The sequence below is a fragment of the Peromyscus eremicus genome, chromosome 8a, assembly GCF_949786415.1.
Source record: "Peromyscus eremicus chromosome 8a, PerEre_H2_v1, whole genome shotgun sequence".
Taxonomy (NCBI): domain Eukaryota; kingdom Metazoa; phylum Chordata; class Mammalia; order Rodentia; family Cricetidae; genus Peromyscus; species Peromyscus eremicus.
In genome coordinates, this window is record NC_081423.1 from 65,563,851 (window position 1) to 65,707,297 (window position 143,447).

The 143,447-nt window shown below is 51.0% G+C and overlaps 1 protein-coding gene across 1 annotated transcript; it reads left to right on the forward strand.

Annotated features, from left to right (window-relative positions):
- Positions 1 to 52,654: 52,654 nt before the first annotated feature.
- On the forward strand, positions 52,655 to 107,885 carry Tmem132e (transmembrane protein 132E). Its single transcript, XM_059269576.1, has 9 exons — positions 52,655 to 52,721; positions 95,510 to 96,440; positions 98,068 to 98,214; positions 98,457 to 98,649; positions 99,364 to 99,507; positions 101,948 to 102,153; positions 104,000 to 104,288; positions 104,954 to 105,145; positions 105,825 to 107,885. Exons 1-9 carry the CDS (start codon positions 52,655 to 52,657, stop codon positions 106,875 to 106,877), a joined length of 3,222 nt encoding a protein of 1,073 aa, XP_059125559.1. The 3' UTR covers positions 106,878 to 107,885.
- The last annotated feature ends 35,562 nt before the right edge of the window (positions 107,886 to 143,447 follow it).

The window sequence follows — 143,447 nt, forward strand, 5'->3', positions numbered from 1 at the left end:
TGTCTTGGAGCTTATGAACCCTGCTCCTTGCTCAGTCTCAGGCTTCTCCCACTGTCTCTGTGTGTCTTTGTGTGCTCCAAGTCCTGCCTCTTGGGCCTGTCCATCTGCCTCTCACCCAAGCGCCTTGCACTAGACAACATTGATTTGACACCAGAAGTAGAGAAGGCTTCAGAGCCATCAGGAGGATACATCAAGGGCACACCTAACACTCAAGGACAAATGTCGTTAGCTGGTCAGGGGGCTTCTTTTGCAGTGTAGATCTACGGGGGGGGGGGGGGGGGGGGGGTCATGAGCCCCTACTAGCCAACTTCAGAGCACACTCTACTGCTGGCCAGACAAGAGCCAAGATGGCTTTCCAAAGCTCTACCCTGCTTCTGGAGTCCCCACTGCCACGTCCCCTCCTTCCACTACCTCCACACTCAAGCAGACTCTTCCACCCAATGGCCTTTGTTCCCTGGTGCCCCATGTTGTCCCAGTGGAACACCCCCTGCTTCCATCCTCACAGTCCTGGGCCTCAGGAAGAATGGAATCTACACTTCATCGTGTGGCTACCAGCAGCTCTCCCCAGGCACAGCCATTTCTGAATCTGTTTCCTGACCACCCCTGGGAAGGATCACACTGTTTAGCAGAGCTGGGTGTGCCCAGGCTCTGCGTCTCTGACAGGCTCCCAGGGATGAAGGAGCTTCTATGCACTTACAAGGCCAAGTTTTCAAGTCCTTGCTTGTCATTTAGCAAACTGCCTTAGCTCCAGGTGAGGCTTGGGATGCAGCCACAGGGGCCCAGGAGACTCCCGCTGCTTGATGCTTCTCTTTCCCAGCATGTTTTCCCAAGGTATTCACCTATCTTCTTAGGAGAGACATCCCGCAACCCCCGCCTTCCTATGAAGATCTGCTCACAAAGAACCCCAATGAAGATCTCACAGGTTCCTCTTCCCAGTAAGTGTCAGCTTTAAGAATAAAAGACAGTGCATCCAAAAGGATGATCCCTGGGGGTAGGGAGTGTGGAAAGACTGGCCTCCCACCTTTCACTCTAGCAAATGCAAGTTGGGGGCAAAGCCAGCCACTAGGGTCTGCACTGGGTCCCTGCTCACTCTGAGCTCTAGTGTCCCTATTCTTAGGTCCAAATTGTTGCCAGCCTTTGGGAAACCCATGAGAAAGGTCCTTAATGGAGTCCTGCCTCTGGGTGCCAGCCACCACTGTGACCCCTCTGGGAGTCCAGGACATTCCCAGGGACCTGATGGTGCCTGGGAATCTTCTCTGAGGTATAGCAAGCAGTTAGAGAGAGACAGGACCAGAGGAGGGCCTGAGGGCATGAAGAGAGGAGGGCCTGGGGTTGAAGAGCTAAAGTGGCCACAGAGAAGCACTCCACTTGCAAGCTAAATAGAGTCACTTTATCAGGGAACAAGGTGCAGAGCACCATAAAAATTAAAGTAATTTACTATAGCTGCCATTCTGCTCTGTTTGGGTTATGCTCAAGCCACAGCCTGGAGGGAGTGAAGTCAAGAGCATTCGTGAGGCAAACAGAGGCAGAGGCAGGATATGGTTGGCGTGTGTCCACCCCAGAACAACCATCCTGCCTCCAAGAAAATGAAACAGGCCTTGGTGGGCCATCTCAATGACCAGAGAGCCAGGGCAGTGGCTCCCTCTGTTGGGTGAAGCTGGACAAAGCTTAGCCTGAGAAGGGGGACCTACCCAGGCCAGGGCATGAGGCTCTGCCTCAGCTCATCCCCTACCCTTCCCATACAGACAGCACTGGAAGTCAAGGCTGGACTCAGAAACCACAGCAGAGTAAGAACATCCAAAGAGATGAGGGTTCAAATTCTTCCTAGTCTCACCAGAGAACCAGGACAAGTTACACTAACTTTCTAAAGCTTGTTCTTTTGGTTTTATCTGTTAAAATGGGGATAATTCTTCTCCATCAATGGTATTGTTTGCACTACAGGAGATTATGTCTGGTATCTGCCCTCCTGGAAGCTCAGCAGTAGTAGAAAGTCCAGGTCTACGGCACTAAGCTTTGATTGCCAACTTGCTATAACCTAGAATCACCTGTGAAGAGACTCAATGAGGGAACTGTCTACCTTGGGTCGGTCATGTGGGCATGGCTATGGAAGACTTAATTGAGTTAATTGATATGGAAGATACAGTCCACTGCAGACGACACCATTCCCCAGGCAAGGAGTCCTGAGCTGTGTAGGAGTGGAGAAACAGAGCTGAGCAGCGGTGGGCGCGTGTACATTCATCTCCCTCTGCTCTTGACTGTGGATATTCTGTGACTATCTCTTCTAAGCTTCTGCCTTGACTTCCCCCACAATGATGGAATATAACCCGGAATCATAAGTTGAAACAAGCACCTTTCTCTCCTAAGTCGCTCTTTGTTGGGTCTGTTTAATCACAGAACTAGAAATAAGACCAGGACAAGGCCCCTAAGACAGTCAGGTGCCCTATTAACAGCAGTGACAGTAACAGCAGCAGTGGGCATTCCCAACTGTCCAGAGGTGCCCAACTGTCTCATACAGGAGGCTTTAGAACGGTACCAAACCATGTGCAGCCAAAGAGGAAACACAGAGGCTGAGCCGCCAGCCTCAGGTCGCACAACAGGGGGCCAGGGTTTGCCTAGATCCACAGTCTATATTCTTAGCTGTTTCCCCATGAAATAAACCCTCCCTGAGAGTGTCCCCCCATGGGCTCGTGCATGTGAACTCTTGTCCCCAGCTGGTGGCAGCAGTTGGGGGAGAAGCTTTAGGACACAGGCTTTGTGGGAGGAAGCATATCACTAGAGGAGCTTGGGGAATAAAGCCTCTCTCTCCACATCTGCTTCTCTGCCGGCTTCCTATGTGTGGTTGAGACTTGATCACTCAGCATCTGCTCCTGTTGTTTTCGGCCATGCTTCCCTGCCATGATGGGTTCCTATCCCTCTGGAACCATAAGCAAAACAAAAACAAACAAACAAACAAAAAAAAAAAACCAAAACCTCTTTCTTATGTAAGTTGTTTTGTGTTATGGTGTTGTATCACAGTGGTGGAAAAGAAACTGATATAGCCTAGAAAACAGCATTCAAAACCCTAGTCTCATCTCTGTCGCTGGTAAGCCATGGGACAAAAACAACTAATGCTCTACCTAGGTCTCAGTTTCCCCACTCTCAACAAAGGGGGGAGGGGAGTGGACAAGTATCTCTAAAGGACAAATCTCTGATGTTGACTCGTGTCTTGATGGGGAGAAGCAAAGTCAAGGTGACCAGGAGGAAGAGGAGATTCGGCTCTCTCCAGACACATGCTCTTGCACCTGGACCCTTGCAGTCCAGATGCCCACCCCCAACTCTCCCAAGACTGCTTCAGCCTAAGGAAAGGAGAACAGCTTGAGAGGCAGCATCCGGGGTGGGGGGGGACCCACAAGGAGACTGGTTCCTGTTACATTTCCACTGCCCTGAGAAGGACAGAGGAACTGTCTCAGAAGGGCAAAGATGGCCCTGAACTTGAAAAAGAAGGAACACCGCTCAGCCCTGCCCCTGCAACTGATATGATCTAAAAAGCGGATGGAGCAAGGTTCTGAGGAAACCATAGTGTACAGCAAGAGGAAGGTCCTTGGCTCCCCCTCCACCCTCAAACCCTACCTCAGTACTTGCCAACTTCTTAGGGCCTTGGGGATGGTGGCTTCTAAGTCACACAAAATAGAGAAGGGAGCAGTGTCTAGCCTGTGGTGGGGGAGGGGAGGGGACTCTGCAGTCATCCCCAGTCTCTGTCCCCATAAACTCCTAGTCTCCATGTGGCAGTGACCAGGCCCACTTCTCAGGCTCAACATAAAACTTGCATGGAGGTTATCACACACAGCGTTCAGTCAGCTGTGCTCCAAGTCTCCCCTCCCTCCGGGCTCTCAGTCTTGCGTCTGTAAAAGGGAGAGTTAATAGCTTTCACTTCTCACAGGTGCTGAGGGGACTGAGGGAGGCGATTAAGGCAATGGCAGGCAGGCAGCTCAGTGCGGCCAACACCTGTGCTCCCTGCCTGCCTGCTCAGCCTAGAGTCCGGTGAGTTTCTTGTAAGATAGAGCATCCATGCATTTGTGGAATGAATGCAGGCATGTTCCCATTGCACAGATGGTGACAGCGAGTCCTAAACTCCAGGATTCCATGTCTAGTCCACTTCAGAACTTGCAGGGCTGAGAACACTGCAAAGTCAGCAGACGGGGTTGATAACATCCAACCCTCAGGGTCACCTTGACAGGCAGCCAGACATCTTCCCAGGAGCCAAGTAGGAGCAAGGTCCCTCTTAGCAACCAAATGTTATCACTGCACCGGGACAGGGGCCTTCCTTCCTCTCCCAGCTAAGTGGTTATGACCAGCTCAGCAGGAGAGTGGAGGGAGGAGTTCCGGCCAGGGAGGAGGCTGTAGATCTCTGCCTCCCATGTGGCATTGCTACAGTGGCTGCTGAGAGTCATTGGAGGCCCGACTCCCTGCAGATCAGCAAGCCCATAGATCTCTGTCAGAGACTCTGGCTCAAGGGCAGCACAATAAATCCAGCGTGGGAGAAAGCGACTGAGCCAGTACGCCAGGCACTCCCCCAGCAAGCAGCTTTCCTGGAGCTGGCCACTCTGTACAGGGTGGCCCTGGAGTGTGGTTCACAGAGCATGTTGTTCTGAGATCTGCTTCCTATCCATCAACAACCCCAAAGGACTGCGTCCTCCCGCTCTGCCCGGGCCGAGACAATCGCTTGCTTCTCACCTGCCACTGAAGCCACGCGTGTAATTCTCCCTCTGAACCGAGAGTGCTCTTTCTTCTTGGACTGCTTCTGTGGCTGCCCAGCTGAATGTATCAGCTCAGCCAGCTTTTCTGGACCCTGCCGCGGAAGCGAGAAAGCAGTGCCCAGCTGGTTGTAGGGCAGGAGGGGAGCCCCAGCCGGGAAAGGGTGGAGGCTGGGCCATAGACTCCTCATCCAGCAGGCTGCCTGAGCTGGAACATCCTGGCTAGGCCACGCTCTCCATATAAACATTTAGCCAGGCAGCAAATACGCCAGAGTCAGCTCTCAATCTGCTTCGTATGCCTAATGAACAGACCAGATCCGACCCTGAGCACTCGTGCATTCCTGTGAAGGAGATCAGCCCCGTCAAGGTCAACACGGAGAGAAGCTAGAGTATCGCAGACAAGTATGGCTGTGGGGAGCCTTAGAAGCATGCTGGAGGAGAGAGTAGCCAGTGGCAGGGCACTGCGTATTCGGAGGGGTCAGGGAGGTGGCACTGGAGATGAGCTCTCAGCGCTACAGGGGAGCAGCCACCCAAGGGGATGAAGGAACAGAGCTGGACGTGCAAAGCGCTAAGGAGGAAGGAGCTTATCATGGAGGACACAAAGGAGGCAGAGGTTGCTGGAGTCAGGAGTTTGGTGGTTAGGACAAGAGGCTGAAAAAGGAGACAGGGTAGTGCATATAGAGCGTCATAGACTATAGACTGTGGTAAGTCATATGGATGCAATTGGAATGGGAAACCCCTGGAAGTTCTGGGTTGGGAACACCATCTATTTTAAACCAGATGCAGGTTCCTCTGGTATTTAAAAAAAAAAATTTTAATTTTTAAAATTTCTGTGTATGTATGTGATGCTTGTATGTGCACACATGGAGGCCAGAAGTGGGTATCAGATCCCCTGGAACTGGAGTTACATACAAAACTGCATTGTAGATCACATCTGTAACCCCAGGTAATGAAAACAGGAGAATCCTAGGGTCTCACTGGTTAGCCAGTCTAGCCAAATTAGTGAGCTCCAGGTTCAGCAAGATACTCTGTCTCAAAAAACTAAGGTAGGCTGATTGAGGAAGACACCAGAGTCAACCTTTGGCCCCCCATAAGCACACAGACATGAACACACACTCATATATCACATATGCACAACACAACACAATTTTCTTTGAAAGATAAGACATGCAGGGCAGTGGTGGTATATGCCTTTAATTCCTGCACATAGGAGGCAGAGGCAGGCAGATCCCTGTGAGTTCAAGGCCAGCCAGGTCTATAAAGCGAATTCCAGGACAGCCAGGGCTCTATTACCCAGAGAAACCCTGTCTTAAGACAGAAAACCATTAAACATGGTGGTATATACCTGTAATCCTAGCACACGGGAGGCTGAGGCAAGAAGATCATGTTATCAATGGGATCTAGAACCAAGAGAAAAGTCTCTGAGCACGTGTATGAGGAATTTTCTAGATTGGATTCATTGAGATGGGAAGACCAACCCTAAATATGGTGGCACTGTTCCAGAGGCTGAGATCCCAGACAATAAAAAGGTGTCATGGAGCTGAGCATGAGCCAGCATTCATTTATTGCTCTCTACTTCCTGACTGCAGATGTGAATGCAGACAAGATGTGACTCTTGACCTCATGCCCTACCCCCACCATGATGGACTGTATCTCCTTAACCTGTGAGCCAATATATCCTTCCTTAAGCTGTCTTTGTCAGGTACTTTACACAACAATGAGAAGAGTAATGAATAATAGGCAAACCAGCACAGACCCAGGCTACCATGGGTTTCCCAGGCCACAGCACCGGACTTCCAGAGAACAGAAGGCGCATGACATGGGCTCTGCACATGTGGCTTACAAGTCACGTGTCTATCACTGCTCCACACCCGCCCTCCATTCCCACAGTTCTGGGTGTGGATAACGTGAGCTCATCTATCCCTGGCAATCCTGAGGCCACGGCTGAGTTCTGTAAGATCTCCCTACACTAACATGATTCCTTGATGGGTTCCCAGCAGCCTGGGAGACCTGGAGCTGCTGACCGTTTAACAAAACTGTTAAATACAGCGGGAGTCTGTAAGGTTGTACTGAGTGCGTTAGCTGCAAAAATTTCCCTTTAAAGTTTGCTTCCACCAGGAGCAGGAGAGATGGCTGGGCTGTTAAAGTGCATACTGATAACGTTCTTGGTGGTGGAGCAGAGTTTGAGTCCCAGCATCCATATCTGGGGGCTCACAATTGCCTATAACCCCAGCCCCAGGTGACTTAGCATCTCTGACCTCTTTGGACACCTACTTACACATATGCACATACAATATACCTACACACACACAAGCACACAATAATTAAATAATTATTTTATTATTAATACAAAATAATAAAAGTAAATTTTTTTTTAAAAACCCACACATTTAAAAATCACCACAGCAGTCTGAACATGCTGCCCCCATAACGGCCCAGCTTATGATGTGAGATTCAGAAGATCCTCCCATGGCCTTCGCAGGCTCTATGCTGGCCCACCCCATTCCTGCCTAAATCCTCAAGAGATGTGGCAAATCCTACTCCAGGGCCACAACGTTCTAAAGCAAACAGGCAGATCGTTTTTTTCCCATGTGCGTTGATAATTCAGGCTTCACACTAAGTTTTCAAAACTGGATTGAAACTGGATTGGCTTGCTGGGCCAAAGTGGAAACGTCTCCGTCCAATATACTTTAAAGAGAGCTTCTTTTAATTAGTTTCCTATGAACACAACACAAAGGTCTCACTTGACAGCAAGGCCGCTTCTTACCGTCTTGAAACCGCTTCCCATTTTGTCACTTTGGAAATAAGATCTCGACTACACAGACCTGCAGGGTCACCAGCTTGGCTGTTTCTCCCCTCCAGGCCTTGTGTCGTCTCCTCTCTGGTCTGAAGAATGGCACAGCCTGACCTGGCAATCAAGGTCACAGAACAAAGGGAAACCAGAGTCACTGTCAGAACTAGCGTCTTCTAGTGTGGTCCTGGCAAGGTGCCGGCCTCAGTTTTCTGGTCTCTGAGGTGGGAATGATGATGGCAGCAACTCCCTGAATGAAGCCGCTCTGAGAATTCGGTGAGATGGCAGATGTCACCTGGCCACCACCTGGTCACCACAGCACACGTTCCTAACTCTAACGAAGGTGGTGATAAGAACTACACCAGGTCCTGTTTGGGTTGGAATGCAAAATGTTACCCACAGGCTTTGGTCCCCAACTGGTAGCATTGGTTTGGGAGAGTGCGACCCTTAGGACATGGGGGTCCAGCTGTACATAAAGGTCCAAAGGGCAAAACTCCCTCCAAAGTAACTGAAGATCACAGAGGTTGGCTACAGAACCCTGGATCAAATATTTCCACTTTCTCTTTAACAAAAGGACCAGTAAGGGGACCGGAGCCACAGCAGCAGCAAAGAAATATTGTTTCCTCAGTCATTGTTTTAATCTCATCAGGAAGTCAGGGGTTGCAGTCTGTTTCTGGGAGGCACGAGGGGTGTCTCAGCAACACCAGCTCAGTGCTGCCTGGGAGGGAAGGGGACACTCAGGACAAGCCCTCAGGAGCCATCTCCACTCTCCACATCACCTCCCTGTGGGACAGTTGAAGGGCTGAGTGTGACCCCCCAGCACACCGGAAGTGAGAACAGACTGTGAGCTCCTGCCTCATCCATCTGAGGAGCCTGCGATTTAATCTGCGAGTGACAGGTTGCTGCAGCTTTGAGTCACAGGGGGCCATTCTTTTGTTTGTTTATTTCCCTTTGGAAGCCTGTCTGCTCAATAATTCAATTCAACAAGCCCTGCTTAAGCCCGACCTCATTCTATGGGTTGTACAGGGCACTGGAGGGGATGGGAAAATAAACAGAAATAAGATCTTGTTCTTGCTCTCAGGGAACTTCCTGTCTTGCCCAGGAGGAGGTTAGAAAACCATCCAGAGCCCTACTCCCCGGGGAAGAGGATGGTCAGGATCAGAAAAGCAAAACAGACTGTCCCAAGGGCCTGGGTTTGCTCATGGGATCCTGACGTCTGAAACTCAAGTCTGTCTGCTCTAGGACAGAGTTAAAAATCCCCCCCCCCTTTTCTGTTAACAAAGAAAATAAAAACAAAGATTCTGCACGGTGTATGATTGGCACAGAGAGGCATGAGAGATACTCATGCGGGCCCCTGAGAGGTACCCGCTTCCTCTCTTTCTCCATCTCTGTACATTCAGAAGCCTGGTGCCAAGCAAGTCCAGGTCAGTGCTGTAATTGAGGCACCCAGGCCAGGAGAAAGTCTGCAACCTCCAGGGCAGGAGCCTGGAGGCAGGCTTGGAACTCATTCTCTACAACTTGAAGAGAATACACCCCATCCTCCTTCCGAAGACTTGGTTTCCCCACCTGTGCAATGAGCTGCTAAGATGTCAGGGATGAGCTCCCAGTTCTGTTCCAGGTTGTCTTGAGGGTTCCCCCAAGGCCTCAGCATGGTGAGGCCCACTCCACCCCCACCACAGTCAGCATGGCTCAGCTCTTATCTATATACGCCTGGTCTCTGCTTAATGTTTCTCTTTGAAGTCAGGGTTTTGAGGTTAAAAATAAATGGAGAATTACTATATTGGCTGTCCTCTGGGGCCTGCTTTTGGCTCTGACATTCTATTTCCCGTCCTTGAATCTATTTCTTGAGTGCATACTGGAAGGCAGACCTGATGCTGGCCAGTGAGGTTAGACTGATGACCACGCTCCAGGACTACCTCTCTAGCCCTCCTCACAACACCAATGTGAGAAAGATGGCTCCCTTCAGAGAAGCTACTGGGAAGTATACCAAGGTAAGAGAGCTTCTGAGAGCCTTCACTTAGCTCCAGGCAGCATAGCATCTAAACCATTTCTGAGAAATGGCCCATTAAGACAACTCCTTCAAAACTGAGAGACCACCATTATCCCCCCTACCCCAATCCAGCAGCATGGTCATAAGGACACAAAGACACTGTGAGTTGTTATGGTTTAAATATAAAATGACTTCATAGGCTTGCATTTTGAATATTTGGTCCCCAGCTGGTGGCTCCATTTGAAAAGACTATGGAAACTTGGGGAGGTAGAGTCACTGGTCCTGGGGGATATGTTATCCGTAGCCACTCCTGGCCTCACTCTGTGCCTTCTGGTCTAGAATGTTGTGAACAGCCTCTGCTATGTGCCCCCTCGGCCATGATTTGAGCAGCTCCCCTATGACCTCCCCACCCTCCAAAACCATGAGCCAGAACCAACCTCTCCTGCTGTGAGATCATCCTCCTGGGTATCTCTGTAAAGATTTGTCACTTGAATCAGTTTAATAAAATGCTGATTGGCCAGTAGCCAGGCAGGAAGTATAGGCGGGGCAACCAAACTAAGGATGATGGGAAGGAGAAGGGCAGAGTCAGAAGTCACTAGCCAGACACAGAGGGAGCAGGAGATGAATGTGCCATGCTAATAAAGGTACCACCATGTAGCAGAGCATAAATAGGGAATATGGGTTAACTTAAGATTTAAGAGCTAGTTAGTAATAAGCCTGAGCTATTGGCCGATCATTTATAATTCATATAATGCTGTGGATATTGCTCTGTATAAATAAAATGCTGATTGGCCAGTAGCCAGGCAGGAAGTATAGGCGGGACATTCAGAGAAGAGAATTCTGGGAACAGAAAGGCTGAGTCAGGAGACGCTGCCTGCCGCCATGAGTACCAACACGTAAGATACTGGTAAGCTATGAGCCATGTGGCAAGGTATAGATTTACAGAAATGGGTTAATTTAAGATGTAAGAACTAGATAGCTAGAAGCCTGAGCCATTAGGCCAAACAGTTTAAATAATATAAGAGTCTGTGTGTTTATTTTATAAGTGGAGTGAGAGACTGCCGGGGCTTGGCAGGACCCAGAGAGAAACTCTCCAGCTACAATATAAGCCTCTGTGTGTTAATTTGGGAAGCAGTTGCTAGGTATTTAGGAGTTGCTGTCAGGACAGAAACTTCCCCCTACACTCTTCCTTTGAGTTGTTCCCACCAAGAATTGTCTCACAACTACACAGGGATAACTAATGTAGGCTCCCACTCCCATGTGTGGTACCATTGTAACCTTGGCCTTCTCATTCCCATTGCATAGTTCAGAAACAGAGACTTGGAACTACATTGTGACCTGCTTGAGTTCAAGCAGTTGAGCCTTCTTCCTCCTTTCCTCGAGCTGGAGAGCCTCTACAACAGTGGTTCTCAACCTTCCTAACACTATGACCCTTTAATACAGTTCCTCATGTTGTGGTAACCCCCAACCATAAAATTATTTTCATCACCAATTCATAATTGCAATTTTGCTACTGTTATGAATCAAATATAAGCATCTGATAGAAGGCTATCTGATATGTCACTTAACCCCCCAAAGGGGCCATGACCCACATGTTGAGAACCACCGCTCTATAATCTTTACTAAATATCATTGTGTCTCTTCTGCACTCTGCCATGGTCTAAGGAATGGGTTATTGGTCCAAAGTGGGGCCAGAATGTCACCAAAGAGTCAGCATCCTTTCGAAGCCAGCAAGGTTGCAGCAGCAGAAATCCAAAGGGATTGAACATTTTATCTCCCTTTAGAATTCCCTGAGTCTTGAGGAGCTTTGGGTGAACTTGCTTCTCTACCTGAGCTGTCTGTAAGAGGCTCAGGTGAGCTGAACAGCCAGGAAGAGACATTCTCTGACCTTTCCAGGTGTCTGTAAACAGTGTGGTAATTGAGCTTCAGGGTTCCAGATTCCATTATCTGAAGTGGGATTATGGTTACACATCTGTCTTTGAGTCATTCCTGCTCCTACAAATAACCCCAATAAAGACTCACTGGTTTGCAAAAAAAAAGAAAGGAAGGAAGGAAGAAAAAGAAATCCAAAGGGGAACCTTTGAGAAGCGAGACTGAGGTCTCCATCAGCCATGCTTTCCTGTTACCTCTGCAACTTATAACAGCCTGGGCAGTATAGGATGTGGAACATCCCTACAGTCAGCAGATCAAGATGACTCTCTACGGCTTTGTAAATCACTAGAGCTAAGAGGGAGGGGTGTGTTGGCTGGAGAAGATCCACGTTGCTTGCCCACTGCCCTTTTATAGTACCCCACAGATGTAAGGAGCCTGCAGACCCTCCTTACAGAGGCCCCTAAAAATGTCTAACGATTAGCAATCAAACTGGCAGGAGTGTTGATTCTGGGTCCTCCATTTGTTAGCAACTTGGCCTGTAGTAAACTGCCATGCCTCAATCTCAGCCTCTTCCACTGAGTAATGGATAATAGTACATGACAAGACTGCTCCCTCCTTTTAAAGATTGCTGTGTGGTTTTAATTCTAGTTTCTGGTTTCTGCTGTGTCACATATGCTCACAGCTGGAGTCACAGGGCGGTAAGAGACATCCCATCTTTTCTCTAAGATGAACACTTTGAACAGCTTCGTTAGGACATAGCCCACATATCACACAAATCTCCCACTTACAATGCACAGTTCAGTGGCTTTTAGTGTATCCTCAGATTTCCCATTCATCACTGCCATCAGTTCCAGATCACTGTCATGACTCCCATAGAAATCCTCACATCCTTTGCTATCGATTCCCAGCTCCTCATCCCCTTACTCCCAGGCCAGCCCTGACCTGTTGGCTCCCACAGAGCAACCTGCTTTTGTCTCTACAGACATGCTTATTCTGGACCATCATATCGTGTGTGGGGGTGGGTGGGCAAAACAGCTTGACCACACAGCTGCCATGACAGGCTTAGAGGCCCAGACACAGCTTCTGGCAGGCAGCACCAGGACCCAGGAAAAGCCATAAGCTGACCCCACACAGTGGGGCCTACCTGGCCCCAGGGGGAAATACCTGACATTCCAAACATTCTCTATACCCCTAGACAAATGTCAGCCAATCAGGGTCCTGAACCTTGAAAATTCCCTGGGCTCTGGACTCTCTGCTCTCAATGCTGCATTGGACAGAGTCCAAGCTCTGAGCTTGAAAATAGGCTCTTTATTTTTACATACAGGATTTGGTCTCTGTAGTGGTCTTTTGGGGGTCCCATGATCTGGGCATAACAATATAAATGGTACCATATAGTATATGAGCCTTTATGACTGGCTTCTCTCTTTTAGAATAACGTTTTCGCCAGGCGGTGGTGGCACATGCCGTTAATCCCAGCACTCGGGAGGCAGAACCAGGCGGATCTCTGTGAGTTTGAGGCCAGCCTGGTCTACAGAGAGAGAGATCCAGAACAGGCACCTAAACTACACAGAGAAACCCTGTCTCGACAGCTATGCAGTATTTTACTTATCCTCCTTCAGTTGGTAGATATTTGGGTTATTTTCATTTTCTATCTTTCTGTGTATACATCTTCATGGGGGCTCTGTGTGTGTGTGTGTGTGTGTGTGTGTGTGTGTGTGTGTGTGTGTGTGCCTGTGGAGGCCCCAAGTCAATGTTCAGTGCCTTCCTCTGTTGTTTATTGTTGTAAGGCAGGGTCTCTCACTGAACCCAGAGCTTGTCAATTTGGCTAGACTGGCTGACCAGTGAGCCTCAAGGATCTTCCTTTCTCTGCCTCCTCAGCTCTGGGGATATAAACATGTGACATCAAATCAACTTATCTTGGGATCAAAGCAAGTCTTTATGTGTGTGTGTGTGGCAAGCACTCCACCGAACGAGCCATCTTCCCAGCCCTTATTCCTGCTTTTGACTATCATGAATAATGAAATGTAAATATACATGCACAAGTCTTTGTGGAGACCTGTGCCATCATTTCTCTTAAGGACGCACCTAGGCATAGAATTGTAGGTGAACCATGTGAGGTTCGCCTGTGTTTTCTAAAGCATCTGTGCTATCCCACAGCCTCACCCACACTAAAAAAGCTAGTAAAGTCTCTAGCTTTACTCAGAAGGCGTCTCACATGTGGTCAAAAGTAATACCACTTCCTCTTTCCTTGTTCGCAAATCTGTGTCCTTAACCCCAAGCTTTTGTTACTGCTTCATGAAGTTCCTCTTGCTGCTCTTGCTCTGGATCCAGGGCAGAGCTCCTTTCCCCGGTTCATGTCACATGGTGTACAGAAGGTTCTCCCATCAAAACACTCCTTGGCACTGAGGGGTCATCCTAAGGTCCACAGGACACCTCACTGGCTTGCCCTTTAAAGAGATCGGGGGCCTTCTCTTGTGTTAGACACACTTCACACCCCCTTGCAAACTGCTGACATCCTGCTCAGCAGTATAGTCCAGGAGCTCTTGGAAGCTCACATCCAATCAAGGAGATGTTGATGGCTTGGCACTGGGGTTACACCTTCGGTCCTGGGCATCTCGACCAGTATCCAGAATCTGTCAATAAGGCCCACCAAGCAGAGTTAGAGCCCCCTTCTTGATATGGAATCCAAGCTGTGGATGTCTAAGGCTCCTCAGAACACAACAGCAGGCTGTAGAATACTCTACAATGAAAGGCAGGGAAGATGTGAGCGATGGTTGCCAATGAGAACACTGGGAATGGACTGGGAGACTCGCTCGAGGCTAGCCTTTCCCTGGCTTTGGACCCTCTTGTCTTTGGATCCTCTTGTTTTTGGCTGAATGCTCTCTGTAGCTTGCCCAAATCTCTCAGAAGACCTCCTATGTCAGAGTCAGTTTTCTTAGGGATAACTGTGGTTAAAGAAGAAGCAAAGTGCTAGAGAGGCCCACAGAAATCCACAAAGATACCCCCACAATAGACTGCTGGCAATGGTCGAGAGACAGCCCGAACTGACCTACTCTGGTGATGGGATGGCCAAACACCCTAATTGTCGTGCTAGAAACCCCATCCAATGACTGAGGGAACTGGATGCAGAGATCCACAGCCAGGCCCCGGGGGGGGGGGGGGGGGGGAGGGGGGGGAGCTCCGGGAGTCCAATTGGCGAGAAAGAGGAGGGTTTATATGAGTGAGAATTGTTGAGACCAAGGTTGGATAAAGCACAGGGACAAATAGCCAAAGGAATGGAAACACATGAACTATGAACCAATGGCTGAGGGGTCCCCAAGTGGATCAGGCCCTCTGAATAGGTGAGACAGTTGATTGGCTTGATCTGTTTGGAAGGCATCCAGGCAGTGGGACCGGGTCCTGTGCTCAGTGCATGAGTTGGCTGTTTGGAACCTGGGCCTTATGCAGGGACACTTGGCTCAGCCTGGGAGAAAGGGACTGGACCTGCCTGGACTGAGTCTACCAGGTTGATCTCAACCCTCGGGGGAGTCTTTGCCCTGGAGGAGATGGGAATGGGGGGTTGGCTAGGGGGAAGGGAAGGGGGGCCGGAGGGGGAGAACAAGGGAATCCATGGCTGATACGTAGAATTAAATTATATTGTAAAATAAAATTAAAAAAAAAAACAAAACAACAACTCAAGAGAGTGGAAGCTGAAGGAGGCTTTAGTGATTCATTTGATAGAGAAGTTGGGGTGGGAGCAGGGGAAACCAGTTAAGTCCTTTTCATATGAATGTGTGGCTCTGTCTGTGTCTCCTTCCTGCTGAGACGGGCTCTCTGTGGAGCCAGGTAGGTGTGACAAAAGAATAAGGAGAGTTCTAGATTTAAATGCATCAAATTCAGTCATCTCAAAGAATAGGGACAGTTTTCTGCCTGACTGTCTGGAGACAGACTCTCAGGCTTGGATGCTGACAGTTTGATCCCACCCTGAGCTTAAAATGAGTCCATAATCCTGGGCTTAACATTCCTTCCAATCCTCATGGAATAGAAGAGGGTCACTTCCACAGAGGTGGGGAGCTGTGTCCCCCAAGCAGGAGAGCCTACTGAGTGGATAGACTCAACAAGACTCCAAGATGTAGCTTGCCAACTTTCCCAAGAAGCATCCCAGGGCTCCCAGGGCCTGCCTCAGGGTGGCTTTTTACAGCATCTACCTTTTCTGTTTGCTGAATGCCCAGGACCTACCAGGCACCCCCACGGGTCTCCCCCTCACACCAACGCTCCAAGACAGGTCTTAGCACCACATTCTATAGAAAATGAACCGGAACGCAGAGAGGCCAAGTAGGTTACCCAAATCCACCAAGCTAGAAAGTAGCTGAGTGGAGGTTCAAATTATAAATCCAAGTGGTACACCATCTCTCCTCCTCCTCCACAGTCTTGCTGGAGACCGCCAGCCAGCTGGCATTGCGCTTTATCTGTCTGTACAAGTGCGTTCCCTGGGCTTGCTGACAGAGACTGGAAGTTTCTGAAGGAGGCTCTTCTGCCTCTGTTCCCTACCATCCTTTGGCGGGCAGGCTCTCCCTGGAAAGAGGCTGAAGCATTCGTTAGGAGGCTAATGAGCTCATACACCTGCCATTCAGTCTCCACACCTGAGAAGGCTCTGAAGGCTTGTGCAGAGGAACTGTCTCCTACCTCACAGGCTGGCAGGTGTCCCCACCAGTTTGAATGGCTTATGGGCAACAGTCCACTCCTGCAGAATAGACTCATTCAGGGTGTCTCTGGCCACTAATGGCCGTGTCCTTGGACTCCGTGCTAACAAAATGACAGCACAGGAGGAGGCTTTATTTCCAAGCCTCATCAGGCAACATTATGTGCCAAGCTGACTTGGTTGGAATCCCCACTGCCCTACTTAGCAACTCTAGAAGCCTCTGTGCCTCAGTTTCTTTGTGCCTCATATTCCATCATGACGTAGCAGGAATGGTAGATCAATTCATGTAAAGTACTTCAAACAACAGTCCATATATGCCAGCTGTTGTCATCCCAGGGGCATACTTGATAGAAATGTAAACACCAAATGATGACTCAAATGTCTACAGAAGACCCCCCAAAGGATTTCTAGGGGTAGATGCTGGACAAAGGCCACCCAAAAGTTCATGGAATTGGCCATGAAATCCCCACATCCATATATCCATTGTTTTAGGAGGCAGGACCTTTGGGGGAGTAACAGAATTCAAAGATGTCATGAGGATGGTGGGGTTCAAACCGTGGCCTTTGGTGGCTTTAGTCCAAGGAGCTGGAATACTTTCTCTCTCTCCCTGTTCAAGGTCCTTTACTGTGTTGTGTTGCAAGAAGTTCCTTTCCAGAAGCCATCAGATGCCAGGGCCATGGTCTTGAACTTCGCAGATTCCAGAGCTATTAGCTAAATAAACTTCTGTTCTTAATTACCTATCCCCTGATATTTTATGATAGCAACAGAAAATGAGCGGGAGCACACAGTAAGCTGAACCTTTGGGGGGTCCTTAAGGAAGTGGGACTATTAAAACCAAGCTCAGGAAATAGAGCTCAGCCTAAGATTCCCTCGTTAACACCATGGCCAGCACTGCATCATCATCATCATCATCACCACCACCACCATCATCATCAACACCTTGGAATTTAATGTTTGATTGCATATGGCAACTGACAAGACTTCAGTCATGTGTCACTTAGCAATGTGGATCTGGGAAATGCATCATCAGGTAATTTTGCTGTGGGAATACTGGAGTGTACTTGCACCAGGGAAGGAGGCCTCAACATCCCCAAGAGATACAAAATTTTATGCAATAAAATCTTTAGTCTGTTTCATGTGAGGTCTGCATGTGAAGTTCATCACTGACCAAAACTTCGTTATGTGATACTTGACTGTGCCTGCAAATAAATTCTGTGGTTCCTGTGCTTGCCTGGGGACAGATTATTCTCTATGATTTTTTTGCTCTCAACTCAGGCTGATTCCATTTTCCACCTAGTGATGTCTACAGACAATGTAGTCCCAGCTAGAAGGATGTCACCAGCAGTAAATAGAGGCTAGGGGTGCTGCTGAATGCCTTACAATGCACAGGACAGACAGCCCATGACAAAGAATGATCTGGTTTAAAATGTCCCCAGTTATGCAGCAAGAAACCCTGCCCCACACCTCTGCTATTTAAAGCATGACTTGGGTTCGGCCTGACCCAGGCACTTCCTTCTCAGGTTTATCAAGTAAAACTCTGTATTGGAGAAATATGGTTTAAAATGATTCAGGCACGGTGAATGATACACAGAGGCTAAACTGAACTATGAGCCACATAAACCAAATGAAAGGCATGGCGCTTTTGAAAGGGAAGGATAGAGGGCTCCATGGAATTAAGACTTACGGATACCTCTTAAGGTCCACATATACCATGTGGGGCACTTTATAAGATGATCTCCCATTTAATGTTAATCTTGATGGACAACCTGACAGGATCTAGAATTGCCTAGGAGACAAGCCTCTTAGCATCCCTGTGAAGAATTATCTAGATCAGGTTAGCCCTTGGGCATTGCATACCTGTGAAGCAATTTCTAGAGTAAGTTGGGAAGACCCACCTAAACTACAGACGATACCATTCCATGGGTCAAGGTCGCAGACGTAATAAAAAGGAGAAAGCAAGCTGAGCATGGGCTTTCATGCTTCTCCACTTCCTGACTATGAATACAATGTGAGCGGCTACCTCATTTTCCCACCGTGACCTCCCCATCATGATGGACTGTACTCCCAAACTGTGGACCCAAGTAAACTGTCCCTTCCTTAGGTAGTATGGTCAGGTATTTTTGGAACAACAACAAGAGAAGTAGCTAATGTGTTTATCTCCAAAACCACTCTAGCTTTTGATTCTTAGACAGATAAAGTATGGACCAGGCATGTAAGCATCAGTGACACTGGCAGGTAATGGACACACATGGTGCTTCCAGAATCTACCTAATGCCACAGGAACTGAACCACATCAAGAGCAGCAACATAACGGGCCTTCTGGTAAACTTTGCTAGTGGCTGGCACCTGACCTGAGCATCTAGTTTTTTGCCCAACTAGAGGCAGATCGTTTTCAGATGTGCAAAGAGTGCACTTTCCTTCTTTGCTTTCTCTTAGGAGATCAATAAACACCTTGTTTCGCCTTTCACCGAAGTCGTGTGAATTCTCTGCTATCAGCATTTGTCTCCTTTTATTAAGAGGAGCTTTCTGAGGTTAACAATAAAGTTTAGAAACATTGGCTCTTTACGATCCAAAATCTCAATGATGATATCACAGGGGTATAGTAATATAATACATATCATTTATTAAGCACCTATGGTTGGCGACACCCTCTGTGTCAGCACCTTCAATCCCCCCCACAAGGACTCTGGGTTTTTTTTGTTGTTGTTTTGTTTTGAGAACCAAGGCACAGGTGTTACCAGGCTTGAGTACAAGCCTACCAGGCTCTATCCTGCATCTTAGTCACAGAAGTTCTCGATACCCCCTGGAATGCCAGCATGCTCCATCATAAGCCCTCAAACATCCCATCCCGCCCTACTACTCTCTGTGTGTCAATCTGTTCCCCAGCTCTCCTCTCTCCTATCAGTAGGGCCTGCTTTCTTCCACTCCCATCTTCCCAAGCTTAGAAGCATGGCATAAGGAGCTCATGCTAGAGGTGGTTGCCTATTGACCTGACTCTAGGGTCAGCAGACCCCTTCTCTAAAGGGAGAAGTCTTCACTACACTCTGCTATTATTGTCCCCAAAGCTGCCATAGATAATATGTGGATAGACGCACATGGTTTTGTTCCAATAAAACTTTATTGACATATATATGGGCAGCTTAGGCTCCCAAGTAGAAGTTGGCCAAACCCTGACCTACATGATCTCCGGGGTCTCTCACATCCTTGATGCTCTGAAACTTCTGTATGGCTAGAAGTAGAAAAATGGTGGTTTGAGGAAGGATCCCAATAGTTGGCAAGATTTCACTCAGCCCAAACAGGGCCCTGATTCTTTATTGAAATTTGTAAACACATCCTAGAGAAGATACGGGAGTGATGAGCCTGTGTGCACCCACCAGCCAGCTCCAATAACCATCACCATTCTTGTCAGCCCATGTCATCTGTCCCCTGACACACATCTCTTTGTCTCTGAAATACTTTAAAGCACATCTAGACATCCTATTATTCCACCCATAAATACTTCAGTATATCTCTCTAACAGAGAAGGATTTTTTTTTTTACAAAACAGCCTCAAAACCATTATCACCCTAACAAAACGAGGCATCACTCCTTATTAGTGTCTACTACCTTGCATGAGTTTAAATTCCCCTAATTGTCTCTACAATCTCTCTTTTTTTTTAAGCTGGTGGTTTAAATCAGGATCCAAATAAAATCTACATGTTGTATTCACACAGCTTCTAAATTTTTGAATTAGTTGTCAACATGTGCAAATCTAGTTTTCACATAAACACGGAGAGTTTCAAGCCTCTCTTGAGAAATAAAATCCTGGAAGAGCTGGCGTCTTTGCAGCCTGGGTCTCCAGGGCAGCCAGCGCCCATTGCAGTCTAAGCTGTAGACCCTGTGAGGCCTGGGAAAGCTATGAACGCCGCCTACAACAGAATAGTAAATGGATCTAGCATCAGGAGGTAATTTGGGGAGTATTTTTTGTAACGCAGTTGAGCACTTGTCTAGCATGAACTCTGTAAATGACAACATTGTAATACAAGGTTAAAAGGTTAGGTGCCCCTAAAGATGTCCTCATCTTGAGACACAGTCTCTGAAGACATTAGGTGTGTGGTTCCTGCTCTGGACATTCTGGGCTCCTCTATCTTGCAACAGAATTCCCCGGGCCAGTTTGCAGTTCATTTCCTCTCACCCATCCCCAGCCTCCCTCCCTATTCTTTTCTTCCATCAAAGCAAACTCTCTCTACCTGTTTTCAGGAGGGCAGGGGCAGAGAGCAGGGGAATTACCTAGAGATGCAGAATGGCCTCCAGCTGGACACTGGGAGAGTTTCCCCTTCCCCTCCCCCTCCCCAAGCAGATGCTTTACTGCCTGATTCTCTCAGAGCCCAGAAGTGCTGGCAGAGGGAGAAGGGGCGTGCTTCACATCACCTATGTGGCCTTGCCTTTTGATTTGGTTGGTTGGTTGGTTGGGTTTGTTTGCTTGCTTTCTGGGGGGGTGGGTGATTGGGGATTTTATTTGTGTGTTTGTTTGTTTTGTGGTGCTGTGGATTTTACCCAGGGCCCTACACATACTAGGCAAGCACTCTACCACTGAGTTATAACTCCAGCCCATTAAAAAATAAACAAACAAACAAAAAAAAGATTGGAGCGGGAAGCAAGATAGTTCTATGAATAAAGGTGCTTGTAGCCAAACCAGCCAACTTGAGTTTGATTTTCAGGACCCATATGGTAGGAGAATAAACTCCTGCAAGTTGTCCTCTGACCTCCACATGTGCACCATGGCACACATGAGTTCGAGGCCAGCCTGGTCTACAAAGTGAGTTTCAGGACAGGCTCCACAAGCTACACAGAGAAATCCCATCTTGAAAAAACAACAAAACAAAACAAGAGTTGCCTTGGTCATGGTGTTTCTCCCCAGAAATAAAAACCCTAACTAAGACAGGGAGCTTGGAAGGGACCAAGAGCAAAGCCAGTAGAAATCACTGAGACTGGACAGCGCGTGCTGGCATTCCCTCTCCAGTTCTAGGGCCTTCCTCTTCCAAATGTGGGTACACTCTAGCTCCTGGTGTTCTTGACTGGCCCTGTCCACCTATGCCCCAATGTGGTCTATGGACAACATCTCCCAGGGCAGGCGAAGTCCTGGGAAATGCTACAGCTGGCTCTGAGCTCATGCACTGTGCCAGAATGTAGGACAGGTGTAGGCTGCTGGTGGTGCAGCAGCCCACCCTGGGGTGTTCAGTCACGCAGAGGAGCCCAGCTGCGTGGAAACCAGGTGGCCCAGTGGAGGAGTCAAATGTGTAAACAAGCAATTACAATAACTGTGACAAATGCTAAAATAGAAGCGGGCACCTTGGGGACACAGGAAGTATCTATTTGCTTACCCAGTTATAGGCGCCCCCATCTTGTTCCAAAAATGATTTGAAAAGGCCAGTAGAGCTCAAAGTGAGAATGACGTAGATAAGGACAGGGAAATGATGGAGGAGGGACATGACAAGAGCGTGCCCAAGTTAGCACTCAAAATATTTGCCAAGAGTTCTGAGTCTTTTGCTAGAAGTCAGCCACATATTTTCATGGGAGCTTCCTAGTAGTAGTCAATGCAAAGGAAGAAATCATTGGAGTTGTAAAATGTACAGATTTCCTGAAGAGAAAGCACAGGGGTAACTCAAGATACACAAGCCATCCTGAACTGGGACCCCAGAGAATTTCCGCTTCACCCACATCCGCATAAAATCCTCTAGGGCTAGAGAAATGGAGGAAGACTTCCTGTGGGGTTTTCTGTACATTTGTAAACTTCAAATTTTTCAAAAATTTAATGTTTAAGTCTCCATTTGGAAGTCAACCATGGTTCCAGGTAATCCTAGAACTACTTGCCTCAAACAAGACAGTACTATTTCAAATTGTGCCTTCAGGAGCACCATATGCACAGCACAGAGGTTCTCTACAAATGTCAGCTGATGGACATTTAACCTTGGGCGGTCAAAATGGACATATGAGCAACAACTAGAAAGAAAGAGAGATGCTGGCTCAGAGCTAAGGATGCATCCAACAGACAACCATGGCCACTTAGGGGCATCTTAAACCTGTGTCAACTGGCAAAAGTTATTTGACAATTTCGTCTATGCCTGTTGGCTTCTGTCCGTGTCTTGTCCCTGGGCAGAGACAAAGTCATAGGAGAGAATTCAGAGAAACTTTGGTGGCAAGGTATGGGAAGGCCATTTTGAAGAAGCCATTGAATTTTAACTGACTTTTTCTTTTTCCAAAACTATTAACTTAAAAGTGACACACTTTTTCCAGTAAAAGCATAATGCACCATTGTGAACATTATTCAGGACTCCCGACTTTAAGTCCCAAAGGAACGCTGGGCAGCAGAAGACAGAGAAGAGGTGTCTCACTTCATCCTGAACCCTTCCACATGGCCACAGCCTTACTTCAGTTGCTGATCCCCACACCAACCCAACAAACACAACCTTACTCAGAGCTGGACCACACAGGATATCACAGAGTTCTTAAACTTAAAGTTCTTAAATCTTAAAGATTCTTAGGGTAAAAATATGGTTTTGAGAAGACACTGTAGAGTGTCATTTAGCTCTACTTTTGTAACATGAACAAATCAATTGACCTGAGATTTCAGCCACTTCCCACCTCTCAAAAAAAAAAAAAAAATCATCCATGAGCAATGGGATGAGTGAGTGATGATCTTCACCCCAAACACCATAGGATCTACAGCATGCCTTGGGGTCAGGAGCATCTGCTTTGACTGACAGGATGAAGAAGGCCTCTCCGAGGGGCTGACTATGCAGGCACCCTCAGGCAGACAGACTTTGGTTGTAAGGCCAAGGCAGCTTCCAAGTACCCCACGGTTGAGGATATTCTTGGAAGTGAAATGAGCTAGTCACCAAAGAACCATCAACTCCCCTTTGCATTTGTCCAAAGAGAAGCTGGAAGTGCTTCATGTTCACTGTATCCCCACTACTGACTTTCATCTGAACTCCCAGTGTCAGGAATAGGGTAGAACACCTAAGCAGAGCAAAGCTAGACTTTGGTAGGGAAGGGTAAAGAGGGCTCTGGGTCAGGTACTCTGCCTGCTCCCTATGGAAAAGGGTGCTGGGAACCCTTCCAGATGAATGATAAGCCAAGAACCCCACCCAACCAGCTCACCGAGACCACTTACAACACCATCCTTGAGCCAAAACACCCAGCCCAAGACACTCATTTCTAACTGAGGGTCAGATCTGAAGAGATAGTTCTAATACCTGGCATTTCCGTAGGAAGCACCAAGAACTTGTCCAACACGGAAGTGCTCAGTGGGCCAGTGGCAAAGCCAGAGGCTGCAGTCCTGTAGCAGCTGCATGGGAACAGCTGGCTTCCATCCCTGCATCCTGCTGACTTTGGTCTCATTGCATCTTTCCAGATGCCTAAGGACAGCTGGTCAGCAAAAGGTGAAAGATCATAAGAATGACACTAATGCTCTCCTCAGCACAACTCAGGAAGCTAGAGGCACTATGAGCACTGAGATGATGGAGAGATGCTGGGAATAAACCAAGTGTGATCTCCAGGGTGAGGGAGAGCTGGAGAGGGAATCAAAAGAAAGGCTCCTCTATTTACCATTCCGTCAATCTCAATGTTGTTGTTATTCACACTATTGAAGAACTGGATTTTGTAGCAGATGTTTCTAAGAGTCAGACAACTGAGTAAGTTAAGTGACAATATAATATGAAAGGAAACTCCTGGGTACCAGATCCATCACAGGCAGTAACATACATCTTCACCGAAACACACTGTGGTACGTCCATACACAGAACAGTATTCAGCCTTTAAAAATTCAAGAAACTCTGACCCGGGTTTCAACTTTGAGGATATTCTAGGAAGTGAAATGAGCTAGTCACCAAAGGACCAAGCCTAGATGAGGTCCTTAGCACAGTCATCATAGAGGAAGTGGAATAGTATTTGTCAGGCTTGGAGGGACGGTGATGAGGAGTCCTTGTTAAATGGGGTGGCTTTCATTTGGGGAATATGAGAAAGTTCTGGAGGTGGATGGTAGTGATGGTTGTACTTTGCACGCTTAGAAGTGATTCGTGTCTGGGAATGTGGCAAAAATAAAAGTAATAAAAATTTGGGCTTCCAGGATGATTCAGAGGGTAAAGGTGCTTGCTGCCAAGCTTGAAGACCTGCCTGAACCACACGGCAGAAGGAGAGAACTGACTGCCTTCTGATCTCTACACTCTTGTTGCGGCCGATGTGCACAAACACACGCCCATGTACACACACAAACACAAACTGTTTAAAAGAAAGGAATTATTTGAAAGTCAAATTCTGTGTTATGTGTCTCTTACCACAATGAATATCTATCTGAATATATATGTATACATATATGGCGAATCCATTTACAGTCAAGTAAGGCTAGGAAGTGAACCGTGAACTTCAGAGTTAGCCAGATGTAGGTATGGATCTCAGCTGCTGGAACATTCTTTGGCAACTATAACTTCTCTTCTGTGACTGGAAGAGACAAGGAGGAACGTTTCAGAGTATAGATTACTGTGATCATTCTACAGACATATCAGCTCTTTGAGGTGGATAGAAAGGTACCAGGAAATCATGCCTTGGAGAGGCTGTGTGATGTGTCTAAGCGGTATAGACACACCGGTAAGTGGTATGCCAGGGCTCAAAATGTCAGTGTACATCCGCGCATACAGCAGGGCTCTGAGTCTGCATGCTATAACCCGCCAGGCACCCCATGAAGCACATCAGACTCTTACCTTAGATCTGAAGATTGGGAGGACACAAGCCCAGATGCCTGCTTTAGGGACTCCCCTTCAGGTGCTGATATAAAACGCGTTGTTTTTGAGACTGTTACCCAGCCTCTCCCAGTTTACTGCCTCTTTTATGTTTACAAGTCCTATGAATGTGCGATTGAAATAGACCAAAAAATGTGTCTCAAGAATCTTACGTGCTTGGAAACCAAAGCAAGACGCCCTGGTGAAGGGAGAAACCATTCCAGAAGCTGAAGTCTGAATTATGGGGACCGAGTTAAAAGCTCCGTTCTATCGAGATGTCCGGAGTCACAGCAAGCAGATGAGGTAAGGTATCACTATGAAGAGAAAGGCAGCGAGGTTCAGCCCAAGACAGCCACCCTACAGCTCCCAGATACCAGGGATCCTACCAGGGCAGCACACAGAGCCCCCACCCTAGGGCTCCACTCACTCACAGCACTGTGGGTTGGCACCAAGTCATGCAGTATGCCAGGCTCCCTCCCTCCTCTGCATTCTGTGGATTTCTAAAGAGATGAAAAATGGTGGGGCACTGAAGAGGATGGTGACAGAGAATGTGGGAAACAGCCGAACTTTCCTGAAACCTGGAGCCCAGGCTGTAGAAGGAAGATGGAGGAGAACCACTTTGCTAGGTCCTCACCCCGTTGGCTTCCTTAATCCTCAGCATCTCCTGTGTAAATGACAAGGAGAGAAGCTAGAAGAGAGTTAACTCATCCATGGTCACATAGCTAGTTGGGGTAGGGCAAGAGCAGTGATGAACGCCAGCCCCTCCCCTCTGCAGTGAGCAGCTGGGAGGACCCTGAACAGATTTGGACATGAGTTTATCCAGGACAAACTGTCTGAAAGAGCCATTTAAGGCACACGGGAAAAGTTAATTCAGCCACGGAAACCTTAGGAATGGAAGCGGGTAAGGGGGTGACTGCTGAGCCTCCACAGTGAAAACCGGAAGCGTGAGCTGACCCACCTCCTCATCCTATGTCCTGGGTCTCTGTCCTTCCAGGTCTTGGAGATCCGTGAACAGGCTGTACCCTAGGTCATAGACATCCTGCAGATGACATCACTGGGGCCTTTGGGGACGGGGAGGGGAGAATTAGCTTGACTGAGAGCCAGAGGGAATGAATTCTAGTCTTCTCTTGGCCATATTGAACCCGACAGTGGGCACATGACCTCCTCCATCCAGTACGTAACGTCCCTCAGCACAAAGAGGCTGGCTCAGGTGCTGTTTCAAGTCTTTTCTTTCTCTAATGCGCTTGGGTTTGCTGCTGGAGTCTGCTCACTTGTGTCATTGAAGCTGGACTCAGCCCACTTTACAGGACAAATTCCTTAGCCTGGGGCTTCTGGTGGGTTCTGCCTACCTCTGCTAGCCATGCACGAGGGCTCTGACCTTGTCAACAGATGGAAGAAGAAGAAGGAATGGGGGCAGAATCATCTCACCTTCTCCCTTCCCCGTGTCTCCCCACCTTCCTGAATTTTTTTTAAGTGCCTTTACTCAGAATTCATCAAAGATTCATCAGGCTTAGGATTGGCACAAACATCTGTGGGAGGGGCATTGCCCGGGAGGGAGGTAGAAGAACAGAAGGCTGCAGGGCTGGAGGGGCACCAGGAGAGGCACTGGGGCTCTGCCAAGGTCTCATCATCAACCTCTGAAGCCCACTAGGTGAGAAGGCCTGAAGACAGGGACGAGGCCTGCCTCCCCAGAGGGAGTCCCAGCCACCAGCCCTCCCTCCTTGGAAGCAGGAAGATCAGTGAGGTAATGGGTGGCCCATACTCTACAATGTAGTGATTAAAACTAATGGAAGGGGGTGTTGAGGGTGTACTCAGTGGTAGAGAGCTTGGCTAACAGATACAAAGTTCCGGGGTTCATCCCCAGCATCTATCTCATAAACCAGACCTGGTGTCTACACACTTGTGATCCCAGCACTCTGGAGGTGGAGGAAAGAGGGTCAGAACTTCAAGGTCATTCTTGGTTACATAGGGATTGGGGATATGTAAGACTGCCTGGGCTATGTAAGACTGTCTCAGAAGAAAAGGGTTCTACAAGAAGGGGACTAAGTCCCTGGCAATGGCCTCTAAGAGCCATGAGAGGGTCCATCAGGGCTCCCTCTCCTGGGTTCCAACAGCTCTCATTACCGGCTGTCTCTTGGCTGCTGCTAAAAATGGTGTTTAAAACAAAGAGAGTGGTTCATTCTTAAAGCTCACAAGTCACCGGAGAGTCCACCCCTTTAGTTAACAAAAGAGGAAACTGAGGCCTGGAGGAGAGCATGATCACAGCTGCTCAGGGCCAAAGCAGGATTGGAACCCAGGGCTCTAGCTCTCAGGTGGGGACCGGTCTTCCTCTCCATGGCTGCACCTTTGTCCCAGGGATTGTCTGGGACCAAGAGCTGCTTGTCCCTACCACAGGAGGGTTTTACATCAGCACAGCCAGATTGGGGGTGTAAAGGGCATTTTATTTGCCCTCCAGGTCAGAATGTTCTGGCTCAGATATTTCTATGGAACAGAGTGGTGTCCCCCAGCCTCCAGGGGCAGCTCTCAGAGCATTGGTCCAAACTGGGCGAACTCTGATTTTTAGATGAGAGACCTGAAGCCCAGGCAAGTCTTGAGTGACATCGGCACCGGGTGCCGGGTTGGATTTTCTTCTGTCTCGTCACTGCACCTGGCCATATCCTGCCTCAGAAATGTCACTGCCACTGCCACCTCCTGGGGGTGTGATGGGTAGGAAGGAGAGGACCCTCTGTTTCACAGAGAATTTGCTACCTTTCAACAGCATGACACCCACAGAGGACCACAGCAAGGCAGTAGACCTTGATCATCACATTTCAATAATCACTCAGAGTTTGTTTAACAAACAATCATGGCCAGCAATAAAACCAAATTAAAAGTCCAACCCAGAAGATTGAGTTAAGCTCCCTGGATAGAAATAGAAGAGCTGAGGGAGGGGAGAAGAGAGGAAGGGGAGGACCAGGAGATGGTCAAGGATGACCTTAGGGGCAGGCTGGGGCCATGGCATACTGTACCTTCACACTATGAGCCAGCAGGTCCTCACCCAGCTCTACTCCCAGCCCTAGAGGCACAAGTCTTATTTTCCTATCTCAGGAGGATTTCTCAATGATTCTGATGGAAGAAACAACTAAGACTTCAAAACTCTCACCCTACGGGCAGGGCCTTCCTGCCACCATCAGTCTGTGTCTTCTGCTTCTGACTTCTGGCAGATAATTGATGAATGAATGAATGATTGTAAATGAGTGAATGAATGAGTGAAATAAAAGAATAAATAAATGGATGTAAACAAATCAGTAAATGAGTGAGTGAATATAAATGAGTGGATGAATAAGTGATCGAGCATAAACAAATGCTACCCCATCCATTTATTCATTGTTTAAGGATTTTTCCCCCTACTTTAAATGTGTATCAAGTACCTACAGTGCCTGGGGTGAATCAGAGGCAAAATCCTTGCTGTCTAGGAGGTGAGTGCCAAGGGGACAAATGACACATGGTTCTGGTTCCTGTGATATCTGCTCAGGGTTCCCACAGGGGCCCGGGTAGATGAAGGGTAGGATTCACAGAAGCCTTCAGGAGGAAGTGTCTTGAAGTTGAAGTGAGGTCCTGAGGGATGATGGAGCCTGACAGGAGCCTGGCCCTGGGCACTGGTGAGTGACAGTAACAGGTGGGCAGTATGTCCAACTAAAGGAACAGCACGTGTAAAACGAAGCAATGAGGGGGCTGATGTGTTGAAAGACTGAGGAGAGTTGGTGGAAGTGGAGACCAGAACTGGGCTGGAGGAATAAGGGGGTAAGAGGGAAAGGGGGGGTCCCTGACTGTTGCAGGGCTGTTTGAACCATGCTGAAGACTTTGGACTTCATTCTGAGGTAGAGACTCCATGATGAAGGTTTGGGTAGAGGGTGACGTGGTTGCAATGTAGCTGTGATGGTTAAGTTTGATTGCCAACTTGACCAGCTTCAGAAATGCCTAAGAGACATGCCTCTGGACATGTCAGCAAAGGGGTTTCTGCAGAGGTTCAATGGAGAAGGGAAGACTCACCCTGAAAATGGGCAGAACCGTCCTATTGGCTGGTGTTCTGGACTGAAAAGAGCAAAGGAAAAAAGAAGCTGAATACCAGCATCCATCCCTGTTTCCAAATATGAATATGATGTGACCCATTGCTTCTCGCTGACCTCTGCCACAGTGTACTGTACCTTCACACTACAGGCTGTTTTTGTCAGAAATTTGGTCACAGTGATAAGAAAAATAACATAAGCAGAAATACACAGGAGTGGATCCTTGCAGTGATGAGCCTGACCATGTGGCTAGTAGTCCCTTGGAATTGGTTTGTGGAAGGAATGTTGAAGAGTTTGGAGCTGCATGCTAGAGCAGCCCTAGAATGCAGGAAGCAGAGCTGATTTTACCATACTGGTGGAGTCTTCAGTGTTGGGGTCAGCAAGCATCATATCTACAGCTGTGCTGAGGTGCAGAGCTCAGAGGCCCTAATAGCCTTTGGTTCCAACTGTGGGCAGGAGAGATAGGAAAGGATGAGGTGTTGGTAGATCAGACCACTAACTCTGCCTCTTCTAGCATGAGCTATGCAACACCCTGGCCCTCTCTGAGCATCAGGAAAGAAATGGGCTGAAATGATTGATTAAATAAGAATACGTGCATGAAAGGATGGAATGACAGCTTCTTATTTGCACTGTTACAGCTTTCTGGTCTGCACCTGCTCCATTGCAGAAGTATGTCTGGTCAGTGTTTGCTGATCCTATACCATGGGATTGTGTAGATGATGCTGGCCTGAGGGAAGACGGACAGAACCAGGGCCCGACACTCTCCAGTAGATCTTCCTTCCTGCCAATGTTCCCATCTCTCTCACCTCCTCCACTCTGAGACCCACCCAGACACTGCCTCTTCACTGCCCAGCAAACTCAGCAGCCACTTTGAGATGACGCTGATACCACGTCTTCTGAAAGGTTCTGCTCAGCCTCTGTATGCAATACTACTCCCTGCTCTGCACACTCAATTCTCCCTTCCCTCTAAAGCAGATCCTGGGCCCAGCATCACACCCTGGCACACAGTAGGACCACATGATACATCAGTTAAAGTGTTGACAAATAGTGGTGGAGTAACCCACAAAAAGATACTGTTCCTTGGGAGGCAGAGTCAAAAGGGAAGACACAGGGTTGGAACCAGCCCGGGGAGGCCAGCCTCATCCTCACGTTCTGAGTGCCGGAGCCAGGAGAAAGGGGCTGGGTTTCCTCCAACCAGAGAGGAAGGATGATGAGGCTCCCACTGAGGAAGTAGCCGGGAGAAACCATTTGTAGTAGGGCACAAAGAAATTGCTGAGGGGGTGAGGCTAGCCAGACCAGCGAGGCTAGGCAGCAGCCATTCTTCTAAAGTAAGGGTGTGGGTCTTTAACAAATGGAGCTAGCATCCAACAGCTCTTCGCTGAGCTCCAGAACAGAAGTAATCTCTGCGTTTGCAGTTAATTTGTTCTTTTAATGGGCCCATCTTGTTATCAGCTACTAAAATGGGCTCGCCCATTAGCTGCTGGCACCCAGAGAGGTTGCCGATTTCCAAGGCCCTCAGCTTTAACAAGGTTGCACACATATGTGTGCAGGCACCGGAGGAAACAGGGCTATTCACTCACAAGTACTAGCTACACACACACACACACACACACACACACACACACACACACACACACACACACACAGAAAGAGATAGAGAGAGACAGAGAGAGACACAGAGAGAGACAGAGACAGAGAGAAAGAAAGACAGAGAGACAGAGACAGAGAGAGACAGAGAGATCAGAAATATGGGAGCAGAGACTCAAGCTCAAGACATTTGAATACAAACCCCATTAAAGTCCACACAGATGAGCAGAAGGGAACCAGTGGCTCCTGTATTCAGAGACATGAGGAGCCGAAAACAGCCCTTGAGAACAATGAATCCAATCCTCTTTTCCCTTAATTTTTTAAACTGGTGTGTAGGTGTGTGTGCATATGTATGTATGACATATGCAAATACACATGGTGGTGCACATATCTGTGCACGCCTGCCCATGGAAGTCAGAGATGAATATCAGATGTCATCTTTGGTTACGCTCCACTTTACTTTTTGTGTGTGCGCATTAGTCATTTATTTTTATGTTATAAGCAGCTAGTAGCAAGTTTGGCCAGATATAGAGGTATGAAGAGATTATAGCAAGGCTTTCCTCTTTTCCCCAAAGAGAAGTTTTAATTCATTGGGAGAAGAAAAGGCTGGGGATAATGGAGAAGGAGAAAATACTGTGCAGATTTGCTGGAGGCAGTGTGCCCTCACACATGTGCACACACACTGGATATAGTGGTTTCTTTTTTTTTTAACTTTCTTTTTATTTATTCTGTGTGTCTTTCACATCATGCATCTTGATCCCATTCATTTCCCCAATCCCTTTGCATCCATCCTCCACCCCTGCAATGCTCCCCCCGACACACCAATAAAACAAAATTTAAGAGAAAAAAAGAAAAAATAAATAAATATCTCACACGGAGGCTGCAGTATGACACAGTGAGTCACACAGTTAACCCCTTTGTCCATATATCTTTATTTGCAGGTGTTTCCCATGGCAAAGGATTCGAGGTCTCTGGTTTCTACTACACTATCGATGCTGGGCTCTCACTGGGACTCTGCTTGGATATCCTGTTGTTGCCCCGTGCTGTGATCTTTTGCTGACCTGGAGCTCACTAACTGGCTAGCTTAGCTGGTCAGTGAGGCCCTGGAGGAATCCTCCTGTTGCTGCCTCCCAGCACTGCATGACAGGCACATACTGCCATGCCTGGCTTTTTACATGAGTGCTGAAGATCAAAACTCAGGTCCTCATGCTGTATGGCAAGCATTTCCCCACTGAGCCATTTCCCCAGTCCCATCCCAAGTCTATCTTGTGACAAATAGAGGGAAACCCCAGAGAAGGAAGGTGACGATCCTGAAGCTACACAGCACTTTAATGCACAATTAGACCCAGAACCCGAGTCTCCTGAGCCCAGTCCCAGGAGTCCCCAAAATGTGAGCAGTAAAGACAGGTTCCAGAACCCCAGAGATGGGGCATTCACACTCCCCTGGGGCCTCACGCTGGCTGGCTCACTCGTTTTCTGTTTCTCCACTGGCCTCCTCACACAAACCTGTCTGCAGCATCACAGCTCAGCTCACGGCAGTTACACTCCTGACAGGTGTGCAGTGCTTTACAGTTTAGAAACTACTGTGCTTCGTTAATATTTGCTCTCAAAGGTAGACAGAGACAGTATTATTTTAATCTCCATTTTCCAGGTACGGAATCCAAGGTTCAGACTGGCTCGAGTTGAGGATTTGCCCGAGCTCATAGCAAGGAAAGCTAAAGCCAACATCCAAAGCCAGACAGTCCCAATCCAAGTCCCAGCTCTCCCCAGTACTGCCTTGTGGTGGCGTGCTGACCCCCAAAATTCTTTCTCCCAAGGTGGCAATCAAAAACACAAAGCACTAAGAAGCACACACATATACTTCCCCCTATACACACATGCATGTTGAACAAATGAGCCGGGTTGAAAAGTGTCCGCAAGCAGATGCCTCCCCGCCTCATACTCCCTCCGCCACCCAGCCAAGGCTGGCTCAAATCTGCCTACACTCTGGGCACTTAATAAGCAAAAACATCAACTCACTCAATCAATAAGCTCAGCTGTCGACAGCAAGCGAGAGCTGAGCACTCCTAAGAGCTAATAATGCTTTGAGATATAAACATGGCCATTAGCCTGGCTCCCACCCTGCCAGGCAGCCTAGCCACTCTGGCCAGAGGCATTTGCAGCCAGAGGCTGTGGCATTTTATGGTTGGCTGAACCCACTCAGCCTGCCCAGGCCAAAATGTTACTCCCACCTCCCTTTCCTGAAATCCTCAGATTCCTTGCCCGTGACCCAAGGAGGAACCCAGCTGAATCTTTCCAAAACATACAGAAACCCCAATGGTCACATCTCTGGGATTCCACACTGAGAGACCACACTGGCTTTACAACCACATAGTGCCACCCTCACGGGGCTGCCAATGGCATGGGGCACACACAGTCCTTGGGGAAACTGTCTCCAGAGAGGTCAGGCCATCTATCCATATTTGAACCTAGCTATTTACTAGCTGTGGGGCTTTAGGTAAGTGACTTAATTGCTCTGTGCTTTAGCTGAATTATCTGTAATTGTAATTTCTGTGCCAGGCAGATTTCCTCTCCTTCTTGAGGCAGGAGAGTGATCCCCAGGGCCATGTGCACAGGTGAGAGGAACCAGCAGAGTTGAAAGAGGAATGAGGGTGGTGTCTTCACCCTTGCCTCCCATGCTCCCTTGAGGGCATACCTGCTTCTAGCTCTCTCCTCCAATGACATCAAGCCTCAGAGATCTGTTTAGCTGGGCCAAATGAGGATGTGAGGGATCAGCAAGCCTGCATGGCACAGGATGACAGTGACCCACCAAGACTCCAGCCCTTGCTGAGGGCAGACACCAGATCCCATTCTGGATCCCGAATCTGAGATCTGTCAGCTCCTGCTTTTGAAAGTGTCTCAGGCTCCCACGGGGAGTTGCAACATCGGAGGGTTGCTGCTACATCATGGAGAATCAGCACCCCCCCCCGGGGGGAGGGGTGGTGGCACATACTCCCCTAGCTTCCCAGGGCGGGGGAATTGTCTTTTTAGCAAGTAGAATTATTTGAATGTGATGTCAAAACAAAAGTCTTTTTCCCTGAAAATCTCATAGAGTTTTTGTCATCCCAGTGATGTCTCCTACCTGCCCACTGTCTGTGTGTCTGCCTGTCTCTCTGTCACTGTCTCTGTGTCTCTTCTCAATGTCTCTCTACACCTCTGTGGCTTGGGGTTCTTTGTCACTACTCACCTTTGTCTCTTTGTAACTTTATCTCTCCTTCATCTCTCATTCCGCATGCATGTGTCCATGCGTTCTGGGGAGGGGGAACAGACAGATGACAGACAGACAAAGACAGGGAGAGATTCCATCATATTCCCCAGGCTTTGGGCCTGTCAGGAGCAGGGTTCAGTCAGGACCATGGACAGAGTCTCGGGGACTGGCGGGACCTCCTACTCTGAGCCAAGGAGGGCTCCCGGGATCAATACAAGTGGAAGAGGGCCCTTGGTGGATGTGACTGGGGGAAACTGAGGACAAAATGAAGGTGAGAGGATTGTGAAGGTGCCAGGCCAGGCGTGTGCCTCTGGTACATCGTGTATCCTGGGTGAGATAGTGAGTTGAAGTAATTTTGAATATGCTTATGAGGTGAGTGAGCTGCGAGTGCCCAGGAGTGATGAGACAGGCATGAGGGCAGGCAAGTGGACACGGGCTAGAAGATCACAAGGCTAGCTTCAGGCATCCTGGCATTCTGCTCCCTGCTAACTTCTGGGAGGCCAGAAGAAGCCCTGGGGCTACCAAGCCCAAGGAACAGTAAGAAAGCCATGTATGAGACTCTATACATGGATCAGAGACGGGGAGAGAAGCAGACTGCTCCACCAGGTTTGTGAGTAAATATCCAGAGGACTAGCTCTATGTCAGTAAAACTCAGAGCATCTGCTAGGCATGGTCTGCAGGGAAAGGTGCAGTTGAACTAGGCCAGCAGAGAAGGCTGGTGAGTCTTCCCACTCATGCTCTCCCAGCCCACGGAGCACCAGCATCCTGATGCTTTGAGTCAGTTCCAGGGTGCACAGCCCACTGGCACACATGCTCGCAGATCAGCATATGGAGACTTAACTAGACACATACACACAGCTCATTGGTTCCTAAACATATAAAGCCACACACACAGTACCTGGACACATACCGCAGGCACACAACCAGCACTAGCAGATAGTTGGGGGTTGGGAGATGGCTAAGTGGGTAAATTGCCGGCTGCACAACATGAGGACTTGAGTTCAGATCTCTAGAACCATACAAAAGCCAGGAACAACAGTGTGCATATATAATCCTGGCTTGGAAGACAAGGGTATGTGGAGATAGTCAGAACCCTGGAGCTCACTGGCCATGCTAATCTAATCTATGTGCTTCAAGCTCAGTGAGAGCCTGTCTCAAAAAAAACAAGGTGAGGAGGAACCAACATCAACCTCCGTCCTCCGTGCATGTATGCATGGGTGAGCATATCCACTCACACATATACACACACCCACATGAGCGCATACATATGCCACACATACACAAAAAAGCAAGTGACAGGCTGCATGCCTACACACACACACACACACACACACACACACACACACACACACACACACCAGCCACACTGCCACCATACCCATATCAATAGAAACACACCCATATCAATAGAAACATTCACAGTGGCCTCCACAACGCACATGATAACAACTGGCTCACATAGCACCACCAACAAGTGTATGCAGGAATTGTGTGGAAGCCCTCAGAGACCAGTCACTGTAGATGAAACAGTATCACACACAGGGAGAGTGTGCAAGATCTCATACAAGGACCAAATATGCACTGCAAATAGCACATCACCTAAGCACTGAAACTGGGGTATGAAAATGTTAGCTTGCTTGCCTGGGGTTGCCCAGCAGGTAAGAAGAAAACAGGAGTTAGTTCCAGAGTTCTTAAGTTACAATGTTATACTCAGATACCCAGGTACCCTGCCACCAACAACTTCCATCTAGACTCCAGGAGTCATATTAGGGTTTGTCTTTAGGACTCCTACTCTCTCCATCCACAGAAGCCTTTTTTCTGATGGTAGCAGGAACTCTTCTCAGGCATGCATTTTTCTTAGAAATCCAGGCCACCTGTGAAGTGGGAATGACTGTGTGACCCTCACAGGAGCTGGCGCAAGCACAGACACATGCAAGAGCAGTGGCTGGCTTTTGAAAAACTAAGGCAGCTCTCCACAGATGCTGATAGCAGCATCAGGGGCCTGGGTCACTCACCGAACGAAGCTTTGGCTGTCAGGTTCCCTGCTCAGAACACCACCTGGGCCTCTGCTTTGCCTTGCTGGGAATGTTTGAAGACCCAGAGTCCTAAATAAAATGCTCATGGATGGGGCAGCCTGGGAGCCATCAAGACAGAATCTCAGAAGCAAACTAGCCTGTAACTTTTCTGGCAATGAGAACAAGTTACATCTTGGTCAGGATCGGCTGTGTTACACTGCAGTAACAAATAAACACCCCAAATCTCTGTGCCTGAAGTCTACGCTGTCTTGTTCACCTCACACTTCCATCCCTTGGCAGCAAGGTACACCCCCCAAGATCATCTGTAGGCCCCAGAAAGATGGAGCAATGAGGAGCAGTGATCCTGCTTGTTGCCAGGCCTCTGTGTGTGTGTGTGTGTGTGTGTGTGTGTGTGTGTGTGAGAGAGAGAGAGAGAGAGAGAGAGAGAGAGAGAGAGAGAGAGAGAGAGAGAGCTAGCCAGCCCAAGCCTAACTCATCTTCTCTCTCACCTCTTCCCATATTCACAATGTCTACATATGAGCATTTGAAGCTGTGCATACATTCAACACAACTTCAATGCCCCCGTCTGGAGCAGGCACTGTTCCAGGAGCTGGGGATACTGAGATGAAAGGCCTGGTCTCTGCCTTTGGCAAGTTCTCAGTGTCAGGTGGAAGGCAGAGGAGGATCAGGCTCTGTGGGCAATTGCAGGGGTGTGTGGGAACAGAGCAATGATGAGCCCTGCAAGTTAGGCAGAGGTGATTACGAAAACTCTCTGGGGAGGCAATCTAATGGAGGACAGGTCTTAGAATAGGTGGGAGGGGTACACCACATGAGGAACAGCAACTAACAGCTTCCTGCAATAGTCAGAAAGAGCTCTTTTTCCAAGGAGCCAAGGACTCTACAGAGGTCCCTAGCAAAGACCAGTGAGAAACCCTTTACCAGGCAGGCTGCTTCTGCTTCCTCTCAGCTGCAGCTTAGTCCCAACATTGACCCCCAAAACCCACCCTCTCTTCATCCTTCCAGTCTCTTCTATAAACTCTCCTCCTCCTGCAGCCAAGAGTCACCAGCCTTGAGTCAAGTCCACCCCAGGGCCAGCAGCTAGACCCCAAGGAGGCTCATGGCTGCCTGTTACAGTGGGGTTAGCAGAGTTGCAGGGGGAGTTTGATAAACTGTATACCTTGCAATGTGTGCTGTATCAGGTGGCTAAGATACCAGAGGAAGCCCTTGGACTTCCTTCTGAGAAGAGTGAAAGCCACTGTTCTTAAACAGGGGAAGGAACAGCTAGAAGGAACAGACAACAGGAAGATGTAATAAGTGCTTGGCAGTGTGGGCTCTGCCTGGGAGTACGGAAGCAATCCTGGAAACCAAGGACTCTGGAGCAAGAAAGAACGGGGCTCATCCTACCTCCTAGCTTCACAGAAGGTAGTGCTCATCCATCCTCCACCTCCTCCTGTGGACAGGGGCAGGAGCCTTACTCGAGGTCACTATTGGAGGACCCTAGGTGCACTTGGGCCCAATCTCTAATCTACTGTGGCTGAGTCTCTGTCACTGGAGGTGAACAAAGAGCCATGACAGAAGGAGAGGGTCAATTTCCAAGAATGCTCCCATCATGGTGGCCTGATGGATGCAGCTGAAACCTGGAGCCCCACTTCCCTTCACCCCACATTTTCCCAAACATCCTGCATGGAACTGGCAAGCTCACTGCTAGGAGGACCAGGCAACAGGGAAGCCTGGGAAGTCATGAGGTAGGGGAGAGAGGAGTTCTAAAACAGGGAGACAAGGATTCTGAAAGAAGCCCTGACATCCTCCCCAGCATCTTAACAAAAGTACTCTGAAGCCCACAGCTCAAACATGGAAATCCACATACACCCACAAAACACAGGCACTGCCATCTCAGTCCAAGCCCTTCATAAACACCGTGAGGCCACAAGGCTGTTTTAGTTTTAGTCTGTTTGTTTCTAGATTTCCTTTCCTTCCTTCCTTCCTTCCTTCCTTCCTTCCTTCCTTCCTTCCTTCCTTCCTTTCTTCTTCAAACAAGGCCTAATGTAGCCTGGACTGGCTTTCAAATCACACACTGTGGCTGAGGATGATCCTGAACTTCTGACCATCTTGCCTCCATCTCCTAAGTGCTGGGATTATAGGAGTAAATCATCATACCTGGTTTATGGAACGCTGGGATTCACCCGGGGCTTTGTTTATGGTAGGTGCACTCTACTGACTGAACTGCAGCTCTATCCCCACAGCTGACTATTTCTAGCTAGCTCTCCCTCGATCAAGCAAGGCAGGGTTCTGAGTCAAGGCCATCATCCAGAACACAGAACAGTAGCCCCTAGTCCCGTTTGCACACTCCTGTCCCTCTCTGGACCTCTGCCTCTTCCATCTTCTCACTGGCAGGTGGGAGTTCTCTTGCTGCTCTCCATCCTGATCTCTGTCTATTCCACTCTGTATCTGCCTGGATCTTAATGAGCCTTCTGTCTGGGTCTTCCCAGTTCTCTCTAGGTTCCTGCCTTGGTCTCCAAGTGTCCACATCTATGCCTCTTTTTCTATCTTGTTCCCTGCTTCTATGACTCTTTCTGTGGCTCTGTCATAGACTAGACAATGAGAAAAGGCACAGCTTTATGGGCCCAGACTTGCACCATGAGGATGAGGAACTGGGGCCAAACAATGAAAAAGACGTCTCTTTTTTGCGAGCACACATATCGCTTCATTTAGCTATGGTTGAAAGTATTCTTATTTTCCCCAAACTAGAATTTTCTCATTAGTTTGGGCTGCTTCCTGGGAGAAGGAAGAGAAGCAGGGTGAGAAGGAAAATGGTGAGCCCACAGCAGTGAGGCCCAGGAGGTCGAGCTCCAGACCAGCAGGGAAGGAGGCAGCTCTAGAGTTAGCTTGTCCACCGACATGCTGTTTAGCCTTGAACATACCGCCTACCACCTCTGAACTTGTTTTCTCTTCTGTGAAATGAAGATGACATGATGGGAGCACCCCTGCCTGCTTTACAAACCTCTGAGTGATTTCTTATTTGAGGATGAATATGGAGATGCTTTCAGATAAAAAAAAAATAAGCCATCATGCAGGAATAGAGAACAGAGAAAGGACAGTGACAGATGCCAGTGAGGGTGAACGAGGATGGTGGTGGTGATGGTGGTGATGGTAGTGGTGGTGGTGGTGATGGTGGTGATGGTGGTGGTGGTAGTGGTGGTGGTGGTGGTGGTGGTGGTGGTGGTGGTGGTGGTGGGACTGGTGATAATGGCAGTGTACTAATAATGGTCATGATGGTGGTGATGATGACAGAGTAGTGGTAACAGTGACCGTGGTAGCAATGATAATGATGGTGATAATGAGAGTTGTGATGATTCATCTTCGTCGTCGTCACCTTGACTGATTTAGAATCACCTAGGAGACTGGTGCAGCACATCTCTAACATCTCTAAGTGCCCCCATAAAGCGTTCCCAGAGAAGATTCACTGAGGGTGGGAGACACATCTACAATGTAGATTACACTATCCTATAGGCTGGGAGTCTAGATGGCATGAAGAGAAGAAAAGGGAAAGAGTAAAGTAAAAGCCATCCCGACCTTTTTTTCCTTTCTGGTTTGTCTGGATACGTGTTGTGTTTCTCTGCTCTACCATAACCTCCTCACCATGATGGACTGAACCCTTCAAAATCATGACACAAGACAAATAATTTCTCCCCTCTAAGTCAGAATACTGCAAAAGCAGATAATACGGTGGTGGTGGTGGTGGTGGTGGTGGTGATGGTGAATATAATGATGCTAACAATGGTGGCTATGGCGATGATGGTGGTAGTGGTGTGATGATGGTGGTGATGATGATGGGGGTTATGGTGATAAAGGTAACCATGGTGATTATGATGGTAGTGTTAATGATGGTGATGGTATGGTGATAATGACAATCATGGTAGTGGTGGCATGATGATAGTGATGGTGGTGGTGATGTGATGATAATGGTGGTGGCTGTGGTGATGAAGGCAATGATGGTGATGGTGATGGTGATGATGGTGTGTTGGTGATAATGATGATGCGGTAATGGTGATGGAATGGTGGTGGTGGTGATGTGATGTGATAATGGTGGTAGTTATGGTGATGAGGACAGTGACAGTAATGATGGTGAGGCAGTCATCATGGTGACAGTGGTAATATTGGTGGTGGTGAGGGTAACACTGATGGTGGTAGCAACGGGGATGCTGTCAGTGTTGGTATTCATGTTTACAATAACACAGTGAATCCCTAAACAAAGAGTCAGTACTAAGCCAAGAAATAGTGGGTATGCTTAGGGAACAGCAATTCCTCCACCACACGTTGGGAACGTTCCATCTGTCTCGACCAACCCAGGCCTCCCATCCCCCTCACAGCACCCCAGAGCTCAGAGCATGGTTCTAGCCCCCAGATCCATCTCCTTCAAGCTCTTCCCTGAAGGGGCCACCCTGTATCAAGCTTGTATGTGTTCCTGCCTCTGCATCCTTAGCCCCCTGCCCTGACTAACCCTGCCCCCAACATACACTTATACACCCTTGTTCTTCCCCTTAACTCACTCTTACCCAGGCAAGAAACACGAGCACTCTTACTACAGCTCTTGGTCCCTAGGAGCGCCCCACAGTCCCTGCCTAGGCTTCAATATACTCAGCTCCACCTACAGCCAGCTTGTCAAGAGGCAGCAGGACATAGCCCTGCTACTGCCATAGCAACTCTTTCTCCGTCCTTGGGACAGGGTGATACCAAGCCAAACCCTCTGCCTCAGTTTCCCCCCAAGGGAGTTACTTCTGAGTCTCTGGGACCTATGAGAAAAGTTTTCTGCGAAGCATAGATGGGGCAACATCAGCTTCTTAAACCTTGCTGCTACCCAGGCAATCCTGATTGGGCTGCAGCTAGAGCAGAGAGGTTGTAGACAGAGAGTGAGCCTTCTATGACAAGAAACAGCCAGTTCCTCTTCTATTCACTCAACACAGAACCAACCAGGGGACCCAGGAGGATAAGAGGGAGGAAGAAAACAGAACAGCTAGACAACCAAAGGTCAAGTGCAGAGCCTCTCCTCTGTGCCTCCGGTCAGCCAATGGCCATGGCAGAAGTCTATTGGATAGCCTTTCTGCAGAAGCAAGCAGAGTCTGGTAGCCTCTTTCTACCCTGGCCTCCCCCAGGTCCTCCCCAGCTTCCCCCTAACTCCTCCCCTGCAGTGACCCTGTGGTTGACAGGACCTCTGGGGAATCAATCACACCAGCAGAGCAATCCCCAGCCTCTGACATTCCAATTAAACACTTCCCTCTGACCTTGGTTGCACCATCCTGTCTTACAATAACATCATCTATCTTTGCTGGATGGATGGACAGATAGACGGGCAGACAGACAGACAGACAGACAGACAGATGGAGCCCATGAGGCGGACAGAGGGAGCAGCGACCACACAGCCCCAGAGCCGGTCTCAGCACCCTGAGAACACATTTCAATCACAGGGAATTGCAGTATGCTCCAGGAGAGAGCCGTCAGCCTCCTCAGGGACAGGCATCCATCTCTGTGGAGGAGACAAACAGCCTTGGTCCCTGCCAAAGGGCACCCCACATTTATCCCACAGCCCATCCCATCAGTCATCTGTCACCGCTAACCTGAAAGTCTGGAATCCAGGTGGCAAGTGCAGGGAAGAGACGCCAAGGGCATGGGCTGACGGCCCCTGGCAAGTGGCCCTTGCCTGATAGGGGACATTCAACCCTTCTAGAAGGCAATCTGAGAATGCAGAGAGGCCTCTGCCTCAGGACTCCAAACTGTAAGGGAGGCAGCCACATCAGGGAGATGTTCCACCCCTGGGTACCTGCTTTCTGATGGAGAATCATCCTTGACTTGTAGAGAGCCCAGACTGAGGGACAGGAGATATAAGTCCCTCCCCCAACCACAGATACAAAGTGCCTGCCTTAGGATGCTGCCCCTGAAGGAGAGGCATGACCTCTGTCGGTCACGAGCAACCTTCCTGCATCCACTGGGGACCTGGAGACCCAGAGCAGCCTTTGTGATCTTTGCCCTTGGGCCAACCTGACCTGAGTTCACATTCCTGTGTGTTCTTAAATCAGTCATCCACCCTCTCTGGGTCTCCTTTCTTTACCTGGGGTGAATAGGACCTGCCTGGAGGCATGGGGGAGAAAAGCCGAGCAGACTACCTGGAACATGGGAGATCCTCGGTGGAAAATGACAGGTCTGGGTCAGGCTAATTCACAGGACTAGACTTCCAGGAATGGATTAGATGCCTCGGAAGGAACCCCAAAGATTGTCTGGGGGCCTAGACTGCAGGGTTGGAGACAGGACACGTGATCAATCAGCCTCACATTTAAACATTAGACTCTATTATCCCAGGAGCAACCAAAAAGTTGCCTTATTCACCCCCACCTCCAAAGAACCGCTTCTGAGCTGGCGCTGTTTCCTCTGCGGTTATTTTTAGTTTGTTTTCCCAGTAATGATTCTTTTGGGTGAATTTCAGGGTTGTAGCTGTGTGCTCTCTGGGAGACGGGAGCCGTATCCATACAAAGAGAAGAAGGGAAAGGGAGGCTGTTATTCATAGTAATTCAACTAGATTTGTAAAGTTATTATTAAGCATTTGTCACCACAAAAGTCACTTTGATTTGGCTTTCCTTCGAGCTGTTCTCCCAGCCCAATTTTGTTTCTTTGCCTTACATGGGAGGCCCAGAGAGCGCAGAGGCCTGTCCAATACACCCAGACGAATCCTTGCAGGAGGGCAGGCTAGGCCCCTGAGGCCTTGTGTCTAGGTGAGCCTGGTATAAAAGATGAACCAGCTCTGGCAAGCTGTACAGAGCACCAGGGCCAGCCACTACCACAGCACACTGCCACGCTAAGGGGAGTGCTGCCAATAGTGCCAAGGGGCAATGAGGAACCGGGCAGAGACACGGCAAGGAAGTTGTGCGAGGTCACACAGCTAGAGAGCTGAGATTTGAACTTGGTAACCTGGATCCAGAGCTTGAGTTCAAATTGCACAGTAAATGTTGTCTGAGAACCGCTGAGATGCCCCAGTGAGACAGGGCTGAGGTAGAAATGGGGCCCCCTGCGACCATGGATACCTTTTTTGCTATGTCTCCTGAGCTTAGAATATGGATGGCTTCATCTGGCCCAAGGAAAGCAGTGGGGCCTCCAAAGGAGGGTATTTGCAGGGTCCTTGTCCTCTCTGAGTTTTGGGGGAACACTGAGGTCCCTGTTCTTTCTCCCTCAAGCTACTTAGTTGCTAGGCTGACAGGCTGGTAGAGACCCCCATCACCCCGTCTTTCTCCTACTAGAGGATTGTGAAGTGGGCTTGAGGTGTCCCAGGGGTTCAGCTTCCGAGGAATTTATAATCAGATGTATTCTGAGTGAGGATGCTTTATTGGGGAGCCAACAGACTCGGGGTTTGAGGCCCGGCTCTGCCACTTCTAGCTGTTGCAACCTAGAACACATGGCTTTGTCCCACTGAGCTCGGACACCTCTTGTCTAAGTGGAGATGGTAGGAGCATGACACTCGGCATCTAGAGATGATGCAAAGGAGTGACAGAACGTGCCAAACAAGGTGCCAAGCGCTTGCATCTAAACTGTTACCCCGTGTGCCCTTCATTCATTCACCATTCATTCATTCATGCACTCATTTGATTAGTAGATGCTTAGAACCACAGCCTTACATATGAAACTGGATTCAGAGTTATGAGAGGTTCAAAGGCAGATGAAACATAGCTTTTGTCTTTAAGGGTTTTACAAGTGAATACAGGAAACTAAGATAGAGGCTGGGTGAATTCTAACTAGGAGATAGGGACTAAATCTATCTAGGGTGGAAGCAACAGCCTTTTCAGAAAAGCCGCTAGAGATGGGGAGAACACAACAGTGGCCAAGCAAGGGGATGGTGGCCAGTTGGAGGTGGACTGTCAAGCCCTAAATGTGAGGCTGAAATTAATCCTACAGGCAAGAGGGAGCCACAGATGTCATCCAGCACAAGTAAGGCGTAGGAATCTGAGAATTAGGATGTAGGAGGGAGGTTGGGAACCAGAATCAAGAATGTCCACCTCAGGGGAACAGGAAGGAAATTCTGGGTTCCACTTCGGGTCTGAACCCAGACCCTCTATGAAATCAGGAGAGGTATCTGCAGCTCCGAGGCTTATCTCCCCCCTCCCCCGCCCCCAGCACACACGAGTCCTCTCATGGCTGTCTAGACATACAGTCTGCAGTGAGGGAGCTTCTTCCCAGTCCTACCTCTGCAGCAGCCCAGACTGAAATTCTCTCTCAAGGCAGCAAGACTTGGCTGTGCCAACCCCAGAGCCAGGCAGTGCTGGATGGACAGCCGCTTGAGGCACAGGAACAATGGAGGTTATGGTGAAACCCGAGGCTCCTGCTCTTCCTCTCTCAGGGTTAACTGCTACTTAGCTGCTGGGCTGGGACATGGATAGGGTGTTTTTTCTGTCTCTCTGTTACACATGCACACACACACACACACACACACACACACACACACACACACACAGTTCTCTCTGTGTGTCTCTGTCTCTTTCTCTTATACATACAGTGTTCTCTGCATGTGTCTCCTCTCTGTCCCCCATACACACAGTGTTGTCTATCTCTGTTTTACACACACACACACACACACACACACACACACACACACACACGACCACCACTTTGCCTTGGAATTAAATGAGGCTGTGCAGAGTGGGAAGGAAATGGGGAGCCCAGAGTCCAGCCTGCCTGGCCCAAATCCAAATCCTTTCTTGGCTGGGAGCCCAGGGTGGTCCCAGCTTACTGGCCATGTGTATTCAAGGGAGGAAGGGAGGGGACAGCCAGGCATGGATAGGGGCTGGAAGGAGTGAATGTGAAGAGAGGAACAAAGTGAAGATTCTAGGAAAATCTAGGGTCTTTAAACAGATGGCTCTGGGGGTACCTCATTTTGCAAAGAGGATATATGTGCTATATATTGAGGGTGGATGCATGTACACATGTTCACACATGTCATGTTGGTGCTATGTAAGCATCCTGATGCCTTTGTCCTTCTTCATGAAGTTCTATGTGACTGAATGTGATCATTCCAACTGTACAGTTCTCATAGGCACAAATTTTCACATCTGCTGGCTTCTTCAGCTTCCTGTCCCCTCCACTCAGTCCAGGGCCCCAGGCATGATGAAATTCTCAGTTCTGAGAACTCTCTGGAACCCCCAAGCTCTTGTTTGAAAAAAAAAAACTGATTTTTTTTTTCTTTCTGGTATCACTGCCTCTCTTTGCCAGGCCTTCCCATGTCAACTCACCCTTCCTTCAGTGAAGTGTCAGGCCACCTCCCCCAGGAAGCCTTCCCTCAGCTGCCTGATTCCTGAGGGCTCTGGACTTCCCTCTGAAGTGGCACTCACTGCCAAGAACAACGAAACTCTGGGGTGCAGTGCCTTCACTGGGTGGGTCCCTTAAGGGCAGCGACCATGTTTCACATCTATTGAAGCTCTGAACACATGCTGGGGCGGGGCAGTAACAGTTCAATAACTTAGTGGCCACTGACTGAAACATCAGGCAAAAGACACCCCGTGGGGAACAACACAGATGGCCTACGTTCCTGGATCTCCTCTCTGCAGGGAAAGTCAGACAGATCAATGCAACCCCAAAGACACGCCACTGTAGGAAGCATGGGGCCTTAGATGATGCATGGCATAGGGCAGAGCCTGGGCAATGAGTGGGAGGGCTTCACAGAGGAAGACACACCCAGAGTGAGTCTGTGCAAACAAACTATTGGTGTTTCAGTCCAAGATCTGAACTGAGTCAGGGCTGCACCTAGAATAATGAGACGGGGAGCCTCATGCTACCCGGGGAAGGTCTGTTGTGTGGCTAAGCCAGGCAGGAGCACCAGTGTGTCACAATGGGTTCATTTGAGGAGCAGGAGCCAGGGTTCATCCTCTTGTAGGGATCCCTTGACTGTTAAGTAAATACTGTGGGACTTCGGGTTCATCACTAGCTCTCTGTGCATCTTGGTTTTCTTGTCCTTAAAAATAAAAATAAAGAGGGCTGGGGCTTGAGCTCTGTGGTACAGCACTAGCCTGGCCTGTACAAAGCCGTTCGATGCAGTCCCAGCTTTCGGGGGGGGGGGGGATGACAACAAAATAAGAAGGCAGATTCTGATCTAGAGTATTCAACTGGTCACATGACACTATGTTTGGTGGGGGTGGGGCTAGGGTTCACCAGGTAGTGATGATGACTGACTAGGAAGGGATAAACTGAGAGCAGGGCAAAATGCTCAGCACACGGGAAGGACTGGGGCTTAAAACAAGGCCACCAGGTGAGTGATGGGGCCTGATGTTAGGAGCCAGCTCTCTGCTTTCCTTGCTCATGTGGTGTCATGTATAGCTGCTGCTCTGAGACCATCATTCTTAGTACTCCTCTTCTCTCAAAAACACCCCAGTGTGGATGATGAGTTACAGTTGCTGTTAGGAGCTAAACTGTGAACTCTTTTTTTTGTTTGTTTGTTCAAGACAGGGTTTCTCTGTGTAGCTTTGGTGCCTGTCTGGATCTCGCTCTGTAGACCAGGCTGGACTCGAGCTCACAGAACTCGCACTCTGTCTGGCTCTGCCTCCAGAGTGCGGGGGGATTAAAGGCATGTGCCACCACCTCCTGGCTTAAACTGTAAACTCTTAAAACTGACACATTGAAGTTTTGCCTCTAAATAACAGAATGCAACTGTATTTGGAGACAAGGTTTCTAAACAGGTGCGTAAGTTGAAATGGCAGGCCTTTGGCACGGGGCTCTCACCCAAAGGACTGGTGTCTCTATTAAAATAATAAAAAAAAAAACTGGGTTCATGAGCCCAGGGAAGTGGCCATATGACCACACAGAAGACCTCCATCTGCCCTCCAAAGATGCAACCCTGCCAACACTTCATATTGGACTTCCAGCCTTCAGCAAGAGAAGTAAATGTGTTTAATTCACCTAGCCGGTGACATTTTATTACAGAAGTTGGAAGGGACTAGGAAGTTGCCTTGCCTTACAGAACTGGAAGCAGTCTCTGCAATTAGCTGCTGACATCCTCCTGAACAGAGATTAGTAATGGCCCTGGAATCTTAGCTAGGAGCCCCTCAGGCATGGGGAGGTGAAGTGCCTGCAGGCCAGAGGCTGGGTGATGGTGGTGATAATCCTCTGCACATGTGACCATGGGCTAGACTCCACACAGATTGAACGCTTAGTTGTGAGTCAGTGCTGGGGGTGTGGAGGGGTATGACAGGCTGAGCTGCTGTGGAAAGGGCCACAGGAAACAGCTGTCCCTTGCTCCCAGACCCCAGAACCAACTTCCTTTGCCCCAGCGGCTTCTCTGGACTGAAGTTCTGTGTATTCCTAGAACCCTCCTGGCCATAAGCACAAGCCAGGGAGAGACAGCAGCCTGCTGTCCATGGAGCCCAGTGGAGTGAAATGATCAGACGGACTACATATCTGATCTCCGGAATCACACATTTGGCTTGGTGCTGCTTTCTAGTCGAGTGACCCTAGTCAAGAAACGTCCCTTCTCTGACCCTCAATTGGATATGGCAATATTAACAGTATGTATTTAACAGGGGTGTGGCAAGGACCCACATAATGCATGCAAAATCCCAAGCACAGTGCCTGGCACATCAGGAGCACTCCTGCTATTAGGTTTCATTGCCACTGGGTCCCAGATGAGTTTTTGGAGGCTCTCTAACTTCTACCATCTGGGTATTATCTTGCTCAGCCTATTCATTCTGAGCCCCAGCACAACACTCAATGAAAGGGATTTGCTCCTGTCTGGAGAGATGGCTCAGTGGCTAAAGTGCATGTTGTGCAGAGAACCTGAGTTCAGATCCCCATGTAAAAATCTGGGAGTGGCCAATGTGTATCTATAAGCCTGATGCTGGGCAGGATGGAGGCAAGTGGATTGCAGGGATCCTTGGTCAGCCAGTCTAGCTGAAACAGTGAGCTCCTGGTTCAGTGAGAGACCCTGTTTCCCAAATTTAAAAAAAAAAAAAAAAGGAAGGAAGGAAGGAAGGAAATAAATAAATCTGGAGCACTATAGAAGATGCCTAAACTCAACCTGCAGCCTACATGGGCTGCACGTGCACACAAACACACACACACACACACACACACACACACACACACAGGGTTGAGGGGTAAGTGTACCCAATGCATGTGCACACACCACACAGTCACAAAGTCAATAGTCAATAAAATGGAATGGCAGAGTTAACAGGCTGTGATGTTTGCAATAACAGGAATGAGGGCTAACTTAGGGACTCTGAAGAGGATTCCCAGGAGGTCCCAGGAATACCCTCTTGAGAATGCCTGCCCTGGCCTGCATCCTCTTAGTGGTGGGCATTCGGAAAGCCAGGACACACTCAAAGGGGCTCCTTAGGCAGAGAGGAAGCCGTGCTGGCTCGGGACTGGGTCTTGAAGAGCACTTGCACAGGGTGCTGGGGCAGAGTCGCCCTCCCTACTACTACCCTCCCCCTACTCCTTGTTATCTGTTCCAGGCATCTCAAAGGAGCTGGCAACACAGACAGCCCCAGCCACTGCCAAAGCTCCATCCAGAAAGATACTCAGGCAGGAAAAGCAAGAAGGAAACAAGATGTGCCTGGGCCAGACACACCTATGCATACCAGCCCTCTCTCCAGCCTCCACCCCACCTGACCTCTGCCATCTATGTCCCAGTGGCACGGCTCACCAGGAACCCATGACCAAGACTTTTTGGTGAGACCAAGAGCAGCTTGTCACATGGTCCAGAAAGACAGAGAGGGCAGTGGTACTAATCTCTCTCCAGGGAAGTTGGGACAGGGACACCTGGATAAACCTATTTTACTCCAATATCTTCTTCCCTGAACCCCGGAATGTGGCTGCCAAGATGAGAAGTCCCCAAGCAGCAGAACTGGGATTCTTTGGGTAGTTTTCTTTCCGGATGAAGTAAACAGTCCTTCACTCCTGAGGTGGAGAAGAGGGACATGTGGCATTTGGGGACCTGACAGGCAGTTTCTGGCCCATGAAGGGCATATCCCCATAGTAGGCAGGAAAAGAATAGGGCTAAAGAACTCCACTCTATGATGATGACAGGACCATGGACCGGCAAGATAGGTCAGTCAGTAATGTACGTGCAACAGCATGAGGACTTGAGTTCAGATCAACGGGAAATGTCTAAGAGTTAGGCAGAGCGGAGTGTGTCGATTAACCCCCATGTAGAAGAGGCAGAGACGGCTCCTTGGTGTTTGTTGGCCAGTCAGTCTAGCCTCAACAGTGAGCTCCACATTTAGTGTGAGACTGATGATGATGATGATGATGATGATGATGATGAAGAGAGAGATTGAGGAAGAGACTTCACATTGACCTCTGGTTTCCATAGGCCTATGTATACCCACACAAACACACACAAAAATGATGACAGGACCCCTCAGCCTTCCTGAGACAGCCTCCATCTTCTCCAGGAGTAAAAAGCAAGTATGATCAGGTATCCCCACTGTCTAGCTCATACACTTAGCATCCTCCTTCCTGTCTAGAACAGAAGGTCTAGGGGAACAAGAACTAACACTCCCTCCCTCGTGGTTGGCCCCATGACACCTGTGGCCAAACTGAGTTAGGGTAAAGAAAAATCCATAATGTCCATGTCACTGGCAACCTGCCCAGAATACTATGCTATTTCCAGCTAGGGCCAGGAAAGTAGGGTGAGCCCTCAGCCTCTCTGACTCCTGAGTTAGATACAGAAGCTGTGGAGAAGAGCAACCTAGACAGCATCTTGGGGGAAGTGTGTCTCTTTCCTCTGGCCATCTCTAAGTTCTGGGTCCCCACTGCACTTGTGAGCCAGGACAAAGGCCTGGCATGTATTCCTGTATTCACAGAACCATCCCCTACCTCAGGAGTGGATCCTGTACTCCTCACCCCAACACCACACACACACACACACACACACACACACACACACACACACACACGAGAGAGAGAGAGAGAGAGAGAGAGAGAGAGAGAGAGAGAGAGAGAGAGGAGAAGAGGCGGGCACATGCAGCTGATTGCTGGCTTGCCTCTCCTTGGGATGGTTAATAAGCCCTTAGGTGACATTAATTGCCACCAGGCATTAGGGACCTAATGAGAATGATCTTCTTTGACTACTCCAGCATGGTCTGTCCCCAGGGCCTCCAATGAGCCTGTTAGCCCTCCCCAGTGCACCCCTGAGTCCAATCAGACAGCCATGGGGGAGGGGCAAGAAGAGGTAGGCAGGTTCCAATAGGAATCCCAAACAGGGACAATCAGCGGCTAGGAGGAAGAGGGTTCCCATAGCCATTCAAGCCCATTTCCCCCAAAATGGCCCTTTCTGGAGGAAAAGGTAACTCACAGGATCTGTAGGACTAGGACCTGAGTATGGCAGACAAGGTGTGGGCAGAGCGTCCACCAACTTTGCTCTGACCCCATAGCCCCATACTCTATCTGGTATAGAAGGATGACTTAAAAGCTCCATCCTCTCATATTGGCTATGCCCATGGGATTGGAGACTGCCCCTCCCGAATAGGGCCGATTGAGATCTAACCTCTCAGGATCCCCTCATGACATCCAATAATTCTGTCAGATCACTGCCATTGATCCCATGTCCGACTGACGGTTGACTGTCGAGTCTGATTTGGGTTGCGTTCTAATGGAAGAGGTGCGGTGGTGGGAGTGAATGAACGCCCCCACACCCCTCCCTCTTCAGCTGATGACTGGGTGGAGTACAGAGGGACAGTTTCTCATATCCTTCCAAGCCCTCCAGAGGCTTGGAAAAACAACCTGTAGGCAGAGGCAAATCCCTCCTCTGCCCCCAGCGGCGCGGCGCCCCTTGCTCATCCCCGCCCGAGGAGCTCCAACCAGAGGAGCTGGGCGCGGCAGCAAAGCTGATTCCCACCGGGTGCCCTGCAGAGACCTACTCGGACTCAGAGGCTGTGGGAGGCTGCCCCCTACCCGCGCCTCGGGTAGAACCGCTGAAAACATCTCCGGCACCCGGCGGGGAGCTGGCATCCTTTGAAAAGGGACATCGGCGGCGTCTGTGGTGGCGTCTACCCAGGAGAACCGCAGTCGCAGCAGCGGGTCGGCCCCACTCGGATCCCAGCACCAACCTGAATCGCTAAGGAAAAAATTTTTTTAAATGTAAAGCGGAGCAGAACTGAACGGCGAGGCCAGCCCTGGGCTGACTCTCATTAAGGAGCCGCGCGCGCCCCCAGGCTGGGAATGCGGAATGGACACGTGGACAGACAGGGGAGCCGGAGGAGGGGGGAGTCTCCGTGGCGCGCGAGCCGTGGGCCGCGCGCTCCGGGGCCACGTGATCACGGGGAATCTGGGAGGGGAGGGAGGGAGGGAGGAGAAGGGAGCGAGCGCGCCAAGCTGGGCGCCTGCCCGCTACGGTCCGGGTGGGCGCTGAATGCCGGACCGAGGAGGAGGAGGGTGGCGAGCATCAGTGTGTGTGTCTCTTTCTGGAATCATTTACGGAGGAGCGCGGTGGAGGCGGTGGCTACTGCTTCGGGCAACTGTGGCTCCCCCCGCCTCTTTTTTTTTCTCCCTGCTCCTTGATTCTTCTTCTCCCCCCACCCCACGTCCAAGGAGAGCTGGCCCCGCTGCAGGCATCTTTCTCTTCGCTCGGCCTCCTAGGCACCAGCTGCTGCCTCCTCGGCCAGGGGCCGCGCAGGTGCGGATGCCTTAGCCCCCTGGCCGCGCTCCCGCTTCTCTCCATCCGCAGCCGGGACTGGAGCGGCGATCCGCTCGCCCAAACTGACTCCGAAAGAGCTACAGCCTATTCCCTGCCGCACCAAGGCAACGGGCAAGCGGGTGTCCAGGGGCAAGGCGGGGGTGATGGGGAGGACGAGGCGTCGGAGACTCTGAACCCCGGAAAAGTTCAAGGTTTGTGCAGGTCCCCCCAGGGAAGGCGAGGAGCGGTGCGAGGCAGGGCAGGGCACCTCTCTGCTGAGACAGCGACATCCCACCCGAGAGGAGAGAGAGGGTAGCCCAGTGCTGCCGCGGGCTGACCACCTCCTTTTCCCATCCTACAACGCTCACGGGCTGGATCCTGGAGGAGACGCTCCGAGAAGAAATGGCTCGATCTGGGGCGCCTTAGCTGGCTTTCCCGCTCCCTCGCTTCTCCAAGCCCCATCTCTATGGGGCAGCGGGTGCCTAGAGCTCCACCCTTGCTCCAGCCATCGAGCCCCAGCCCGGCCAGGCGGCGCCGAGTCGGCCTGTGCTAGCGCAGACCTGAGTCGAGACTGGAGAGAGCACGCTGGAGTCCAAGACCGAGCTCTGCGAAGGGACAAACATCTGGTCACCCACCTCAGGCGTTCTATTTGGGCGTCGCCTAGGGTGGTGGCGACCTGCGTCGCCTGTCTCATCCCTGCAAGGAAACTTTTCCTTCCCCGGATGGATTAAAGTTGCCTGGATTTTCTCTTTCTTTGCGAAAGAAATCGTTCGTTTGCTCCCGACCTGGGATTTTCCGGGCTGCTGCAGGGCGCTTGGAGGAAGAAGAAAGCTGCGCTGTGTGTGTGGGGTTACCACCGAAACCAAAGCGATCCGGGCTCGCATTGGGGATCTGCACCTTCGAGCGTGTACGGATCGGAGAGGCGCGGCGAGACCAAGGGTTTCGGCACGCAGCTCTCGGCAGACCCCGGGACGCCGGTGGCCACTGGGCCCCGGGACCGCACGTGCGGCTCCCCCCTCGCCTCTCAGATCCTGCAGGGGGCACCAGCCCCGGGAGGTGGAGACTTCTCCGGCCCGGAGCTGCGCCCCCACTGGCTCCAAGGGTGTAGCCGGTGGCGCCCGGGACGCCCCCTCCCCTCAAAGTGTCCCCAAATTGCGCTCTCTGGCCCCTGAAGCCTCAGCAGAGACAGCTGGGCTCCACGGTGAGTTGGAGGCGACCGAGCCCAGCCTGAGACCAAGTCGCCGTGGACCGCTGCCTCCTAGGACCCCTCCTGCCCCCAGCTCTGCCATGGCCCCAGGGATGTCGGGCCGCCACGGCGCCGCCCTGCTCTGCCTCTCCGCGCTGCTCGCCCACGGTAAGTGTCGCGGCGCAGACTCGGGGTAAAGATGCGGCGGGCGCCCCTGGAGGGGGCGGAGGGAGAATCGGAGGAAGGAGCACCCTCATCCTACTGCTCCCCTGGACTCTCCGCCGGCGCTACCAGCACGGCGTCCCCGGCTGCCGCGGGAGCCTGCTAAAGGGACCTACCTAGGTCGGTCCAGGGGAGATTGGAGGAGGGGGTCTTTCCCGTGGTCTCCGAGTTAGAATGCAGGGTCCAACCCGAGACCCTGGGGGCGTGTCCGCCCACGGATGTCTAAAGGGATGCCAGAGATCAACTAGATTGGGTCCCCTGCACCCGGCCACGTCTCCCCGTGCAGCCCGCGAGGCTGGGGACTACTGGGACCCACGGGATCTCGGCTTCCCGGCCCTGGCGCGCAGGCGGGTGCGGGGCCGTGCGGCCCGCTGCCTGGCTTCCTGCGTCGGGCCTCGGGCAGGGACGCGCACGGTAGGGGCCCGGGAGGCTTGTGAGCTGCATCTCAATGGCCGGCCGGCTCGCGGAGCAAGGCGGGCGGGGGTCTGGGCAGCGGGCACGGGCCGGGAGACTGGCGGCGCGCGGAGGCAACGGGGCCGCGCTCCCGCGTTCTGCAATCTGTTGCGTCTGCTCCCCAGGCTCGCCCAGGGCTCCGGGCTCCGCTGGAAAGGGGTGACGGAGGGAGGGGCCTGGGGTGGCGCACCCAGGCAGTGAGACAGCGAGGATGCAGGTTGGAGAGGGAGGGGGTGGGTGTCTCAGGACAGCCTTCCCCACCCAGAGTGGGAACTCAGATGAGCCAGGAGGACGCTGTGGCAGCTTCCGCAAGCTGGAGATGCTCCAGGAGGCGAGGGGCGCTGACCTAGGCGGGAGGGAGGGAGCTGTGGAAGCTGGAGAGGGTATAGCCCTCTGCTGCGCCCAACGTGGAAGCAACTGACCCAGGACATTTTTTTTAACCAGCAAAGGACCTGATACCGGTAGGGGACTCTGATGCCCCGCTTTGAGGGGTGAGCCAAGGACAGAACTGGAGTGGGCCGTGGTGGAGCTGGCTATCTGGAGGTTTTAGAGAACCCACCATGTGTGGTGGTCAGCTTTTGCCGAATCTGTGCAGTCCCTGGGAGCTTGATTGAGCCCTGCTGTGAACCCACCCAAGGTCTTTAACCAGAGGCATTGCTCCCTCCGACCAGGGTGCATTCTCAAGGTTGAAAGACTAAGAAAGTATGGCTTCTAGAAACTGTAGGGTCCGAGGGCAAGGAGGCAGAGGGGAACAAGCTGACCCCCGCACCCTCTGGTGGCTGGGTTCCTCCTGCTGTGGGGTGAGCTGTTTTGCCTGTGGTTCAATGGAGATTGCTAGTCTCTTGTTTTTTCACGGGAGCAGTGAGCAGGCAATGGCTAGCAGGAATAGGGTATAGCGGGGGACCTAGGGGTGCAGCCAGAGAAGAACCTTCATCCCTGGGAGAGATTGACAGTGGGTAAGGGTAAGACAGTTGTGTGGGCTGGTGGTGACCAGGAACTCAACCTAGCAGGCCTTTGTTTAGGAATGGCTCTTAACCTCTGCTTGAGTTCCATTACGAGCTCAGCCTTGGCCCCTGGGCAGCTCAGTTGCTGTCTGTGTCCCTGCTACCCATTGCATATTCTCTGGCCTGGCGGTAGAGATCTCTTCCCCTTCCTGGCCTGCCAGAGCTGTCTGCTTCCTAAGCCTCTGCCCTAGGCAGGCCTTCTGGAGTGTCCTGCCTGCTGTGAGCCTTAGCTAGGGCTCCATGCTGTCTCTGGGCCCAGGGTGCCCAGCAGCTCTGAGCAAGGACTGCTGTCCTTAACCTGTCTGCACACAATGCTAGCACGGTCCTTGGATGCTTCGGACTAAGGGCTGACTTGTGGGAAGAAGACAGTGGAGGAGGTGGACAGCGCCCTATTGTCCCCGCTCCCGGCTCCCTTTCTGAGTCCTTCTCTGAGCTCCGATGTCTCTTTGTCAACCCATGCCTCAGTTTTACTTCTAAAACTTGGACACAACCCAACAAGCAAGAGCAAAATGAAAGAAATGCATCTTGTAAAAATGAAGCTAGTCTGAGCTCCAGGCCTTCATCCTGCAGGACTGCCTAGGACCTCTCCTACCAGCGCCCCCTTCGCCTCCCCCCCCCCCCCCCCCCGTTTGAGGAAGGTACATGGACTTACCGTCACTTAGGCCAACTTTCAATAGGTTTTCAGGGCTGTTCTAGATTGCTGGGAGGCAGGGGGTGGGGGTGGGGGGCACTGCTGCAGTATACAATGCCTGGCAGGCGACTGAGGCCACAGGGTTCTGACCACACAGCCAGACTGGAGGCCAAGCAGCCTGGGCTTCTGTCTGACTATGGCGCCATTGGGCAGGGTGACCTTGGGCTGCCTCCCTAGTGGCATGTCCCCCTCCCCCCAGCCACAGCATGTGGTCTCAGGCCCGCAAGTCCCTTCCTCACAAGCTGCCAGATAGTCGAGCAGAGCCCTTGTATGGACAGAGCACCACACCCCTTCCAGGCCCAGCTCAGCCCTGCAGGGTGGGCAGAGTGGGGTGTCTGGCTCTCTCTTGCCCTGTTTCCAGCCTCGAAGAGCTAAGGAGGTCGTTTTCTAGTATCTGTCTTTTGAGTGACAATCCTTTATTTTTAGTTTGAGCAGGAGTCTAGGGGATCAGGGTGGTGGCTGAACCTGTTGGAGAGCTGACTGGGTCTGCTCTCTTAGTAACCTCTACTGGCTGCCCATTGCCTATGGGACCAAAGAGCAAATCTCTGCCCTGGCATCAGGGTCCCTCCTGATCTTGCTCCAGTGTGCATCTTCCCCCATAGTACTCTCGACGTCTCTCCTTCCTCCCTCCGTGTGCCTTACGCGAGCCCTGTCTCACTTCTCCGGAGTCGGCACCTTGCCTCCAGAAACCCTTACCCAGCCTTCAAAGCCCAGATTCAACAGCACCTTCGCCAGGGACTCTTAGACCATCCCAGCTCCTCAGCCCTTTTCCTGAATGCTCTCCTGACACTTCCAGCTGGCTGCTTTTGTGCCCAGTTCAAAGATGTTATCCACAGGCCTTAAGCCCCTCACCCCAGCCCTGGGGCTTACACACACTCTCGGGTTACCCTCATCCCCAGTGCCACACACACACACACACAGCAAGTGGGTCAGAAGTCATGGGTGAGGGGAAGCAGGCTCAGTGGGGTAAGGACGGAAGAGGGCAGGGAAAGAGACAGGCTCAGCCTCTAAGAGGGGAGGAAGCAGGAGCAGGCCCAGGCCATACTCCTTGAGTGACTCCTTCAGGCTGTACCTCCCAGGGGGCACACTGGGCCATGGTCTTGGGAGGCTACAGGCTGTCTGACACACCCCAAGACTTTCTCCTGCAGGTTGTGTCTACCCACCCCTACTGTGTCTCTCTGGAGGACTGGGCAGGCAGCAGGCCGGTAGGAAGGCCGGTCGGTGGTGGTTGTGGAGCTCAGCTCTGTTAATGTGTGAGGCCAGTAGGTGGGGGTGTGTTCTAAACTTGGTGGCAGAAAATGAGCTTTGCTGGAATGCAGCCTGAGGACGGCGGGGTGTTGGGCTCCAGCTACATGAAGCTCTGTGGAAGGCCAGGGCTGGGACTAGGCCCTCAAAAGGCACCCATGAGGTTTCCGGGGCCGGGGGTAGGCAGGAGGCTACAAGCACAGGCTCCAGCCATCAGGATATGGCCCACCAGCCTGGGCAGGGTCTGGCCTTGTCAGCTTCCAACACTGGAAGAGGAGACCCCAGGATAGCCAAATCCAGCCTTCTAGTATGCATGGACGAGGAAGCAAACATGGCAGAAAAAGGCCTGGAACTCATGCAGCAAGATAATGCTGAACGTTAAACTGTCCCTGGAGCCTAAATGGGGTTCCTGGTTTAGCCCAAAGCCCCTAGACAGGTTTTGCTACCTCTGCCATCCCAAGATATTCTGCATGTCCCAAGCTAGCCCACGGTGGTCAGCCATCCTGACAGTCAGTCCTAATTAGCCTTCCCTAATACCCCTGGTCACATACCACAGGGCAGCCGATAGAATCTCAGGGCTGAGTCTCACTCCCTGCTGGACCTCCCAGCCCAGCCCCAAAGCCCAAAGATTCCCCACCTTGTTCTCCCTCAAGGCACTTTATATCCAGATTCATCAGCAGTCCAGCTTATTAGAGGGCTGAGATTGGAGGAACCCAAATCCAAGACCTATTTGGGCTACAGATCAAGTTCAAGGCCAGCTTGGACAACTGTCTCAAAAAAGTCAAAGAGAAATCTAGGGCACAATGCTTGTCTACCCTGTGCAGGGCCATAGGTGTGGCTCCCTCCAGCACCACAAAAACAATTTTGTAAGGCAGTTTGGACTCAAGAGTCTGCGGGTTGCAGGGCACTCAGGATACCTTGGCCCAGGGAAGTCCTTTCCTCCTGAGTTCTTCTTCCTCCTCCACCGTTCTTAACCTCCTAGTTCTCTGCCCCTCCACTTCCACCCCTCCACCGGCAACAAATGCCAGCACGTGGCTCTGATTGCCCTCCCTGCTCCTCTGCCCCATCCCTGGCAATCCTCCCTCCTTTCCTTCTTGAGCTCAACACGGAATTTTAATAAGAAATTAATGAGCCAGGTGTGTGCGTGTGTATTTTTAAGAAAATAAATGTCGTTTTCTATTTTCCTGCTCTGTCCTTTGAGCTGAAAAGCAAAGTGGGCATGCCTGGCCATCAGTTCAAGCTGTCTGTGCTCTGCCTCGCCGTGCCCATGGTTGGGCCACATACCCACCCAAGACAGCACCAGTACTCAGCCAGCCAAATGTTGTCAACGGAGGATAAGTGGGACTTTAGAGAGGGGACAGGTGAGGCCAGTGGGGCAGCAGAGGCAAGCCAGCATTCAGGGTAGCCCGTCACCCACGGCCTCGGAGCCCATAAGTCACTGCCATGTCTTATCCTTTGTCCCTTTGGCTCCCCTTCCTTACACACACACACATACACACACACACACACACACCACAACAACAACAACAACAACAACAACACACCAGGCCTTGTTGGCTCTCAGCACCCAGCAGGGTGAGTGGGAAATGGAAGCAATTACCTAGATAACTCAATACATGTTGCATGAATGAATGGATGCAAAAATGAGTAATTTGCTGGAAAAAAAAAAAGAGGCAAGAGTAGAAAAGGTAATTGAAGAAAATCTTTTGTTTTTGCTTTTTGCACTAAATTATTTAGGAAATTATCTGCTTTTAGAAAGTCCCCCTTTTTATCAAACCTGAGTCCTGCCTGTTGCATTCTCTCCCTCAAATTTTTTGGTTCATGAGAGTAGGTGAGTAGTTTGCTGTCTTCACTCACATGGCTTTCCCCGTTCAGGTCAAAGAGCTGGTAAGTTACATCCTTGGCTTGTAGAGCCTGTCAGCCTATCTTTATTTACCTGGCCCTGTCTTTGGGCCTAGGAGAATGACGTGCCCAGGGACATCAGGATGGATGGGTAGCTCTTACGATGGTTGAGATTCTCAGACATCTCCAACACCGATCCCAAACATGAACACGGTGGACCCTGAGGAGCAGGAACACAAGACTCCTTCCCACCTACCTACACTTGGGATCAGTGATCCCACTGTGCTGCCAGGTGGCCATCATGTGAAGCCGCTTCCCTGTGGGCAGTTCTGGCCATGCCAGCTCTAACGCCAGGCTTTCTAACACTGTCTCTGGAGCTCTGTTCCCATCAGGGACAGCAATAGCATGGGCAGAGAAAGTGGGAGCCTGTGAATCCACTAGGCTGCTTGAGAGTCCCTCTCTCCCTTGATCTCTTAGGTGTGTCCAGTCTCTTAATGACTTTCTCTCTCGCTCACGTCATTCCCTCTGACTAGGACACTCTTCCTCCTTCTCCTCAACCTAGTCTTCAAAAGAGAGCAATCCACTCCTTCCACCCAGAAAGCCACTGCTTTAGTTGGGGATTCTATTGCGGTGATGAAACACCATGACCGAACAGCAAGTTGGGGAGGAAAGCGTTTATTTGGCTTATACTTCCATATTGCTCTCCATCACCAAAGGAAGCCAGGATGGGAACCTAAATGGGGAAGGAATCTAGAGGCAGGAGCTGATGCAGAGTGCTTACTAGCTTGCTCTACATGGCTTGCTCAACATGCTTTCTTTTTTTTTTTTTTTTTTTTTTTTTTTTTTGGTTTTTCGAGACAGGGTTTCTCTGTGTAGCTTTGCGCCTTTCCTGGAACTCACTTGGTAGCCCAGGCTGGCCTCGAACTCACAGAGATCCGCCGGCCTCTGCCTCCCGAGTGCTGGGATTAAAGGCGTGCGCCACCACCGCCCGGCTCAACATGCTTTCTTATAGAACCTAGGACCACCAGCCCAGGGTGGCCCCATCTACGTGAGCTGAGCACTCGCACATCAATTACTAATTAAGAAAATTCCCCCACAGGCTTGCCTATGGAAGCATTTTCTGAATTGAGGCTCCCTCCTCTCTGATAACTGTAGCTTGTGTCAAATTGACATAAAACTAACCAGGACATCCACCCTGATTCTCAGATACCAGAGGACTCACTAACACTGCCACCCATACTGATTGGCCTGCCATTTGAATGGCACACTTCCTGGCTTCCCTCCTAGCCATGATCATAAATGTGTCAGGATGCCATATGACCCCTTCCCTGCCATTGTCATCCTTATGTCCCCAGAGGCATCCTGGCGCGCAGTGGATATTTGATGATTGTTTAAATGAACCAGTGCACAAACCCTTGTGTATATCCACATCTTCAGCACTCAGAAAGTATTCAGTTGGTACTTACTTACAATGCATGGGGCCGGGCATCATCCCAAACAGTCTTGGCGTGAACTCCTCAGGTTGCTGGATAGCTGTCCTTGGGCACAGTCAGGCCATGGTTAGGAGTACACACATTCATCAAGTATTCTGTGCTTGTCACAGGCCAAAGTCCTGCAGGGAGTGTAGGGAGTTCGAGAGCGGCTGAGCGGTTTGTCATAGCAAAGTGAGCTCCGGCTGAATGGGGCATCCATCATTAAGTATCAGCTTCAAGGAGTGAGGAGATGAAAGTGAGACCATCAGTATCCACAAGCCTTCACAGAGGAAGCATGGTGAAGAACCCTGGGTAGGCGTGGCCACTTGAGAAGGTGGGAGGCCCGCAAGACTGGGGTCTGACAGAGAGAGGAGCCACCTGGCATCCCTAGAAGGCCAGATGCCAGTGTCCTCACCTCACAAGACCCCAGGGTGCCATGCAGCATTCCCTTCCTCCTCTACATCTCATCTTTTGACTAATTATCTAACTGCAAAAACCCTGCTCCCTAGGACCTGGGCATGTCATGTACTCACTTGGCCTGATTTCATACCACAGTGATTTGGGGTGTCGTAATCAAGAGGTGGAGGCTCTGCCAGCATTCAGTGACTACAGAGCCTGCTTCCTTTAAGTCTCTGAGCAGCCTGCAGTGGTTCCAGGTCACCTGCTCTGGGACCTCTCTGCCTGCCTCATCACTGACCTGCAAGTGTCTTGGTGTTGACCTAACCTCCCACCGCCAGACACTAGCTACTGATTATCCCTGGTGCCCGTATATCAGCCAGGGGGTTCGTCTGTCTCCTGCCTTGTTCTTCCTCTGGTGCCATAGGTGTTTGGGGCCTTTGTCTAATGGGAAGAAACTCTTCCACTGGAGGAAAAAATGGTCATTTTTCTCTGCTGCCAACACAGCGGAAAAATGATCTCAATTTTCTGTGGCTGTTTTCAGACAGGTAAAAACTGCCAGTAGCCAGCGCATGGGTGAGATAGGCTAGGGAAGACAGGCGGTGATGGGGCTTAGCCCCCCACTGGGGCACTAACAGCCCTTCCTGGTATATTCTCTTCCCACTCCCGACTTTAGCCCTTGCTGACCACAAGCCTGTGTTGGGCAGCCATCGCTCTGTCTGCTGAGCACTGATGGTGCCCTTCCGTTGGTATCGGGCATTGAGTCATCCCCTGGAGCCAGCAGAGGACCCTGTCCTGTTTCCACGCGGGTATGACATTCAGAGCTTCCCTCCTCCACCCACCCTTTCCCTGCGCTCAGCATTAAACTCCCTGACTCCGTCGCCCCTTGTGTGATGTGGGCCAAGTTACTTAACCACTCTCTGCTTAAGCTTCTCATCTGCAAAGGGGGATGATCAAAGCGTTCCACTTGCGGGGTTTGTTGTGATGATTCAATGAGCTGTTGTTTCATGCCAACTCTTTCAGTAGATCGCACCCAGCAAAGAACAAACTCACAGAAATGACGGTTGTCAATATTATCATTACTAATGTTATTAGTGTGTGCCAGGAGCCATGTTGAGTGTGAAGATGAAGCTATCTGTCTGTCCCTGCTAATCTGTTCTTTTTTTTTTTTTTTTTTTTTTTTTTGGTTTTTTTGGTTTTTTTCAAGACAGGGTTTCTCCGTGTAGTTTTGGTGCCTGTCCTGGATCTCGCTCTGTAATCCAGGCTGGCCTCAAACTCACAGAGATCTGCCTAGCTCTGCCTCCCAAGTGCTGGGATTAAAGGCGTGCGCCACCGCCGCCTGGTGCTAATCTGTTCTTAAAGAGGTTTGTAATGCGATGTTCTAGAGAGAGGAAACCTGTCTGCAAGGATGGTCACCAAACCATTGGAGCTGCCATGGAAGGAACTGGGAACGATGCAGGGAGGAAGGGAGGGGGAATTATGTAACTTAGATCAGGGGAGGCATCTGGGAAGAGGTGGTTCAGGAGCCCTGGTCAGGTTCCAGAACATTGTTCTGAAGGTGAGGCAGTCAGTGTCTCCTTCCCCAGGGAAGACAGAACCAGTGCAAGATGGCCACTGGTCTACTGCTCAGAGCCTGGGGGTGAGGCTGCATGCTGGGAAGCAGTGTGGGAGGCTACATGATAGGCATGTGCATAGCCATTCCTTATCAAGATGTTCTGTCTAGAGATCTCTCAAAGCTGTGACCTTATGTTCCACGAAGTGCTCAGGAGCCATTGAGAGTTGTGGAGAGGGAGGACGATGCTATACAAGCAGCATTCTTAACAATGGCCAGGTCAGGGGACACACTGCACGTCTGTCCAGAGTGGAAGGAAGTTGTAGTGCTAACATCTGGAATTGTGGGTCTTGACATGGGAAGTGGCCGTTAGCGGTCATCTCTAGTACCACCTGGGATAGTGAAAGGCCCACTTTTAGAACCGGATTTGTAGGTGAGCGCTGCCGCTGTGGCTGGCTGGGGAGCTGGAAGTGCTGGATCTCTATCTACAAATGCTGGTCTGCACATGTGCAGATGGAAGGTGGGGAACCTGTGGCCCAAGACTCAGGACATGGACCTGTCAAGGCCCGGAGTTCCTGGAGGCACTTGCATTATACACTCCTGGACAACACAACACATCAGAACCCAATTCCAGAGACCCCACCTGCCCTCACGGTGTGATAGAGGCCCAGCCAGCCTCATTTCACACCCCATCCATCAGCCAAAGCCAGAGGAGACATAGCTACTCAGGGCTTCTGTGAGCCTGTGGCCTGCAGGGAGGGCCTCAGGAACCAGTCACATGGTGGGCAAGTATTGGGATCATGCCACAGCACCCCAGTCTGTTCCAACCCTTCCTACCACAGTGAAGTCAGGTGTTCTGGAAGATTGGTCCCCAGAGCCTCAGCTTTCCCACCTGCAGCCTGGGAGCAATGGAGCCATCTCTCAGGAAGCTGTGCAGGGGCAGAGCCCACCATGGAAGCACCCAGAACAAACAGCAGGCACCTGCCGCAGGGCTGAGTAAACACAGGTTTCTTTTTTTCTTTCTTGCCCAGAGTCAAGCCTCTGCCTGCCAGGAAGCACGTTCAAGATGTGCCAAAAGGCTTCCCGGAGAGCAGTTGTCTAGTGATTGGAGTTTTTGTTTTGTTCTGTTGGAGTCTTTTTTTTTAAAAGCCTTAATGCCTCCTAGCAACTCGCTGTTGGGATTTAGGACCACAGTAGCTATCTCAGTGCTCTCCCCCACCCGCAGATCTCTGCAGCAGCCCGGGTCCCTGCCTCTGACTCTGCCATAGCACAAGCATGACACTTGTCTGCAGGGGCCTTGACCTTCTGAGATTCACATCCCTATCAAGCAGTCCCCAAGGTGGACAAAGGGTGACCTCCACCCCCACAGTCAGGGCCCTGGTCTCCCTGATCCTGCAGCCTGAAAGCTCACAGGGACAACACAGAAGGAGTCTCTGAGGACTCATTACCCTTATGTGTACCGCTACACGTCTACAATAGAAAGAAAATCTTATCCACCCTATAGCGTCCTTGAAGGTAGGTAGTTAGAGCCACATGCCCCACATGGCACCTACAGATCTTGTGACAGAGTCGTGGAGCTGCTGTTTTTAGTGAAGTCACTGGCACCAAGGAACCCTCAGCAGCCAACCCACGCAGGCCTGTCCCAGTGGCCCTCACGCCCACTCCTGCCCCCACCACCTGCATTTTTCTTCTTCCTCTGCTGTTTTCTTTGCCCATCAGCTAGAGATGGCATGGATGATCAAACCCATCCTCCCAGGGCCTTGGGGGCGGGGTTTAGGGCCCCTGACTTTATTGCCCAACAGTAGTATAGCAGAAGCCATGTGTGTGTGTGTCTGCCGCAAAGTAATTTTAACAATATATTCCAATCCATCTGTTCAAACGATGGTTGTTTCCTCGTGGAAGCCCATAGGAAGCTGTGATTTGACGTTTGGAGTTCCCGTTTCCTTCTGTCGGGGTCACAGCCTCAGAATTCTGGCCTTCCGTTCTGCCAGCAGCAGGCTCAGTTCCATTCTGAACCCCACCCCCAGGCACCCACACCAGCTCCAAAACACACATGTCTCACCCTGCTGGCTGGGTGCATCCAAGACCTCTTCCCCTCAGAGGCACTTCCAAGGCCTGCTTTTGGGGGGCCGCACTAGTCCTGAACAGCTCCTCTTGACTCTTGAAAATCTCCTGCCCACTTAGAGCTGGCTCTGCCTTTCCCAGCTGGGGTGATTCATGGTGGCTAGGGACGGTGACCCCTCTTTAGAAGCATCTGTACCTGGAGCTCCTGCACCTCACCCCAACCACTGCCAGATTCTGGACATGAAGGTCAAATGCCCGTCACCCTTCTGCTCAGCGTCACCTCCCCTGACCAGGAGAGAAAGCCAGAGTCCTCAGCAGCAGTGCCCAAACCTGCCGGGACTGTCATTTCTTCCCACCCTGCCTCTGTTCTCTCAGCTCTGGTCACACTGGCTTCCCAGCTGTCCTTAGCGTGCCTCAGAGGCTTGGTCTTCGGATCCCTCTGTCCTTTTACCTCTCAAGTGCGTCTTACCAGCGCAACCTTCACTAGTCAGCTCTGTCCACTCCCTCAGCGCTGGGATTTCTCCTACGACATAGCACAGAGGTATGTGTCTACTTGCTGAGGGGTTGAGCCCCCAGCTGAAGGGAGGGCCCTGACAGCAGAAAACACATTGGTTTTGTTGAGCGTTGTACCCAGTCCCTGGACCAGGGCCCAGCGCAGGGATTCTGAGTCTATAACAGGAAAGGAAGGGATCCATTGCAGGTGTGGCCCCCCACCTGTCCTCTAACTCCGCCTACCCAGAGAACTGCCGGAGAAACAAACCAGTCATTAAATGGGAGACAGGAGCCGGAGGTAGAGAAGTTATCCCTTCCTTCACTTAATCATTCACACATTCGTCTGGCAAATCCTGGCTGTGCGATTCTAGAGAAACGGCTTACCTTCTCTGTGCTTGGTTTCCTCATTTACATAATGGGGTACTAGCAGTAGGATCCTCATGAAGTCATTACAATGAATGAAGTGAGCTAATGTGGGCCCGGAAGAAGGTTTGGCTTGTGGTACATGCTCCATAAATGGCAGCTATTGTTAACTTAATGCTGTTGAAGGCTTTCTCTAGGCTGAGCATGGAGCACACACCGGACATACATATGGCAGCCACAGGCTGGCACAGGGCAAGTGTGCAAGAAGGTTTGGTGCAGTGCAGTTAATGCCAGGTGGCAGAGGTGCCCACAGAGCACCTGGTCTCAACTGGGCTTTGGAGAGGGCCGGTGGCACTTGGTACAGCTGCCAGACTCTGTACCAAGCTCTGTGTGTGTGTGTGTGTGTGTGTTAGAGAGAGAGAGAGAGAGAGAGAGAGAGAGAGAGAGAGAGAGAGAGAGAGAGAGCGAAAGAGAGTGAGTGAGTTAGTTTTGTCTGGAGCTTGCTCACGCCATATAGCCTGCAGAAAGGAGTAAGTACTCTGAGGAGGTCAGGGGTCAGGGTCAGGGTGTGTTTCAGCTCTGTACCACACTGGGGGACACACTACTTACCCCGGCTTCAAACTTCTAATCTATGAAGGGGGAATCCTGGGAGTCAGCGAGCCAGAGGAAGCGAAGGCTCCAGAAGCAGATGGTAGGTGTCTTGTGGGCATCTCAACGAAAAAGGGAAGCTGAGGCTTGGAATGACTACTTCCTCCTTCCCTGTCTCACCCCTTGGCTTCCTCTTTCTTGGTCTGCCGCTGTTCCCTCTGGTCCCCTGCTCTGTGGTAGGGTACCATAGTCCTATAGCCCCAACCCCAAGAATCACACTCCTGCTCTAAGGCCCTGCAGGATGGTTTGCATAACACTATCCCTGGGCCTTGCCTTTAAAAGTCTTCATCTTTTCTCGAAACAGCCCCTAAATGATTTCTGTAAATTGCTCTAAGTAGGAAAAAAAAAAGAGAGAAAGGAGAGGAAAGAAGGAAAAGAAAAAGAGAAAAAGAAACAGATAATAATGTCAGTGCCGGCTGCCTGATCAGAATGCCGATGCCTCTCTTGCCTCCACTTGTTCCTTCCCACGGGGTGTCACAGAGCCCAAACCGTGCCTCCTCCCTCAGGCAGGAGGTGACCATCAGACAGAAGGTAGTCCCCCTCCCACCCCTCCACCCCTGCCCTCCTGTCCCTGCCACTCCAGATCTCTTCGGGGATGTATATCTCCCTTGTCGGTCTGCCACTCTTCTGGAGGAACTGCCCCTCTTGTCCGTTTAGGGGCTTCCTGGAAAAGGCAGGACCTACCTCTCAGAGGGATCGGGATCCCCTCTAGGCAAGGATTGGGTGGGGAACATCGGGATCCCCTCTAGGGCCTGGTTTCTTCCACCATAGCTTAGACAGCACAGGCCGGTTCCGGGACTGAGACCTCAGGCCCTGGTTCCCTCAAGCACATGCTAGATGATTTGATCCTCATTCACCCTGCAAAGCATTCCCCAGTAACTGCAGTGTGTCAAAGCCTCCAAAATAAAGCTTTGCTGATGAGGTCTGAGAGCTGCACTATTCTATGGGTATAAAGATAAATATTTAGAGGCAGTTTGAGATACTATGTCCATTTAGCAAAATAATAGTAGGTAGTAGGTTCACCCCTGAGGCCAATGGCCTATCCAGGATGGGTTCCTGTTTCTGTTAACTGTACCACGCTTGAATTCCATCTTGTGAAGAGGAACTTAAACCCAATAAGACGGTGGTTGGTTACTTCCTCCTACAAGCGCATCCCCTTAGAGGAGATCTAGAACCAGGCCCTACATGTGACCTGCCTCTCCTGGGGCAGGGCCTACACTAGAGGCATGGAAGCCACCCCTGTGGCCTTGGACCTAGGCTCAGTCAGTCCAGACTACCACCCCCCATGCCATCATGACCACAGCTCTGTTGGGACCAGAGGGCCAGGTTAGGGGTGTGCAGCTCTGGAGCAGTCTTGGCCTCCTTCCAACATCTCTCCGGTGTGCTCAGCACACTTGCTGCTGTGAGGTGTCACCATTGCCTGATATTGCCAGCCCTGACATGATCATGTAGCCTTAAGTCCTTTTCCCTTTCCCAGGCCAGTTTCTCTGTGTGAAATGTAATAAGATTGGATGAAATCAGTGATTTTTCTACAATTTTATGCAGGGAGATGTATGCCACCCATGATGCACAACATATTATAACATCTTCATACAACACACACAGACACAGAGGACAGGTGACACAGATACAAGCCAGCATCTGGATGAAGGAAGGTAGAGAGGTTTCCTAAGGTCTCATGAGTCCCACTTTCCCCAGGACCCCTTGGCAGCCCTGAAACACATCCCTGAAGCCAATAGACAGGCACAGAGTCTGCTGTCACCATGCCACTGAGAACCCACAGGGCACTGCTGGTGGGAGCATCCGCAGACCTCCATGTTCCCTTTCCCTAAGACCCCACTCTGTTTTCCAATGGAGGTGAGCCCCAGGGCGATGGGCTAGCTCCAGCACCCATAGGCACTGGATGGAGTCCAGTGTGATTCCAAACACAGGCACCAGAAAGGTTTGGGTGACAGCAGACACCAGTCCTGTCCACCTTCCCAGCGGGCAAACTCTTCCAGACGCCACAGAACGGCCATTTGTCATCTTCTTGTGCTCCCTTTGATGTGCCAAGCAGGAAGGAGGACTCACAGAGACACAGCCCCCGCTCCCTCTCCCACTTAATTGGAACCCAATTAAGTGAATAATTGTTACAAATGTGAAATCACCTTCCACAGCTTGGGGATGTGGCCTGCACACAGCATGAGCCACAGGCCTCTCTAGAGACAGTCTTGGCCTAGCACTTGGATCCCCATGGTGGGGTGTGTTGACCTCCAGAGCTCCCTACTCTCCCCCTCCGCCAGCCCCAGCCCATGGCTGCTCCAGCAGAGTAATCCATCCAGGCTTCAGCCTCTGCTCAGACATTCACCCTGCTAGACTGCCTCTATGCCGGGCATGGCTCACTAGCCGCGAGCTCATTCATACCTGCTCGCAGGAGCTCGCCCCTCATAAGTGGCACATATGCATGGGAAGTAAATCGAGGCAGAGAGATGGGTGCCACCGAGGACAATGAGAGGGACCCAACTGGAACATCAAAAGCCTTAGGCAAAAGCTTTCTAAGGAAGGGGATGTGCTCCTCCTGGGACTGTCTACAGTCAGTCTCTCCTGACAGAGGGAGCAAGGACAGGTATACAGAGAATCAGAGCGTGGAAGACAAATGGCCCACTTTAGGGAGTGTCCTAGACGCCCTCGCAGTGAGCACCCCACGCCTCATAGGCGTTTGCTGTCATCACTCACACCTACTGTCCTCGTCAGTGGTACCATGGTGGGGTGGTTTGGTGCAAGGCTCTAGGCTTTTAGGGAAGGAAGACCTCATTAGTGACAGACACAAAGCAAACAGCAAGTCCCTTTGCAACTGTGTGATGAGGACTTGGGTTGAGTTGGGGTTGTCTGGGATCCGGAGTTGTCTGGATTCAGAAGCTGCTCAGTCAAAGGATGTGGATCTTGGCCACACACTAGGGTCTGCCGTTCAACTTAGCGTCTGAATTTGCTCCTGGGTAATTTGCTCTTGGGGTAACCCAATGCCAAAGCAAGGCAGAGAGTGGAGAAGAGCTGGGGCCCAGAAGCCAGCATTGCTTAACACTCCTGGCCCTGAGATTGGTCTAAGGAGATTCCCCAGTGCTGAGAGACCTAGTGGGCAGGGGATCTGGGAGGCTGTCAGGGTCAGAGGACAGGGCTTGGAGAGTAGAAGAAAGTGTGTTGTGATGGGCCTGTGCTATTGGTGTGTGTGTGTGTGTGTGTGTGTGTGTGTGTGTGTGTGTGTGTGTGTGTGTACATCTTCGTGCACATATGTGCATGTACATGTAAAATCCAAAGGTCCATGTTAGATGTTTTCCTTGTCCATTCTCTGCCTTGTTGGTCTCTTACTGGCTTTGGAGCTCACTGTATTGGCTAGGCTGACTGGCCTGGAAGCCTCGGGGACTCTCTGCCTCTGCCTCCCCAGTGCTGGGATTACAGGGGCATGTCACTACACCCAGCTTTCTATATGGTCTCCGTATTTACACAGTAATCACTTACCAATGGAAGCACCTCAGGTCAGTCCCCAGACCTATCTTCTAATGATTTGGAGGAAAACTATTTTCATTTCCTATCTGCTTCTGTGGCCTTTAACCTTTCTCACTTGGGTCTCTGTTCCAGGTCTCGGTGCTCAAGGCAGGCTTCCTAGAGCCACTGTTGGGTCTCACTGTATGTGTAGATGGGGCTATTCACTGCATGAATTGTATATAGTGTGTTTGATGGGCTAGCCTTGGAATGTGAGTACTGACACCACCACAAGCTGAAGATCTGAAATCCGAAATGCTCCAAACTCAGAAACATTTTGAGCACAGATGGGACACCCCCAAGTGGAAAATTCCACACCCCACCTCATTAAATAGGCCACAGTCAAAATGCAGATGCATTAGAAATAATATATATAAAATAACCACCAAGCAACGTATTTGAACAAGACATAAATGAATTTTGTGTTTACTCTTGGGTCCCATCTCTAAAATGTCTCCAACTGAAAAGAACCTGAAATTCAAGACCTTTCTGGCCCTGAGAAGTGTTTGCAGGCTCCACCTGCCAATTTCTAATAAACTGTTCATAAGCAGCACACTTAAAAGTTGAAGGGTCTGGGTGGAACATGAATTTGGGGTGGGATTAGACTGGCATTCTCTATTTGACCCACCGTAGCAGGAGTCCCTTGAGGGTCTTCTCTGAGGCGTTACTTTAGCACCCAGGCTGGCACAGGGGTCGGGGCCGAGGAGAAATAGCCAAGACCAGAGAAGAGCTGGCAGGTGAGGGACAGGCCTGGCCCTGAGCCAGCAGGGTGGAGCTGGGAATGCATAGAGCATGGGGATGCTTTTCTTGAGGCCTGGAGGCGGGAGCCCAAGAAAACAGCTCTCATAAATCAGATTCTAAGCAAGAAAAGGAGATGTGCAGCTGCAGAGGGGGAACTGTGAGGCCAGGCCAGGGGGTCTGTGGGAGCTGGGAAGCATACATCAGCCCTAGCTCCACAGGGGCTCCCGGTGCTGTTCGCTGTGGCAGAGAAAAGATCTCTAGGTTGGATGATGGGGATCGATGGACAAGCAGCCTGTCTGCCGCTGCCTCCTCCTCCTTCCTCATCCTCTTCATCCTCCTCATTTCATCCTCTTCTTCCTTACTTTATTTATTTATTTATTTATTTATTTATTTATTTATTTATTTATTTATTTTTGAGACAAGGTTTCTCTGTGTAGTCCTGGCTGCCCTGGATCCCGCTGTGTAAACCAGGAAGGATAGCCCCGAACTCAGAAATTTGCCAGCCTCAGCCTCCCTAGGACAGGGATTAAAGGCTTGCACCACCTCCTCCCGGCATCCTGTCTGCCTTCTTGAAGCATAGAATTCTGGCAAAGACAGCCAACAGGCATCCTGTGGGCAAAGCTGCTCAGGGACCTCTGGCCTGTCTCTTTCTATAGGCATTTGGGGAGGGGGGCAGTTAACTTGCCTCTTCATTAGTGAGGAGACAGAAAGTTGCTAAGAGAGGAAAACAGAGTAGCCTGTTTTTCTGTTGTCCTCTCGGAGGCCGAAACTACAAAGATCCGGTGCAAGGTGTCCAGGGAGCCCCACTTTCCCTGCTCCCAGGGGTTGCCATTGACTTCAGAATTAGGGGACTGGGGTCTCCACCAAAGCTGTTCTGTCAGCTCTGTGGGGAGCGATGGTCTTTACCCAGAGGCCACTTTTGTCCCCAAAGCCCCAGCCCTGCTTCCTGAGGATGGAAGACTCAGAGAGGCAGCCATTCACAGGGGAGATGACCCTGGTGGCCTTGGAGGAGGGGCTGTCCCTGACCACACAGGGTGACAGTGATTAAATGCACCAGCAGCTGGGCCATCGGGCCCTCCCTGCTGCTAATTTGGGTCAATTAAGCCAATTTGTCTTTGTTGACTGGATGTCCCTTCTCTGTAATGGCTTTGGCCCCTCTGAGACCTGGGAGGAAAAAAATGGGGAGGAGGAGTCTCCTGACTACAAGACTCTTCTCTCCCAGCTCCCTACGACACCCCAAAGCCCTGGGCTCAGGGGCCTTCTGGAACCTCGTGACCTCGCATTGTCCTGGGGGTGTTGCCAGCAGCCTCATCCAGCAGCTGCCCCAGACTTCACCTCATCCCACAGCAGAGTGATAGGAACTGCTCAGAAGAGTCAGCTCAGAAGGGAGCTGAACCTAGCCGTGTGGCTCCAGGCCCAGTATTCATCTGTCAGTACCTTCTGACCTCTGCACTCGCCCCAAGATGCTTACTGTGAAGTCTGGCCCTGCTGCTAGGAAAACCCCTCCCCAGGTTTCCTTGGAAACTCACTTCTGAGGTATCAGGTTCCACCTTGCACAAAAGGAAGGGAAGAAGGCCCAAAAATGGATGGCTTCGGAGGGAAGAGCGCTGCCTGTTACTGGGCATGCTCCTGAGAGCGTTCCTGGCCATGGGATTGGGTAACCAAAGGTCAGAGGCCAGACTGCCATACAGCCTTATCTCCTCTTGCTGTGAGCCCTGGCATGCCTCTTCATCTCTTTGGACCTCAGTTTACCCATACCTAGCTCTGCAGGCATAGGAAGATGGTTGGCCTGGGCCCCTATAGCTCTCATATTTGAAAGGTTGGCCTAGAGGTAGTGGGGTGTGATGGGCAGTTTTCTCTTATGCCTGCCTAGGAAATGTAGCATTACCTCTTTCTCCGCTCTGGACAAGTGAGCTGGGGAAATGCTGTCATATACAGAGACACATGGGGACCAAGAAGACACAGAGCTCCCTTGTGTCGCCTGAAGAAGCTGTGTCATCTCCACAGAATCAGTGGAGGCAGGGTACGGCCCAGGGCAGTGGGTCATGGAGGGGAGGGGCAGCAGTCTCTGAGGAGAGAACAATCAGGGAATGGAGCTTGGCAGGATCAGTCCCAACCATGCACTCACGGGATTAGTCACGCCTCTGACCCTTTCACACACAGAGGATGGCTTCCTTAGCCCACCCTGCAACAGGTGAAGATGGGAACAGGTCAGAGGGGGAAAGAAATAAGTTGAGGTATGAGTCCATCACTTGGAGTGCTCTCTCCCTAGACACAGCTCACTGGACTTGTCCTGTGTGGCATCAAGGACACCTTCCCATAAGCCATGGCCCTCAGTCTGAGCTCTTTTATGTGGGCCCAGTGGTCTCCGTGGCTAAGTCCTGAGTGGATGAATCTAGGTGGACAGAAGAAGTGAGGGACTGAAGTACAGAACAGTGGCAGTACAAGAGATCTATGCCCCCTCCTTCCCCCACCAAGTACCCTCCTAAAGGCTAAGCCCATGAGGCACATCAGATGTATGACTTGCTCACCTGCATAGGCATCAGTACTAAGAATGTGAAGCTAAAAGCTGATAGGCTCACTGACAACTCAGAGTCCCCCAGGGACCTAAGGGAATGGCTTAGTCCCTTCTCTTATTGCTAGTGTAGACATGGAGACCCTGGTGGTTCCTAGCCAGAAGGCTGTGCCAGATGCATGCCATGGAGGCCAGCCCCTGGATCCCAGACCCAGCAGTCTCCTTGATCGTGCTGAGTGGACACCCATGCTGTTCTGGGTACCCAGGGAGAAAGGGAAGTGTATAGTGGATTGCCTGCATGGGACCTGTCAGATGGGTATGTATAATGAGGCACACATTGGCCTAGACCATGCAGGACCCCTCACGGCTCCTCCTTCCCCAGGTATGATCATGACAAGTTCCCCCACCAGCCAGCCTTTTCCTGGTGGTGTTTCTGGGCTCCCAGGCTATGCCTTTCCACCTCCCTAAGGCTCCTTTGCAGTGCCCATCCCCTGGCTGATGTGCCTTCCTGGGTACCCCATCTGTGCTGAGAGCCTCAAGATACCCTTTGAATGTTCTGTAGACCCTCAGCCCTGCCCTTCCCCTAGGTTGGACTCCATATTGCCCCTCCCTTTACTCAGATGTCAAATGGGAGCCATAACTGTGGTCCCGCATCCCTCCCTTCCCAACTCTCCCTCCACATCGGCCAGAGCCCACCTGGTGTCTGGACGCTCTTTCCAGGAAGTCATACCTGAAATGACAGTGAGCACCATGTACCATGTGCCCAGATGATCCTGGGCCCTGACCTGGGCACTTTTCAGGTTTAATTCATTTATAAATGCCCCCCCACACACACACATAGCAGCAGCAGCAGCAGTACATTACTAGCCCAGAAATGGCCAGAACTTGCTCAGGGCCAAATAGCCCTTGTCGGTGTGGAGCCAGGCCAAGCTCAGCAGATAGACTCTGGAGTCTGTGTTCCTCAGAGAGCTCTCAGGAAGGGTCTTTCCTGTTGCTCTTCATGTTCAGGAACTGTCACTTAGCTAGACCTGGGCAACTGCATCCTTAGAGCGCCCTCTTCAGGGTCTCTTCCCTGCAGCCCACTCTCTGAGCCCTTTCTCACATGGTCAGTGGACCTGTCCCCATCACCTTCTGGCACCCATTACCCATGAGGAGAGGAGGTGCTCCCAGCTCCCAACTAGCGACCCCCCATTGCCCTGTTTTCTGACCTCACCAGGTCTTCTGGGTATCACACATTTCCTTACTCTCTTCCCCAAACACACATGTGCCTCACCCCACACAAATGACCGATGACATCAGAACTCAGAATCCTGAGGGACCCAAGTTCTCTCTCTGACCATCAACCCACTCTCTCTTCCTGACTGTATTTCTGTTGTGGTCGCTGTTTGCTTTGTGTTTTGAGACGGGACCTCAGTGTATGACCCAGGATGACCTAGAACTCACGGCAGTCCCCCTGCATCCATCCCAGAGTGCTGGGATTGTGGGTCGGCACTGTGACACCTGGCTTCCTAGCTAATCCCTAGGTGTTCTCCTCGCTGGAGGCTCTGCTCAGGCCTCCTGGATGGAGCTTCTCACCCCTGCCTTATGATGAAGTGGCTCTGTTAGTTGTTTGGAGGTCTGTCCTCTCAGAGACCAGTTGTGACCTCCCTATGAACCCCCGACACTCAGCAGGGCCTGGAAGGAAGGAATCAGAGTAGATGCACGCTCTGAGGAGAGAAAGCCCGGTGAGTTGGGTAAAAGGTTCCTATTTTCAGCAGCCGCCAGCGTTCCCTACCAAGTCAGTTCTGGACCAGGCCTGGGAAGCCCTCATCCTCCTCACTGTCAGCCCAAGAGGAAGATGGGAAGGTGGCTGGCACTGTCACAGGTGACTAAGCCCCAAGAGGCTAAGCAGATTACTAGAAGTCACACAGCAGGAAAGAGGCTGGACTAGGATTAGAAACCACCTTTTCTGAATGCGGAGGGGAAGCTTGAGGCCCTGGGGGCCAGCTGTCCTGTGTGGCTGAGGGAACCAGGTAGCCTGGGAAGAACCAGAACATTTGGAAGTTGCAAGAGCAGGCCGTGCTGGACCTCTGCCGCCTGGAAAGCACCTGCATTTCCTTATGTAATCAGCCGTGACGTCCTAAGTGAGCAGACACAGGTCCCTTGCTCTCAACTGTTGCATGGCCACTTGAGCATGAACCGTATGACAAGTGAGGGTGGGCCCAAGTGAGGGTGGGCCCAGCTGAGGAGCTGTGCTATGAGTCAAGGCTGGGCGCAGCAAAGCAGCCCCTTTAGGCTCGACTCCCTCAGCACCCAGTCTGCCGTGGATGGGGTCATGTAGGAAGTGTTTGAACACCAACACCTATCAAAGGCCTTCCTCTGCTGAAGCTGATCTGCCCCGGCCTTAGGACTCCCCAGACGGGGCCTGTGTTCCATACAAGCAGAAGGTGAAAGAGCCCTGTGCTGAGGCACAAACCCTAAGTTATGGCCTTCCCTATGGACAGAGGGAGGGTTAGGTGACTTCCAGAGGCTCCTCCACACATCTATGAAAGATGTATTAGTTACACATTGTCACAGAAGTGCCTCCTAACACATACCCTCTATACATGCACATTCTACACACTCAAGAAGTCTCATGATCTGAAGCAAGGAAAGTCAGCAGGTGCCCAAAGTTTGGCTATAAGGGTCTGGGCTTTGTCTGCTGGACTGAGAATTGTCTGGCTATGTTTCTCGCACTGTGTGTGTGTGTGTGTGTGTGTGTGTGTGTGTGTGTGTGTGTGTGTGTATCCATCCGTCCATCCGTCTGTGTATGTATCTTGTGTGTATGTGTGCATGTGTGTGTGTGTATCTGTGTGCGCTTGTGTGAAGTATGTATGTGAGTGTGTATTGGGGAGTGTTGCTGGGGAATGAGCCAAAGGTCTTCTACAAGCTAAACAAGTTCTCTACTGCGTTAAAAATAAAATAATTTCTTTGTGTGTGAGCATGCGCTCACACATGCATGCCACAGCATATGTGTGGAAGTCGGCAGACAACTTTTAGGAGTCAGTTCTCTCTCCTCCCCACCCCATCCCGGGATCTGGTGGTTGAACTCAGCTTGTTGAACTTGTGCAAAAAGCACGTGTATCTGTTGAGCTGTCTTGCAAGCCTCCCGGCCCTCTTTTTACTCATTTATTTTGGAACCTCAGTAAGTTTCCCAGACTACCTTGAACTCTCTTGACATTCCAGGAAGGTCTTTAACTTGTGACCCCCCCGCCTCAGTCTTCTGAGTAGCTGGGATTGCAGGTCTGTGCCACCACACTGGGCTATCTGTAGGTTACTTTTAATGGCTACTTCTTCCATCTTGTTTTGTGAGACAGTGTCTCATGTAGTCCAGTCCGTGAACCTGCTGTGTATCTGAGGCCAGCAATGTATGTGTCTCCTTCGGCCTCAGCCTCTCAAATGCTGAAGTGACAATCCTGTATTGCCACACCTGGCTTTTCCATCCTTTATATAACTGGCCCAACTAACGGTATAGTATATTCTTCTCTTGTTGAAAACACTGTCTTGCAAGCCTCTATGGGTAGGTGTCCTGTGGGTGAAAACATTACCCGCTACCACCAGCCCAAAGCACTCCCCAAGTCCAGAGAGGATGGTGTTCTCTCCCACAGGCTAGGACCAGGCTGTAGCTTGTCCTGCTACGTTAGGGCCTAAAGAAATGGGACCAGTAGTGTCTCTGTTGCCCAGCAGCAGAGCAGGCCAGAGGTTAGAACTGGAAAGAGCTTCAACAGCCACCAGCAAAAGAACTGAAGTCCAGGAAAAGACTAGACAGAACAGAAAACCACCAGTCTGGTCTTGGATTTGGTGTGCCCCAGACTCTGCCTGTCTGTCCTAGATTCCTTGTGCCCCATGGGTTCTGCCTGTCTGCTGCCTCCCAGACTGCTAGAAAAGGGTTCTGCCCTAGAACCATGTACTAACAGTGTGTCAGTCATCCGTCACTGGCAACGAGAATGTCACAGCTTGTGCTGTGCTGCCTGTCCTGCAGAGGCAATGAACAGAGGTGGGACTTGGATCTTTAAACTGTGCTGTATTCAGGGAGCTTGCCATCAGAGCAGGCAGCAAATTAATATCTCTGCCAGCAGGCTTTATAGACAGTTAGGGGAGGGAGTTGAGTAAAGGTAGACAGTCATTCTAGAACTCAGCCTCGCTCCTCTGGGCAGATGGTTAGACGCGTTTCTGAGACTTAAGATATGTGCCTGTGGTCGTTTGAATGTAATTGGCCCCCATAATCTCATAGGCAGTGGCGCTAATAGGTGTGGCTTTGTTGGAGTGGGTATGGCCTTGATGGAGGAAGTGTGTGTCACTGTGGGGGTGGGCTTTGAGGTTTCCTATGTTCAGGATACCACCCAGTGTCTCAGTTGACTTCCTGTTGCCTGTAAGATGTAAAGACTCTCAGCTACTCCTCCAGCACCACATCTGCCTGCACACCGCCATGCTCCTGGCCGTGATGATAATGGACTGAACCTCTGAAGCTGTAAGCGAGCCCCCTCAATTAAATGTTGTCCTTATAAGTGTCACCTTGGTCACGGTGTCTCTTCACAGCCGTAGAAACCCTAACTAAGACAGTGCCCCTCTTCCTCTCATCCCTTGTGCTTCCCTTTCCTCTGCATATCTGTGTTCATGCGCTTCAAAAACACCACGTCTAGTTGGTGCCTGCTAGAATTAACCTGTACTACATACTTCAGGAGAATGTGGGCTGGTGTGAGTGGGGGTCAATAGAACAAGCAAACAGTTAACGGTGTGTACATGACACTTTCTTACTGGGGAGTACAAGTGTGTCTGTACAGCAGAGACTAGGACAGCAGTGTCCCCACCCATCCTTCCTGTCCCCTAGCAGCTAGAGCAAGTAGCCAACATCATCATCTTTAGAAGAGAGAAGGCTGCTTTTCAGTCATGACTTTACCAGCCCCAGTCTGTGGTAGAGTAAATCCATTGCCTTTAGGCCTCTGGTGGAAGTGCATGGCAGAGTAAAAGCACTCCCTTTCCAAGTCAGAAGGTGAAGGAGGGCTGAAGTCCCATTAAAGTGTTTCAAGGACCCTTCCCCAGTGAGCTGAGATCCTGCTGAGCCACACCTCCGAAAGGCCCCACCATCTCCTAATAGTGCCAGGCTGAGGACTGAGTCTTTGAAATTACCGCAAGACCGAAATCATAGCCACTCTGGATCCTATGAACCCCTCTTAATGAGCAGAAAGATTGCTGGTTCCATTTCCCTCTCCTCTCCAGCTGTACCCCCACGCCCAGACGAAGCAGAGGACTCTGAGCAGCAGCCACACAGATGGAAGATCACCCAGGCTGGGAAACTTCCTCAGTGAAGGCTCAGGGGCTTCCCATGTCTGGGATCCTCCTGGGGATGGGGAGCTCACGTGAGGCAGCCCTTGGCATTGCTAGGCGTTTTTAACCTGAGAAATGACTAATCTATTTCTAACTCCAAGACTGCTTCCCCGATGTCCTGTTCTCTGGCCAGCTCAAGTAGGATTTAGGGAGATCCTAAGACATACCAGCTGGGACTGGGGAGAGATAAGGGTCTCTGTGGCCCTCAGACCACGGAAGCAGACTGATGTAGCAACATGGTGTGAGGGGAAGGTGTTTAGATGGGAGAAAGATGGGCCCACGATTGTCCTGAAGAGGACCTCTCATTCTAGCTGGGCTGCAAACACATCTTTTCCTAAGGGAAAGTCTGTTACTCTGGACCTCCAATGTGTACATCTTACACACACACACACACACACACCAAATGTGTACACTACACACAGCCCAAATGTGTACATTACACACGCACCAACAAATGTGTACATTATACATAGACAGACAGACAGAGACAGAGAGCTCAAATAAGTAATGCTAGTTTCCTGAAGATGCCAAAAAGATGCCCTCCAACTCAATAAGGTTCTCACTAACTTCTAGAGACATGCAGACCTCGCAGACTAAGGACTTGGTGCCACAAAGCCACTCCCAATTCTGTATTCCAGTTGCAAGTAGGATGTACCCAAGGTTTCCCCACTTGTAGGCCCCTTGGGTACCACGACTCATCCTTAGCTTCTGCAGCTTACTGATAGAGCCGCTCAAAGAACTCAGGGCAGCTACTCACTATTTCCAGCTGCTGTGAGAAGTTATAAAGAGCACAGCCAACAGCCCTATGTGGGGATGTACAGAGTGACAGCCGCCCCTCTGAGTCTGGGGCGCACCACCGTCCTACTGCGTGTTCACCAAGCCAGTGGTTTTACTTTCCCCTCACTGCAGGCTTCTGATGGTGGGGCCCCCAAGTAGACACAATGGGTGAAGTCACTGAGCTGTTGGTGTTCAGCCCAGACTCCATTTCCCAAAGTGCCTAGGGCCAAGCGGGTGGAACTAAAAGTTTCAATTCTCCAGGCCTGTGGTTGGTTCTTCGGCTAGTCAAAGTACCCTGCCCACATCAGGACATTGGCATAACAAGCTCAAGGGAAGGGCTTTCTGTGATTGTCAAAACCCTGCTCCTCTCACCCTTCCCAGAGGAATTCCAGAGTCTGGACAGTCCCTGAGGGAACAGAGACTACACAGACATATCTTAAATTACAGTATCACCCTTCCCCAGGACAGTAGACCTGGGCCAGAGTCCCAGATCTGGAGCCTAGGATGTGACTGAGCGGCTGCGTCCTCTGCTCCAGGTTGAGATCGTGGCTGTGGTCGGAAGGGATACAGGGCGGAGGTCATGAGGCCCTCCTTGGCCTGAAGCTACTGTCTTGTCATCACTACTCACAAGGCCCCAGGGTGGAGCTTGCACAGCACGGTTGCACTTGGGAGGTTCAACTTTGACCTTCTCTTTTTTAACCGAGCTGTAAGAGCCTCGTGCAGGCCGGGCAAGCAATGTGCCACCCAGCTACATCCCAGCCCAACTGTGACCTTCGGAATGGGACCTTTCCATTGCCCCTGAGTTGGGAGTGTTGACTGCCAACCTCTCTGCCTTCCGTGTCTTCCCACAACTGAGGACCTGGTGCTTGGCAACCAGAGCCAGCTGCAGGCACTTCAAACACCCAGAACACAGGAGTTATCTTGTTAGGTCCCGCCTGGGGAGCAGGTGGCCTTAGCGATCAAGAGGACGTAGGAGCTTTATGTGGTCTTTTCAAGAAGCTGTGGGCTTCAGGGGACCTCAAAAAATATCTAGTTGAATGCTCCATCCAACATTTGGAGTCTAGAGGATGAGGGCAGTAGAGGTATGATGGAGCTGGCCTCCTTCCCATATGGCCCTCACAGCGGGCACCACTCAAGAGTTTGGGCTTTCTGTCTCCCGCAAGATGGGGTCCGATCTGAATTGCTGTCACCTTGGGCTTCTTGGAATGGAAGAGAAAAACAATCTGTGAACTAGCATGGCTTGCTCAGTGAGCCAGCCCCGCCGTGCAATCAGGTCAGGCTTCCTGAAGGCAGAGGCACCTCCAAACCTTTTCAGATGGTGTGTGAATTACATTAAGCAGGAGTGAGGAAGTATATTCTAGGAGTTTGGGGATGTGTGGGGAGGTTCTGGGTTCAGGTCTGTGCCTGAACCCCAAATGTGCCCCCATGCTGGGTTTCCAGGACCCCATAGTAGAAGTAGGTCAGGGCAGAAATGTGGGAGAGCAAGGTAGATCGAAACAGGGTGGAATGAGCCAGATGGGGGTACACCGTTACCCAGAGGGCAGTGGGGAGCCTTGCCCCCTTGCTCAGCTGACTTCATGGGTGATGAGCTCTGGATATCTATCACAGCACACACTTCTCTAGCCTCCTGGTGGCCCCTGGGAGCAGCAGCCAGTGGCCCTCATACATTTTGCAGGTATGGGCAGGGACATGCTTTAGAACCAAGTACCATTCTTCTGCTCAGGTGCTCAAGTGGCTGCCCAATGTTAATGGCTCAATAGATAAACATTATTATTAAGGGGCTGGAACCTATAAGACAGGTAGATCCTGCGTGAAAATCTATGATGAAGCTGCCCCTGGAAGTGAGGCCCCTCCTGGGGCTCCAGGGAATGTTGGAGAACCTTCAGAATCGGTCTCAATTCCTCAGCCTGACATTCAAGGACTTGGGCCTCTTAATGCCATTCTGCCTAGTCTGGTCTTGGCACCCTGCATATCTTTACCACATGCCTTCCAAACTGCCTTTTAACCCTGACCACACTTTGTGACTTTGTTCTCCCTTCTTGAAATGTCTCTGACCCCACCCAGTCCCTCAGCATTCAGAAGTCCCCGAACCCCATGTCCCTGCTACGTCATGTTTCTGGTGCTTTCGCTGTGTGGGCTGCTGGTGCTAGAGCCAGGCACTCCCGTGAAGGCTCACAACACTTCCCACCTTTTAGCACGTTATTTATGTACTTGTCTGGCCTCCCTGTTAGCCAGCAAATTCCTTAAGGGCGGACTCTACCTTCTGTAGCCCTCTCTCCCAGCGGTTCCCAGCAGGGTCTCCGAAGAAGAGCTGAGCTGGATAAATATTTATTTGGTGAATGTCTGTGAAAGTCGGCTACAAACCCTAATATTTCACAAGGCACTACAGGCTGGCTGCTCCATGAAATCTCAGCCATTCCCTGTCCACCGCAAGGCCACGATCTATGAGAAATTGGAGACAACAAACCAGCCTCAGCAGAGTAGAGAGGAATCTCGGAGAGGTGGGTGCCCGCAGCTCAGAGGACAGGACCTAACCCACTCCTGGGGAGGAGTCAAGGAAAGCACTGTGGAGGAGATAAGGTCTGCAAGAAGTCGAGGACAAGTGAAGCCCAGGAGGGTGGAACACAGCTCAGCAGACAGAAGAAATAGCAAGTGTGAGGCATGGAGGCCTGGGAATGATGGCTGGGGCTTGCTTAGGGGTATGAGTTGGGAAAGGTGAAGTTACAGAAAAAGCAGAAAGGAGATGGGTAGGGGCTGATGCTTCAGGGCACTCGGGACTCAGGGCGTTTGCAAATGTTGACCAGCGCACAGAAAGTCAGCAGCTTGGCAGGGAGGAAAGAGCTGCAGTGAGGGAGAAGCCCCGTGAGATCCTAGCAGGGTTTTCCTCCCCTCTGGACCCATCTTGGCGTCTGTAAAGTGGACAGTTAAAGCCAAGTTAGAGATGCTGAGAATACAAGAGCCAGCCACTGTCGGTCCATCTGCACGGTACCTCGAAAACCTGGTGCTGCAGGACTTGGCTTTGAGGGGTGGCTGGAGGAGGGTGAGCCAATCCACTCCACGAGGAGTGGAGGAGTAAAGCAGGCAGGAGCTTCTTGTGGGCCAGGGTATATGTAAAGCATGCTGTGTGGACCTCCATATCTGATCTGGGTGGTCCCTCAACTGAGACTCCATCAGAAGAATCTGGGCAATGTCAGGTTGACTGTTGAAGCTAGCTAGATACCTATTTTGCTGATAAAGAGTTGAGGCTCAACCAGGAAGTGGCTGAAATCCAATGCTATAATTTTGACTCATTCATAGGTAGACAATTCTCAAGGACTCTCATTCCCCTTCCTACATGGGAAACTGGCCCAGACCATCGACTTGTACGATGCAGCTACTGTAGACCTCTTTAGACCCTGCCTACCACCCTGTAGGAGAGAAAGAAAAGTTGGTCTACCTTGTTCTGAGGGTGATCAGTTGTCTGGATTTTCCCCTGCCTGAGAGCACTAGGTATCAAGCCCATGACAGTCTAGGGTAATCTGGGACACGTTGGTCGGTCACCTTCCTCATTCTACAAGCTGAAAACAGGTCCAAGTCCCTCTTGCAGCTGGCAAGGTCCCCTAGAGTTTCTTTGCCTTTCATGGCGCACACACCTGGGCTTTCTGTTCCAAGCATCATGTTCTCCAGCGTCTAGTGACCTGGCCCAAACTGGGAGCGACTTGAGACGCTTGGAAAGTGAGGAGCTTAGAACTGAGGCAGGGACACCAGCCCAGGCAAAGTACAGGGGAATGACTAGGGGCGAGGAAAACGGCCTGCTGGGGCTCCCAAGGTTGACTCTCCTCCCGCTTTGGCTGTCCCCAGCAGTCCTTGGCTTCTGTGCACACTCCAGATGCCCTGGAGAGCCCCCCTAGAGCTGGGCAGGTCAGATCTCATTCTGCACCTCCTCTCTGGAACCTTGGAAGAGCAGTCTCCAGGCCGCAGTCACAGTGAGGACCAGTCTCACCCCTCAGTACCACTGTCACGAATTCCATTTCATTCATGTGCAAGGGAGCCGCTAATGACACCCACCTGGGGAAATGGTTGATGGGCTGTGTGTCCTTGAGCATCCCTCCTAGCCTCTCTGAACTTCATTTCCTTGGCAAGACTAAGAATGCTGTTGTTCTCCCCAGGGGTTATGGTGAGGGCCAGGGGTATGGCCCAATGCCTAGCACTACAGATGCAACTTTGAAGGTTAGTTAGATCCCATGTACCCTACCTCTACACAGGTAGGGCCCTGCTGTTGGCTGTAACCCTCATCTCTGCTGAGCCTTCATCAACAGGCTGGGGGCGGGGGTGACTTGTTTCCCTAGCTCTCTCCAGAGCTTCTCTACCAAGCCCAGGCCCCTTACTCCAGCAGCTAGCATACAAGTTCTCTCATTCTCCCTCCCTCCCTCCTTCCCTCCCTCCCTCCCCATTCCTTCCCTCCCTTCCTTGCTCCCTGCATATCTCTCACTCCCTGCATATCTCCCTCCCTCCCTCCCTCTCTCTCTCTCTCTCTCTCTCTCTCTCTCTCTCTCTCTCTCTCTCTCACACACACACACACACACACACACACACACATACACACAGGCACACACACACAGGCACACACACACAGGCACACACTTTTTTCCTTTTCTGTTGTTTGGGGCTAATTGTTTATTAGGAGATGCACGCAGGCGGCCCACGCTGGTGGGGGGCTCAGCTTGCTCCGCTATAATTAGGATAATGCACATTAGTCATTTAGTGTAACTCGGGCGCTGCGCGCCCTCCCCCGCCCTCCCCCGCCGGCTCAGCTCCAGCCCAGGCATGCAGCTTTGCACAGGTACTGGTGGCCTCCTTCTTAGTCCTCCCCAGCCCTCCTCCTGCCCTGGCTTCCTCCTCCCTCTCCTCACAGCAGCCGCTGTGCTCACCACCCTCCCTCAGACCTTCCCACCAGCCTCTTCACAGTCTGTCTTAGTTCAGGTCTCTTGCCCTCCCCAGGCCCCGCCTAGCCTGCTGGGTAAGTCAGCATCCTGTAGGGGATAGTGCCAGCCCCTCACTCAGCCTGTCCCTCCCACACTGCCCTCCTTGCTGCTGTATGCCCCTTCCTGGCTGGCCAAGGCAGGCCTTTGTCTCCAAAGGCCCTTCAGTGCCTTGTCCCCGGGGCTGGTTTCATCCCTGTGGCTGGTTTCATCCCTGTGGCTGGTTGCTTTTTGTCATTTGACACAAACCTAGAACTATCTAGGAAGAAGGGGTCTCAACTGAGGAATCGCCTACACCAGACTGGCCTGTAGGCAAGTGGGGGGGAGGGGCATTTTCTTGACTAACAGTTGATTGGGAGGGCCAGTGATATCCTTGGGTGGGTAGTCCTGGATTGTATATGAAAGCTGCTGAGCAAGCTAGTAAGCAATGTTCTCCATGGCCTCTGCTTCAGTCCCTGCCTCCAGCTTCCTGCCTCAGTTTCCTCTGATGATGGACTGCAACCTGAGAGGTGAAATTAACCCTTTCCTCCCCAAGCTGCTTTCGGTCACCATGTTTTATCATAGCTGGAGAAACCTAACTAAGACACTCGCTGTCTTCCCCAGTCACTCACGCTAATTTCAGACTCCAGAAACCTTTTCCTGCAGGGGGCTCTGTCTGTGGCGGGTCACGATAGGGGTCTCAAATAGTGATGGTTGGACAGGGAGCTTTTCACGCCACGGAGACTGGCCTGGGTAGGGGCTGCAGGTAGTAAGGAGACGATTAGGGACCAAGGGCTGGTACCAGAGTCTGAAGGATTCCTTTCATCTCTAGATGTACACCCACTAACTGACCCCAGGCCCAAGACCTATAAACCCTCGACCCCACTTCCTCTATTCCTGCCCACCCCACCCCCCCATCACAGAAGGGCCCTCACATGGGAGCTCACGACTGCTGGGCCTTCTACAATAGCAGCTCCAGCGCATGAGCTGAGCTGGAAGCACAAAGCCTTCCTGTCTTCACAGGCCTCTGGAGGCAACCCTGGGGTCACAAATGCAGACAGACCAGCAGACACAGGCTCTCCACACACAGACAGGCATAGGGAGACAACAGGTCACTGAACTTGCAAGAGCAGGCTCTCTCCCTGCAGTGGATCTCCTCCCCAGCTCAGACTTCTCTCCCTGCCCTGGGCCCTTATTGCCCAGGGACAGCAACCTGTGTCGTACCTTATCTAAGTCAGAGGTACTCACACCCCATTCCAGCTTCCCCTTCTCACCTTCATCTGTCCCCCACCCCTCCATGAAGGGATCTCCCAGAATCCCACTACAGCAAAGACTAGAATGGACTAGCCAACTTTCAGGACCAGAGAGAGAGCCTTTCAGTCTGGTGGTGAGGTTCTGGGCTGGCAGGCAGGGACCCAGGAAGCTCTGGTTCTGATATTGTGGTGTCTACAGGCTGTGAGCGAGTCTACTCACTGGGCCTTGGATTCCCTAAATCAGCTCTAGCTGGCTGATTAAAAATCAAGCGCATTGTGGGCCCCTGGTCACCTGACCTTGGGTACTTGCTTCTCTTCGGGTCTCTCAGAAGCAGCCCTCATGCCCTGTCTGGGTTGCTTTCTCACTGGTGGAGGGTTGTGGATAGCAAGAAAAAGGAGTAGCCAGTTCAGGATGGATGAACCAAGAAAGGGGACGGAAGAGAGCCTGGCAGAGGTACTGAGGCTGTGGACATACATGTTAGCTGGCACAACCTCCCGAGACCACCTCCTTCCTCCTTCCTTCCTTCCTTCCTTCCTTCCTTCCTTCCTTCCTTCCTTCCTTCATTCATTCATTCATTCATACAGTGCTCCATTCAGCAGGAAACTGGTACAAGACTTTGTGCTGGGTGCCAGGAATCAAGCAAACAGCTGGGCCTGCCCAAAGTAGGAAACCAACCTCCACTGTCAGCAAAGGAGCACTAGTGTTGGTGTTCCACATGGGAGGGAGGACATTCAGTAGTTGGGTCTTGGAGGACCCTTGGGCACTGACCCTTGAGGCTATGTGGGGATGCAGTTAATGGTGGTGATAATCACATTCAAGCATCAGCCAGGCTGGGGACAGATAGCCTGTGGGCAGTCCTTCCTTAGAATATTTGAAGCATCCTCTTGAAAGAGGTGCTGTTCTCACTCCATTTTACCGAGTGGGAGGGAACCCAAGGTGGAGTGCAGAGCCCCCTCCTCGGGGCCACACCACAGCGGATAATGGCTGAGCCTGCTGACCACAGCCCTCGTGACCTGCATCGTCGTCTTGATGCACTTTTAGTGGAGAGATGGGGGCGTGGGGCTCCTGAAAGGGTTAGATCTGCAGAGAAGGGAATCCGTCCTGCATCCCACCCCACAGGACACTCACTGAAGCCTTGGGTTCTGGCCAGCATGGGTGGGTTTGGGGAGTAGGGGGTGTTAGTCTTTAGGGCTGCTTCAGGATCTAGGGGTATAGGGAGGCTGCTGATACATCTGGGAGCTCTGGGCTGCTGGAAGCTTCTCCACTCTTCCTTCCCCCACCTACCCCGACCTGCTGTGGGAACCAGCCTCTAGGGATGGTATCATCGTAGCACAGAAACATTCAGAAGCGACCCCACGCTAGTCACTGAGTGGATAAACAAAGCTGGAGCTAATTGGTTCCCGGGCTTGAGCCAGGGACCTTCACCCTAGACACAGCAAGACCCTGCCTTGGAGGAGGGGACCAGCTACCAATGCTTTATCCCTCTGAGCTCCATTTTGTCCGGAACAGGCCTCCCTGGCTCACCCAGGTGCCACAGGGCAGGGACTTACTTCTTCTCCCATGCTAGGAGGTGGAGCCTCAGAGAGCAGAGGGGCCCCAGACACAGGCCACACAGCAGGCCACCAGCAGGACCTCCTGGCTGGCTTCTAGGGCCCCAACAGCTGGTACTTCTCCCAGTCTCTGTGCCTCTTGGGACCCTGTGTTATGTACCTGTCACCTCTTAACTTGTCCCATTTAACTTAACAGAAACTGACAGGACACTTACCATTGGCCACACAGTGCTCTGAGTGCTGAGGAAACCAGGTCAGCATTTCCCTCCTCTTGACTAAATGACCACTGAGTGTTGATGAGGAGACACAGGAAGAAATGAATGTGTGCACCAGCTCTATCCCTGAGTTTACTTACAATGACTTTGTGAACGAGACTGTGAATCTCATTTTACAGGCTCAGAGAAACTAAGCAACTCGCCAAAGGTCACGCAGCTAGACGGGTCAGAGCAGTCATTTAAATATGAGTTTGTGCAGCACCAGAGCCCCATAGGTTTTCTTCCTTTCCGTCCTTCCTTCCTTTTTAAAAGTGCTTTATTTTTATTCTTAAAACAGCTTCTACCACTTTTCTTCATTTAAAAAGGCATTTGTTGTTTTCAGTTTTATAAGCCATACATGTTCACTGTAGACAACTGGGAAATTAATAAAAGGAAAAGATAAAAAAAAAATGACAATCACCCAAACCCCACCCCCAAAATAACACCATTAGCCTCTTGATGCATCCCCCTCCCTGGCTCGCCCACATCTGCACACAAACCACATCCCTCCCTGGTCCTTGGCAGCCCTTCACAGCCTGAGCACCTTCTTGGGGTCACCTCCCCTTTGCAAACATCAGCCACACCAGATCAGGTATTCATTTTCACACATTTGCATTTTTAACCCAGCCCTCCTTTCAGACATTTTAAGTTGTTTCTTGTTTACTCTTGAGAAGCACCTCACGGCTGCAGAGCATCTTTCTGCACTAATCCTCTGTCATGTTCCTGCTTATTATTCTCCCAAGGGAGGGTTTGCTGAGAAAAAGGTGTGAATAGTTTCAAGTCCTTTAAAACAGTGTGTAGGGGGGGGGGGTCATTTGTACGTGTGAGTCTGCATGTGCTTGTGTGTGGGGTGTGTGTGTGTGTGTGTGTGTGTGTGTGTGTGTGTGTGTGATTGAGGATTGAACCCTGGGCCTTGCTTGCACTAAGCTGGGCTGTGAGTGACATCCCCAGTCCCTTGATGACACATTTTGAGGCTAGAGTGTTGCTCAGCAGCAGGCAGTTGCTTAACACACACCAGGTCCAGGCTCTTTGTTTGGTCCTGACCCCTGGTGGGGGCAGGGACAGGGCACATATTTTGAAACTGCTTCCTAGACAGTTTGTGTGGTTGGCGCTGTTGCTGTGGGGTGAGGGAACACCCTGTCTCTTTAATACTTGCAGACAGTGAATGTCATTTGTTTGTTTATTCTCTCTAAAAGAGCCTTCTCCAAAGCAGGGTTTCCCCCATGGCAGTCTGCCCCAGGGACACTGGTTGCCATTGGTTATTGAATTTCCTTTTGCCTGCTGGGTCATAGGTCACAGAGGGCAGAAAACAGCCTACCAAGCCAGACCCACTGCTCAGCCCTAGGAGAGCAAGCCTGGGTTCACTGCTCCCTGGGAGCAGAGCCCTCTGCCATGCCAGCTTTAACTTTCTCCACAGTGTAGGGTTCGAGAGGGGTGGCAGGATGGCCCCTGTACATGGACCACATGGCCCCCAGGAAGCCAATCACCTGCCTCAGTCATGGTTCTTGCCCCTCTCGTTTGTTCACTCACCCATGCACGTATCCTCCATCCACCCATGCACGGATCGTTCATAGGTCTGACACACAGGCTTCCTTTGGTACTTGTAGTCCAGACACTGTGATGGGCTCTGGATGTATGTCGTCATAAATTGTCATCACTGCCACCGCCTTTAGATCGTGAGAACCTGCCCCTTTGGTGGCCTCACCCTCTTCCAATTAAACGTCTGTGATACTAACTACATATGTCCAGGGTGCCAGTGGACACAGACGTCCAGAACTCTCTCCTTTGGGATCCCAACTGTGTCGGACTGCCTGGGTCTCAAGTTCCTATCTGCTCTGATTCTTCATTCTAGCTCCGAAGCAGGATGTGGAGGGTCCCCAGACACCAACCTTCCGTATGATCCACATGTGTATGGATGTGTGTGTGTGTGTACACACACACACACATCCATACACACACACACACACACACACACACACACACACACACACACAGCCATCTCCTAGCTCACAGACCAGCACCCATGAGCACAGCTGGGCTCCATTGCCTCTAAACTCACCAAAGCTAATGACGCTTTTTTTTTTTTTCTGATTTGAAAGTGATTAGTTTTAATTTAGGGACAATTAGAGGTAGAGGCAGGAGGCATCTGATTCTGATTAGATGCAGGGAGGTGGCCAGTGTCCCCAACCCTGAGCTTCCAGGAAGATTTATTTATGCATTCGATAAAGAAAGGGAAGGAGTAGCCTCTGCACCCAGTCATCTCATATGCCTAAGGCTAGTCTGAAAGGCAGAGGGCGGGGACTCTGTCCACCCACCTCCTCCTTGCATGTGTCCCCAGCATCATAAAGGAGTATGACTACCATTTGTCAAGCATCTACTGGGAGCCTCACCTGCACGAAGCCTGTCCAGCCCCTCTGTCATATCCCAGCTCAGATGCAAAGGCAGATGCATCAAAATGCAGGCTCATAGGTCTAACGGTGGAAGAGGTCAAAGGCCAATTTACATGTGACCCAGCATCCTCTGGTCCCAGGGAAATCATCACTGAAGTAGCTAAGGTTGGAGTTCTTTGATGATCTATTTTGACACAGGCTCCAGAGCCAGAGCTGCAGAGATGAGAGGCAAGAAAAGCATTGGGGGCTGGGGATTGCCAAGCCTGAGTGGAATGCATCATCCCCAGCTGCCCATCCCATGGGCAATGAGTCCTGGTAGATAGGGTGCCCTTCGTCTTTCCAGGGTTGAGGAGGAGAGACCTGGCTCAGCCCTTACCGGAAGGGTCCCTTGCTAGGCACGGTCTGGAAGGGGTTGGGATTCCCTTGCTAAGCATAATCTGGAAGGGGTTGGGATGCCCCCCCTCCGAGGGTCTGTCATTATACCAAGTGCAAAAGATGGACAGTCCCAGCATGTTTTCTTCCTCCAGCACACTTATGTAATCCCTTCCTAGAGGAAACTGAGGCTGTGAGAGGCAGAAGCAGCCAGTTCTCAAGTGTTCATTTGCCAGGAACACCATGATAAGGTGTAGCAGGTGGGTGGCTTGGGCACCTGAGACATGTCATCTCACAGTTCTAAGAGCAGACAGTGGAGATGGTGTGGGCAGAGTCTAGTGCAGTGAGGGCCTCTTCCTGCTGGCCTCTCTGTGTCATGTCATCTTGCCTCTGGGTATATCTGTCTGCTGTCTCCTTATAAAGACATCTTGTCACACTGGACCCACAGCTTCATAATACTTATAGAGCCTCTTTAGAGATCTTATCTGCAAATAGCTGCATGCTCAGATCTTGGTGGTATGAACCAGGAAGACACAGTCCAGCTCATGACACCCATCAGAAGACAAAAAAGACAAAGAGAATCCCCTTGTGCAGGAGATGCCAGCCAGGAAAAGAGACCCATGCATCAAAATGTGGCCAGAGGCCCCAAGCGGAAGGAAGCCACCCACACAAAGGCAGAGCCAGGCACTGTAGCTAAAACAAAAGAGCCAGGTGACCTTGGAGCCTAGGGTCATGCCAGAGAACTGCGGTGGGCATCCTGCTGGGGTGAGGGGGGGTGCTGAGCAGATACGAGTGGGATTCTACATGTGCATGCATGCACAAGGCAGGGGCGTGGGTTGGCTTCCAGGCCATATGCAGGTCACAGGCAGCTTCAGTGTGTGATTATGCCAAGGCTGATCTCAGCTGTCCTTACCACCCTGGCTCACCCCTAAAACACTTCTCACTCTCCCACCACTGACATGCCCTGACCTCCATCTTCATGTGGATCCCCTACCACTACCCTACACTTGTCTGTCTCCAGCAACCTTCCAAAGCGGATAAAGGAGTCCAAATGTATGCGGTCCCAGAACTCGGGTATCTGAGATGGAAGGATCCCAAGTTCAAAGCCAGCCTGGGTTACATAGTGAGACCCTGTCTTAAATACACATAGAGAGAGACACAGACAGACAGACAGACAAAAACAGAGAGACTGAGACTTCCAGATGTTTCCTCTCCCTAGGACTGCACCTTGCTCTATCAAGTCCAGTGTTCACAGCTGTGTACTAAGGTCTCAGGGCACATACACTCAGGCACATGTCCACTCAGGAGGCACATGTCCACTAGCTCTGAGACCACAGCCTCTGAGTAACCTCTACTGACCTTATCAGCCCTACTTCCTGTGCTCTCCAGCCACCCAAGAAAATGTCCAGAGCTCTAGATTCCAAGCAGCTTCCTTTTGGCTGAAGACACAGGATCCAAGCCAGAGACCAACCATGTTCATCACAGAGGAGACCTTAGGGCCCAGCAGGATACAGTGACTTGGAGTCTCTCCTTGGTGGTGGGGGGGGGGGGGGCGGAGAGAGAGAGAGAGAGAGAGAGAGAGAGAGAGAGAGAGAGAGAGGGAGAGAGAGAGAGAGAAGGGCTGCTGTGGGCCACCATGCCACAAACAGGAAAAAAAAAGGCAGTGCTCTAATCAGCTTGAATGCTGGCTGTTTGCTTAGGGCAAGCACTCCCTTCCAGAAGCTTAGTGTCCCTGTCTGCAAGGTCACTGAAAGAGGATAAAAGCCACTGCAAGGCTCAGAGCCACAAGCTTTCCCCCAGGGCCCGTCCAGGATCCCTCTGGAGGCCTCAATAAGGAGAAAGTCATTACCACTCAGAGAACTTCATCCTTTCAGTGAACACTGGTTGAGGGTCTACTGTGTGTCAGCCAGGTCCTAAGTGCTTGAGTAATACAGGACACTCGTCGATGTCATTGTCCTGGGGGATCAAAGTTCTGGTGGGCAGAAACCGCAGGCACAGTGCACCTAGTTGGTTGAGTGGTAGTCCTTCGGGGGAGTTACAACAAGGCAGGCTCTCTAGTTTCCTGTAACTCCGTTGGTGGGGTGTTTGCTTAGCGCGCAGGAAGCCCTTTGAGTCTACGCTCAGTACCTCAAAACAAACAAACAAGCAAACAAAACACAGAAATAGTGTCTGTTGCAGGCCTGCAATCCCAGCACTCCAGAAGTAGAGGCAGGAAGATCAAGAGTTCAGGGCCATTCTCTGCTGCAAAGCAAGTTCTGTCAGGGCTACATGAGACCCAACCTCAAAGGGGCGGGGGCGGGGGTGGGGGGAGAGCCTAGGATGACTGGAGAGGTGGAGTCCATGTGATGGTCACTGGGAAGATACTCCTGACCAAACATAGGTGTTGGGTGACAAAACTTTTCCTCGGGAGATTCAACTCCACATAGGGATCTCACAACAGACCAGAGCCCAACTTGGTGAGCCAGGGAGTTTTATTGCGGTAACTTACAGGAATACGGGTGAGGGGTTACTTAGAGGAGCAGAAATGACTCAAGGACAGATGGATGCATCACCAAAGTCCACCCCAGCCTGGGTGACAGACAGCTCACAGAGCTGGGAACCTGGAGCACAGTGCCCAGCCTGCAGGCAGCTCAACAGGTTGGAGAGTTGTCTTTTCCAGATGACTCTGGTTTAAACCTCTTCCTGGCAGCTCGGCTGGTTTCTGCTTCTTCCAGACAGCTGCTCTGGTCTTGGTCTTTGCAGCGATTCTCTGAATCTTCTTAGCAGCTTAGCTTGTCTGAGTCTTGGTGGGGCAGCTCCCCCCCCCTCCCAAAATGGGCTCTCAACTTTTATTGTTTACTCTGTCAGGGAGGGACCTAGAGAATCTAATCAGTTTCAGGGAGTTCTTGAAGGTTTTTGTTTGATTTTAGTTGTTTACCTCCTGCTGTGTGTGTGACAAAGTGTTACACAACTGTAGGAAAGAGGCAGAAAGTGTGCTATCAGGGGAGAGGCCTCCAGGCCAGGAAACGGCCCAGGTGGCCCCAGGCAGGCCCCCAGGCAGAAAGGGCTTCTCAGATAATGGGGTACAGAAGATGATTTGGAAGATCTGAAAGTCTGACTTTGCCAGGCTAGCCTTACCCCAGGAGGCAGAGAGGCCCTGTGACTTATCCCCATCACTTCCTTCACACCCCTTAGAGTCCAATGCCCACTGGGTGGCCTCCACTCCCAGGCTGCCTCCAAAGGCTCCAGATGGTCAGCCATGAAGAGAGTATAGGGGGCAAATGGGGCTAAGTGCCACTAAGAAGCATCCAGGAGGCTCTTGGGGATTGTTGGTGAGGGCAGGGCCAAGGTCAGGGTTTTGACCTTCGGCCCTGCCTGACTCACCCTGTCTGCATTCAGAACACAGCCCACTGACGGCTGCTGCTTCTCCAAGCCAGAGGGACAAGCATGGTGCATCCCCACCACAGCCACAGCATTCACAGTGCCTTCCCAGATAGCAGTGCCTCTGCCCTTCTCTCCCCACTCTCAGGATTCCTGTAAGGGCTGCAGCTGATGTCATCTCTGCAATGTTAGGTGGAAATAGAGGCTCAGAGTAGGAAGCCATTTGTGCAGGGGGAAGCCTTGGCCTAGAGTCGAAGCCGGTATCTGCTCACTGGCCTCCTGATGCTTGCTCTCAGAGCTGACTGGCTGCTGTGCCCTGCTGAGTCAGGCTGTCACCCTGAGTTTCCACACTGCCTAGAGGCTAGCCCTGAAGCTGCTCTGCTTGAGGGGACAAAGGAGAGGGGACCGGGCCAGGCAGAAGGTCTCTCCACATCCCCACAGACACCTTCCAGACCCCATCTTGCTCTCCTCCATTCCAGTGTTTGCCAGGCCCTCTTGTAGGGAGCAATGTGTCCAGCAGCGAGGAGTAGTGAGGGCCCATAGAGCCCTGAGAGCAGAGGAAGGCAGCGTGGTGGGGAGATCCCTGGCTCCCAGGGACCCGTGGCATCCCTGGAAGACCCCATGGTCTGCTGGAGAGAAAATAGTGAAGTGAGATCAAGTACCCCTCGTACCACAATGGATTCTGGGACCCAGCGTGGGCCCATTGCTTTAAGTTTTGTTTTCCAGTTCGTTTGTTTTGAGTCAGTGTCCCTATGTAGCCCAACCTAACCTCACACTTGCCATCCTCCTGCCTCAGCCTCTCCTATGTGCTGGGATTATAACCATCACATCAGATTCAGTTACCTTAATTTTTCTTTTTCCATTTTCATGTGTGTGTGTGTGTGTGTGTGTGTGTGTGTGTGTGTGTGTGTGATATCCACGTGTGGATATGCATGTTTGCGTGTGTGCAAGCACTTGTGGAAGGGTGGTTCCTGCACACGTCCACCTTATTCACTGAGGTGGGGTCTCTCAGTCAAGCCCACAACTTACCCGTAAGGTTAGTCTCACTAGCCAGCTTGCTCTGAGGGTCCCATCCTCACCTTCCAAGGCCGGAACTGGAATTCCAGGGTGGGTTGGCCTGCCCACTGAGCATTTGTATGGGTTCTGGGGATTCGAACTCTGGTCCTCATGCTTGCATGGCAAGCACTCTAGCCACTGAGCCATCTCCGCAGCCTTACCCTAGCCTTTGAGTTAGGGAATTAGACTGCAGGTTTTAAATAGGTTAGAGACCCTGGCGCCTCACAAGAGCAGAGGACTTGGACTCCACAGCTTTTGTGAGGAATCAGTATGTATGTCTGTGAGTCTGGCAAGGTCTAAATGACATTGATGAAATAATGAATACGGGTGAAATGCATGGAATGCCAAGTGCTGCCTGGAGTCTGCAGTCATTCATGATAGAGTACTTGGACCGGCTAAAGGCTCCCTTGAGGCTAGGCCCACATAAGGCAAGAGATGAGAGCACCCCTTGAAGGAGGAAAATCTCACCAGGTGGAGGGTGCATCCTGGCGGGATTCCTGGAGAGGGTGGCATCGAGGCTAGACCCTGCTTGTGTAAAGAGAGAATTGGGTGAAAGAGCAAAACATGAACAAGGAGAAGCAGTAAGGGAGAGGGTGACAGTGGGGTGTCCCATTACAAGGTGGGGCTAGGAAAGAGTCCCAGGGCCAAGGGGCCCCGATGCCACATGTCAAAGACCCTGAATGTCACAGTAAGGTACCTGGTGGGTTGGGATTTCACTGTGAGAGCGGGCAAGATAATCTTTAACACCTAAACAGGTTTGTGTCATGTTGCATACATTCCGTTTATTTTTAAATGTAATTCTCAAACACAAATGGCAAATGGCATCTGGCTGGATCAGCATTATCACCACTTGGATTCAAGTGGAAGGAACAAGACTCAGAAAGCTTGCAGAAAGACACACAGAAGGACTTCCAACCATAGGCCTTTATCTACAGACCTTCCTTGTCCCAGGACTTGAGCAGGGAAGGACACCAAGGTCCTATCTGTGCCTAGGAGAAGGGGTAAAGTCAGAAAGGGTGAGGGGAGGAGGGGGAACCTGGTTGGGCAGTTTTAGGTCATTATCAGCACAAAATGAGGCCAGCACTGAGTAAGGGGGACAAGCCAAATGTAACATGAATTTTAAAAGGTCTTACTAATTAGAAAAAAGAAGAAAAAAAAAAACCGAGCCAGATATTGGCATGAAAGCTGAAAGATCAAAGAAACAGAACAAGCCACAGCCAACCTCACCTCGCCAACTTCTCAGCTGATCCTGTTTCTATGAATCCTCAGACTGAAAGCCTCTGAGTCCTCACCCCTGAGGGTCTCAGTTGAACTGCTGCTTAGTTCCTGTTTCCTCAGGCCTTATATACTGTTCTCCACCCAGCCATGTCACTTCCTGGGATTAAAGGCATTTATGCTTTCTAAGCAAACACAAAAGATCTCAAGTTCTGGGATTAAAGGCCTGTGCCACCACTGCCTGCCTCTGTTCTCAGTGTGGCCCTGAACTCACAGAGATCCAGATGGATCTCTGCCTTCCAAGTGATAGGATTAAGGGTGTGTGCCACCATTCTCTTATCTCTATGTTTAATCTAGTGTCTGGCTCTGTCCTCTGATCCCCAGATAAGTTTATTAGGGTACACGGTATATTGGGGTACACAATATATTACCACATACAGCAGTGATCGAGACAAAATTGTTAAAAGCCTCCTTGGTGGTTTGTAGGAGGAGATGCATTTACTGAGAACAAAGTTTCCCCATTATAGAGTGTGCGGTGAAAGGGAATTGGGATAACAGACTCCTGGGATCCTACACCATTTGGGATGGCTGGTTTGAATTTTTTCCTGGGCTTTTCGGTGATAAGTGCCCTTTGCCTTCAATCCTTCATCTGTAAGATGTAAGTGACTGAGTATTTAGAGATCACAGTGCCATTCCTAAAACTGATCTGGAGAGCAAACACTTTAAGACTTGCTAAGTGCCAAATGCCAGCCTGGCATACAGTGGCAAAGATCAAAGATCACCTAAGTCAGTCCTCCTGTGTGAGTGCAGAGTCTGAGCAATCACCTTTTGTGCACAGGACTTTGGCAGGTCCTCAAACCCTCACTTTAAGGTAGCAACCCTTGACTCATTTTGCAGGGTTTTGGGAGGGGGTAAGGGGGGCTTATGTCACAGCTCGTGTAGGGGTCAGAGGACAACTTGCAGGAGTCGGCTCTCTCCTTCCACCATGTGGATCCAAGAGACACAACTCAGGTTGTCAGGCTGGGCAGTAAGTGCCTTTATCCACTGAGCCATCTTGAGAACCCATCATTTTGCAGGTTTTCAGGACACCAGGGGATACAACCTCACTGAAGGCTCTCTGTCGGAGATGGGATGGATGGATTAGTGGGGGTTGGGTGGCAGTGCCATGAGGTCCCCAGAGGCCTCTTCTGACCATTCTGGACCTCTGTGTTTTCTGCCCATAGCTGCCAGCCGCTCCCACCCGGCCAGCCCCAGCCCCCCAGGACCGCAGGCCAGCCCTGTGCTGCCGGTCAGCTACCGCCTGTCGCACACGCGGCTAGCCTTCTTCCTGAAGGAGGCGCGGCCCCAGCCGCCAGCCGCAATCAACGGCTCCCTGCAGCGCTCAGAACCCTTCGTGGTGTTCCAGACCAAGGAGCTGCCGGTCCTCAACGTGTCCCTGGGGCCCTTCAGCACCAGCCAAGTGGTGGTGCGGGAGCTTCTGCAGCCGTCCAGCACCCTGGACATCCCCGAGCGCCTGACTGTCAACTGGAAGGTGCGCGCCTTCATCGTGCGCGCCCGCGTGCCCGTCTCGCAGCCGGTGGCACAGGTGCTCTTCTATGTGGCCGGCCGCGACTGGGACGACTTCGGGGTCACCGAGCGGCTGCCCTGTGTCCGCCTGCACGCTTTCCGCGACGCACGCGAGGTGCGGAGCTCGTGTCGCCTTGGCGGGGCCTTAGCCACCTGCTTGGTGCGCGCCGAGCTGCCCCTGGCCTGGTTCGGACCCCCAGCCCCAGCCGCGCCGCCCAGCGCTCGCCGCAAGTCCCCCGACGGACTGGAGCCGGAGGCGGCGGCTGAGAGCCAGCAGGTAGAACTCTACTACACGCTGCACGCCCCCGATGCAGCGGGCGGCTGCGGGAGCGCGCGGCGCGGCCCCGGGCCCGGAGCGGCGGCGCGCGCCGAAAGCCCCACGCAGCACCCGCTGCTGCGCATAGGCAGCATCAGCCTGTTCCGGCCGCCGCCGCGTAGGGCCGTTCAGGAGCATAGGCTGGACAGCAACCTGATGATCCGACTGCCTGACAGGCCGCTCAGGCCGGGGGAGGTGCTCAGCATCCTCCTCTACCTGGCACCCAACTCCTCCTCAGCTGCCAACCCCAGCGTGGAGCACTTCACACTCAGGTAAGGGACCTGGGAATGAGAGGGGCTCCCCAGCCCAGGTCAAGTGCATCTCTGAGCCTTCAGGGCCTCCGCATCCTCCTCCTATCTCCTCCAGGAACACTGTGCCAGAGCAACTGTTGGTCCTGACTGTCCACATAATTTCTCTTTTAAAATTACATTTGTTTGTTTTGTTCTGTATGAGTGAGGCCTGCCTGGTATGGCCCTCTTGTGGAGGTTAGAGGGCAGCTCTCAGGAGTTGGTTTTCTCTGTCCATCATGTGGATCCCAGGGATCCAACTCAAGTCAGGCTTGATGACAAAGACCTCTACCCATCGAGCCATAGCCCCAGTTCCCGACCACAGCCTCTTTCTCTTGCTCTGTCACATAGAAAAAGATTTGCAACAGGAATGAATATGAGCCTTTTTACAAGCATGGCTGTGAGGACAGGATCTGGGCTGGGAAGGTGCTCAGACACAAGCTGGTGTAGCTCACCCAAATTTCACAGATGAGTCCAGGACGTGGAGTAAGGATGCCTGGCCCTTTCTGTACAGAGCACAGCCACTCACAGATGCCCGGATCATCCCATCCCCACTTGACATATCTTTTTCAGTAGGAAATCATGGTTTGAGTCAGGCCAGGGATTCTGAGGACATTAAATAGGCCCCACCAAACTGCTTCCCTGCATAAGCAACATGCCTAGAAACTGAGAATTATCACCATCAGCCTTGCAACTTCTTTCCAAACTCCTCTAAGCACACACCCACGAAGCTCACAAATTCCCACAGGGTGTCTACCTGATTCAGTGATGGAGACTGGAATGTGAATGAGTTTTGCCAGCCGTCCTGGGCTGCATTAACAGTAGTAGAGCACGTAGATGTAGGGAGGTGATCGTCAACCTGCTTTTAGTCAGCAGTAATTAAGGCTCAGCTGAAGCTTATTTACTAAGGGACGCATCTCACGTACATCCAGAGGAGGAGGAGGAGGCTGTGAGCTCATCTGAAGCCATGGTAAAAAGCAGTAGGAGGGTCTGGAGTGGTAGACTCAAAGGAGACCTCCACCTCTTTGCTATCTCAAGAGCTGTCACAGTGAAGATGCAGGGACGTTGTTCTTTCCTGCCCCAGCAGAACTCAGGGCTGCTGTGTCTCGTGTCAATACAAAGATGTGGTTCTAGGGCTGGGGGTGTAGCTCAGTGTTCGCCTAGCGTGCGTGAAGCCTGGGTTTCACCCCCAGCATCCATAAACTGGGTGACACGTTGCACACCCATGACCATGCACACAGGGTCATCTGTGGCTGCATAGAACGTTGGAGGTCAGCCTGGGCTGTGTAAGATCCCGTCGTTATAAAAGGCAGAGGGTGTGTTCTGTGGGTTCTAATGGGCTTCCTGAGAAGAACCTGAGGTGTGTAGACATTGTGTTACTAATGTATGAAGAGACTGAGTAGAGGATAGGCCAGAGCCAAGACAGAAGGGATGACAATGTCCAAAGCTTCAGCTTTAGAGAACTGGTCACCCAACTGTTAAGTGTAGAGCCCATGGTAGTTTAGATCACTTGCTTCCCCCATCCCCAGCTCCAGCCTAGAGCTGGTGGCCAGGTGAACAAGCTTTGCATAAAGCCTGACCCTCTGCTTCTTCTTCCCCACTTTTGTTCCAGGGTGAAGGCCAAGAAGGGGGTGACCCTCCTAGGCACCAAGTCTCGAAGTGGCCAGTGGCATGTGACCTCAGAGCTGCTGACTGGGGCAAAGCATTCCACAGCCACTGTGGATGTGGCCTGGGCCCAGGGCACACCCCTACCCCCCTGGTGAGTTCGCCTTCTGCAGAGAAGGTGCCTGGGAGCTGAGTAGCTAGCCTCCATGGAGAAAGACGGACTTCCAGAGTGCTGGGGGGCAGTCCATTTCCAGGAATCAGAAGTGGGGTTCTGGAGTTGGGTTACTAAGGTGGGCTGAGGAGAGTAGCTACTCATAAGAGGTGCATTCCTGCTAGCTAAGACTGCAGAGCCCTCCCCTTCAACCTCTGTCTCTCCATTCCTGTTTTGCCTTGAAGGGAGGGTCAGGGACCCCTGGAGATCTTGCAGCTGGACTTTGAGATGGAGAACTTCACCAGCCAGTCCGTGAAGCGGAGAATCATGTGGCATATCGATTACCGAGGCCACAGTGCCGTGACTGACCTGGAGCGAGTTGTCACAGAACTGACGGTCATCCAGAGGGATGTGCAGGCCATCCTGCCCCTGGCCATGGTAAGCAGGCCTTGTCTGAGCACCCCACCCCGCTCCATGAGTTCCTATGTGTGTAGTGGGACTGGGCAAGGCTGAGCATGTGTACATGTGGATGGGGTGGTGTGGGGAGCAGAGAAGAAGGACCACTTCTGAGACAATGCCTGTGGACCTGGGCATGTGCCCACCCACAGGAAGCAAGCACAGCTCTGGCCCTGGCGAAATCACCATAGACAAATTCTCTGGAAAGGGGCTGCTTAGGGGAGCTCTTCTAGAAAGTGGCTGTCCCCTTAAGTGTTTGGAAGCCATCAGAGGGGAGGCACTCATCCCATCTGAGACAAAGAGAGAAGCGTGCTCCAGAAGGACCCAGCTCCCATAGGAAAAAGGATATGGGTGGTTTGTTCAAAGGGGCAGTGGATGCAGGCAGCATAGTGGAATGGAGGGCTGGTGACCCACCCAGAGCACTGTGACTGGCCAGGAGAATGTGCTGATGTCACTTGAGAGCTTCGGCTCAGGGGAAAGGATGTTCCTTGGAAACAGGGAAGGACTTTGGTAGCCGATTATCTGAGGAGGAGCCCGAGGCTGGGCAGAGGCAGGCCCCTGCACACATGTGCCATTTCCCCAGAGGAAATGGATATCTGGGGAGTGGCAGCAGCCGGGAACCAGGGCAGTGGGCGACAGACATGTCCCTGGAGAGAAGCATGCGGCAGAGCTCCTACCACCCCTGTCTCCCTGCAGGACACAGAGATCATCAACACTGCCATCCTGACAGGCCGGACTGTGGCCATTCCCGTCAAGGTCATCGCCATTGAGGTGACTGGCCTCGTCCTGGATGTTTCTGCCCTGGTGGAGTGCCAGTCTGACAATGAGGACATCATCAAGGTGGGTCTTTGGGAGAGCCCCCCAGGCTCTTCCAGGTCATCCTTGAAGAGGGCATGCATCTGCCCTGCTGTGGACCAGCAGTTTCCCCTCCTCTCTGCCATCCTAAGCAGCACCCCAACATCTGGAACAACTCAGTCCCACATGTATGGATACCTCCATGCAGACTCACAGTCATTCTACTAGTCCAAAGGATCACTCCATCCAGACCTGATGAATGTCCTGGCAGAGTAAGGCAGGCCAAAAGGGGATGGGCAGTGTTAACAATGCCCCAGCCCAGCAAGTCACTGTTGAGCCCTGTATAAGACAGACTCAAATGAGGCAGAAGGATGGATAGATTTCCCCGAGTCCTGGGCAGGAGGGGAACAGGGTGGAGAAACTGGAGCTAGGTAGGGAAGGCAGCTTCAGGAATAGAGGATCCGACACGCCCCAGCACCTACAACTCCCTGTGACCCTCCCAGCTGTGACTCCCTCCCACCCCCAGATGCTCTCCAGAGACTAGCTCCGTCCATCTCCTCCTTAGCCCAGGACACAGACCATTCGTCTGACTTGATGACCCACATTGCTACCCCCCACCCGGGAGATTCCTGGCTTGTCCTTTCCCTGGCTTTCAAGAGGCAAGATGGGACAGGAGGCAGTGGACAGGTGGCAATGTGATGCAGCCATGGTGCCCATGGGGTGGGGTAGCCTCTAGTAAGATGGAAGCAAGTGACTGGACAGCTGAGCCTGTCTCCTGCTTCCCTGGCTACTCCACTTAGAAGAGTGAGGGCTGGATGTACCATCCTACCACTCACTTGCTGTCTGCACTCTGCCTCTGTTCTCCCTGGGTCTAGGGAGCCCAAGGAGACTTTGTCCACCCCTGTCCCAGGCATCATGTCTTCCAGGGAGATGGAACAGAATTTAGCTCCCTCCCCCATTCCCTCTGTCCACTCCTGTGGCTGGGATGGGACCAGATTCAGCGGCTCCCGAGAGCCTTCGTATAGTGCTTTCTCCGCCACGTTTCCCCATCCTTTGATGGCTAAGACGCCAGCAGGACTCAGAGGGTTCTAAATGAACTGCTGTAAATCTCTGTGAAATACGGCTTTTTAAATGAAAGCTGCTAGCCTTCAGGTGGAACTTGCCAGCCTATGCCTTCCAGGGTAGGAGAGGCGCATTTCTGTTTCCCTCCACCTCACCTCTAAGGGGATACAAGGAGCCAACAGCCAAGGGTTTGGGGTAGTCCAGGGGTCCATATATATGGATGAGACATTTCTTAGTTACTCCTCTACTGCTGTGCTAACATGCCATGACCAAGGCAACTTATAGAAGAGTTTATTGGGAGATGTCCTAGTTTTTTATTGCCACGACAAAACACGATAACCAGGGAAATTTAAAAAGGAAAACATCTAATTTGGGACTAAGGTTGCAGAAGGTTAGTCCGTGACCACCATGGTAGTAAGTATGGCAACAGGTAGGCCGGCCTGATGCTGTAGCAGTAGCTGAAAGCTCACAAATGATCCAAAGCAGGAGGCAAAGAGAGCACACTGGAAATGTTGTAGCCTTTTGACACATCAAAGCTTGCCCCACTGACACACCTCCTCCAACAAGGCCACACCTCCTAATCCTTCCCAAACAGTGCCACCAACTGGGGACCAAGTTTCCAAATACATGAGCCTATGAGGGCCATTCTCATTCAAACCACCACACTACAGAGGCTTTGGGGTGTGGCCAGCTCACTGGTCACATGGTTACTTCTCCAAGACTCATGGAGGTGCCCCAAAGTGTGTTCTGGCAGAGAGTGTCCAGGTGTGGGTCTACATGGGATCCACTCTAGGGTGTGTCAGGTTTGTGCATGAACACCCAAAGCACACTCAAGACACCTGCACCTACCCTGAAGCCTTGGCAGTGGCCCCCTGGGAAGGATTGAACACTGCTTCCAGCAACATATCCCCAGTAGGCATGTGGGTTCCATGAGGGAGCCTCTAGGCATAGTGTTGCTGGCCAGGTGGGCACACATTTTCATAAATAATACATATCAGTGGCCACCATCCACCCACCTGTGCTCAGGCTTCTCTGATCCCAAATTGTCCTCCCCCATTCCCTCTCCTCCATATCTGCCAGGAACAGCCCTTCATTTGAAATTAACTAGCTGCCCACTCACCTACCAAGTCATGCTACTGTGGCATGGAGGAGGCAGGGACCTGTTCCTTACTCCAGCTCCTCTGTCTCATCCTGCCCAGTCAAACAGCCCCTGCAGGGTGGAGAAGTCCATCTGGCAGACACCTAGTTCCAGAGCCCTAAGTATGCTGCAGTAGAGAGCAGCCCTGGGAAGCCCCTCTGCTAGCAGGCCTCTCCACTTCCTCTCCAGCAGGCTTGCTGGCCCTGTCATCAGACCCTGAACCGCCCAGCAGGAGGACCTGGAAGGCAAGCCATGCCCATGCTCTGTGTTCCTGCCTTTCCCCAGGTATCCAGCAGCTGTGACTATGTGTTTGTGAGCGGGAAGGAGTCTCGAGGGTCCATGAACGCCAGAGTCACCTTCCGCTATGATGTCCTCAGTGCCCCCCTGGAAATGACAGTCTGGGTCCCCAAGCTACCTCTGCACATCGAGCTCTCAGATGCTCGCCTCAGCCAAGTGAAGGGATGGAGGGTACCTATCCTTCCCGACCGAAGGTACAGCCCCAGCACATAGTGGAAACATGGGACAGTAGTCTGATCTGCACGCGTGTAATGCGTGGACACAGTCTGCGGGCCGTGATGCAAACAGCATGCTTGCATTGAGCAGCCACTGTGTGCTAGACACTGGCAGGTATTTGAGATGGGGAAATAGTGTGACCAGCCAGGCTTTCTTCAGTCCAGCGGGGTGAGAAGACATGCACACATCCCAGAGCATGGTGGGAAGCTCTGTGGGCAGGAAAGGAAAGGGCATGAAGGAGGGAGTCCCTCTTTCTCCAGAAAAGCTGGTTCTTGAGCCAAGTCTTAAAGGACAAGTGGACAGGGGTCAGCTGGGGACCCATAGGGCCTGTGTCCCCCAGCCAGAGATACCCATACACATAGCAGCACACATACTCTCTCCACTGGCCCCCGCTGGGCACTGAGGACAGATTCCTAGGTCCACAGGGACAGATTCACCACAGTACACAGGTATACACAAGCTCCCTGGCCAAGATGCAGGCTTCCACACCTCAGTGCCCATCTGTGGGCCATGTATGTGTATACTTACCATGCTCCACTCACCCATTCAGAGCTGCCCCAGCGGAGCTCAGCAGGGCTCGGTGGGAAGTCAGGGATATGGAGATAAGCAGGGAGGGAAGGAAGAGGTTGGCTGCATTTAAAGCTGCGGTGATTCCAACGGCAGGAACAGTAGTAGAGCCCCTCCAGCCTGAAGGTGCCTTTCCATTGCTGGGGTTTTTGTTAGTGTGCAGCCTCTGCTTCAGGGCTGGGGCACAGCCTGGGACTCTGCTTTGCCAAATAGCTGCAGAGCAATGCTCATGCTGGTTTGAGTGCTGAGGGTATAGGAAGGCCTTTGGCCAGGTAGCATAGGTTAAAACCTGATTTTTGTCATTTACTAGTGGTGCAACCAACCATGTGCTACTTATTCCACATCTGTGACTTGTTTTTCTCATCTGTGAAATGGGCAATAGAATACTTGACTGGATGGCAGTGAGGATTAAATTCATTAACACACGTAAAAAGAGGCCTTTATGTGAATGGATGTTTCAGTTGGCTAATTCTAACAAAGCACTGGCAAGCTTATTCTCTAGTGCACACCCCCCTGTCAGGGAATCTCCTGATTTCTGCATTTTTTTCAAACAGTATGTATAGGCTGAGGATTTCCTAAACCATTAAGTCCAGGTTCCCTTTTGCCTACTGTCCTTTCTCCCCCCCCCCTCTCTCTCTCTCCATTCTCTTAGTCTAAGCAACAGGAGGGGGCTGAGGGTATAATCCATGCAATAGAATGCTTGCCCAGCATGCATGAAGCCCTGGGTTCAACCTCCTCCCCACCCAGTACCACATAAAACCAGGTGTGATAGCGAATACCTGTACCATCCTAGCAGTTGGGAAAGTTAAGGCAGAAGTATCAGGAAGTTCAAGGGAGACCTTGCCTGAGTGGTGTGACCTTCCTTGCCTTTTGAAAAAGGCAAATAAATGAAAGCACCAAGAAGAAACTGGCTTTACCCTGACTCTTCGCTCAGAGATCTCCTCAGCCAAACATCAGACTCCATCACTTATCACTCATGTTCCACACATGACCGTAGGACATGTCCGATGAGCTTGTTACAGGGATCCCCTCTAGCTCCAGGTTAAGGCTCATGACAGTGTCATGCTCAGTGCTGAACAAGAGGCCACCGTCACCGTTAGGATGGGATGCCAGCTCTTGGCAGCCATGGGTTGGGAAGGGGAAGGAAGGAACCTCTCCAGGTGCAGCGCAGTTACAGGGGGAGAGATGTGTGTGAGCCAGAGAGAGCCAGGGTGGGGTGCTGTTAACCCCCCAAGTCCTGACGTTGGCATTCCCCAGGTCAGCTCGGGAGAGCGAAGATGAGGAGGAAGAAGAAGAGGAACGGAGACAGAGTGCCAGCCGAGGCTGCACTCTACAGTACCAGCACGCCACCCTGCAGGTCTTCACCCAGTTTCACACGACATCATCTGAGGGCACCGACCAGGTGGTCACCATGCTAGGTCCCGACTGGCTGGTGGAGGTCACTGACCTAGTCAGTGACTTCATGCGGGTGGGTGACCCCCGAGTGGCCCACTTGGTGGACAGCAGCACGCTGGCAGGACTAGAGCCAGGCACCACCCCCTTTAAGGTAAGAAAGGGCACTATTCAGATACAAAGCGGTCGATCTGGGAACCTGGGTTGCTCACAAGTAGAGAATTCGGGTGTACCCAGGACTTCACTTCTGAAAGCCACCCCAGTGACCCCCTAAGAAACACTTTCTTCCCTCTTACCTGAGGTTGCATTTTCCAAAATCAAGCTCTTTTCCACTTCTTGGGGAAGTTCTCAGCTAAGCCTCAGCAGCCTTCATAGCTCTCTGCGGGGAAAGTTGGACCAGGATCTGGGACTGCAGGTGTGGAAAGAAAATGGCTGCTGAGTCACTAGAAGGAATCTATGGGTGGTCTAAGAATTCAGCTCTGGCCTTCCTCTCCGACAGCTCAGCCATCTATGAGCTAATAGATGACCACAGCCTACAGGCGTATTTTGTTGATAAAGCGATTGATCCCGCAGGCAGCTGAACACCAGTTCCTGTGACCACTGCTCACTTCTCTCATCCGCCTCTGCGTTTCTGCCTGGCTCTCCCTGGGAGCCCCTGACTCTCTACTGCTCCTCCTTTCAGACCTGAGGGACAACCAGGAGTCCTGTGCTCTCTGGCCCTTCTCCCCATCAACGCTTGGGAGTTCTCCCTGGGTGGGGGCCCTGAGCGAGGCAGCTGCTTCCCGGCCATCCCCCCCACCACCTTTTGCTCTGTCCTAGGTTGTGTCCCCCCTGACTGAGGCTGTGCTGGGGGAGACGCTACTGACGGTGACAGAGGAGAAGGTCAGTGTCACACAGCTGCAGGCCCAGGTGGTGGCCAGCCTCGCCTTGTCCCTGCGACCCAGCCCTGGGAGCAGCCACACCATCCTGGCCACCACGGCTGCCCAGCCCACCCTCAGCTTTGTCAAGCAGGTAACTGAGTCCCTGAACCCCCCCCACCCCACCCACACCCACACCCCCATGAATATGTTAGATGTGGAATAGGACCCGGAGGCTCCGCCCCACTCGCGGCCATCAATCTTCAGATGCGGCCTTTAGATACCCAAGGAGCTCTGTGTCTTATCACCCTGTCCTTCACAGGGGTGGGCAGGGGTCCAGTGCCCCGTTGAGGGTCCTCTACTGGATTCTCAGAGGGCTCTCTCCTCTACCACCCTCCAAACTCATCTCTGGGTGAGTTTGTAGTATATCAATACCTACGTAGTATAGGTATTGGCTATAGGACAGAGGTGGGTGGTGTCAGGCCATAGGGGTCCCTTGTCCCCTAACCTATGATCCAGATCCCTCTCTTTTCTCTGGGCTTCATTAGCCAAGGGTCAGACGTAGAGATCTGGGCTTACCTTGGTGACTGATGAGGTAAATCCAGCCAGGTCAAGAGAAGAAGGGGGATCTTCAGGGTGGTAGGTGAGACCTGGAAACCCTACCTTGTGTTCCCCATCCCCACGGTGCAAGGGACCTCACATGGTGCTCCAGAAGTGGTCTTGAGTCCCACCTAGCGCCTAGCATTTCGGGTGCTGAGCCAGGCAGAGCTGGTGGTACCTATCCGAGAAGACGGTAAGGCTGGCCCTGACTCCTGTCTCCTCTCCACTTTCAGGAAGCCCTGCTGAGTCTGTGGCTCTCCTACAGTGATGGAACCTCAGCCCCACTCTCTTTATACAGTCCCCGGGACTATGGGCTTCTGGTGAGCAGCCTGGATGAGCGGGTGGCCACTGTGACCCAAGACAAGGCTTTCCCACTGGTGGTGGCCGAGGCAGAGGGGTCAGGAGATCTGCTGCGTGTGGAGCTCACCATCTCGGAGAGCTGCCAGAAAACCAAGCGCAAGAGTGTGCTGGCCACTACCTATGTGGGCCTGCGAGTACACTTTGGGCGGGATGACGAGGATCCCACGTATGACTACCCGGGGCCCAGCCAGCCTGGGCCTGGTGGGGGCGAGGACGAGGCCCGAGGAGCTGGTCCGCCAGGCACTGCCATCCCTGCCAGTGAGGTTCCTGGATTGGGCACTTCCGGCCCAGTGCCACCTACAGAAGACTACCTACCTCTGCCCACCGGCTTCCTGCAGATGCCCCGGGGGCTGACGGACCTAGAGATTGGTATGTACGCACTGCTGGGGGTCTTCTGCCTCGCCATCCTTGTCTTCCTCATCAACTGCATCGTGTTCGTGCTGCGATACCGGCACAAGCGCATCCCTCCCGAGGGCCAGACCAGCATGGACCACTCTCACCACTGGGTGTTCCTGGGCAATGGGCAGCCACTGCGGGTGCAAGGTGAGCTGTCGCCGCCCGCAGGGAGCGCGCTGGAAACCGTGCCTGCCTGCTGCCACGGTGACCACCACAGCAGTGGCAGTTCGCAGACCAGCGTCCAGAGCCAGGTGCACGGCCGTGGGGACGGCTCCTCTGGGGGCTCGGCCAGGGACCAGACGGAGGACCCTGCTAGCTCGCCCACCTCCAAGCGCAAGAGGGTCAAGTTCACGACCTTTACCACTCTGCCCTCGGAGGAGCTGGCCTATGACTCAGTGCCTGCTGGCGAAGAGGATGAGGAGGACGAAGAGGACCTGGGTTGGGGTTGTCCAGATGTGGCCGGAACCACGCGGCCCACTCCACCCCCGGACCTGCACAATTACATGCGCAGAATCAAAGACATTGCATAGTGGTGGCCTGGGGTGGCAGGATATCCCCACACATGCGATGGCCTCTGGCTGGGACTCAGCCTGGACCCCCCCAGCTCACAGGGACTCGGGGCAGCTGAATGGATTTTATAGTCCCTGCCACCGCAGCTTTGGTCTGACCAGTTGTGGCCAGATCCACCTTGATCTTCTGCCCCCTGCAGGCGGAAGGCTCCTTCCAAACCCAGCGTGAAGCAGGGAGACAGTTCTGCCCTGTTCACTCTTTCCAAACCTCATTCCATCTTAGACATCCCCACTGCCCCAAGGTTGAGGCACCAAGGCCAAACTTGGGGCCAGGTGGGCCCACACTGTGCCCTGCCATGCCTCTCACATCCCCAAATGGTGCCCCCCTGTGCAGGGGACCCGAATGGGGTCTTGTGTCACAGGCTGCACAAAGACTTTTTCTTAAACCGATATTCAGGGATTTCTGTCCTGCAGGGTGGGAAGTAGTGGCTGCCTGCCTTGCCAAGGATCTTGCTGCAGACAAAACATTTGGGTGGGTATTGGGGGACAGCTGTGATGTCTGCTGGTTTCTGGGTGTCTCCCAAGCCTGGAGCCGACTGCAGAGGGTCCAGTGCAAAGTAGACACTTTCCCATGGCTTCCTCTGCCCTTTAGCCTACGAGAGGGCCCAAGTGAGAGGGGTTTTCATATCTCTCTGGCCAAACCATACCCACACAGCAAGCGCAGTGGGTGATGTGCAGCCTGTCCCCACAGCAAGGTCAACACTACTGCGCCTTAGCCTGGGCTCTGCTCACTCCTGCTTCCCTCCACACCAAAGGGCAGGCAGCCACAGCCAGTGTCCCTGAGATGGAGGAGGCCACCTGGGAGTATTGCAAGGGCCCATTGGGTGGGTGAAGGCAGAAAGGAGCTGCTGTTGCTCTGCGCCTTCCCCCATCCCCCCAGCCTCACCTCTTGGGTTCTACCCACCACTGTGTCAGTTTTTCATAAATAAATGGAAGGCATCAGCCTAGCTTGGGGACAACAGCTCCCTTGCAAACAGACAGTGCACAGAGGCTGACTGTGTCTGGTCCTTGTATGTTCGCCACAGGACAACATGGGGCAACACTGGCTACCTAAGGCTGGTGACCTGCTCCTCCTTCCCTACATGAAGTGTTTCTTAAGATACTTGGGTACCATGGAGACACCCACGTTGTGTAACAAAAGATCCACTGTCCTGGAAAGGTAGCCTTCAAAAAATGGGTCTTCTCCCGGAGTCTTCAGTGATCAACCCAGGAAGAAAAGAGCTGGCCTGGAGACTGGCTCAGGAGAGAGGTCTTGTGGGTAGAAGGGGACAGAAAGGAAAGATGTGTGACTTGGTATGCCCTGCCAGAACTTCCCAGTTTCCTTTGTCTAGGGGGTGGAAGCCTCTCCTTATATCCACTATGGCAGGAGTATAGCCTTTCTTACCTGAAGGTCAGATGGGAAAGCCTTGTTGGATATGGATCTCACTTGGAATGGGCAGAGCCCCTCTGGGCTTGGGAACATTGGCAGGGTCTCCTCAGGTCCTGAGAGACTACCCCATAGCATAGCATAGGCAGCAAGCCGGGCAGTCACTGAACTCAAAAGATGCTGCCAGGGTAGCTGGCTAGCCCGTACACATCTGGAGAGGGAAGGACCTGTGGCAGAGGACTGGGAATGCACTAACAGCCAGGACATTTTTCGACGCACCATAGAAAGCCAGCTGGCTTCCGTGGCCACCTGTCCCACAACCCGGGCAGGGCTCTGTCTCGTGTGCTCATGGTAGTCACTTCATTTAGCAGATGTCACAGCGGAGAGAGTCTCAGTGAGTGGACTTTTACCAGGACCAGAGTCCAACTTCTGAGGAAGGTGTGATCTGAATGGGGAGCCTGGAAACTGACGTTCCCTTTGCTTACCATGTGTTTGACAACAGAGTGCAGTGGCAAGAGAGAGCCATCCCAAAAGCTGAGCAGAGAGTGGGGCTCAAGCTCAGATCAGAGTTCCTCTTCAGAACACAAACACTTGGTGTGTCAGTCTACCTTATCTAGCTCGTGGAGGACCCTGGGAGGAATGTGGAAGTCTCCATCACTTTTTTTTTAACCCTTTGTGCCTAACATTGTGCCTGGAGTTGGTAAGTGCTCAGCAAATGTTTGCTGACTAAATTAAAGTTCAAATGCCAATTCAGTGACAGTTCTTCATCCTGGGCTTGATTTTTTTTTTTTTCCATACTGGGGACTGAACTGAGGACTTTGCACATGTTACGCAGGCGTCTACCACCGAGCCACTCACTCATCCTTTCGTTTTCGTTTTATTTTTTGTTTGATTATTTTGAGACAGGGTCCTCGCTAAGCACTGAGTAGCCCAGAATGACCTTGAACTCACTTTGTAGGCTGAGCAGGCCTTGAACTTGTAAGCCTCCTACCTCAGCCTCCTGAGTAGCTGGTGTTATAGTCAGCATCAGCGTTAACAGACTGGGATTTCCTGGACCACCTTTTTGAGTGAGGTGTCCAAGGCACCCCCTTAGAGCCCCCAGGGAGAGAGATGAGGGGGGCACAGATGCATCCTCAGAAAGAATATCCCAGAGTTGTGGGTGAAAAGTCACTAGTGTTAAACTTAATACATTAATTTCCTCCTGTGTGCTAGACTCTGCCAGATGTCTGGGCTGCAGTGTGGACCAGTCCTCCTGGACTCCACTGCCACCCGGGACAGCCATAGAGTTTTGCTTTGGGTGGATAAAGGAAGAGGACAATAAAAGACATTCCCAGTGGGTATGGAGTCCCAGGCTGCTGCTCAACACTGCAGCCATGCCCCTGCCCCTGTTGGCCCCCTGAGTCATTGACAATAAGGAAACAAAAGCCTCTATGAAAGGGGCTTGGGGGGCGCAGAAGGAGTGTTGTGGGGTTCCGTGGGTTAGGACGTCATGATCCCACATGAGGTTTAGATGTTTTCCTTTGCCTGGGCAGAGGAAGGATGGTGGGGTGACCAGACCGTGAGACCACAGCTGCAGCAGACAGAATACAGCCCGGAGTCGGGCAAGAAGAACAGAGCCAGTGCACGCAGCAGTGTGCGAAAGCAGGGCCTGCAACTGCTTCATCCCATGCAGAGACATTGGGGAGAAGAACGAGCAACTGCCTGGTTGTAGAGACCTCATCCCCCGAGCTCCCCAAGCCGAGGATGCTGCAGGAAGGCGCTGCCTTTGCTCACACTCTTGCCAGCCAAGACACTAGGGTCCACAGTGGAAGAAGCAAAGCAGGCTGAAGCCACACAGGCTTTGGAACTGAGCCCCCAGCTGTGCCTGCCATCCTGTCCTGTGATTTGTGACCCTTTCTCCTCATCCCTCACGCTGCCCGCGTCGGAGAACTCAGAAGCAATCACTAGAAACCACTACGCATGACCCTGGAGGAATCCAAGCCGGAGCAGGCTTGACAGGAATGAGGCGAGGACCTGAAGTTAACAGCCGCTCCGGAACAACTTAGGCACTGAACTCCTCTTTTTTATAAAAAGCTGTCTTCAACCCGCAAAACGAATGGAGACGCCATGCACAGAATGGTTATTGACGGAGGGATGCTTGAAGAATGTTGGGGAGCTGGGCCCAGGAATCAGCTCACTAGCAAAATGGGATTAGTGTGTGCCAGGTACTCTGCTCCCCTGTAGACACTGTTCTGGAGGCAAGGCGATTGGTCTGGGAACCAAATGGAGAAACTGCTAAGCATAAAAAAAATGGAGGTGTCAAAACTCTTAAAAGGGGACAAACTTCCCAAGGCAGGATATTGGGGGCTCCTGCAGCTCAGCTGTGCATGCGCTGTGAACTTCAGCTAATGCACCACCAGCTCTGGTCCCTCATTTCCCCATTTATGAAAGCATAGGTATCTACCAGACAATAGCCACTGGCCTTCCTGAAGTGGCCCATGGGTCTAACACTCAGATTTCTACCAAGAATGTTGGGGGAATAGAGACCCCCTCCTCCTGCATCCTAGGTGAGGACACAGACTCGGGAAGAGCAAGGCATTTGCTCAAGGTCTCCAGCTTAGATATGCTCTAGGGAGAGCTTTGCAACGCCTCCCCCAAAGGCAACTGATGGCATTGGCAGGCATAGTGGTTTAAGCTGGAGAGGACTGCAATGGAGGAGGTGGGGTGGGAAGGGAAAGATGGATAAAGACCCCTCTGTGCTCCTTAGTGGGGTAAGGCTGCAGGACCTCACTTGAATCATGAGTAGAAGACAAGTGTTGGAACCACTGTCTGAGGAGGGACACACTCCCTCTCCCCTGGGGCCCCCAGTCTCAGCTGGCTGTCATATCCAGCAACCACACAACCCTCAGAGCAGAATACCCCAGGGGCTTTCCTGAGCAGGTGCCCCATTTGGGGAGCTGGTGGCACAGCATAGATACCAGTGCCAGTAGCTGAGGGTGATCTATCTGCACGTGTCCTTTCCCTGGAGCACTGGGGCAAGGCAAGAGAACCTGTGGGGGTTGGAGTTGAAGGCACCCCTGAGGACCCCCATCCCTGCCACAGTAGTGCAGAGTATTGACTAGACCTTGTCACATCCCCCGTACAGTGCAAGCACGGAGGAAATGAGGGTAAAAAATGGTCACACTTCCTGAGGGTTCACTACCTGCTTGCTCACTGCATTGGAGCTCTCGTTTCATTGACTTCCCAGCTGCCAGGTCAGCTAGGTACTGTTATACCCATCTTAGAGATGACCAAACTGAGGCCCGGAGAAGTTACATCACTGGCCTCCTGGGTAGCACCTGTGAGCTCAGTAATTTTGACAGAGGCCAGAGTGTCACACTGAAGTCCTTGGGTGTGATAGGAATCCTTACTTCACTGAAGTCTGTATGTCCCAAGTGGTATTCCTTAAATGTGCAAAGAGAAGACCCTCCCCTAAAATCCTGGGGCCAGATGTCCCTCCAGTGCCTTTGATGGTCCTCAGGCTCCAAGGTTTGAAGCCCAGGTCCCATCCAGCCCTGCTTCCTTTTCCCCATCCCAAGGAAATGGCCTCCTGCCTTCACAGAATCCGAAGAGGTGCATGGGGATGGTTGTGCATACTCCATACCCAGGGTAAAGGAAGAGAGCAAATACAGAGGGCAGGCAGTTGATACAGAAGGGCAGCCTGAAGCAGAGGAAACAGCATTGGGGGTCCACAGATAGCTAAAACGTCACTCTAAAGACTTGAAGAGGAGGTTGTGGCCCCATCTCTTCTTGGCTCACAGCCTGGAGGAGGAACCAATGGAAGAAGGTGCTGGAGGAGGGCTCATTAGGAGACTTGAAGTGGGTCAGGGGCCTGACTTAATTATTCTGGGCATCCCAGTCTCTGGCCCACCTCTGAGAGACAGGATGTCCTCTGAGGGGCCTCCTGGTAAGCACCACCATTCTCCTACTTCAAAAAAAAAAATATTCTCAATGGGCTTCCTGAGGATTAGTTGGGGCAGGGGCTCTGGCTATTTCCATAGGAAGGACTTGCCAGCTGGAGAGATTGGAGACAGGACAGAGAAAGCAGAGTGAGGCCAGTCCTGGGAGCTTCCCACTCCTCGGTAAGAGGAGCCAGACAGCTCATCACCTACTTTGAAAGTTGACTGATTCCATGTAACAAATCTCACGCATTAAAGGTAACCTAGAAGGTAAAGATGAAGGGGCGGGGCATAAACTCCATCTTTACTCTTTGTCTCTGCTCCTCCTGTATATTCACCGTGCCCACCGCCTTCCTGGGCACAGACTCCACTCTCCAGGAGACAGAGATGGGGAGGAGATGCCATTCATCAGAGCTGACAGGAATCTGGAATGCTGTTTCCCCCCCATCTGCCCTCTGCCCACACAGATACACACTTGCACACTAGTGAAACTGTATCGTCCCCCATACCCTCCAGGTTCAGGTCCAGATTGTCCTCTGTGGAGCTGGCTATGGAGTGGGTGAGGGTGAGGCTTTGGCTAGTCCACTGTGCAGGGACTGTCTCCCAGGGGCTGAAGAGAGGAGAACATACCAGCAATGTAGCTCCTTCAGGACATCTCCAGCAATGCATGATCCTAAGCAAGCTCTACTTTGAAGCCACCGGTTTAGGTGATTAAACTGCACCCTTTGATAGAAGCCCCAGACGTGGGCTGCTGGTCAACAGAGCACAAGTGCAGACAGAGCACCCGCCAAAGTTGCAGGTACGCACACAGGTGCCTGGTCCTTGTACATCCACAAGTGCACATACTCCTCACACGCACAAGCACACACATTCCATTTATGCACGGTGCACACACTTCTCATGTGCCCTTGTGATGCTGTGTGACTTTTCCTGGGGAGGTGTGAACAAGAGTCCACTCACCCCAAACAGGGCACCAGCGACAGACATGCCCAGCTCGGTGGATTTACTTACAGAAACATGGGTGGCTCAAAGGCAACCGTGTCACTGAAAAGCCCACCTCAGTGTAGGTGATGACCCTCAAAAGCTCCATCCCCAGAGCTCCCCTTGCAGCCCAGCAGGCAGAAGAGTCTCTTCTTGCTTATACCAGTTACTGCTTCCATCACCTTGAGGGTGAACCTTGAAGATCTTGTAATCCTCAGAGTTTCCAGAACCTTCTAAGTCTCCTGAGATTATTCTCTCTTTCAGGAGATAATGTTTTAATATTTCAGAAATTACTGTATGATGTGTACGCATCCCTCACACGTGCATACAAGCCTCTTGCAAACTCCCTTACAGGCTCCACTCATGTGCACAACTCATATACTCCAGCACATTCTTCATGTGTACCCATGCACACTTTTTTAAACTTTATTTTCATTTAATCTTTGTGTCTTTCACATCATGCATCTCGATCACATTCATTTCCTGTCCATGCATATCTGCTCTCTGCTCTTGCAGCCCCCCCAATAAAATTTAAGAGAAAAAAGAAAAGGGGAGGAATCTTGTCATGGAAGCTGTAGTGTGCCATAGTGAGTCCCACAGTAAAGACTTTTGTCCATGTATCTTTACTTGCAAGTGTTCATTGCAAAGAGTCATTGGTCTGGTTTTGAGGCCTCCAGTTTCTGCTACACTATCAATGCTGGACCCTCACTGGGACTCCTCTTGGTTATCCTGATGTTGTCCTATGTTGTGGAGATCCTGCAGCTTTGGGTCTGCAAGACTGGTCCCTTTCCCTGTTCACAGATGGGGTGGATATAGGGGTGGGGCAACCCATAACCCTGATTCTGGGCCTGGGTAATTGCAGGGTTGGTCAGCCCACCAGCTCTCCCCAGTCTTCACCACCTGGGTGAGCTCTCCTGCATTGCCTTGGAGAGTTCGCCCTTTGTAAGGGTGAGCAAGGTGATGGTGGGAGGCAGTTCTCCTGCTTTCTTGTCCTCAGGGTCACATCTCCCACACCTACACCTTTAGGACCAGCTCTACTGTGTTGCCCAGGCATGGCATAGGGACCAGTCTCCCAAGTGCTGCAGCAGATGAGGGGCAGGGCTAGATTGTCCTGTCTTATGACCTCAGGGCCAGCTCTCCTACCTGCTTCAGGCATTGATGGGCAGGGGAGGGCGGCATCTCACTCCCTCCCATGCCGCCACATGACAGGTGAGTAATGGGGACATCTCTTCCGCAGCTTCGGAACTGGCTCCCCCACACCTCCGCCAACAGGATTGGCTCTATTGATGCACACACTTCTTAATTGCACATGTGCATAGAGGCAGCTGGAGCCTCACAGCACCCATGCAGTGCTAGGAGACAGCAGTCATTCTCCCCACCCTTTATCAGGGCTGAGCTGAAGTTGAGAAGGTACAGGTCACAGGAATGGCCACTAGGGCTGTACCTACAAGCCTGGGCCTAATGGAGGAGGTGGAGTAGAATCAGGTAGCATTTGAAGCTCCAGTGCCCCCCAGTACCTCCCCCAGGTTCCTCTGTGGACAGGGGCTGCAGCCCATCTGCGTAAATAACCTTCAGGGGCCCCAATGTGTGCTGAGCTTGTGGAAGCAGCCCATACTTACAGCAGTAAATAAAAGCTCTCCCAGCATTCAGAAGACTGCCATTCACATGCAAGCCATCACTGAGTTAATTACAAAGATTCTTATCTGTTCATTAAAGAGACTAGAGGGCCCTCTATTTGGAAACATTGCGGTTAAAGGGACTGTGTTATTAACTCTAATGAAATGATTCACTCAGGGCTGGTGCCTGGTGAGGTGGAACCTGGGGACAGAAGCCCTCATTTAGGGTGCCTGGTCCTTTGTACAACAGTCAGAAAGGATTCTGGGAGGAGCCCCGGGTGAGGCTGGCAGAAGGAAAGGCTGCCAGGTGGTATGGCTCAATTCACTGGGCCATGGAAGGAGCCCAGCGTATTCTTCCCTGAGCTATGGTTCCCCATCCGTGAAACAGATAAAATACCCATCTCAGAGGGTTCTTTCGGGAATTAAATGAGTCATTCACTGTGCCAGGGTAACAGAGATGGGCTAAGCCTTCAGATCACCTCAGCAAACATGAACTATTATTTTATGATCTTTCCAAGAAATATGCTTTTCTAAAGTGAGGTGACATGGAGGTCTAGTCTCAACATCCATCTAATGCTACTGATTTTTTTTTCCCTTGGCATTTTAAGACAGGTCTTCCTTCTTGACCTGCGTCATCTCTCAGGGAACTTGAACAGTCTTTGAAGACTTTGGAAGTCTCTAAAAGAGAGACACAGATATTTCACTTTACTACACGAAGGTGTGTGTGTGTCTCTCTGTGTGTTTGTCTGTGTGTATGTATGTGTGTGTGTTTGTATATGTAATGAATATCGTAGGCAACTCAAAAGAGGGTAGCTATGAGCTGGTGTGACGTCGTCGACTTTCAAAGCATTCCTCAAGATTTACTTACCCTGAGCTCCCCAACCCCTGGGATTACTGTAAAATAAGGGGATCAAACTCAGAACGGGGACAGTCTGTCAGTCTTCCTAGCCCCGGTTATCTCACAGGAAACAGAGTGCTTAGACAGGACAGGCCTGGGATGCTTGGAGCTGAGTGCTCTGATACAGTAGGCCAGCTGCTGTTTACCATGCTGCACCACACTCAGCTCCCCTCCCCAGCCTAGCACAGGGCTCTGAGGGCACCGATGCCTATCTGCAGGATGAGGGGCAGATAAGGCCAAGCTTTTCTCTGGGCCACGTTCACAGGCTAGTGAGGACACAGCTTGATCGCTGGCTGCCATCTCTTCAAACTCCATCCTTCTGTCTTCCTCCTTTCCCAAAGCCTACATCTTAGTCCTCCTGAAGAGGCCTTTTCGGAGAGAGGGAGCTATGACAGAAGCCAAAACCTCTGGAACTGGTAGGTATGGGGGTGTGCTGCTTTCCTAAAACAGGGCATGATCAGGGAATATGTGTGTTACCCACAAACCCTTCCTCCTGGGGATGAGCCTCCGGGTGGCCTGTGGCTTCTTAGCCATAGATGTGCACAGGCTGTCCACAAAGCTCCAAGGTCCCTGAGACAGTCCTGGAAGTTGTCTTCTGCTTGTCTCTTCCAGACCCAGGTGAGACCACGAACCCAGTTTCTGCTGAACTGCTCTAGGGCCCTGGGAAAATGCTAGGAAAAGTGGTGACTTTACCTCTGCCCATGGTTGCCTCAGAGGCCTTTCCTGGCTCCTTCACCAAGACCTCCACATGACTCACCGCCCCCCCCCCAGCAGGCCTAGGGCCCTTCACCACACCTGCCGCCACCTGGCCTTCTGTTAATGATCTGTCTGCCCATCCCAACAACTCCCTGAAGACACTGGCCTTATGTACTCAGTGCTACATCCTACATCTGGCTTGGGGCCTGGTACTCAGGAGGCACTTCATATGTGTGCTATGGACACAAGGCCACACTGGGTTGGCTGGGGTTGGGGATCAGGGTCGAGGCCCTGCTTTTCACATGCACACCCAGGAAGAGGACTATCATGGAGTCAGCTCTACCTCCAGCCAGGGTGTGCATCAAGGAAGCATGTCCCCCTCACTGGGTTTAATGGGAACACAACACAGCAAATTTTGGGTCCTCCGCTCTTCCACTCAACACTCTACCATCTCCCCCATAGCCCTAGGTCTGTGACATAACTTGGAGACTTGCTCAGGCCAAGGACAGCCCATCACCCACTGCCAATAGGAGTCCAGAATCGCAGTGATGGTCATCCCTAGGGGAAACAGGAGGAGGTGATACAGGAGTGAGGGTTCACATGCAGGGGCTCCCACACTGTCAGGGCATCTGGAAGGGAGGCAGGCTTGAGATGAGCTTTGAGAAGTCCACAGCCTCCCAAAATGGTGTGGAAAGGGAGTATACTATTTGCATGTGGACTTCATTCCATTCTCAAAGTGGTCCAAACTGCACAAAGATCAACTTGAGGTAGGGGACGATAGCATTCAAATCCTAGGCCCCCTTTGTCCCCTCCTCTCAGTTCCAGGCCTGAGCAGGAACCCCTCCCAAGTCACACAAGAAGGGGACTTCTTTTAAGAGTAAATAAAGCCACTCATCTCGAATTGGTTACAACCCAAATGAAATCAAAGCTCCAGCCCTAGCTAGCACACAGTGTGCTCCAGATAAAATGGAATGTGGGGTGCAGTGCCGAGTCTGTAGGAGACTGTACTTATGCCACCCTTCCGATGGGAAGGTACCCACTCTTAGTTCCCCTCTTCTGGGGGTCTATGCAGGCTGGAAGGCCTCCTGCAGGCATCTCTGTGACATGAGGACCTGATCTCCTGGACCCCTATAATCCTGTCACTGGGTGGTCATCACGGCAGTAGAGGGTATTAAAAGAACCCTAGGCTGGGAGATGATTGGTAAAGTGCTTGCACTGTGAGGACCTGAGTTCTAGCCCCATGAAAAGAAATAAAAATAAGGTCAGGTGTGGTACATGAATGGTGGTGCATACTTGTAATCCCAGCACTGAGAGGGAGAGACTGGTCTCCAGGGGTCCCTGGCCGACCAGACTAGCCTACCTGGTGAGTTTCAGGTAAATAAGAGACTATGTCAAATATAAACAATAAACAAGGTAGACAACATTTGAGGATTGACAGCTTAGGTTGTCCTACACTCAAGCAAGCACCCACACGTGAAAATACACCACACACACACACACACACACACACACACTGAATCCTGCCCTGACTGGCTCAGAGCCACTCACAACCTGTACATCTGTCTCCTGTAAAAATGAACTTAACTTGCTGTTTTGTTGATGAGTCAGGGTCTTTCTCTGGGTCTGAAGCTGACCTGGAACTCATTGTATGTTCAGGTTGTTTCAAACTCTCCATCCTCCTGCCTCATTTCCAGAGTGCTGGGATTGCAGGCACAAGCCACCACCCCTGGTCTATAGCTAAACCTTTTCTCCAGCAGCCCTTCCCAGGAATGCGGACCAGCAGCAAGAAATCTAATGACCATATGTATAGGGAAGGCCTTTGTAAGGCTCAGACTTTCTATGGATGACATGCCGTCAGCGGAGGGAAGACTCACACCCCAGAGGGGAGAATAAACAGAGGCAGAAGAGCATGGGGAGTTACAGATGGGACAAAGATTCTGCTACTAAACTGAGTGAGCAAACCAGAGTCACAGAAGCCAGACATGGCAGACCAGCAAGGACCAAGACTTTAGATTTTATCCCGACCTAGTGTGTGCCAGCAGAGGCTGTTAAACACACCTGAACAGAGTGTCCCACTGGATTTTAGGAAGTTGGCCATGGTGGGGAGGGAAGATTGAGGATGGGGTGCATTAGAAACCAGGCCATGGTAGTATTGACTGAGTCTGGGAAGAGAAGGCCAAGGGGTTCTCTCAAGATTCCGCAGTCCCCTGTCTTGATGTTTTACTATTTGGAGGGTTCCCTAAGGGCTAGGACCATGTCACCAAGCAGGAAGAAAGGACTTTGACACTGGGTTCTGCTGTTTGTTGCACATTGCTTTGAATCTGTATTATAGTTACCCAAGCTATAAAACAGGGCTGATTTTTGCCTTTTTCCCTAACTGGTTATGGAGGACAGTGGTCATTTTCAGACAAGTTCAGACACAGCAAATGCTTCCTAAGTGGGACCATCAGTGTCCTGCCTTTAAATGCTCCACATACTGCTAGTCTGGAATAAGCAATGAAAAGATTCCATTCCAGCACTGGGGGAAAAAAACTAAAATCCTGAGCCTGGAGTGACTGGTAGTATAAAGAAACAGGGATTCAAAGTTAGTATTGACTCAGTCCGGGAACAGAAGGCCAAGGGGTTCTCTCAAGATTCCCCAGTCCCCTGTTTGTTAGTTACCCTATGCAGACCTGGCTTTCAAGAAATATGAATGTCACCCTTCACCATGCTGTCTACAGAGGTAAGCAGGGCTGGACCATTGCCATCCCTCCAATTCTGCCAGACCCAGCTTCACCTATCCTTGGTTGGAAAAGCTCTTTGCGAAATTATCATGGCCATTCCAGCCTATGCAGGCAGTCAGCGAGGATGGGGGAGGGCCACGGCAGCAGGGAGAGATGCTAAATGTTCACCAGCCTGTCCCCTGGGCCTCAGTGTGGGGCTGAGGGATGGGCCTGTGCTCTGTCAGTGGCCCCAGTCTGCGATGGATGTGCAACCTGGTAAGATGGTGTCGGCAACACTTGGCGAGATTCATTTTCCCCGCTGCTATGGGAGAAAAATGGGGCCTGCGAGCCATCCATCTGCTCGGCGGCGGCGGGGAAAGTGGCAAACAGGAGAGCAGGCTTGCAGAGAGCAGTCCAGCCAGCCCAGCTCAGCAGTCTCAGAACAGGCAGGGAGGGGAGGCAGCACAGGGCTCATTTCCCTGGCTGCCCGGGATGGACAGGACTCGGGTGGACTAGCATGGAGGAGCCTCAATGCAGCTACCTGCACCTACAGGAACTAAATGTTAGAAAGTCACAGTCCGGGGTTCATATTTTAACCTTTCTCACCTCTGAGAAGATCTGGAGAAAAACACCTGTTTTCCCAAAGCCTGGCCTTTCTGTCCCTTCCACAGAAGGAACCTCAGCTCTCCCACCTCTTTATAGCACTCCTGGAATCCTACCGGAGACAGTTACATAAGCACTCCATCCATGAGTCTTCTGGACTCTTCCAGTCTGTACCTCCCAGCCCTCCCAGTATCTACTTTACAACTGAATTCTGCTTTGGGGTGTGGAATAGCTTATCCCACTCAGCCACATCGTTTCCTTTTATATTTTCTTAGGTTTATGTTTAATTTTGTGTGTGCTTGTGTGTTGGTGTGTCACATGTATATAGGTAGGCTTGGAGGCCAGAAAAGGGTTCTTGGAGTGATGGGTGGTTGTGAACTACCTGACATGGGTGCTAGGGACCAAACTCAGATCCTCTGAAAGAGTAGCAAGCACACTCAACCACTGCGCTATCTCGTTAGTCCCTAGCCACACTGAACCCCCATCCCCTCAGTATCACAAATAAGGAGGCACCCAGTGCCGTCAGGACTGGGATGGAACATGTCTAAAAACAAAGCTCCCTATTTGCCTACCACAAGTCTACTACGCCCCAGCAGGTACTGTCAACTACACATGTCAAATGCATTGTGTTTCCAGGAAAGTGACTAAGTCACAGGTGTTCCTCCATTTACAGTGGCATTAAGCCCATCACAAGCTGAAAACATCATAAAATGAAAATGCATTTAATCCACCAAATGCTATGCCTCAGCACACCACGTGGGGGAGAGTGCCTAGTGTCCCCTGATGATCTCATGACTAACCGCGAGCATTGGCCCACTGCTCTGTCCAGCATCTTGACAATATGTCCCACTTCATGTCTCTGGATTGAGCGAAGATTAAAATTCAAAATATAGTTTCAGGTTGGGGTTGCAGCTCAGTTGATACTTGCCTAGCATGTGCAAGGTCTGGATTAGTTCCCCAGACCCTATAAGTCAGGTGCATAGCACATACCTATAGTCTGAGCACTTGGAAGGTGAGGCAGGAGGATCAGGAGCCCAAGGGCCGTCTCAGCTATTGAGTAAGTTCTGGGCCAGCCTGGGATACATGAGATCTTGTTTCAGAAAGAGACAAAGACAGCCAGAGGCATAGACAGAGAGAGAAAGAGATGGAAAGGAAAGCACCTTTCCAATAGATCTGTACCTCATCTGGACTATCAAGAAGTCAGAACACTGAATGGCAAACCACCAGAAGTAGTGGACCATCTTTAGAGACCAAGTGAGTTTGACTCATCCAAAGTCAGTGTTACAACAAGTTTAGCATAAAGTTCTTTCTCATCTCCTAGTCATGATTCTAGAGTTGAGTAGCCCTTGAAACCAGAGCAGGTTTAAAGAACACCACACTGCACGTGGTCAGGAAGAATTTGGGGACAGAAAGGGAAAGTGAGGTAGAAATAGGAGATACAAAGCTTAATTGGTGTGACTTCAGCCGGACTTGAATTGGCCGGCCTCCCAGCTGGCCTTCCAGCAGTAACTGCCGCTCATCTGCTACAATTGACCAAGACCTGGCTGTTTGTTCATTAGCGTGGTTTAGCCTGAGCAGCTCCATATTGGTTTGGTCTGTTGGGCCAGTACAGGAGCTTGGTTACAAATCAATGGCTTCCTACAAATTACATTTGCCAGCTCCTCCTTTTTGGCTCTCCCCACCACTGGCTGTCCTCCCCACCACCATTTCTTCCCCGTAGAACCTTTCTCAAATCCTTACCACTAGCCCTTCCTTTTGTGGCCTGCAAGCACCAGTGTGCTTTTGTGCCTACCCTCTTATCCTTAGGCCTTGTTTACAAAGGTTTGTAATCTGTTCCCCTCCCCCACCGTTGAACACATAGGGAAACTGATGCGGAGATGAACCTGGCCCTGACCAAGAAGAAGTCAAAGCAGGGGCTAGGATTGACTCCATTCCAAAATCTCAGAAGCAATCTTTTCCATATTATTTTAGCTCTCTCTCTCTCTCTCTCTCTCTCTCTCTCTCTCTCTCTCTCTCTCTCTCCGTGTGTGTGTGTGTGTGTGTGTGTGTGTGTTTGTGTGTGTGTGTGTGTGTGTCTGTGAATGAGAGAGAGAAAGAGAGAGCTTATGCGTGTGACTGCAGGCAAGCATGTGCCATAGTCCCAGTGTGCAGGTCAGAAGACAACCTCTGGAATTAGTTCTCTCTTTCCACCTTGCTTCAGGCAGGTACTCTTTTTCTGCGTATACCAGCCTAGCTGGCCTGGGCACTTGTGAAGATTCTCCATGCCATCTCACTAGGATTAGCGGCACACTACCTCATCTGGCTTTTACATAGGTTCTGGGAACTCCCAATTCAGGCTTGAGCTATAAGAACTTTACTAAGTCTCAGCTCCAGCACCAACATGAGGCCCCTGCTGTCTCCTTTATCACTAACAGAGTCAGGGCTTACCCCAACACTCACTCTGTCTCCCTATGCATGTGCTCACCAGGGCATCCATGCCTCCTCCTACCTGTCCTCCCTGCCTGGCTTTCCCCAGTGCAGCCTCTTTCTAGCCTGTTTCTGATCTGATCCCATCCTTTCCGAGGGGACTGAGTAGAGATCAAGCATTTGCCACCTAGGGACGGGATCCTTGCACAGCTCTGGGCTTGCTCCCTCAGACATCAGGCTAACTCTGCAGACTCTAGGGAACAGGGAAGACAACTCTATATGGTAGCTGTTGTGTATTTATATTCCTCAGAATTAAAACATTCACTCCTGGAGGAGGAAGGGAGGGTCATAAGAACCATAAGCTAATGAAACCTATAGGATTCCCAAGGCCTCTCTGTGGTGATATTTTTTATGTATGCTCTAACAAAGCTTGCCTGAGGATCAGAGGGCAAAGCCAGTCATTAGTTAGCCATAGAGGGCAGGCAATGGTGGCACACACCTTTAATCCCGGCACTTGGGATCTTATGCCTTTGACCTCAGTACTTGGGAGGCACACACGCCTTTAATCCCAACACTAGGGAGGTTGAGACAGGAAGTGATATATATGGCTGGGCAGAGAAAGGAATATAAGGGGGGAGGAGACAGGAGCTCCTTTTCGGCTGAGGAGTTGGTGAGGTGAGAGGTCGCTATGGCTTCTTCCTTTGCCCCTCTGATCTTTCAGCATTTACCCCGATATCTGGCTCTGGTTTTCTATTAAGACCAATTAGGATTCATGCTACACCTCTCTCCAAAGATACATAAACAGTGAACATTTGCTTGGGCTGGAAGAAACTCTACCATGGAGCTACCTACAAGTTGGGCAGGTAACACCAGGGAACAGCTTCCATTGGTCCTTGTCCAGGCTCACTGAGACCTCCCAGATAAACTGTCCATAAAGCTCCACAGAGGCCACATTGCCATCCCCTACAGTAGTGGTCTTCAACCTTCCTAATGCCTCGACCCTTTAATACAGTTCATGCTGTGGTGACCCCAACCATAATATTATTTTTGTTACTACTTCATAACTGCAATTTTGCTACTGTTATGAATCATAATGTAAATATCTGATCTGCAGGATACCTGATATGTGACCCCTGGGAAAGGGTCACTCAACCCCCCAAAAGGGTCGTGACCCACACGTTCTTAAGGACCTTTCCAGAGTGTGTGTCCCAGGAGTGGCCAAGTGGGGAAAGCACCTGGTCTTTTCCTGTTCCGGGAGGCTAGGCCCAGCATCAGTAAGGAGTGGAAATGCTTCCCTCTCATCCCTCAGCTGGGGTGTTAGTGGAGCCAGCAGGGCCATTACTTACTGAGCCAATCTCTTTCTCTGGTGCTGACCCACCCCCACTCTCTCCTCCAGAGAACAAAATTAAAAGAGATTTGTCCTCAAGCAGCGACAGCTCATCTTGCTTGCTCCTGCTCCGGATCAGCAGCCTTCCTAGGCTATGGCTCAGGCTTTCTCTGCAGGAACGGCAAGTGGGAGTCATTTGTCCCCAGCCTCAGTGGGTCCTCCAGTCCTCAGCAACCCTCCCCTGCTTGCCCTCTCCACTAACTTCCCCTGTCCTGCTTTCTCTGGGGGCTCATTTTACAGGGATTCAATTGAAACCTTCAGCGACATTGCTGTCCCCCGTTTTTAAGGTTCTCAGCCTGAGCGTGAGCCTCATTTGTTTCCATTTTCATTCAACAAGTGGCTGGATTTATCTCCTCTACAGTGAGGCCCCTGGATTGTTCCAAGCTGAATTATGGAGCTTTTCTGGAAAGCCTCATATTGAATGCATCCCTGAGGCTGTTGCCCTCAGGGAGAAGGTCTGCTGCTGGTCTTTCTGCCCTGCCCACCTGCCCCAGGGCAGCAGTAAGCTATAGGAGGGCACAGGCCATTTAAATTAGTGTCTTCCCCTCCCTGGGCATGGCACACAGTGTGAGCGGAAAAAGAACTCACGACGGCTACAATCTCTGGTACCACCGTGTGCCAAATACGAGGTGCTAACCACAAATGAGGTAGCTAAGGGAGCACACAGATACAGAAACAAACAAAATTGTCCCTGTAACTATGGATACAGGGTATCTCTCCCTAGCATGGTACTCCATATATCTACACTGACCACAGATGGGCCGAACTACTGTACAGACAAGGGGCCTAGCTCCCCTTGGCCTCCTGCCCATTCCCGTCATCATCCAGGGCACTGGGACCAGAGGAAATCAAGACTGAGTACCAGCGGTGCTCCTTGAGAGGAGAAGAGAGGATTGTGGGAAATTCTCTTTTGGCTTTTTCTTTCGTCTTCCTATAGAGAATGAAAGGCTATCAACAAGGGAAAAGTGAAAATGAACCATTCTCATAACCACCTGCTCCCTTTGCACTCATTAGTGAAAAACTGTTGCCCAACCGCGTCAACACTGTGATGGCTAGTCTTGGTTGTCAACTTGACCACATCTATGGCAACTGAAACATGAGCTTTTGGGGATCTCTATGAGAGATCTTCTTGATCTGATTATTTAAAGCAGGAAGACTCACTCTAAATGTGGGTGGCATCTTCTAGCAGTAGTCCATCTTCTGAATGCAGAAGAAGGAAGCTTTGCTTTTTGCCTGCTTGCCTTCACTCTCGCGGTCAAGTTCATCTACCTTGATGCTGCAGCATTCCCCCACTGATAATAAAATCAACTTACTCAGTATCCCAAGAACAACTCTAGGAACCCTCCAGGCCTTCAATGCCAGGCTGAGACTGCTAAGACATCTTGCCTCATGGACTGAGCAACTGTTCTCAGAATCTCAGCCTCTCCAGTAAAAGAATGAGATTGTCGCTACACAGACCACATCCTATAAAGCGATCTAATAAATTCCCTCTTTGTGTGTGTGTGTGTGTGTGTGTGTGTGTGTGTGTGCGTGTGTGCGTGCTCATCCTATGCATTCTGTTCATTTCTAGAACCTGGACTGATACAGATCGACTTCTGTATTAGTTATTTTCCAGTTGCTGTGATGAAACACCATGACCAACAGCAATCTGTGGAAGAGTTGGATTTTGACTATGGTTCCACAGGGATGGTCCGTGATCACAGGTAGACATGGCAGCAAGCCGCACATGGGACAGTAAGAGGAAGAAGCTGAGAGGTCACATCTTCAATGATTAGCACAGAGCAGAGAGCAAACTGGAAGTGGAATGGGGCTGTGAACTCTCGAAGCCTGTGGTACTTTCTCCAGCAGGGCTGCATCACCTCCCCAAACAGTGTCACCAGCTGGGGACCTTGTGTTGAAATACCTGGGCCTATGGGGAATAATTTCATCCACATGACCACAGAGACAGACTCATTACGGAAAATGACTGAAGCCTTCCAGCAAAATTCACAGCCCTGCAAGGGAACCTTGCCAGCCCCTTCTGAGGCCTTTCCAGCAACTGCAGCAGAAGTAGGTGCTTGGCCAAATCCCATTTACAGAAAGCCTCAACTCAACCCCCTTGAAAGGAGACCCAGGAAACAGGGACCCCTGGCCAGGGTCAGTAGATTCTTAAAGGACAAGCTAATATGTCACATGGTCTCTATTAAAATCTCTCCATCCTTTCAGGGCAAAAGCAGCCTTACACAGCACTGAAGAAGTGGGTGGGGGTGTATTCCATTAGGGCTTTGTAAAAAGGCAGCCATCTGCTGGAATGCTTGCATACACATACATACATCACACACACACACACACACACACACACACACACACACACACACACACACACACACACACATTCAGTAACATGCAGAGCTCTTAGGTCCAGCTCTGCCATGATATAATCCAGTATCCTAAGCATTTGCTCTCATGATTCACACTGCTCATATTCCAGGGAACAGTTCTCTCCAACTTCGGGTCTACGTCCTTAAAGTCAAGACCACTGAGTTCAAATGCAGAAAGAAAAAAAAAAAAGAAAGAAAGAAAGCTGCGGGGACCTACTGCTGGTGACATCAGCTCCACTCCAGCATGTGGAGAGGGTCTGAGCCGCAGAAGCCCAGAGGCAAGAAATAAGAGTAATGAATTAGCTTTTCAAATCCTCGCTTGCTCATAGCAGGAATGCAATCCAGTCTTGAAAAACAAAGCATCATTTTCGAGTAATGCCAAGTGTCCATTTTCTGGCTGCCTTCCTGCTCTAATGAGTGGTTCTGGAAGTATTCACAGGTTATCAAATTATTATTTGTAGCACTGCTCCCCTTGACATGGCAGCCAAGGAACATTTTGGAGCATTAGCAATTCATATATCATATGGGATGTGCATAGGTCTATAGGTCTAGATGTAGGAAACAGGATTTACTACAGCAACCAAAAAATCCTACTTTCAATGCAAGAGTTAGGAACATTTTCATCTTACTAAAATATTTAATAATATTTAAAAGTCTTTAAATTTTTTAAATAAAATGCCAGCTGTATATAAATGACTTTTACTTAGTTGGTTTATATTAATTCCTTGTAATATAAATTATGCCTTTTAATTTTAATAATTCATTTTGAATCCTGTTTTGAAATCACATGTGAGAGTTCTGATTTTTTTTTACCATTACTTGAACTTAAGTACTTATAAAAATATATTCAAATTTTAGACACAGGATAAATATTTTATTCTCTTATACTTTGTCTGAGGGACCCACTGCAGTTTTACTGTCTGCATATGGACCATCAAGAACTTGGAATGTGTCTAGTTTGCACTGAGATATGTTTTGAATACAAAGGATTACCATAGTCAAGAAATCTGGTGCTTAAAAAAAGACATTCAGGCTGGAGAGATGGCTCAGCAGTGAAGAGAGCTTGCTGCTCTTGCAGAGGACCAGAGTTCAGTTCCCGGCACCCAAGTATTATGGCTTACAATAGCTTGGAACTCCAGCTCCAGGGGATCAGACACCCTCTTCTGACTCCCATGGGCACCAGTGCTTAACTGCACATAGACATACACAAATAAAAATACATCTTTAAAAATAGTAAGGTTTTTATATTGGGACTGTCATGATGGTTTATTATATATTTGCTATACAAGCATGAGGATCTAAGTCCAAATATTCAGAACTCATATAAAGCCAGATGTGGTAGCATGTGCCTGTAGTCCCATCACTCCTACATAAAGAAGAGAAGTACACACAGGAAAATCTGTGGAAGTTTCTAGCCACCTAACCTGGCATACACTGAACAGAAGAATCCCTCCACAAACAAGGTGGAAGTTAAGTGCTGACACCCAACATTGTCCTCAGAAACACACACACACACACACACACACACACACACACACACACACACACACGCCTGTTTCTCTCTGTCTCTCTCTGTCTCTGTCTCTCTCTGTCTCTCTCTCTCTCTCTCTCTCACACACACACACACACACACACACACTTACATGTTTTCTCTCTCTCACCTGTATTCTCTCCCCCCACACACACACACACAAAAGATAATAATCTTTACATTGGCTGGGCACCGTGGTGCATGCCTATAATCCTAACACTTAGAAGATAAAGGCAGGAGGATCAGGAGTTCAAAGTCATCCTCAGCTACATAGTAAGTTCCAAATCAGTCTGGGAGACATGGAGCCTTATCTCAAAATAATAATGATAACAACAATAATAATCTTTGAGTTGATTACCTGCAGAAATAACATTTCAGACTTTCCGATTGACTCAGGACATTGCTAAAACTAATTCAGGTGTTCCTTTTGACTATTTCAACTTGACAACTAGCTTCATTTGTGACATGTCCCCCAGACAAGCTTACTTTAGAATGAATAATCTTATACTATTAGTGCAACACAAAGCAGATGAAAATCACAATTTTAATTACAGACTTGGCATTATGAGGTCAGTATATGATCATCTAAGCAGTGTGCACATTTGTTTCAGGTGATTCCTAGCAATGACTAGATCTAAATTTCTCATGATTCTGATGTCATTCAGCTTGGCTGTGTGAGAGGTTTAATTTGCGTGCAGTGAAACGTTTTCCTTCTAAGTTGTTGGATGAGTGCAAATACATTCTACAGCATCCAGGTTTAGATAAGAACACCCACCACTCCAGACTACTTCCTCATAATCCTTTGCAGTTAAACTAAACTTCCACAGGCAACTAATTTTCTGGTGTTTTCCACTGTTGTGGAGAGCTTTTATTTTTGGTTGTCTGTCTGTAGTATGAGGGCCTGAACCTAGGGTCTCAAAAGCACTAGGAAAGGGAGTTTATCATCATACTATATCCCCAGACCTCTTCCACTTTTATTTTGGTTGGTTGGTTTTGATTTTTCCGTTTGGTTCTTTGTTTTTCAAGACAGCGTTTCTCTGTGTAGTCCTGGCTGTCCTGGAACTCCCTCTGTAGACCATGCTGGCCTCAAACTCAGAGATCCGAGTGCCTCTGCCTCATGAGTGCTGGGATTGAAAGTGTGCACCACCAAGCCTGGCTTCCAGCCCTTTTCTTATCTTCTATTTTGAGACAGGGTTTTGCCCAAGCTGACTTTGAACTTGCATTCTTCCTGTCTCAGCCTCTTAAATGGCTGAGATGACAGGTTCACACCCTCAGGCCTGACCCTACTTTTCTGCTTCTTATTCCCATGGATTCGCTTTGCCTTTTCTTGAGCTCCGTGCGAGCAGGATCATGCATTATCTATCCTTCTGAGTCTAGCTTCTTTCATAAATCTGTTTCATTACTCATCTAGACACTATTCCCTCTGCCAGGACACTTGAGGGAGAACGTCCACGCAGGTGTCTTCTGTAGGTAACTGCTACCACAGCTTTATACATGCTTTTTAGTACTTGCAAGGGTGGATGATAAACAGATTTTGTTTAACAATCTCTCCACTGAATGAATAGCTTTTAGACATTTAGACATACGGTCTATGGGTATCTCTTTTACACTTTTGACATGTGTACACTTGGATGGCCTAGAAGCGCAAGGAAAGAACCCATCGCTGTAACAGAGCCTCTGTTTCAGCCCAGGAGCCTGGCCAATACCTCCCAGCTGCCTGAGGAGCCAAGAGTGGACTAAGAAGCTGGACACCAACAAAATAGGACAAAGGAAGGGTCTTCCGGGCCAGCTGAAACAGGCGTAGATTATGTGACTGGCAAATCCATGTGTGGCGGCCAATTTTGATTATCAAGTGACAAGATCTAGAATGACCATAGAGACACAGGGGCATGCCTGTGAAGGATTGTCTAGATTGGGTTAAATGGACTGGGAAGACCTACCCTGCATGTGGGTGGCATCATTCCATGGCCTGGGATCCTGCACTGAATTTACAGGAGAAAAGAGCTGGACCCCAGCATTCATCCCTCTGCTTCCTGACTATTGGCGCAGAGCTGACTAAACGCCTCTTGTTCCTGGAGCTGTGAGACAAAATATAAACCTTCCTCCACCCAGTTGCTTTCATTGAGTATTGCCACAGCAGTAAGACAAGCACCAATACACCACACACACCTTTGTTCGCTCGTGAGTTCTGGTTTTGTTGTTTCGCTTTGTTTGCTTTGGGGACACGGTCTCTCTGTAGTCTTAGGTGGTCTCAAACTCATGGTGAGCCTCCTGCCTCGGCTTCCTCAGGCCTAAGATTGTAGATGTATACTACCATACCCAGCTTGCTTGCTTATTTATTTGCTTACCTACTTATTTGTTTGTTTGTTTCTGTGCTGGGGCTTGAACTCAGAGCCTGATATAGGCTAAGCAAGCACTCTACCACAGAGCTACATCCAGGCCTTAACAATCCTTTTTGAGAACCAAGTACGTGGGCCCAGTATGCTGCATTTTAGAGTCACTGTGACAAAAATAAATAAGTCAATAAGATACCTTCTCCTCTGACCTCATGGAGCTCACAGATTGGTAAAAAGAGACAGATATTAATGAAATAGGCATACTCATGATGCTTGCCCTGGGCTCCCGGGGACAGTCATTCCTGTACCTACCTCCCCGACACTACACATGCTCCCTCCTCCCCCCCATCTTTCTCTCTTACCATGTCACACCTTCCCTGGAGTCTCCCTTCTGAATCTGAGCCCATCTGTCCTTACTGCCAGCACCACCCTCTTGAGTGGGCATCTCTGCCTCTGTACCTCCTCCCACCAAGAAGTCTGAGAAATGTGGAGGGGAAGGAAAAGGTGATGTGCTCCACACTGCCCCTGAGTCTCAGCTCCACCACCTCCACTCACAGTTCCTAACTATGGGTCCAAAGAAGTCTCCCACCTGAGTGCTGGTGGCCTTGTTTGCCTAGGGGAAGAGTGCAAGGATTTCCTGAGGTTTCAGTGAGAGCTGACCCATAGTGTCCGGTGACAGATGATGCTGAGCAATAGCTTTCTATCTGCCCCTCTGTTTGGAAAGCCTGGGAACCAACTGCTTGACAAGGGGGTTATCTACCCTTCACTGGATTCATGGCTTCTTGTGTTCAGGGACAGTGGGGAACCTCAGTATAGAGAAGTAGCTAGGACAGGGATGAGAAGTGGCAGAGGAAGCAGAAGCCTGGGGTCCTGTGTGGCTCCCATCTGCAAGGTAGCTGAGGGTGGGAAAGAGGTGCCTGCTGTTGGCAGCATCCAGGCTTGGAGTGAGCTGCTATGGTGATCATGTATGGGGACAGAACAGGCTCACAGCAGCTGGGATCCAGGTGGGCCCTGCCAGGAACAGATCCAGCGTGCTGGACCACTGCCCGGTGCTGCTTCCCAAATCCCATCTTCTCCCAATTCCCAGAGTGTGGCCGTCACTCTGCCAAGCATCCTGGCAGCCTCTGGCAACTCCACTTCCAGAGAAGCCCAGGAACCTGGGACATTGCCCAATCAGCCACCAGTGGGCTGAGGTGTCCCTGCCTGAGCCCTGACAGCAAAGTCCCTTATCCATCCCATCACAGAGCTCCTGGCTCCGAGGCTTTACTGCAAACACTCTTAACATAAAGTTCCCACCTAAGACCCAGCAGCAACCCCCTCCCAGACAAGTCTTAACCTTGAACCCACTGCTCATCATTGACTCCTTCCACGTAGGCTGGCGCTTGACTTTGTTCTCATCCATTACATGAAAATAACAAGTTTTCTCCTCCTCTCTCCCACAGCTGTGTGATTGTAAATGAGGCCATGCAAGAAATGCACTGCGCATGTGGCCATCATGCTGTGTGACTTCAGCCACATTGTTGCTCCTCTCTGTGCCCTAGGCAACATTAAGAAGACACTAACACAATGTCCAACTGCCACCCTCCCCCAATCCCATCAGAGAAATGGGACTGAGTATCTCTGAAGGGTGCTGCTTGGAATGGATGCCACGTTTTCTTTGCTTCTTTTTAAAGAATGCCCAGCCTGTATCCCCACCCATCTCCATCCATCCTCCAGGGAGTCGGGGAAGAGTTCCTGCACCTAGAGGGTATCACTGTCCTGAGAGATAAATCTCCCTACCAGATACCAGCTTGGGCCTCCAGCAGCATGCCTCACTGGGCCTAGCCTTCTTCCCTCACTGGCCTGTGCTCTTGGCAACTCCAGTTTGTACGTCTTGCCCAGCCTGCCTCTCCTCCTCCTGACTTTCCTTCCCTGTCCCTACACTTATGCCAGGTGCCCTCTAATCGACCCTCCCTTCTCCACACCCCTGCCCCGCTGGCATTCAGGTCTTAACTGCACTGCGAGAATGCAAATGATTCCACAGAACTGTGATCTGCTCTGGGGGGAATGCAATCATCTTGTGTTGCAAGTAGTGTCCAGATGACTGGTTTATGGATCTGTCTGTAAGCGTGTCTCAGCATCACTTCTGTCTTCTGCTTATACTCTGGTAGGGATTCCTGAGAGCCTATTATGGTCTGTAGGGACATAGCCCTGAGCCCTGGGGCTTGTGAGCAGAGCCCAACCCTGACACTCTCAGATGAGAGGTTACCTTCCCTCCAGGTACGTAATAATAGCTAACTTCATTGAGTCTGACAGGTGCCAGGGACAGGGCTTGGCTTTATAAGCACCAACTTCTAGAACCATCATGGTCTGGTGTACTGGAGTAAAAGGATCCCCTTACCATGCTAGACATAGGCAGGAACATGGCTGGTGGGGTGGAGCTAGTTAGTCCCAGGCCACCTGACTTTAAGTTCCTGTCCTTCACTGGCCACTCTCTCCCATGACCACTGCTGAGGAGGAGCCATCAGTGGTGACTGGAAACGCTAAAGGGAAGGTGGCTTTGGACCAGCTTGAGGAAAGAAAAGCATCTGGAGCCAGGAGAGCCACATGCCAAAGCAGCCAGGCCCAGAAGTGCCTATCAAGTTCAGCGACACCATTCTTTTAGGCGTTTATGACCTCCAGGAAATTACATTCCCAGGGGGCTGTGCAAACTCACTGATGTCACCCCTTCTTTGCAAGTGAGAGGCTGAGGCACACGGGAGCCACCCCTCCCCAGTGGCCTGGCCGTCACTGCTGGCCTGGGACAGCAGTCCAGACCTCTCACACTGGGACCGCTGTTCTTTTGCCTCACCTCCTCTTCTTTCTTTCACGGGTCTTCCCCCCTCTCCCCACCTGTTGATAAAGGAACTGATAGATGCCACCAAGCCTGGGCAACCCCAGGACTCCACCCCCACCCCACCCCCACACCCCTTCTCCCTCTGCCCTTCTTAGCCCTGCCTCCACTTACTCTCGCCAATACCTCTACTCCCCACAAAGAGGGTGCCTCTTCCATCAGTGTGAGGCCCCAGGGTCACTTCACTGTCCTGTACACAGTGGTGAGGCCACTGCAGATCTCAGAACAGCCACCCAATTCAACCTGTTAGGAACTAGCGCCCTGTTGCACAGTCCTCCGCACACAAAGAAGGTAATCGCCACTAAAAAGGGTCCCCAGTGTAGAGAAGAAAACACCAGGTCCTCTCTGATCGACCCTCCCCTCCCCCACAACCCTCCCCTGCTGGCATTCAGTTCCTAACGGCACTGCACGAATGTAAATGATTCCACAGAACTGTGACCTGCTCTGGGGGGAATTCGACCATCTTGTGTTGCAGGTAGCGACCAGATGACCGATTTATGGATCTGTGCGTACGTGCATCTCAGCATCACTTACTTGCTGCTCTAGGGGAGGTGCTCTGAATTCTCCTTTGAATGGGTAACATCCCACAGGGTCTCTCAGCAATTCCTGAGTTAAGTACATTGATTGACACATGTTCACTGTATTTCTGTATGGAGTGCTTGACTGTACGTCCGCAAGCTGTCCTGAAACACTCCCCAGGTGGTGGCCAGTTTTCTCTTAAAGGGTTTCACCCACAGTCTGAGAACAAAGGGCCCTTGGTCTTCCCAGCAGCATGCAACCCCTGGATCTCCAAAGGGGACTCTGGAGGTCAGCAGTGGGGACCCCAAGTCCTCTGATGGGTTCCTCGGTCAGCCCTTCATCAGAAGGGGTTTAGTGAGCATCTGCTCTGTGTTGTTGCTGAGTAGAGGACTGTCTGAGGCTCCTCCCTCACCTTCTGTTGGCCTTCCCCCTGGTGTCACTAAGGTCGCAACTGTAGAAGTCCTGGGTGCTGCTTATTTTGTGGGTCTGAGACAAGCGAGGGTCATCTGGGAAAGGGGAATCTCAATTGAGAAAATGGCTCCGTCAGATCGTCTTGCAGGGCATCTTCTTGACTAGTGATTGATGTAGAAAGGTGTTGCCCACTGGGAACAGTGGCACCACTGGGCAAGTAATCCTGGGTTGTAGGATAAAGCAGGCTGAGCAAGCTATGAAGAGCAAGCCAGTAAGCAGCACTCCTCCACTGCCTCTGCATCAATTACTGCCTCCAAATTCTGCCCTGCTCAAGTTCCTGCCTTGGCTTTCCTCTAGGATACCCTGTGACTGGGACAAGGACACCAAATAGACCCTTTCCTCTCCAAGCCATGGTCTTTAACACAGCAATAGTAACTTAACTGAGACAGCCTGGGTTCCAATTCCTGCCCTGCCCAACACATTTCCTCATGGGAACAAGGTTTCCACAGAACTCAGGGGACCTGCCCTGTCTTTAGGGAGGGAACTTCAGAACTTTCAGTAGGAGTAGGGGAGGGGAGGGGGCATAAAGAAGGGCTAGAGATAGGGACCCTCATTCTTGATTTCTGGCTTTGTATTTGACCTTACATGTAGAGATGATTTCAATCTCCTTCTGGTCTGGACCGGACTTTGCCAGTCTATAATGAGAATAACAACTCTGGCCTCACTTAGCTCTTCGTGTTTGGGAGAGTGTGATTATTAATTGACTGCCACAAGCATAACATCCACCATTTGTTGAGCATTTTATGTGTGCTAACCAAGAACAGGGTCCCCCCCACCACTACCGAGAGTTTGAAGTTCCCTCAGCAGTTCCTATGGAAGACAAAAGCCAGGAATCCACTCATGAGCAGATAGGACAGGAGGATGATGCTAGTGACAAAGGCCTCCCCATCCTCCATCATCAAAGTCCTGTATCCAGTTTGTGTCCACCTTGGAGTAGTGACAAGGACAGTGAGGGAGCCCAGTACTCCTGTGGCTGCAGCTTGAGGCTCCAGGCTGCCTGGGGGATAGAGTTCAGAGGCACTCTCCTGGGGGGTTCCCCTTCAGAATGCTTGCCTGTCTACCCTCTGGGCCTTGCCTGCCAGCAGGGCACAGAAGCAAGGATTCAGAGAGCTCCATGGAGCCTTGGTCAAGAGCTGCAGAGGCTCCACTGGCCTTGCAAATGGAGAAATACACAGACAGGAGGGCAGACCAGGCTTCCCAGGAGACCTCAGCCTTCCTCCCTGATAGGTCCAGCCCAGGTGGTTCTGGAAGACAGCCAGAGCAGGAAGGCTCGAGACTGTCTGGGGTCACTGGCTGGGATCAGGAAGCACTCAGAGGGTCAGAGCCCAAGGGGGTGGGACTTATGTGGGTTACAGCCTATTACAGGCCAGGCACTTGGCTAACAATAACAAGTGACAGTCACTCTGTCCCCACACTTTGCATCCACTATTCATTTAATCTCTTCAGCCATCTTTGCAAGACAGCCTATGATCAGTATCTTATAAACAGGAAACTCAAATGTGGAGAAGTTAGCGTGTCCAAGCTGGGCACTCCACATACCAGACCTCACTGAATTATACTTCCTAAAGCTCCATGGTATAAAGAACTTTTTAAAGACAAGGTCTCAAATTCACTATCCTTCTGCCTCCATCTCCAGATATTGGGATTATAGGCATGTACCACCCCATCTGACTCTAAGGGGCTCTGTATCATCATTATCTAGATAGTGAGATACTGGCTCAGAGAAGTTAAGAAAGTTTCAGGAGATCACACAGCCAGGAAGCAGGGTACTATGAAATGAACCACAGGCATTTCTGTCAAAGCCTGGGATTCTGATCACCATGTCACATTGCATTCAAATCCCATACCCAGAGACAGAGGTATATTATCACCAATTGCATTTTCTAGAGAAAGAAACCAAGGCCCCAGAGGGCAATGGGACTAGGCCAGAGCACCCCACTAGTGGTCATGAACACCTTAACCAGGACCAGGTCCCAGCCTGTCAGCCTCCAGCAGTGTGGAGGCCATGTCCTCCTGAGCCCAGGTCTACCAGTTTCGAGCTCCCTGTCCCCAGCTCCTTCCTATGACAGCTCTGCTTAATAAAGACTAGCTGCTTGCTCAGACACAGGGGTCTCAAAAAAGGGTCTCAGGTGTCTGGAGGTCTGTACCACACTGCACTAGAGGTCTGAATTAGGGCTGGGGGGCACTTGGTTGGCTGGTTGCTGGGAGGAGGTAGGGTAGGAGAGGATTTGATGGGCCCGATCTCTGAAAAGCTCCAGATTCTACCCAGGGCCCAAGAGCTTCCCTGTGATCCTTAACTTTTGGGAGTCTCCTGAAACCCGTGGTCCTGTACCTCTCAGCTAGGGAGTGTCTCCTGCTCCCCACTCCAGTGCCGAGTGGCCTGGAGCAGCAGTCTTCTCTACTCTGGACTCAACTTCTGCAGAGGATACAGAGGGCCCTCCCTCAAGGACCTGTATCCATGAGTGTTCTCATCCAGAGAGGCAGCCAGGGCTCAGTCCCAGAACCCTCGGGCACTAGAGGAGACACAGGTTGAAGGCCCAGAGCCCAAAACAATGTCTGCAAGAAGATGACACAGAGGAGAGATAAATGTCAGAGACAGGGAGAGGGAGACAGAGAGACAGAGATGGGAGCTTCTTGGGGGTGAATTAGAGGGTCCCACCTACGGCGAACAAGGCACAGAGACAGAAAGTACACAGATCCACATGGACAGCTTGAGGAAACACGAGGAGGAGAGGAGCAAGGGCATGGGCAAGGGTTGGTGAGGAGCCAGAGAGAAAGCAGGACCCTAGGAGAGACCCAGAGGCCCTAGGTGCGCAGAAGGGGAAGGATGGAATGCAGGGCTGGGAGGAGGGATCAGCGATTCAGGCCTTTGCAGGGCAGGGAGGGGGCTTGGGCGGCTCTGGCATATGGCTTCTGATCTCCTGAAGGCACGAGAGCATAACCATTCATCTCTATAAATAATTTTACCCGCCGAGCCTTCTAAATGGCTTCTCTGTGTCTGTGAAAGCTTTTAAACCCCATTTGCTTAGTAAACACGCAGGAAGCAGACAAAAGCTCTTCCCTGGCAGTGAGGGGGCTGGAAGACCAATTAGACTGAGGAGTAATTAAAAGGAAGCAGAGTACCAGCTGTGGCTGCTGGGGTTCCCTGGCCCTTCATCCCTCCTGGACTTCACTCTTCTCTTCTGGAGAGGGACACACTCTGGGCATCTCAGCCACATGCCTGGTCTGCCCGTGAGTGAGCCTGAAGGAAGATGAGCCTTTGGTGTTCCTAAGGAATGAGGAAGTTCTTCTTTGTCTCTTGCCCAAGTCTTCATGTTATTCTATGCCATCCAGCCTTTAGACATGACAGTTTGCCCTCATTGCAGAGATCTGAGGAGATTGGGCTGCTTTCTAAATAAGGCATTTCACATCCCTGTGTCTATACAATGGTGTTCAGGATTAGCCCCAAACCCTTCTTCCAAGCCTAGCTAGCTTTCTTCCATTTCTTTCTGAATCTTACACAAGGGACTGACTTGTCCATTATTTTTAGCTCTGTGTTAACAGAGCCCAAGACGATGTTGACTATGTGGGTTTCCAACCCCTGACCAAACAACAAGCTGGATGGGACCATTTGTCTGACCATTTACGCACTCCTTCCGGCCCTGGCCCTGGTCCTTGAGTCACCCGAAGTAGATCCAGCCCTTTGTCCCTGTTAAGTTTGCTCAGGTCAGATTCCGGACTCTGTCCAATTAACTGAGATCCCCTTGGATGTGGATTCTACCACCAGCTTGTTCACTGTGCCCTCCGCCTCTGAGCAGCAGCTCTGAGTGCAATAGAGCATTGTGGGGCACTCTTGAGTACTCGGCACTCTGGGTGCTTCCTCTGGGGACCAGGGACTCTGGTGAGCTTTTTCTTCAAAGCTTCATGGCCTGCCGTGGCTCCTGAGCTGCATACTGCCACCCCCTACCTGTCCTTACGGCACACAACTAATGGCTGTGCTAGGAGCCCACTGGGGCCTAGCCACATGGGGTGGTGACACAGATGTATAGTGACTCCAAGAGCTCATGAGTTGAAAGCATGATCTCCAGATGGTGACACCGATGGGAGGTGGTGGGTTCTTGAAGGCGCTAACTTCATCAACAGATCATGCATTAATGAACTCGTAGCTGAATGAGCTGTTAAGAAATGGGTCTAGTTGGAGGAAGTGGTTGCTGGAGCCTGTTTTTGAAGGATCTCTCTTGTCTCCACCCTTCTTCCTGTCTTGTATTCTCTGCTTCCTGGCCACCATGAGGTGAGCAGCTCTCCCCCATCTGTGTTCCCTTCCATGGTTCTCTGCTTCATCTCAGGCCCATGGGCACTAGGGGAGCCAAATCACCATGGACAGAGACTGCCGAACCCATGAGCCCAAATAAACCTTTCCCCTTCAAGATGACTTTCTTGAAGATTTTTGTCCCTAATACATGAGTTATTATTATTCAGGGACCTGAATGGACGATACATATGAATTTGCCAGACTCATACCTGTCATCCCAGCTACTCAGGAGGCTGAGGCAGGAAGTTTGAATACTCAGGGTCAGCCTGGATAACTTAGCAAATCCCTGTCTCAAAATAAAGATTGAAAGAGGGCTGGGGATGTAGTTCAGTGGAAGACTACTTGCCTAACTTGCGGTAGTTAATTCCCAGTATGGGGTGGGGAGGTAGTCATGTGGTGAGTATCATCAACTTGACAGAGTCTAGAATCACCTGGTAGATGGGCCTCCGGGCATACCTGTGGGGGATTTTCTTGATTATGTGAATTGATGTGGGAAGGCCCATCTTAATTATGGGCAGGACCAGTCCCTGGCAGGTCTGTGTAAAATAAAGAAAGCAAGCCAAACATTCGCTGATCACCTTCTTTCTGTTTCTTCATGTGATATGACCAGCCACTTCAAACTCCCACGGTATTGACTTCCCCTGCCATGATGGACCGCGTCCTTCTGAAAGCTGGAATAAGTCTTTTGTCCCTCAGGTTGCTTCTGTGAAGGTTTTTTGTTGTTTGTTGCCGTTGTTTTCTCACAACAGGAAGAGAAACTGAGATAGCTTACGTCCCTAATCTTCCAGGGTGCAGATGGGGAAACCAGGGCCAGACAGAGGTGGCAGCATTCACGTTTGCATCTGCTCTGCCCCCTCACTCAGTTACTCAGTGCATCAATGCTGGGCATTGGGTGTGGGCGTAGGGGTGAACGAGGATGAAGAATGGTATACCATTCCTCTGGCTAGGGTCTGGTCCCCTTGCGGGCTCGGATTACCCAGCAGCACCGAGATCTGCTTCTGCCATCATCCACTTGTGTTCCCTCACCTTTGTACGCAGCCCTGTGGTTCTGTTAGCTTTCATTGCTCCTTTATTAATTGGCTTGCCTGTCCTCGGGATTATTTGATTGCCACTTAATTGCTTGATGACAGCAAGGTTTATTTTTGTTCTTTTTCTCTCTTAGAAGGGGGGCGGATGCTGAAGAATGGGCCAGGCTGGCTGCTCAGGGCTGTCTCATTCCCCAACAGGGTCCTGCTGTCCCTTCCCATCTGCTACCCTAAACAGGAGGGAAGTGGAACCCCTGAGGCTGCTCTAACTCTAAGCCCCGACAAGGGCTTTGGGAGCATTTGAGGCAAGGACAGCTGGGTGCTCACAGGCTCTTTAAACTGCTGTTGGTGAAAATGTGCCCTCAGCCAGCTAGGTGAGGCCTAAGCAGGATATCTATTATGCCTCTGTAAGTGGGAGCCACCAGGGTAAGGGAAACTCTAAAGAACTAGTCTAGGGCCACAGAACCAGGATGGGACAGGATAGGAAGCCAGATCTGCAGTTACTAGGGCAGACCACTCTTTCCATATGGGAGCCTGGAGGTTCAGAGGTACACAGAGGCTGCAGCCTCTGGAGGAGGCTGAGTCTCTGGGAAACACACACACACACTCTCATTTATCCACTGAGCACATACTAAACATCCATGGGGTCCCAGGAACATCATTAAAAACAGGGGGGTGACTGTGATAAGCTTCAATACTGTCCTCCTGACCTTAGAACAGTATAGGCTAGGTTAACCTGCCCCCTGTAGGGGTAAACCAAGTCTGTGAGGTGTACAGGGCATGTGCTAGGTCCATGGCACTCAATACTTTGCTTAACACTCGTGGAAACTCTGGGCAGAAGAGCCAGGAAGGACTGTTGTCCAGCTGTGGGCTGTAGATGAATAAGAAACCCTCAACTTAAAAATCTGGAGGGATAGCCGGGTGGTGGTGGTGGTGGCGGCGGCGGCGGCGGCGGTGGCGGCGGCGGCGGCGGCGGCGGCGCACGCCTTTAATCCCAGCACTCGGGAGGCAGAGCCAGGCGGATCTCTGTGAGTTCGAGGCCAGCCTGGGCTACCAAGTGAGTTCCAGGAAAAAGCGCAAAGCTATACAGAGAAACCCTGTCTCAAAAAACCAAAAAAAAAAAAAAAAAAGCTGGAGGGATTTGCTCATTCACATAGCTATAAATGGGAGGCAGAGTTTGCTTCAGATCTGTGGGGATCTATATGTTGGGCCCTTGATGTCCCATGTTGGGAGCTGGAGAGTTCCTATGGTCCTGGACTGGGCAAGAATGAACCTGTGGATGGCCTGTGCTCACTGGGTATGCATTGGGGTACAGATATGAGGGCATCAGTCAAGAATGACCATACTGGAGGAAAGGATGTCTGTCCCTGTGGCTAGACATCCACAGAATCTGTATAATAGGCAAAGGAGTTTATTAGAAGATAAAACTCACTACAGCCTGAAAAACCAAGCTATAGTCCACGCTAATCTTCCTGATTCAAGATCTGCCTGGTCCGTCTCAGCATCCAGACTATGAGGCAGCGAAGAGAGCCCGCATACATACATCTCAGGTCTTAAGGGTCCCAAGAGGCCATACCCCAGGGGCATATACTTCAAGGTCACAGACAGGTCTAGCAGTTATCTGCTGCCTCTCTAGGGGCGGTGCTTCAAGGACATAATCAGAACAGCTATCCACTACATCTCCCCTTTTTGTCTAAATAAGAAAGTTCTAATCTAATACAAAACTATATACAATAGGAACAATTATCAAGTATTGTCCAAGAGAGATAATAGATAATGACATAAACAAAATGGAACTACAATCAACAAGAACAACATCAAGTAAGAAACATACTAAAATCTAGAGATGTCCAGAACCCATATCTGGCAGGAAGCACCCTGAGTAACAAAATTGTCCCCATCCTCAGGGCTCCCTTGTTGAGGCAAGCCATTCCTTTCCACCACATTGGGGCTTATAGAGCTGCTCCAACTTCAACTGGACTCTCCCCACCTCTTCCCCTAGCCTACAAACTTACATGTGAACTTCACCTGGCTGGCCCTCAAGGCCTGCCTGATCATGATCCAAACTCCTCGGGCTTGCTTCTGAATGCTGAAGACCATCTCACCTCACAGACTTCACCAAACCAGGAATCACAGCCTAAAGGGATATAAGCATGCTCACACTAACAAAGACCCAATGGGACACCTGGTATGGGGTCCCTGGGTTTTTCTATCTTTTCCTCCCTTGTGCACACCACCTGTCCTCATCTCTAGAGCTAGTAAGGGTTTTTCCTTATCTGGCATGGGTTCTGGCTCCCCACCCCCAGCTTCCCATCAGCTCACCTGCTCACTGCCTAATTATCAGGATATGAACCCTAGTTCCCGGATTCAGGGCTCTGATGGGCTTAGCATAGCTTAGCTTCACTTCTGGCCCAGTCTCTGGCCCAGCCACTTTTGGCTATGCTCTTAAGGCATGGAGCCCCATGGAGCTAGGGCTAGCCTTGTTTGGGGCTCTGCCTCCCTAGCTGTGGGTACCAGGACTAGAAGCTATGAATGATGACACTGGGCCTCCTCTTATTCTTCATGCACACCTGTGCCTGCAAAGCCTCTGTCCCCTCAACCTGAGACACCTCCCCACAAACTTCTGCCTTCTGTAATCCAAACCAAGTTGTTTAATTTCTCCATTCCTCTATTGGGTATCAACCCCAAGCATCTTTTAGTGGCCCCTTCCATATCCTTACACTATGATGGCCACATCCAGTGGTGCCCACCTCCCTTTCCCCCATCTGACCCAGCCTACCTCCCCACTAGCTTTGGTACCCCATTCTTCACCCCAGTCTGTCCCCTACCTCTACCCAATGCCCAGCATGGATGCTCTAAGTAACTGAATGAGGGGTGAGAGTCCAAATGTGAATCTTGCTGCGCCCAGATGGCCTGCGGTGCCACCTCACAGGGTGACCTTGTTATCCATCTCTTCTACTGTAAGCGGACACCCTGTTTAGACTGAGAACATTTCTCCTCCCATCCCAACCTCCAACATAACCCCTGTCCTCGGACCAGACCTTGCAGCTGCCCCTCTGGCTGCCCGCTTTCCCACTCCCCTGCTGACATTTCCTCCTCATCCCTCCCCAGTAGATCTTTTCAGTGTAGGATCACAGAGTCCATGTGCTTAGCTGCCACTCCCGGCAACCTCCACTCTCTCAGGCTGACTTTGTGGGCTTGTGCTCACTATTGTCAGCCCCATGATTTTCTGATGTTTTCCCCCCCTCTCTTCTTTTTTAAACATGGGGTAATTTCAACCTTCCTTTCACAGATGGGCAGCTTTCAACTTGGGCGCTGGAATTTGGCTTTGATTTATTTTTTGATCCTCTGAATAGATTTTCTCCAATCAGAAAGACCCCTGGTCCTCGGGGCCATGAATAAAGCTTCAGTAAAAAAAAAAAAAAAAATGATTGCTCAGACTCAGGAAGAAGCCATTGCCCAAGGTCAACAGGCTGGTTAGAGGTGAGGACCTGGATGCCCTGCATCCTTTTGTTTGGGTTCTCCCCACCCTGCCCCATAAGGTCATTTTCTATAACCTGCCAAAACTCTGCATTAAAGAGGAAAAGCAGGAGACTGAACCAACCAGTCTCACCTTGGAGAAAACCAACGCCGAGACAGACAGGCTCTCACAGAGACTGGCTTAGTTATGAGGACTGTCCTTATGTGGCTCACAGAGCTGAGGCCTGGCCTGGTGTGTTGGGACCACAGCTGCCCTCAGAGACCCCAGTCTCTAAGCAGAGCCTTGAGTCCTAATGGTTCTAGGAACTTTGCCTCCATGTCACATAGCATTGCAGGCTCCCAGCAGGGCCCCATCATTTCGGCGGCTGCTAGAATCAAAACCACAGTTTATCTGGGGCTTTCTACCCACTCAGTCCTTTACAAGCCTGTTACACCCAGCCTTCCAGCTGTTGCATAGATCGGCACCATTGGCACTCGGCCCTCTCTAACTATCAACAGAAACTGATGTCCATAGGGACCCAGGGATTTGTTAAGTCACACAACAGGCGTAAGGATCCAGACCTGGAAACTGCCTAGCTCCAGACAGAGCCCAAGCTCTTCCTCTGATTTAGGATGAGGCCAAGAGGAGAGGGGTTAAGGACAGGGACAGGGGAGTGAAAACAAATGCTGTCTGTTAAGACTGTCAGCCACAGCCAAGCAAACTGGCCATGCAGATCAGTAGACAGCCAGGGCGAGGCAGAATAGGGCGATAGGGTAGAGAGGGGAAATCCAGGGGCATCTAGATTAAAACTGGAAAGAAACAAATGGCAGAGGAAGACTGGACACACCACCCCATGTAACAGAACAGAGCATGTGCAGAAAGAGTACACTGTATGTAAATGAACCATAAAAAAATTAATGTTCCCAGCCTGCCCCCTGCTCTGTCTCTTTAGGTTCTTGGCTTCTTTCCAGAGCTGGCCTGTTTCCAAGCTCAGAAGTAGTTTCCTTTCATAAACCATCTCCTTTTCAGTTACCAGCCACACGTCTTTTTCCAAATCTTCATTCGGGGACACAAGAATCTGAAACTTACAGTGG

Bases quoted from the DNA above. Each gene is read 5' to 3' on its own strand.
- Tmem132e (XM_059269576.1), top strand. From the start codon at position 52,655: ATGGCCCCAGGGATGTCGGGCCGCCACGGCGCCGCCCTGCTCTGCCTC. The intron at 98,215-98,456 runs GTGAGTTCGCCT...TTTGCCTTGAAG, and splicing joins GGCACACCCCTACCCCCCTG to GGAGGGTCAGGGACCCCTGG. The intron at 102,154-103,999 runs GTACAGCCCCAG...GGCATTCCCCAG, and splicing joins CCTATCCTTCCCGACCGAAG to GTCAGCTCGGGAGAGCGAAG.